Genomic DNA, 144179 nt, shown 5'->3' on the forward strand with positions numbered 1-144179 from the left:
TTATACATTCCAAAGGTCTTATCTCTTCCTTTCAAAAAGGGTTCATTGGATAAAAGGGTTCTTAATGGAACCCTTGGTCTTCCAAAGAACCCTTGACAAACACCGTCTTCCAAAAAGGGGTTCTTCAGAAGCAAATTCTTCTGTGTAGATCCCAGGAGAACCCTTTTGGAACCTTTGTTTCTCAGGGTACAGCAGCAACATGTCCTGCAGAGTGGAGGATAAGGTTTAGTGATGTGACCCAGTGAACACACAGCCTGGTCCGCTTTGTTTCCTGCAGCGTCTCTGTGGAAATGTCCACCGACACACGTCAGCTATCACTTTCAGCTCATTTAAGCCTGAAGAGCAGCAGAGGCTCACAGCCTGAGACCAAGGTCTGCACGACCTCCCGCAGGACGGCACAGGAAGTATTCATCTCTGAAAACGCCGACTGATCCGACAGGCTTCAAACGCAGCAGGACCGCAGACGCAGAAATCCTGCTGCGGTCAGATTTATAAAACAGAAAAAAAAAGACAAAGCTCTGTTCTTTTCTTCAAGGTCAGAGCTGTTAGAGCTGTGTGTGTGTGTGTGTGTGTGTGTGTGTGTGTGTGTGTGTGTGTGTGTGTGTGTGTGTGTGTGTGTGTAGCTGTCAGTAGGTCAGATGGTAGCTGTTGAAGTCTGAGGACAGAAGGTCAGCCTCTTCCACCAGCTCTTCTCTCAGCTTTGATGTGTGTTTGCATGTACAGTATGTGCAGCATACACTCATGTAAATAGTGTGTGTATGTAAAACAAGATTAATATCTGTATATCTATCAGACCACACTAAGATAGACCTTAAATTTGCAAACAGAATTCACATAAATGTATCTATTACAAAGAGCTGCATAGCTCTAAACTGATCTTAAAGGAACAATATATAACAATTGCACAAAAAATAGTAATTTAATATATTATTATTATTTAATATGCACTGTTTATGACTGTCAGTGGTCTGTCAAGGTTCAGCTAAGGCCATTATCATGAAAACAAAAGCCCACTGTTCTGAAAATACACACTGGAGTTGGAGTTCAGTGACTGTGTCTGTTTCACTGCCTGCCAAACTCCATTAACATTTGTTCAATTTAATCGTTATAAACATCTACTTTTTCTGAAAGATTATTGATGATTTCTTTCAATTCATAAACAGAAAACTTACTGTTTTGGCAACCATTCAGCATTAATTTGAACATTCATCTAATTAACTCTAATGTGAAACAGGCAAACAAAAACAGTTATTGCGGCCCGGAATGGAAATTTTGAAGAACACTGCGGCTGTAGCGAGTATTTAAATTTAACATGTTTTCTCGACCTCTGATGACATATCATGGTCATTTTATGATTTATTACAGTAAATATTAGGGCTGAACATTTGATCAAAATTTTATCGAAATCACAATATGGCTAACTGCAATTTTCAAATTGAAGGAAGCACAATATGTGTTAAATGCAAAACGTGCCAAACCAGACAGACCCTTGAATAAAAAATAAAAAAAATGACACCATAATGACATGTGTCAAATGAAAATGAGAATAATTGAGAATAAGACGAGAAGAATAATATTTTTCTAAAATCGGCCAGCCCTAAAAAATATATTACAGTTTTCCCTTTTAAATTGTTTGCCAAGAATTCTGGGTAAATTATGATTACTTTTGACGTTAAAAAATGGCTGACTGAGCAGCAACGTCAGCTGAGTCAATTTGTGTGTTTTTTTGTTTTTGTTTTTTTTAAACTGTAGTGTTAAAGGAGAAAGGAGGAGGAGAGGAGAGATGAGCAGCTCCAACAGTCACTGCTCTCTCTATAAACTCCTTCCCGCCTCATTACTCGCTCCACAACGCTGTTAACAAACCAGACATTATGAGCCACATTTTCCTTTTTGTCAGTCGGTGCCACGAGTCAGCAGGTGTCATGGCTCTTAATCTGGAGTTAGCCCGGGGGCAGAGTGGTCGTTTTCGGTTTATAATGAAGTCTTTATTTCAGTGAAAATGTCTGAGTTTAACTTCTTAAATTAAACTGCAAGCAACCGCTTGCCTTAAGGTTTTAGATCGCTCAACTGAACATTCCTTGACCTTTATGGAGGTGTTAGAATATCTTAAAACAAATGCAGACCTTAAGACAAATGAGCTGTTTGCAACACCAACTCCCCAAGTTTTATTTAATTAAAGAACCTTAAATTTAGTCATTTTTAAAAAAATAAATATAATAAAAATAAAAATAAAATAAAATTCAATTCAATTTAATGTTGTTTAAACTCAGAGAGAGGCTTGAAGGTTAAAAGGTCGACAATAAACCAGCTGGGTGTTGCATCCCTCTCCCATTTGTCATCTCTCCACTGGCCAGGAGGGGGGAAGTACTACTACTACTACTACTACTACTACTACTACTACTACTACTAATGCTACTACTACTAGTAATGCTACTACTACCACCAAGGGCCCCAGGGGAGAACCTTCAGCATGGGATGGAAAGGAATGAAAAATTAAAAATGTGGTTTTGTCTGCAATATTTTATTTCCAATTAATTAGTGTCATAACTAAATTAAAACTGGCTGAATAAATCGCCTGAGTGGAAAACTAATGGAGGCTCTGACCCCTCTCACAAAGGGCACAAAATGGTTTAGTCCACCCTGCAAAAGGTTCACCTGCAGCAGCGGTTCTGGACAGTGGTCAGACTGGGGTCAGTTGTTTTGTTAGAGGAGCACATTCGACCCACGTAGTAAGAGTGCACAAAGTAGTACTACACAAAACATCATCAAATATGAGATGATGATGATGATGATGATGATGATGATGATGATGAATTCTCTGGGGGATGGGGAGCCAGTAGAGTTTATGGAGGACGGGGGTGATGTGGTCACGGGTGTGAGAGTGGGTGAGATGTACTGGATCTAACTGAGAGTTTTTGATGGTGAGCCACAGAGGAGACAGTTGCAGTGGTCCAGATGGGAGGTGATGAAGGTGTGGATGAGGGTTTCTGCAGCTGTGGAGGAGAGGGATGGACGGAGGCGGGCGATGTTGTTGAGGTGAAAGAAGACTGTTTTGGTGACGTGTTTAACGTGTTGGTTGAAGGAGAGGGTTTGATCATTACACTTTATAATCTACTTACTTAGTTTTAAAATCATAATCGAGTACTGAGAACAATTTGAATTAATATCCAAACTTTTCATCTGCATAATTTGATCCAATCACCAATGAAGACATTTGGACATAAAACTAAATGCTGCAGCAGTAGAGGGGTGGAGTTGATTATTCATCGATCATTTAATCACTATTCACAATTCAACCATTTAAATATATTTAATTAATAGTCTAGAAATGGCAGTTATTGCACCTCATTTGACATTGGCTACTGGGACTAAGAAATAAAAGCATAAATTCTTTAAACAACACAAAACAGTAAAAAGATCTACTGTGTTTTAGTTGCAACGTTGAAAAGATCAGTCTGTCTGAGTACGACGCGCTTCAGTAACATTAAGACACTTTAGAGGAAAGAAAAGAAAAAGACGCAGCTCGATATAAAACACGGTGAAATGCAAAAGTTCAGAGATAAGAGATTCTCATCTGCTGTGATCTTGATGCAGATCTGAAACAGAATGTGAAACAGCGCCACCTCTTGCAGGACTGAGGCAGAAACATGAAGCAGCACAGGCACACACACATACACACACACACACACACTGTATGTGTTGTCATGTCATCCGTCAGTGCGGAGAGGTGTGAAGAGATTTTATTACGTTGAATTCACACCTCTGCTGTCATCTCAGTGTTTGTCTCCTCATCTGTCCTCTTTTCTCTTCTTATTTTCGGTCTCTCTCTTCGAGTTCCTACGTCAGTTACTCAGTGAGTGGGCCTAATTTATCTCCGTCTCTCTTTCTGCACCACATGGCCTTGAGATCCTGCACACTGCTGCTGCTCTGCATCACAATTTATTCATCAGACTGAGAGTTTCAAACAATTCTTGCAACGCTGATCTTAAAGTGCTCCACCAGTCTGTGTGCACAGGTGTGGGACAGTTGTTCTCTTTATGGCATCTCATCAAAATAATGCCTTTCATGCTCTGAGGAGTTTTGAGACTTTATGATACACGTAGTGTCTATGATTACACAACTTTGAATCAAGCAAACAAAGCTGGTGTTTTCATTCATTCATCACATGTGCAATTTTTCTGGTGAACAGAATTATGAGTCGTGGTGTCTCACTCGTCCCTGTCTGTCTTTGCATTTGCTTCTGCTATATGTGGAATATAATGTGACAGATTGTACACATGCAAATGTATGTTTGACTCCGCCCACGTTAAGCACTGCTGGAACCTGCACACTGCAGTGACACCTGTGCACACAGAATGGATGGAATATTTTAAGATTGTTGGGAAATAAAACTATACTGTGTGGCCAAAAGTATGTGGACAAGTCTTCTTGTAACTTTGTTTTTCATCTTTTATTAAAGGAAGTCTTAATGCTCCAACATACAGTGATATCATATCATACTGTTTCCTGTTTTAATTAATGACTGTGACATCTTCCTCTTCCCTGTGATCTTTCCTCCATTTTCTGTCTCTTCTTTCTTCCTTCTCCTCTTTCCCTCCTTTTCCTTTCTCCTCCCTTGTTTTTTTAATCTCCCTTCCCTATTTATTTTTGCCTTCCTTTGTTTTACCCTTGTTTCTCCCTTCTCTCTCTCTTTTCTCTCTTACTTTCCTGACAGTTACATTTTTCTAACCAGTTTTCTCTTCCATCATCCATCTTTTCATCTCTCTCTCATGTCATTGACTTCCTACATCTCTCTATCTCTCTCTTTATCTCCCTCCTATTTTCTCATCTCTTTCTTTGTCTCTTTGTTGATCTCTTTTAACGTCCACCTCTCTCTTACCAGTTTTCCAGTTATCTTTCCATCTTTTGTCTCACCTTTTCTCGCTCTCTCTTTACTTCCCACCCAGCCAATCATATATCCATATATCTTTCTCTTCCTCCCACTCTTTCTCTCTCTCTTTCCTCCCTCCTCACCACCTGTCTCGCTCTTCATCCCTCTCCCTGCCCCCCCATCCTCTGTAATTACCTCCTTCGTATAAAACCTGAGAGGATTTGAAGCGACAGGAGACTTGTCTCGCCCCCGTTAGCTGCTCTTTTATCTTCTTCCCGTTCTCCTCTATTTTTCAACTCCTTTTCTTTCCTTCTCCTCCTCTTCGTTTGCCTGTTCCTCCCTGAACAAACTCTGCCGGAGTTACAACTTTATACACATGCAACCTTGTTTACGTCTCACTTCTGTCTGCGGTCGTTTCTCATCTCTTTTTCTTTGCTTTCCTTTACCTCAGTAATTTTTCCATAGTTTATACCTTTGTGACTTATATTCTTGTCAGCAGTATCTTGCAAGTATAAAACCATGTAGTTTGTTGGAGGTAATATGTTACAAAGCGCCACCTACTGGAAACAGTGAGTGAGCTTTGTGCAACAAACATTCATTTTACATGAAAGTTACAGTCTGGTCTACATTAAATATACAGCAACAGAAGGTACAACCACAATTCTAAAAAGAAAGTTGGTACCTTGTGTAAAACATAAATTACAAGCAGAATGCAATGATTTGCAAATCATGTGGATCATTCCACAGGTGAACAGGTGAGCTGGTAACAGGTGATCAGTATCATGATCGGGTATTAAAGGGGCGTCCTCGAAAGGTTTGGTGGTTCACAAACATGGATGGGGTGAGATTCACCACTTTGTGAAAAACTGCAAACAGTCCAACAGTTTAAGAACATTTGTCAACACAAAACTGCGGGAATTTATAGATTTCATCATCTACAATCCATAATATCATTAAAATATTCAGAGAATCCAGAGAAATCTCTGTATGTAAGGAGCAAGACTGAAAACCAACACTGAATGTCTGTGACCTTTGACCCCTCAGGCAGCACTGCATTAAAAACTGCATTAAAAACCCACATCATTGTATAAAGGATACTACATGGGCTCAGGAACACTTTGGAAAACCGTTGTCAGTAAACACAGTTTGTCTCTGCATCTACAAATGCAAGTTAAGACTCTACCATGCAAAGAGAAAGACATATATCAACAACATCCAGAAACACTGCAGACTTCTCTGGACCTGAGCTCATCTGAGATGGACTGACGCAAAGTGGAAAAGTGTTCTGTGGTCTGACGAGTCCACATTTCAGACTGTTTTCACAAATCAAGGATGTCGTGTCCTCTGGGCTAAAGAGGAAAAGGACCATCCAGATTGTTACCAGCACTAACTTCAAAAGACAGCAGCTGTGATGTATGGAGGTGTGTTAGTGCCCATGGCATCATGGGTAACTGTCACATCTGTGAAGGCCCCATTAATGCTGAAAGGTACATACAGGTTTTGGAGCGACATATGCTGCCATCCAGATGACGTCTTTTTTAGAGACGTCCCTGCTTATTTCAGCGAGACACCAACAGCATGTCTTTGTAGTAAAAGAGTTCAGGTACTAGACTGACCTGCCTGCAGTCCAGACCTGTCTCCCACTGAAAAATTGTGGTACATTATGAAGCACAAAATACAACAACAGAGACTGTGGACTGTTGAGCAGCTTAAGTTTTATATCAAGCAAGAATGAGAAAGAATTTACCTTTAGAACTTAAACAGTGTCCTCAGTTCACAAACAAAGAAAAGCTGATGTATCATGATCCTGGACCAACTTTTTGGAACGTGTTGCAGGTATCAAAATCAGACTGAGTGTATATTTACAAAAACCAACAAATTTAATCCATTTGAACATTACACATCTTGCCTTTATACTGTGTGCAACTGAAAATAGATTAAAAAAAAGATCTGCAAATCACGGCGTTCTATTTTCTTTTGCGTTATAAACTTTTTTGGAATTGGTGTTGTATAATTAGTACATGTTGTGCTCCACCTACTGAAAACATGAAGTGAAGCCTAGTTAACACTTAGTTCATCAAACATACACAAAATGTCCAACATGTCTTCTCCAGTACTCCTGTACTCTACACAAGAAATAACACTCAACTCATTAATGCAGTGTCAGATAAGACATGTCAGCCAAGCTCCAGCTGGTCAGGGCTGCTGCTCCTCCTGAAGTGTGTGACGTGGCCATTCCACACTGCTTGCAGTTTTAATGTGTTTTTGTATTTCAGTGTGATTGTGTGATTTGATGTGAGGTTTTCTCTCCTTGCCTGAGGGTGGTGCTGCTGGTCACCCTGCTCTGTGTGTTTTTCAGCACGTTGAGTCGCAGGTGGCAGCTCCTATTTAAAATAAAATGTCTCAACAAGACCAAGATGTGCTGCAAAGTGATCACTGTTTTCATTACCCCTTGTCTAGACCACAAACATCACGTCAGTATCATGCTGAGTGCTGATGGCTGCAGTCTGAGCAGACAGGTGTTGGTGACGGGAACAGAGGGATTAGAGCTCAGCAGTGAAGTTGTCAGGTGGCAGTAAATGTACAGTTTGCACATGAAAACAATGCAGAAAAAGTTCAAGAAGTGTCTAGTCTCCCAGAAGTGAGGGGAGATTAAACTGGAGCAGAGTGAGCTGATCTCTGGCTCTGCTCTGTGCAGGTTACAAAATGTGGATCGGTAACTTTTTAGTCTGAGCCTTTTGAGCCTCGTGTTTGTGCGTGTATTGCTGAAAAAAGAAGAAAAAAGACTTGAAGTCTAAATAAACACTTCAGCACAGTTTGCAACCATCAGATGCAGCTGGGATGGGAGACACAGGGAGCAGGTGCAGACAGCTGCATGGATTAAAATGAGAGCGTTTCTGCTGTGTGAGAATCGAGTTGGAGTCGCTTGTATTAGAGACAGGGGATTAGATTGCTCTGTTCAACATAATGTAAAAATCCTCTATGGCAAGACACAAAGATTTTTTTTTGATCCTGTCTGAATTGTGCCATGAATTACACATATGATGTTTATCAGTTTAAAAGATAATTTTACAAGTTGAGAAAGTAACAGTCTGTCATAAACCTGCTGAAGTGTCAGACTAAACAGACTACACACCCTATGCTCAGACTGCCCCTTGGCTGGGCAGAACATAAACTGAGGGCTTGTCTTGGATTTGAACTCAGGACCTTCAAAATATAAACAGCAACAATACAAGACACAAAAAAAATGTAAGATTAATATGATTTACAATCCTACTTGCCGATATTCACCGATTCAAACACATGCAAGGCACAAACGTGCTCATCAGTTCAGGAGTTTCTGATGCTCACACACTGAGCAATTAAGGATTCAGTTCTCGCCCAAGGACACTTTGACATAAAAACTCAAGGAGTCAGGGACTGAACCACCAATTAAACGAAGACCTGTTCTGGTAACCTGACACGCCAGATGGTTTGTCACACACAGAACCATCTGGGAAGTCATCCTTACAAACTGTTTGGGAAAGGGCAGGCACTTTCAAAACACACTTGGCAGGTGATTGGTTGAACCATCTGCCAACAGCCTTCAGTGCCGTTCTTTGCTTTTCTTTCGATGAAGAAATACTCTCCAGCTCTGATATAACTAATGCTATCACAGTATCTATGCTAACCTCTGCAGCTAAAACCACACACGCACCACTTTTGGTGCAGACACATATGGATAACTTGAAGCCTGGTGAGGCGGATTCTCATGTGATCTCACAAATCCAGCTGCCTCGCAAGGTAAGCTCAGAGTAGAATTTTAAAGTCCACCTCCAGTCATGTTTTAAACGACATAAAATGCTCTGCAAGAAGTAATAGCAATAGTGCCAACCCCTTGATTAACGGGATTGGTTCCTTAGGTTTATGATGTCATATACCCAGCCTGATTGAATCTTTTTTTTTTTGAGTCACTGCAGTCACTCCTGATATGTCTTGTAACACATGAAAAACACCACATCAACATGTTAACAAGTTAAAAATGTGATTTTCACGAGAGGGGTCTTCAAGAATTTGGTTACTTGTGTAAAAATGATAATAAATAAAATAAATAAGGAAAAAACTCCATGGGAAATGTGGTGAGTCAGGAGAAATATTAGCACCAACACCTTTTCATCCTCATCATGCTCCCATTTCCTCACAATCATTATGCCACAGTAGCAGTTTATTTGTCACTGATATACTGGTGTTTAAAATGTAACACACAGCACTTTCATGTAATAAAGTGCTTCAGTTCATATTCTCCCTTTTCATCAATTTGTCTCTCTGTCGCTCTCTTCCTTCCTGTAACCGTCAGTCTCTCACTTGTTTCCTGACACTCCGTCTTTCTTTTCCCAGACAGCAGACAGTTGTGCAGCGTCAGGCTTTACATTTATAGTTTAAGTTTGATGGTGTGTGTGTGTGTGTGTGTGTGTGTGTGTGTGTGTGTGTGGAGCCAGCTGAACAGAGGACACAGATGCAGGACTACAAACCTCAGCAGCAGCCTTCGCTAACCCTGTTACAGATCTGCGTTTTATCCCGCTGTGCTGAGGCCTGAGTAAGACCATTTAAATTCATTAAGAAACACTCAAGTCACAGTTCAGTGTCAGGGAAGATAAAAACTGACCTCGACACGACGGCTCAGCTGTCTCTCATACTGGGAGATTCAAAACCTTCACTGAGAACAGACACACAAAGTCAAGCCAGCAAACATGTTGTTCATAATTATCCATCATTCATTTTTGAGATGTGGAACCAAACTATATTTTCAAAGGGTTTCAAATTTTATTCTCCCATTACGCTGCAAAATATCTTTCAAAGGATCAAACTCGTGGATATTAAACCTTGTGACGGGCCAACCTCCTAGTGATTACATTTTTTATTAACCGTAAATGTCAAATCACTCAGATAATCCATCTGACGGATGGTGTTGACAAAATGTTAATTTCAAAGCATAGTCGTACTGAGCAGCCATTTTATTTTTCAAAGTTGCTCATGTTCTCTTAATGCTAATCAAAATACATATAATTCTTATTTAGTTTTGATATAGAAAGGCTACAGATTTGAGCCTAATCAATACATTTCCATGGCTGATATTAGCTCATCAGCGACATCTTGGTAGTACATTAGTCAATAACAACAACAACACCAACAAACAAATCAGTACACAAGTGCCAAACGTATGTGAAGTTTGAGGTCATTTAAAGACTGTGTCACTGTTATTTTTTTCACCAGATTACTGACAAGTTTATTTTTTATTTTCGAGTCTATTCTCTAGTCATTATAGGTCACCTGGTCTTTATGTTAGCAAGAGCAGTAAATGTTTACAGTATCAGTATCATTTAACAGCAGTTAGCAGTACATTTCTTAAGGTTATGAGCAAAAGTATAGCTAAGTTAGTCGTATCAACAGTGGTTAGCTTTATCAACCACAGCTGAAGCATCAAGCACAGTTCAGCAACAAAAGCAGTTTGCAATATCAACAACTTTAACAGTGTAAACTGCAATTATAGCAGTGATACAGCAGTTAGCAGCAGCAGTGAAAGTTAGCAGTTATCAATAGCAGCAGCATCAACAGTGGTTAGCAGTATCACTAGCGGTTAGCAGCAGCAGTACATGTTAGCACTATCAGTAGTACTATCAACAGTAGTTAGCAGTATCAGTAGTAGTATCAACACTAGTTAGCAGTATCACAAGCAGTTAGCAGTATGTGTTGTAGTATCAACAGTAGTTAGCAGTATGACAAGCAGTTAGCAGGAACAGCAGCAGTTAGCAGCAGCAGTAGGATTTAGCAGTTATCAATAGCAGCAGTATCACCAGTGATCAGCAGTATTAACTGCAGTCAGTAACAGCAGTAAAAGCTATCAGCATCAACCACAGTTAACAGCATCAAAAGCAGTTAGCAATCTCAACAGGTTTTAGCAGTATAACCAGCAGTTAGCACTATTGACAGTAGTCAGCAGCAGCAGTGGAAGTTAGCAGTAGGTATGTAGTATGTTAAAATGTTCCAACCAGTCACGTCTGCCCATCAACCAGTGACTGGCGATATATTCGCCCTTTCTTCCCTGTTCCTCTCGTCCTCTCTTGTCTCAGTGGGGAGATTTGTGCAAGTGAACATAAACTACAAAAACTACAAACTACAAAAACTGTCAAAACAATTTCACACATATTTTTGCTGCTGTGCTACTGCCAGAGGAGTGCTGACTAAGATTACAGCCTCCATGGGAATAAATTACAAAACAATAGATGTGTATATTTCTCACTTTCCCATTGATGTTTTTAATAAGTTAATAGATTTGTCAATTCAGATATTAAATATTTTGGCAGTGAAAAAAAGACCTGTGGATCTAGGGGTAGTGGACCAAACCACTGCAAGGCATTTGGGGGGAGGATGCAATCTTTCAAAACTTATAAAATTAGCACAGGTGCTTTGTCACAATACTGAATCTCACCCACTAACAGTGAGAAACAACAATAGCTATTAGAGCTGCAACGATTAATTAAGTAAACCATTATTATATTACTTGACTATTACTATTATATTATATTGATTAATCGTTTCGAGTCCCTATTTAATCAAAAATGTCAAAATTCTCGGATTGCTTGATTGTTAATAACAGAAGAAACTCACAGTCTGACTTCAGATTTAAGCTACTGACAGCTGCCATTCCAGTGCATTACTTTTTTTTTTTTTTTTTGCGTGCATGCATGCATAACTCTCAGAGCGACTGTAGCTACAAAACAAATAACATTAACAATAAAGACCTGAACAAACCAGGGAGTAAACAATGAATATCAATATACCTTTTCTAGAACTGAAGGTCTTCTCTGTTTCTGCTGTCACTACCAAACCCCCTCCCGGCTGTCCCATTAGCTAGCAGCGGCTAGCAAACATCCCTGCAGCTCGCTCGCTAAATAATTGAGCGGTGGTGCATTTGAGTGTCTTAACACTTCACTTCACTTCACCGCGCCCCCAACGGGACCGGCTTATTTTTGGGCTGCTGCCTCGTCTCCACTAAGCTCTGCCCTCAAAATTCACAGTAATGAAATGCTAAACAATACGCTCAGCATGCTTTAAGCTAAGATGTGAGAATCAACAACAGTATTTTAGCATTTCACTGATTTAAATTTAGCTTCTGAGCTGAAAAGGCAAACTATGATGAGTGTGAGATTGGATAAAAACAAGGCAAAATACAACAAATGGTAAAAAAGGATACAGACACAATAGATGAGAAATTTTGTTGGTTAGCTCTTATTTAGATGTTTAGATCGTGATATATGGTTATCTGTGCTGGAAAAGTGTTGTTTTTGTTTTGTTTTGTTTCGTTTTTCTAGGTGAGTTGCAGAACAAATAGGTCAAGTTATGAATTTTTCATTGGATCTACATTTTTTCCCCGGTCCTGCTGGGGGGAGACTGCACAAAGGAAGTACAGATGAAATGGATCAAATGTTGTATCATTCTCAAACCTTTAAAATCTTTGAGGGAGACCATGAGGCAAGAGGGCAGGAAGAGCAGAGAGAAGGGAATATGTTGAGTCATCACACAAAACATCATTTAAAACTAATTAAATATGGAAAAAGACGGTTTTACTCGTGATTTGTATTTACATTGCTTTCTATATCGATCTCTCCTTAGTTTTTGTGATTGTACCTGTGGAACTTCATCAGTATTTGGACATTGTAAACTACATTTCCCAGGTGTACCTGCATGACAAAGCATATCTGCAGCACTGATCCAGGTCTGAATGACAAGTCATAGTCCATGACCACTCTCTCCGAGCATTACATCCATGGACCGCGTTAGCTGTACGGTGGGGTCATAACACACAGCGCTATTGGCTGCTGTAAATGCCAATCAAAGTTTGTGACAAGTCCCTCCCTATCTACTTCTTTACAGGAAACACTTAACCAATAAGCACTCTGCTGGGAACTTTAATTGAAGAGACCATTCTCTGTCTGAATAAATCATGTTTTTGTTCCTTTACAGCTGAGCTGTTTTTTGTCAAACATTTTTTCCAGATGAAGATCATGTGACCGATAGTTTGGCTTTTTCATTAAATGCTTGCGTTGGACCTGAGAGTGCTGAATCATCTTCATCCATATTTAATGTTTATAGCATTTTCTAGTCTGGTGACCTCAGAATTTTTATGAAATTACTAAAAAATACAGTGATTTAAAAAACTTAAGCATCTCATGTGTTAAAGTATACTGTACGATGTTAGCAATATCCTGTACGTTATCTCCACGTCTCTCTCTAAGAGGTTGAAAACTTCTCTCAGTGAGCAGAAAGACTTGTGAGTTCTGAGGATTCCACAAATGAAACAGAAATGTGTTTTTCCCAAATTAAACACAGACATGATGAAAAGATGTTTCCTTCTTAACTGCGTAGGCAGGATGCAGAACACGGTTCACCTGACCCAGTTCAGGTGAGCTCGATTCTAATCATCACACAGCTCAAACAACCAGAGCAAAGCAGACAACAGACCTTTTTTTACCAACATGGCTGAAGTGTTTCTGCAGGGTTCCTGTCTGTCAGGGTCACAGTGTAAACCATCATCACTGTGTTGGGATGACATTTCTTTGTGGTTGTGTTCAACTGCATGAACTGATAACTGGTTCACCAACATAATGACAAGTGAAATCTTCATAAAATCATATTTTGATAGTCATGGACACAGAAACAGCCTTTTCTGCTAAATACATCAGAGAAGTAAGATCAGATAACTCTGTTTTCTGCACGTCATGATTGATTTTCAGATTAAGATCCTTCTAATTTGTAAAGCAATTAAAAAAACAACTTTCTGCAGCAGACATCAACAGAATTTTCTCCTTAAGTACCCAAACTCAAGTTCACATCCTCAGCCTGCAGACCTGAAATTAGTTCACTAAAAAAACACCTAACACTGTCAATCAGACTCCACTGCAGATGTTTCCTAAGTCCTAGATGTTGGAGTTTCCCTACCAGCCACCGAATGCACCACAAGGTAAAACCAAGCCATGTGTTCAACTGCAAGTAAATGTGACTAAATATTTGCTGTGTTACTATACGGTGTCTCCTCAATACCATTATGTTTTAAAAATGAAATTAATTAATTTAAAACATATATTACTATCAAAATACTACAAAAGAATTCATGAAAATACATAAAATGTCAGATCACTGAAATGCAACTTAAAATAAATTTTGTCTTTCCTGTATTTTTGCTTAAATATCAGTTTGACTGTCTGTAGCTATGAGCCAAACTGTGATGGTAAAATAGTAAACGGAGGTAACATGATGACAGTGAAAATAAATGCTTCAAGAACAGAGGCAGAGTCATGGCTCCAAATGGGAGCCATTACAAAAAAAAGAAATTTTTTTGTGTAGGTTGCTAAGTCCAGATGCTAACTGCTAGTATAAGTCCTGCCACTGGCTGCTTGCTCCAAGTTGCATCGCGGCGTGTGCCATTTACATCCCCGGGAGACATAAGAACAACCTCCTCGCTGCAGCCCACAGACTGAAAACAGCAGATTAGCACCTGGGATGCTACTGGTAGGAATGGAAGGAAGTTGCGATGTTGCGATTGCAACAATTCACACAAATTCAACGAATCCCCATGAACCTTGCAATTTTGTCCAAAGTCTGCTACTTTTCTGCAAATTTCACCAATCTTTGTAGCTTCTTGAGATCGAATCTAAAGCAGATTTTTGTCAAGGTTAGAAGACTCAGAACACCCTCCCCTTCTTGTAGGAGAAACTACAGAAACCGGCCGCAGAAAACACGAAAGCCCCTCTGTGGAGCCAGTGTTTGTGTGTCTGTTCTGGGCTACTGTAGAAGCACATGGCAGCCTCCAGGGAAGAAGATATAAAGGGTCATTCATTGAAAGGTGATTATACACTCATAAAAACATATGTATTAATATAATATTCTATGTTAAATCTGGATCTTTAACCAACAAAAAAGCAGCCAAATGACCGAAATCGATAAAAGCTGATTCCAGTCTGGGACATCTACTTTGTTTGAGAGAAGAAAAATATCTCTCTCAAAAGATGCTCACAAAACATAAATGATGCAAGATACTGGGACAGACAAAAGGTTCTTTTATGCCCCAGTTGCTCCTGCGCGCTGGTGTTACTGGTCTCTTCCCAGCAGCTACAGCTCCGCTCGACCTTCCTCAGCTGAAGATGAAGAAGAAGCAGAGCTGCTCCGCTGTGTGTTTGCAGTATTTAACATGAATTCATGTTTGATTTAAAACGAGTTGCAAATTTATTCAGCTGCTGCTTCACACGGATCTGCTGGATGAGAAGCGAGGAGGCAGCACGCACGTCTGTGGTACTCCACTTCTGAGGACATTCAGAGAAAATAATGCAGCCCTCAGCACCGGACCATCACAGCTACGTTCTTAATCTTCATCTAACATCAGTCTAAACCTCAGTTCTAGCCTCAACTAAACCTGTGATAATGTCAAGATAAACCTTAGTCATGATTCTAACCTCAGTTTAGTTGTAAGATCAACCTAAATCAGATTATAATCTAACCTAAACCAGAACATAATCAAGTTACATTAATTAATCACTTCACTGTATTGGAATACATTTTAAAAATAAGCCTGGCCTGTAGCTCAGTTGACAGTGCACTTCATACACTGAGGCTGAGTCCTCTGCAGCAGCTGTGGGTTCGATTCCAGCCTGCGTTCCTTTGCAGCATTTGATCCCCGAACTTCCTCTCCCCCTTTCCTGCCATATCTTAATATCATTCTATAAATATAGCCATAAAAAGGCCCCCAAATGCTAATGTCTTCCACAGAGACCAACCGATAACTTTGGCTACGCAGACTAAAAGCTCAATTTGGCTACTACCTCTAACTTTGGCTGAGCATACAAGCCACTGATGTTCTCTACACAGATATCCAGTTAGCTAGCTAACCTGTTAACCACTGCCTCCACAACTGAGACATATTTTGGGACTGTAGGCGGTGATGCTGGTGACCAGGATGTTGCGTGGGTAAATACAGAAGCCCCACGATAAATTTACTGCAGTTTACTTGAAGTTTGAGTTACCTTACAAAGTACATTTAGATTGCATAATTACCACTCGTGCATTTGTACACAACAAAGGAAAGAATACAGTAGCTGGCAACTTAACAATGAATGTAATTAGGTTAAATAAGTTCTCCATATTTGGTACCGAATCCAAATGTAACAGAAAGTAATCAAGCTACATTACTTCAATATTCTGGTATTTGATTAGGTTATTAACTACATTTCTTAATCTGGTAATTAGTACTGTAACTGTATTGGAATATATTTTAAAGTAATCCTCCCAACCCTACCTATTCCAAGCTTCTTGTAGTCAGAAAAAAAAAAAAAATGCATCTTTGCAAAAATGCCTTCACTTTCAGCCTGCTGTTGTAAAATCCCCCCCCCCCACACACACACACAGGCTTGGGGAGTAATGGATTCTGTGTAACAGGATAATGCAATTACATAAAACAAAAACAAGATAAGTGCTAACATTACCTTCACAGACCAAAGGATTAATTCAGACACACAGACCAACAGCCAACGTTAGCAACACAGAAATACAGCTAGTTAAGATGTGAAAACTAGTCCTACTACTGGTGACCAGGATGTATGTGGGTATAAACACAAGTATAAACACAGCTGACCTGAAATTAAATTTGCATAATCAGCCTTATTAATCTTCACATGCATCCATGCATAACAAAGGAAGGAATAGGTGGACAGTGTATGAATAAACCAACAGCAAAGATAAAACATTATGTTAGGCTGAACAATCTCCATATATTTAATATTCATGCAGTCCAAAAGTAACAGAAAGTAATCTAATTACATTAATATATTCTGATACTAGGATTTTAACAGGTATTCAGTAATTGTATTGGAATGCATGTTTAAAGTAACCCTTCAACCCTGCACTCACACACACAAACACACACACACACACACACACACACACACACACACATTTAAATGATGTTGTGTGCTCACTGTCAGGTTGTCGCTCAAAAGAATCACACACACATATATGCACACACACTCCCAGCTTACTACTACAGTTAAACCCCACACTGCACATACAACCTGGACAGAATTACACCTGATGTTCCTTCACACACACACACACACACACACACACACACACACACACACACACACACACCAAACACACTGAGTGTACAGGTATTCCAAGCATGATGAACTTGTAGTTAACACACACATGCACACACACACATGCACACACACACATGCGCGCGCGCGCGCGCGCACACACACACACACACACACACACACACACACACACACACACACATGTACATCCTCCTATTATTAGCAGCCAGATGCTGTGCAGCAGCAGCAGCGGAGCTTCTTACCGTTCTGGAGACAATGGAGACGCCTTCCATTCATTTACACTGGAGAGAATAAAACACACACACACACCTTCACACACACACTTCTCTCTCACTATCTCTGTCACTTGCTTGCCCTGTCTCCTCCTCTTCCTCCTCCTCCTCCTCCTTTTTCTTCTACTGCTTCTTTCTCTGAGCCTGCCCTCCCTACTCCTTCCCTCCTTCGCCCTCCTCTCTCTCTCTCACTCTCTCACCTCCTCCCTTGCTTTGTCTACCTCTCTCGCCCAGCAGCCACTCCCCCAGCTCCTCCTCCTCCCTCCTCTTCCTCGCCCTCCCTTCCTCTTCCTCTTTGCCTTTTCTTTCAGTTTAACCTCTGTCCTCCTTTCCTTCCACTCGTTCTTCGTTTCCATCCTCTACCCCCCCCACCCAGCTCTTTCTCTTTCTCTCTCTCTCTTTCTTTGCCCCATTCACTCACACACACACACACACACACACACACACACACACGCACCCTCCCTTACTCCTCTCTCTGGGTGTATTCTCTGTGGAGATGCATGGTTGCTTTCTTGACAGCCTCTTCTCCACGTGTCTGCTTGTGTGCGTATGTATGTGTGTGTGTGTGTGTGTGTGTGTGTTTTCACTCTCCAGTGCACACACACAGCCTGTCAGTCACATTCATGTGCACTCAGCCATTCACACACACACACACACACACACACACACACACACACACACACTTATACACAAAGCAATATTCATCTGGTCCCGGCTGTGTACATGCACTCATCTTCTTTGACACACATCTGATAGCTCTCGCCTCCTCTCTCCATCTCCATCTCCCTCTCTTCTGCATACACACACACACATACACACACACAAAGACACACACACACACCCTCCTCTCATTAACTCATCCTCCTTCCCTGTACACACCTCTATCGCTCTCTGTTTACTCCTTTTTTTCCTGCTCACAGCAGAGCAGCAATTTCTGATTTCCAGCAGAGACACACCCCTGAATGCATCAACACACACACGCACGCACACGCACACACACACACACACACACACACACAGTAAAATGGGCGGGTGTAAACGCTCCAGATTAATTCGTGCTTCATCGTCACATGCTCGTAGAGGATGTGTGCAGCAGGAGAATTAGCATGCATGCATACAGTGACAGGTGTGGCTGTGAGTTTTGGACTGTAAGCTGCTGTAATGTGACTGCAGACTGAATAAACGCTGCGGCCTGCTCACACACAAAACTCTGCTCTGCTCCGTCTGCAGCAGAAATAAATCACTCCTCTGTCTCCTCTTTTTTTCCCCATATGCTCTCTAGTTTTTCCTCTTTCCGTTAACCTATTTGTCTTTTCCTGCACTTACTTTTGTCTACCTCCTCTTTTCCTTTCTTCTTCTGTCTGCTTGTGTCATTTCCTTCTCTCTACTTCCTCATTCCTCTCATGTTTTCCTCCCTGTATGTTTTGTACTTCCTTTTCCTTTTTTCAACTGCCTCATTCTCCTCTGTACTTCTTATTTTGAGAGGGCTTTTGATTTTCAGTCTTCAAATATGCTGGAAAATATATTTTAAAAGATGAAACTCTTGGCTTTTAAAACTTGAAATGGTTCCAACCCTCATTTCTTAATTCAAAGTCAGATTTTCCATCTTACAGAGTTGACAAAATGTTGCACAAATGTTGCACAAAATTTCACAGCCATTTTATTTTTTAAAGTGTCTCAGAGTTCTCTTAATGCTAATAATCAGAATTAGACTTGCACCGATTAATCGGCAATGCTCGGAATCGGGCCGGTTTTCACGTGACTGGCCTTGACCGGTGACCGGCCGGTCAGTGTCACAAATCCTGTTCTGTGCCCGTCATTGTCACACACATGTTCTGCTGATCACGTCATGCGCGCAGCAGACAAACTGACCGTGACGTCAACACAGCGCTAATAACAGCTACACACTCTGACACACGTCTGCTTGAAAATGGTGTCAGCGACAGATTCCAAGGAGACAGACAGTCTACAACGAGACAGAGCAACTGACAATGTCGCAGAACAGCCGTAAACTCTATCGCACTTCAGGCTAATGCTAGCAAGCTAACAGCAGACTGCTGTTCACAGACTGACAGTTAAAATCTCACCTGTTCTGGCTGAAGAATAAACAACCTGTGTTGATGTGTCTCCTCAAACATTTTCTCATCCAGACTCCTTTAACTTCTGTCTTTGTTTTTCTCACGGCAAAGTTTTAATTCAAACTGTTGCACCGCATTAGTCTCCGGTTTGTTTACATCCGCTTCCACAAAAGCTCACGTGAAATCGCGTCCCACGAAATCCCGCGAGATGATCTCGCGAGATCACGTTCACCCAATTCATAATCTTAATATAAAATTATAATAAGGCCTGGTTGTAATCTGGATGATTTTGGAGAAAGTATTAAATTAATATTTAATAGTCAGTGTCTTATTATGAACATATTTACAAGAAAAGTTGCAAAAATGTTTGTGAATGCTGTCAATTACAGTTCTTAGAAAGACTGAAAATCGGAACCGACCAAAATCGGAATCGGTAGGTCAGACCCCTCAAAAATCGGAAATCGGAAACGGCTAAGAAAGTTGAAATCGGTGCAAGTCTAATCAGAATACACACTTTTAAACCATAATTCTTATTTAGCTTTGAAGGGCTACAGAGTCGACATGTTATGGTTGAGAGACATCTGATAGCAATATCATTTCATTAATTTGTTGATAAACAGAAATCTTCCAAGTTCTTAAGCAGTATTCCTGGGTATAGGGTATAGCTGACACTTTTTATGCCTGTTTAAATCAATTTTTAAAAAAAATTTCAAAGGGCCAACAATTTCATAAAAATATACAACATATAAAACATTGCTCTTAAGCAGGGGTGGGCTATTTTTCATGCAGGGTCACATGATTTGACTGATCAGGCTGCCATGGGTCAGACACAAATGATATAAGGTCCTAATAATGCCCAAATCTGTGTTCTTTATAGGACACTTCTGTTGTTGGTCACCCTTTCTGAATTACCATGTGATGAATTGTGGACTAATATTTTGTCTGCAATGTCCAAAACTTGATGTTTTACGGTGAACCGTGCAGGCTGCATACAGGTTGCAACGATAGTGGCAGCAAATGTAGAAGAAGAAGAACATAAACAACATGGATGCGCAGCACTGAGTGAATAAAGTTACAGTTAATCATAAAAAATACAGTTTATTATCATTACCAATGAACACAGTGCTGAGCCCTTTCAAAATAAAGGGCTGACAACAGTTTAATGACAAAATGCTATTGACTGTCTGAAGTTTTGGTATTTCCATTTTGGCCTTGCAGGGCCACATGAAACCTTTCAGTGAGGTTGCACACTGCTGCTTACTTGTTGCTCCTCCCTTCAGCCTCTTTCCCTCACAAATCCTCCTTTCCTTTACTCCTTTTGCTTCTCTATTCTTTCCTTCCGTACCTTTTCTGTTTTTCTTCCTCCTAATCTCAGTATCCTCTCCTTGTTTTGAACACAAAGTTACAAACATGAAACCATCATCTCACTCCAGCTGGAGGAGGAACAGGTGAAACGCTGAAGACAAGGAAGAAAAAAGGGGAGAACGAGAGGAGGAACAGGAAAGTTGAATCCCTGAGGTGACAGCCAGGTGCTCTGCCTACCTGCGGAGAGGCGACCAGGTCCCAGAGGAGCGCAGACAGAACAGAGGGCAAAGGTCACAGACACCCGGCAGCCCGAACATCCTCAGATTCACCTGCCGTCTGCTTCCCAGAGTCGCTGTTTGATGACATCACTGCCCTGTCGTCCTTTCATCGGGCTTCAGCGACACACGCCTGCCTGTTGAGTGTGAGGACTTTTCTACCATGAGGCTTCAGTGTGTCCCATCACACCTGCCAGTCATCAACCATTAAGGAAGTCAGGACAAGAATGAACGTGTGAAAGGTTTTTCAGTCTGTTTCACTGCATAAAAACTGCAAATGTACCGTTGCAGTAAAAAAAAATGACCTCACACCTCCATCATTTTAATAATTTACTGTTGCTGTGGTGATTGTGGAGGATTTTTCATGTATAAATGCTCTCTTTCAAAACAAATAATGCCATTTTCTGCAGGGACACTGCACTTAAAGAGATGTTCTCCTCACACACACTGGAGACTGCTTTTTAAATGGACTTTTCAGGTATTTCAAAAACATTTCAGCTGGTAAGAAAAAAAGATGGGCTCTTCCTGTTAAAACCCATCCGTTTCCATGGTTTCCCCAGAAGTGATGATTGGATGTGCACAGTGTTTTGTCTCTCTGCTTGGTGTCCTTGAGGAGGGAATTAAAAAATTGCTATCAATGCTTGATCCACCAAAAATGTGCAGGAGGGGGGTTCGTCTTCCAGCTGCTTCAGGGTTCAGAGGCAATGTTTCTCTGTCAGGGAGTCAGACTGCAGTCCAATCAGCCCAAAACACACTGACAGTCAGTCAGGAAGTCAGAAAACAGCCAGAAATCAGAATATCAGTCAGTCAGTGATGCAAAAATTAAGTCACTGTCATTTTTTTTTTTTTACCACAGGCAGCAAAATTTTTATTGGTGAAGAATTATGAAGTCTGTCAAACTTACACTTACTAGGATCAGTGGGTTTCAAACTGGGGTCTGGGGACCAACAGGGGTCCTCGAATGGGTTGTAAGGGGTCCCCAAACAAAAGGAGGGATAGAATATTTTACTTTTTATCACATATTTTGGAAGATGGAACAACAAGGGAAGAAATAGGGTTTTGATTGATTTGATTGTAATTATATTGATCCTAGTTTGATCATTGACTGACTTATTGTTTTTATCTTCAAACCTGAAAACAAAACAAATATTTAAGGGGGATTCCTTAAGACAAAATCCTCTCTAATTTGAGGTCTAATGTGAAGCTAATGTGGGGGTCCTTTACATGAAAATATTAGTCGAAACACACAATTTTCTGAAAAAAAAAAAAAAGCTTTAGAGCTGAAAGAAACAGATTAAAGCTGGAGTTTCAACAGTCGATTAATGGTTTCAGTCATTTTTCAAGCTCAAAGGCCTTGGCTGCAGGTGCTGCAACAGGAAAATCTGTGATTTCTCTTGACTGTTGGTCGGACAAAACAAGCAGGATGAAGACGTCCACTCAGCTTTAGCTCTGAAAAATTACATCTGACCGTTATCGCTGTTTTCTCACGTTATAAGAAAATTTAATAAAAAAATAACTAGAAGATAAACCGATAATGAACATAATAAAACTCTAAAAAAATTCTCCTGATAGACCTGATGAAGTCAATTCATTGAGTTTTTGAGGTTTAATTTAAATAACAACTACATTTTCTTCACTCTGATTGTTGCATATTCACTCACAAGCATTTAATTTTATAGAAAGTAACAAAGGATTAAATTTTTTTGGGTTCTTTAACTGATGTTTCAGTGTCAAGACATTTTAAAATCCCTGTACTACTTTGATAAAAGACTAAAGTGGGTTATAAAGTATTTAGAAAAAAGTAGGAATGTCCTCACTGCTGGAACAGATTAACTGTAATCACAGTTACATTAAAGGAGATAAACCAGCTTCAGAAAATATCTGCAGGTAGTGACATAATTACATTTTCATGTCGAGATAATGATCCAAAAAAAAAAAAAAAGAAAAAAACCCAAAACAAAGCAGTAGAGGAGCTGCAGCTGCTCTCAGCCTTCAGTATTTTGAAGTGCAGTTTTTGTGAACTATGATTATTTTTTGTTTGGTTCAGTGGTTCCAAATCTGGAGGTCGGGGCCTCTGTAAGAGGTCACAAAACAACCCAAAGGGGTCAAGAGATTATCTAGAGGACATTAAAGAAAATGCAAAGTTGTGTACTTTATCAGATTTTTCTCCAATGTAGTTTCCTTCATGTGGAAAAACTGGATTTGTTCTGAACTTTATACCTAATAATTCAAATATACCTCGTATAACATGTGCAGCATGTGATGAGGGGCATCAAATAAATTACACTGAAAAGGTTTAAATGGAAGAACTTGAGCAGATTTGAACCTTTCTCACATCGCAACAACACAAATATATCGAATGGTGGCAAGTTTTTTATTGAGACATTTCACAGACTTTAGAGAACACTGTAAAGATGTTTAGAAAAGGACATTTTATTCTTCATTTTTTATTAAATCCATGAAAACTGCTGACTTGGAATTAAGTCAACAGAATTAAAATTTTTTTTTTCTTTTCAAGTTTCTTTTTCTGTCCAGTAAGACTAAATTCTGTTCCGTGAATTTGTCCGATCCCGTCAATTAAACATTGTCCTTGCAGTTTGACTTTGGGAGCTTTAATTTCACACAATTTATGATTATGATAAAAACCTATGTATTTAATAATTCTCTAACAGTTACAAATATATCAAACAAGTGACATCAGTCACAGAAATTTCCTGTCCAATTCCAGAGAGCCTTTGAGTTCAGTCGATCAGTCAATCAATCTTCTGATAATTGATTAACTGTTTTAGTCACTTCTCTAGCAAATCAACATTAGTTCCAGATTCTCAAATGTGCATGGATTGGCTTTTCAGCTGTTGGTTCGATAAAACAAGCAATCTGTAGTTGTTATCATGGGGTCTGGACCGTGGTTTCTGATGTCTGATAGACAAAATAAAAATAATTTTCTTAAATATGTTTAGTATTATACTAAGAATTATATCCCCAAAGTCTAGTTCATCTCACATCAATCATTTTTATCGCAGCAACCAGCACAGTCATAAAAACTTACAAAGCTATTAATCCCACTGACGGTGACCTCTGCTGACCTCACCAGAAAAAACTCTATTGCAAATCTGCATTTGCAATCTTAATAATTTGTATAATAAAAGATTGATACTGGGCGTCTGTGTATCAATGCAATATCGTCATGCAAAGTATCCCTCCTCTATTGGTCAGTAAATAAGTCAAAGAGTTCAGAAAGTAAAAAGTTAGTTTGTTAGTCAGTCTTATTGTGTTATCTGGCCTTTACATACTGACTGCCTGCATTGGATCAATATATGAGGAGATGTAGACGTTCACAGGAAACCAATATTTTGCAGTTAGGCAGCGGACACACGAGTGTTCAGTCATTTCCTCTCAGAAGATGCATCTGCAGGTCAGTTCTCCATGTTTGTATGTGCGTACATGCATCTACCCGTCCGGTCAATAATGAGGCTTTAACAAGGCTTCAGACACAGCTGACGATGGCATTTGGCTCAACGCAGAGGCTGATGGGAAGGACTATTGACCCACACTGACACTAAATGCCACAGCTGGCGTGAAACTCACTGACTCTTGCTGTTAAAAGACAAGACAACGGACGCAAAAAGCATCTAATTTGGAGTCTCTGTCAAAAGCTCTCACTGCACAGGGCCTAGTAAGTCAGTAGGCTAACAAGCTGAAAGATTTAATCCCTGTGGGAAGCTATGGTAGCTTCTGGCTACAGATTAGCTCCCTTGCTAGCAGATAAACACATAACACAGGAAGCATGTTTGTTAAAATGGATTCAAATTCCCTGAAAGGCAGAAACACTGACTGCAAAAGCAGGGAAACACATTAAATCAGACTATTTCTGCCTCATCCATCCTCTTTATTAGCTGCTGGCTACAGATTAACTACATCGTTAGCAGGTAAAACCATTTAATAAGAGCCTCCCTCTTTAAACTGATTGCAAGATAAGTGAAACAAGAAGGAGCAGGAGCTAAAAAGTCAAATATCACCAGTTTATCTACTTTTAATTAACAGTTTCACCTGCAGTCCTGTCCTGTCAGTCACTTCTGAGCTGCAGATTAGCTAATTAGCACGTTAACAAGTCTGTGTTGGTCAGGTCGGGAGGCAGAGACGCTCATAAAAGATGTCAATTAGTCACAAAAAATTCATAGAGTCAAGTGCAGGGGGTGTAGTGATTTAAAGTGGACCCCCTGCTTGATGATGAAGGTACTTCCTGTTTTCTTTACTTCCTGCTTCCTGTGCCCTCCTCAGCAGGTTTCACGAGCTCGCTGGAAAGCTGTTTGAATTCCAGTCAGGGTGTCGAAAATCCAATTTCATCCAGCGGCTAAGAGAAGAAGAAAGTGCTGATGTGTGTTTTCCTGAAGTGTGAATGAGTTCGATCTGTGTTTCTCTCTGCAGACCTGAGCGTGTCCTCCACTTCCTCCTCCTCCTCCTCTTCCTCCGCCTCCTCCTCCTCCTCTTCCTCCTGCTGCCACCTCCTCCTCTTCTCACTCTCTAAGACTTTAATTGAATTATCCCTCGCTCGCACACTTCGCCTCCCCTTGACCCGGGCTCCACTCCAGGGCAGATCGGAACAGTGGATGTGACATAACATGACAGTTTGAGAGCTGGATCCAAACACTGCTTTTTGATATTTTAATGTTTGCTCTTTCAAATAATTATTCCGGGTAGTTCAGGACATACAGCAATGTAGTCTATTGCAAAACCCTATCAGAGAAGCATGGATCTGGAATCCCTCTTTAATGAAGGGATCAGTCTGGTGATAGTTCTACATTTCTTGTCAACAAATTGCATGTGCAGACTCAAGCCAACAATTAATGTATCTACTGACAAATAACTAACAATGGCTGCAACGTAATGAGCAGCGTCTGTCAGAGTACGTCCATGAAAAGTGCTTGTTTTTCCACTAACAGGCTCAGAGTGTCTGACAACAGCATGGAGAAGATCGTCACGGAGACAGACCTTTTTTAAAGGGGACCTCATGTTTTTTTCTGACATATAAATGATGTTACAGTGTCGGATGGTTCATCACTCATTCTCGAGAATTGGGACAGAATTGTATTTTGTCGGTATTTCGATTTTTACCCTTCAATTATGCCGGGAAATGATATTTTAAAAGGTGAAACTCTTGGCTGTTGTACCAACTTTGTTAGATTTTTACAAAAACATGACTTAATCAGGCATAAAAGAGTTAGCTACACCCTAAAGACCCCTGTCTCACTTCCTGGTCTGAAAAAGGTGGGAACACTGCTCAAGAACTGGTAAACGTCTTGTTTTTGACATATTTATAAAATAATATCAAATGTGTCAGATGTGTCTCAACCATAACATGTCAACTTGTAGTCCTTCTAAATCAAAGCTAGATGAGACTTATGGTTTGATTAACATTAAGAAAACTCTGAGCAACTTTAAAAAATAAGCTCAACTCCGACGCCTTTCCATTTGACAGAGTTGATATTTATACTGACTGAGATGACATAACTATAAATACAGTTTAATGAAAAATAAATCTGAAATGACTGGCCCGTTACAAGGTAATTTGAAAGGGCCAACATTTTAACAAAGAAATCTATTTGAAATCAAAGATGATGAGAATAGCACATTTTCACACCTGTATTATCAGTAGATAGTGTTAGTTTTAGATTTTGAAGGATTTTAAGACAATTTTAAATAGAAAAAAATGTAGAAATTAAAAAATGAAAGCAAAACAAAACATTTCATGAACTACATATGTTTAATATACATGTAAATCCTCAAGAAATACATTTTCACCAAAAAATTGTAGTTAGTGTGTTGGTATTAATAATCTTTAAAGTTTTTTTGGTAGGACATGATAATGGGTGTCATATTAAAAATGTCCAAAGTGTACAATAATGAGGTAAATGTGAGCAAAACACTCACGTTTACAATGTTTTTGTTTGTTTGTCTGTTTTTAACTTTTGATGACTTGTTATGTTATTGGCGAACGTTGCGTGCGTGGTTATCTGCTCCAGACTCAACCACCTCAGACTGTTTTTATTCCTCCGCTCTGCTCAGGATTATGTTCGTGTTGCGTGTATCTCAGAGAGGTGTGCAGCATCTTCATATTTTCTGGTTTTCTCTTTGGTGTTGTGCAGCTGTTTCTGATGGACAGGTATGTTTACTTGTTGTTGAAGTAGCTGACTGCTAGTTAACTGCACACTCCTCTGATGTCTGAGCTCCCAGGCTGGTCAGAGTCAGCTGCACAGAGTTTACTACAGCAGCAGTTAACAGCTAAAGCAGCTCACCACTATAAGAAGCAAAGGTTTGTCCATCAGAGAGAAAACATAAAGGACCAGTACAAGATAAATAAGGATGTTTTTGAACTCATGAAATCATGCAAAGCTACCCCATAATAAATATACAAAGCTGGAAATGAGCATAGGAGGTCCTTTAAAGGATAAGATCCTTTTTGTTTAAAAAAAAAAAAAAACAGGCGTTCACATCACTCTCTTCAGAAAAAGTAATTTTACCTCATGGTAGTTGCTGGTTTCCGTCTCTGTTGGTTAGTTAGTTTGTTTCAGACCTCAGACCTGAGCAGATAAATCTAGGGCTGAATTTATTTCTCAGTATACCTCCGTCTGCCCTCAGCTGCACTTCAATTTGTGGGGTGAGAGTCCTGCTGGGCGACGTTTAGGGTTGGAAGCTGGCTCTGGCTGGTTGTTTTCATTCAGATGTGGTGGATTCTTGCAAATGCCATTAGGAGCCGGAAGAACCTGATGTTTCTCCACATAGTATCCATGTCATGTACTACTGTCAGGATATAGAGACAATTTCAGTAAATACGACAAAAAAGTTACCAACTGTCTTTGAAAAGATGTGAAAACACAAGGCTGTGTTTAAAAAAGCCTGGAGAAATTAAAACTCACCTGGAAGAAAACATTTAGCTTCTGGTCATATTTATTACACAGAGTTATCCTGCACTTCAGCCTCCTCTGGTCAGAACGTGTCACACAACAAAAACTTAATCGTCATCTGGCAAAACTTTTTTCCACCTGATTTACAGTTTTTAAAAAGTAACTCAGAAAAATGATCTTCAGTCACACAACAGGAACATGTTGTTCAATATAATCTGAACGTGATAGAATAATGACTGATGGTTTAAATGATCATTTATATTTACATTACATTTAATGATCTTTTATACCTGCTGCTCAGTTGATATATGTTTTTAACATGATTCTACCATAAAATAAGGTTCAATTTAATTATTACAATATTAAGAAATAATAAATTGTTGTTCAATATAGTGAATATTCATATTGAAATATTAATAACAATATAACTGTTATTCTTATGCTAACTTTTTCAAAACTAGCACAGATGTATTGTTTTGTTATTAATCATGTATGTGAAAACTGTGCTGCTCACTATGTGAAGGCAGCCATGTTGGATTTTGCACTTACAGGCTGGCTGCTGCCTGCAGTTCACCGACGATCCACCAGAGGGCAGAGGACAGGTCTCATGTTGATACAACAGGGTTTTCAGGAAAGTATTGATTATATTGATATTGTAGAGGTTTCAGAAATCAATCAAATATGATAGAAATGACATTCCAGGGCACTTTCACCCAGAGGCTCCGTCCACTAATCAGCTTACAGTCTATGGTGTTCAGGGCTGTTTGGCTCCACCCACTGACGTCTGACCCAACCAATGAGATTTCTTCTGCCTACAGTGTCCCAGAGTGGAAACAAATATTCTTAAACCATTAGATTAACATGAAATTATAAATATTTCTAGACTAACAAACCACGAGTTGAATGTCTTGACTCCAATTTGATGTCATCACAGTTGACCAATCAGCAGTAACGTCACAAGAACAAAACAGACAGTTTCAGTTAGAATCATAGGAGTTTTTAATCTTAATCTTCATCATTCACCACCATCATCATCCTCATCGGTGACCACTGTCATAGTCATCTTTATGACATCATCATCATCATCATCATCATCATCATCATCGCAGTTGTTAATCATCACACAGAAGCAACCATCACCTTCATCATCGTCGTCATCATCACCAGGTACATTCTCATCATTTCAGTGGATAATAGATTTCTTTTGTATTCATACTTTTTATAATATATTGTATATCATCCATGGTCAATCTCTTTTTTAAATAATTTACATAAGAATAAAGTCAACAGACTGAAGAATGACTATCTGAATATTTACATCATGAGACACACAGAAAGAGAGATCATTAAGAATAAAATAGCAAATGACTGGAAATAAAGAAAACAGGGATAAAGAGGAGGAGGAGGAGAAGAAGAAGCAGCACGAGTAGAGAGAGAGGAGGGGAGGGAGGGCCATCGACAGGGAAGCCTCTGAGTGTGTGTGTGTGTGTGTGTGTGTGTGTGAGAGATACATGTGTCTGAATGCAGCTAATGAGCTCGTCTCTCGTCTCACGGTGACGACCTCCCACCCAAACCTCTGATTTGTCACCATAGCAGCAGGCTACACTGACTCTGACTGTTGCCACGGTAACGACTTACAGTGTGCCCTTTAATAACCTGTCATCAATTACATGTCTAATTTCAGAGTTTCTGATGGAAAGTTTAGGACAATCCTTATATACTTTTACTTAAAGCGAACACAAGGAACTTTATTTTGTTGATTTTGGAGCCCCCTGTGGACAAAAGGAGGAGTGTGTCCACCATAATAACCACAAATTATGATGTCAAAAATGAAATTATTCCTTCTGCTTCTTATTAACACTGTAATTCACTGCAGCTTCACCTGTGAACATGTAAACACAGGTTTGTTTCATCTGATTTCATGGAGAAGCCGATCCTGCGGCAGACCTAAACAAAGAATAATGTACAGAAATAGTTGATCTTCTCGTGGAAAGTCTTGTTTACTCATGTAGGTCATGAGGAGGCATCAGTAATAACCGAGTCTGTTTCATAACCAATTAAAAACTTTAAAGTAAAACTTAAGATTTTTCCTTTCGGTATGAGGTAAATCATGATGAGATGGAATCATGATGTGTTTAAGGGGTGTCAGATTTATGGTTCATAAATGCTTCTCATCTTTAAGTGTTCCCTGAACACAACACGCAGGGCTGGAAGTGGCCAAGAAAAGAAACACTTGTGTTAAAAGTTGTGCCAGATGTCCAGCTCAGAAAAAGCAGAAACACCCTCAAAATATTTAAAAAATCGAACTTGTCCGTTTATGAGCTGCAACTGCTTATAGATTAAAGGAGCAATATGTTGAAATTGCATGTGTAAAAATGAGTCCTGCAGTCTGAATACTGAGTTGGCACCATAGATTATATATTAAATATTTTGAAATCCTGCTTAATATATGATCTATGGTTGAAGTGAGTTGTTTCTCTCCTCCCCAGAGTTGAGGAAGCTTAGCAGCTGCAGGAACACTGCAGGAGTGCAAGTTGCAAGCAACATCATAAATCAACACTAACAAGTGACGATGCATCTTCCACTGTAAGCTGATCTGCTGTTTATAACTCTGCCAGTTGTCTGTCGATGTAAAGTTCAGCCTGTTACCCTGAAAACAAAAGCCCACTGCTCTGAAAATGCACACTCTTCTGTGGCTGCCTGTCTCACTGCCTGCCAAACTCCATTAACATATTGCTCAATTGAACCGTTATAAACATCTACTCCTTATAAAAGATTATTAATGATTTCTTACGACTCATAAACAGACACAAACTTATTCAGCAAACATTTGGCATGAATTTGAACTCTAATGTGAAAAAGACAAAAACAGTTGTTCCAGCCTGGAACAGGAAATTCAAAGTACCGTAGCTGCAGCTACGTTTCCTTAATCTCTGATGACATGTTCTGGTCATTCTGTGATTTATTACAGGAAATATATTACAGATTTCTCCTTTAATCGATTAGTAGATTAACACAAAATTAATTTAAGGAGATCCATTCAAATATTAGCCAAAAGATCATCTTCCCCAAACCTTCCTCGGGTATCTGAGTGCCTAAACATAACCACAACCAAGTTTAAATATGCTTTCGGCGCTATGAGCAAATATTGTATTGCAAAAGTGGACACTGAAGGGAAAACTATAAAATGAGCAGTCGATCTGTGAAAAATACACATGTACGATGGACGACCTCTTGTTTATCCATTAAATTTGTGCTGTATGTAGAATTTTATCATCAAACGATTTCAGCAGCTTTGTGAAAAGCTCGTAAGAGTAAACTAAATAATAAAGAAAATGATGAGGAGAAAGAAGAATGACAAAGGTGAAGAGGAGGAGAGGAGATCCACGGAGAAGGCGGTCACTAAAGTGAAACAAATCAGATGGACAGCCGCCCCATGTTTGTTATATTAAAGACACACACACACACACACACACACACACAGAAAAACTCTGCAGAGACAAACTGTCACAGGGTGGAAAATTACTCCCGACACTTTAGAAAGCTTTTCACAAACATTCAGTCAGAACTTGAACTTCCAGCTCCTCTGACACCTACAGACAGAACCTGAGGAGACCTTCGTCAACCACAGATCGAGCCGAGGTTCAGCCGACATGTGGAACAGCTGTTTGTTTCCAGAGCTAACTAACCGACAGCATGTCGAAGTAGCAGCACAGATTGTTACATCGGCCCCCGGCCTCAGAGGACGGAGGAGACGAGTGGATAAAAAGTTCATTTGTTCTAACAACGTGTGTCGCTGGACTGCTTTCTGCCAGTCGGGAACAGTTCAAACTCAATGATGGACAAATACCAACCGTTCCTGACCCGAGCCTAAGTTTTTTCAAGTGCTATGTTGTTTTAGGTTAAGGTCCTCTTAGTTTGGTAAAAGAGAGAAACTTGAATTCAGAAGGTGATCAGTTGTATTTTTCTGCATAATAAGGAAAACAGGTGTGAAAATATTGCCTTTCTTGACATTGTTGTTGACATTTTGTTTATTTATTGGATGTAGTGAATGTAACGTGGCAAACACAGCACACACACCTTAGCTGCATGAACATATCAGTGATCATCAGCTCCTGAGACGTTGATGGTCAGTTGGAAAACATATCGTCAAAGCCTGTTTGACACAGTATGTATTGTTACCGACCTGCCTAAGTCTTTTTCTGGCACACTAGTTTGGTAGTTGGGTACTGAAATGCACCTACAGGGTGTTTTCGGTGAAAAACACTGAATGTAAATTTCACAGGGCGACTTCATACAAATCTATTTGTATGACTGGCTCTTGCATGAGGCCAACTGGATTTGTTTTTGTGTTTGAGTTGTTTTACTTTCAAACAAAAAGTTTTAAAGGAACAATATATAATCATAGCAGTCCAAACAGTGAGTTGGAGCCATAAACTGTATATTAAATAGGTTGAAATCCTGTTTAATATAGAATTTCCCAGACAAGGCGGAGACGGGCAGGCTGCAGGAGCTCCGTAGGAACACAGGATACGCACGCCCTTGTAAATCGGCAAACACAGGCGATGACGAGTCCTCTGCTGTAAGCTGATCAGCTGTTTACAACTGTCAACTGTCTGACAATGTAAAGTTAAGCCCGTTATTCTGGAAACAAAAGCCCACCGCTCTGAAAATACACTGTGGATGATAAGTTAAGTGGCTGCCTGTCTCACTGCCTGCCAAACTCCATTAACATTTTGTTCAATTTAACAGTTACAAACATCTACGCCTTCTGCAAGATAATTAATGATCTTACAACTCATGAACAGACACTTACTCATTCGGCAAAAATTCTGCATTATTTTGAAGTCTGATTAACGTGAGACGGACATATAAAACAGTTACTGTAGTTCAGAATGGAAATTTTAAAGGGGAACATAGCTGTAAATATATTACAGAGTTCTCCTTTAATATGGATATGTATGTATAGTATGTTTTAATTTGGATAGGACTATATGTTGGCCTCACAGTGTGCATTCTCCGAATGAATACTTTCATGTTTCCTTCATTTCTACGTCCTTGTGTTTGAAATGAAATGAACAACTGAGCTGAAGCTGCAGAGGAAACTGGGTCATAGCAGAAGTGACGAACACAAGTTGGACTGCAGAGACGCTAAAAGGTAACGGAGGCTCTGAATAAATTACCCGACTCCGAACTTGATTATTACACCGTGTTGACGAGCACTAACAAGACAACTTCAGCTCCCTGTTCCCGACGCGTACACTCCTGACTCTACAACATGACTCATCTGCCATCCTGTGTGCAGGAAAACTAGTTATATAATCACCACGGAGACCAGCAGGACCTGTCTGTCTGTCTGTCTGTCTGTCTGCAGATGTGAAGTGACAAGTCGTAATGAGCTGCAGAGAAAAGTGCTGCTGACGAGGAGGAGATTCTCTCCAATCAGGCAAAAGAAAAGAATCGGGAAAGATTAACCGAGCAACAAGCAGAAATGCCTTCCAAAAGACAAAAATACACATAGAAGAAGATGTACACAGCTTCAGATCAGTACAGTTTGGCTGCGGATAGATTAAGTCTCTTATACATTAGTCTGTGGCTCTTTACAGTAATGTTTGGAGAAGACAGTAACATAACAGTGATATAGAAACTCGATGCAGAGTTGAAGTCAATTAGAGATCAATACAGATCTGTATTGATTAATACACATATGTATTTATTACAGCCAGTTGATTGGGCTGTTAGTGCCGTATGATCATCTCCTAGTTTAGTGATTATTGGTGATGAAGAGGTTTTCTTCTGATGTAAATTTGATTGTTGAAGTCCAGCGTTTTATTCCCTGCATTGCCACTTCATATCAGTGCAGAATGCTGGTGTGTGTGTGTGTGTGTGTGTGTGTGTGTGTGTGTGTGTGTGTGTGTGTGTGTGTGTGTGTGTGTTAGCACCAGCGAGTCTTCAATGAATGACCAAAGCACACTAGACTTAGTGAATCTGCATAACAAAAAGAAAGAAAAGCTGATGTCGACTTATAGGCTGATGACTATTTCCTTAAAAATGTGTCAAGCGCGAGGATATTCTCCAAACTGCACCAAAATACTCCACATTTTGTAAAAGAGATGCCAGTATTGCTCATACAATTGAAAATCAGCACCCCACTTTGCAGCTCTGGCTGTAATTACGAACAGCTGAGTATGAAAATGTTCTGTTTGCTAACAGGTTGCTCGCAATGAAGACAGCTGAAGGCTGGTGGGTCGTTTTTTTCCTCACAGCAGACTTTTTGACTTGATGTAGCGGAAAAAGCACAGGTGTAGCAAATAATGATGACTGTGTTCAGCTGAGTTATGCCAGTGAGCCATGAGCAGGCACATCAGCACCGGTACAATTCAACGGTATGCAGCAATTCATCATGTCATTAATTACATCTGTACCATGTAAAGATGTCTGTTGCACATTAGTTCTTGACTTACTTTGCTGCCTTCAAATGGGGTTGTCATAACTGTACGTTCAAGAGAAGAACGTACAGACATCTGCCTGGAATTTATGACCTGGAAGTGGAAGTTGCATGATCACTGACATTAAATAGAGATGGACACCATGACTGCACTTCCTCCCATTGTACAAAACTTAAGCCAGAATACCCCGGGAGCAAGTGCTGCCATCTTGCACTAGTGACGTAATTTCTGTGCAGCATAGAGCAGTGTTTGGAGCTGCACTTTTAAGTTTCCGCTAGGGTTGTTCCTGGTGACTAACATCCCTCTCGATTTTTCTCAAAAATTTTCTTTTAGACTAGTCGACTAGTCTAACAGTAAGAAAACACCCAGAAGCCAGTCAGAACTGAGCAAATATTATTGATTGATGATGTTAAAAACTGTCCAAACAAATACTGCATGTGTTAAGAGTCATTTGAAGCCGTTAATCAAAGTCTACAGTCGCCAAATTGTATTTCAAATGCAACTGAAATGTGTGCCACTTTGCTCTGTGCACATATTGCACATTGTCTTTCACAACATAACATCAACTCACTAAATGCTTCAACTTTTCAGATCGAACAGGATCACAGAATCTGCGGGTAAACAACATCCTTCACCTGAAGCTGATGTTAGCTGTCATCCTGACACAGTGCGGCTAACATTAGCAGAGCTAGCAGCAGCAGCTGCTCTGCTTGCAGGTTAACGTCCATGTCTGTGCTGAATGTGGTCACACATTGCACCAGTCGAGTGGTCTTTGTACATTTACAAAATATTGATAAAAAGTTTAACCAACTAGTATTTCCGGTGCCAGCTAGCGAGGGTGGTGATCGTGCATATCCCTCCTCCACCTATACAGCTAGCCGACTCAGTTGCAAGCAGAGCTTAACTGTCAATCATGACATGAAACCCTGTTTCTATATCAGCAAATAACTAATTTAAATGTAACTGATCAAACTACATCTTTTGTTATTGTTTTAATGAGAGAGACGATTAGTATCAGAACTTAGACTGAATGCCACAAATACTGAGTTCCATTTGAAGGTAACAAACGTCCCGTCGTGATAAAAAATGACTTAGTGCAGCTTTAAGTACCCTACAATAACATAAGTGCACTGCAAACCACTAAAAACTTTGACAATGCTATCTAAACTAGCAGAAATGCTAAATGCTAATGGATAGAACTCTAAATCTACAGTACCATACAGCACTAACTGTTGCTAATATTCAGTAAAGCCTATGTGATGCTAGCTACAATTAGCCATAAAACAAGAGCTCCTACAATGAATAATTTGCTACATATGAGCCCTGTACACAGACAAAGCAAGTTAGTAAGTTTGTGGATGCTTAACAGTTACATTTGCTAAGTAGCCATGCTAAACATCAGCATACAAAGTGCTGATTAGAAGATCAATAAAAGTGCAAAACAATCCTCATTATAAAGTTGCTAAACATCTTAATAAGAGAATCATCCTGGGACTCTTTTTTTCTGAGCACTTTGATTATTGATTGTCACCACATCATTTTCAAGTCAAATTTTATGTGTAGGTCATATTTATTTAATTAAAAGTGCTTCACGGTTGCCTCATCACGGTAATGTAACAGCCTCTAAATAGGAAACTTGATAGATTTTATAAATGTTTCTCAATAAGTCTATAATGCTAAAATAATAAAATATTACTTCAGATTCCATAAATTACCAAACAATCCTTAATTCTGCTAACACCACTGATAAACTAATTGATTTGGGTTAATTGCAGCATGACATCTGGCTGTAGTGCAGAGTGTGGTAGAGAAAATATTAATATAAACTATGAGTCACATCTTTTCAAACATTATATCATTTACACACTGAGATGACAGGACGATTACTAACTACAAGGACATGACATTTTGATCTATCCTCACCTCTTCACGGCTGAAAATGCCTCGTGTCATTTTGCCAATTGCAGTTTCCATCAATCACTGCAGATTCACTGGCAGTTAGCACTTAATGTGAGGGAAAGAGCCTCATAATCCTGATGTACAAGTTGTTAAACTGACAGACTATCAGTCATGATGGATGTTGGAACAAGTTGACAGATTGTGGATATAATTCTAAACTTGTATTAAAGTCACATCCAAATAAAGAACAAGAAAAAGGCCCTGTGCTGACATTGTCTTTTTTGGCCTTTACGTTGTCATTTATGATCTTGTAATTAAAAGTGGAGTGAGTCATTTTGGAGAAAGATGATATTTGAACACAACAGCAAAACAAACACACCCCTCCCTTCAGTGCTCCTCCAGAAGCTCCGCCCCTCAATTTTGCGAAGGTGCACTATTAAGGAAACGACAGTAACAACTGAGCAATATGGCGGAATATAGCTTGTCTGCAGACTGAAATTTCCAGTAGCCTCAGTCAGGGAGAGTAATATTTTATCGCTGGGAAAAGACAAGTGTGGACAGGACTGGGACGGAGCTGAGGCGCAGAGCCGACAGACAGCTGCTGAGAGCTGGGGAGCTTTCGGGGAGAGACCTGGGGATGGACACGATGCAGAATCCTTTCCCACTCACTCCTGCTTCCCAACCTGTCTGCAGCACCGTCCTATGGAGGAGTCGCAGACCCATTTATGAGTGAGAGGAGAGTTCAGAGTTTGTATTTTAAACTTTTGGGATTAAAAGGGGGATTTATTTTCACTTCTGCTTCTCAACCTGTCTGCAGCAGTGACCCACGGAGGAGTCGCATACATGTTTACCAGCCAGAGGAGAGTTCAGTCTGTTCTTGAAACTTTTGGGATTAAAAAGGGGATTTATCTTCACTCCTGCTCCTCAACCTCTCTGCAGCCGTGACCCACAGACGAGTCTCAGACCTGTTTACCAGGCAGAGGAGAGCTCAGAGTTTGTTTTTTAAACTTTTGCGATTAAAAAAAGCATTTATCTTTTATTTTCACTCCAGCTTCTCAACCTGTCTGCAGCAGTGACCCACATACAAGCTGACTGCCCCCCCCCCCCCCCCCCCCCCCCATCAGTAGATGGTGAAAAGTGTTGAATCAGTGTTTCCCAAAGTCCAACATGACGTCCTCAAATATCTCGTTTTGTTCAGAACTTGCAAATATTCAGTTTACTGTCAGAGAGGAGTAAAGAAACCAGAAAACATTCACTTTTAAGAAGCTGAGATCTGAGAATTTTGACGAAAATGATTGATCAATTATCAAAAAGATGCAGAGTACTTCAATAGTTGATAAAGGTGATTAATAGTTGCATCTCTGTGTGTTCTATGACTGTCGTTTGGTTTATTAGTTTGTCCAGCTGTTCCTTCCTTTGTTGTGCACAATTTATTGGTTGATTGATTAATTTAAAGCCAGAAAATTGTGAAATTTCCACTAATTTTTTCACTAGGGGTCATGAAAATGAATTGGCAGCTGTGTATGCAATGTGCATGGTAGTACATCCTTCTTTATTTTAGAATTGTAATCCCCATTTTTTACTAAATGTATCTGTAATCTGATTATGTCTTTTTTTAATCTCTAACTGTGATGGAATACAGTTACCTTTTTTTTGTATTCATATTACGTAATCCTGTTACATGTAATCCATTACTCCCCGAGCTTGGCCGTCACGCTGAATATAAAACTTTGGATCAGTGTGTGTACTTTGTGTTCATTAACTCTCAACCGTAAGCAGTCAGTAACCTCTTCATCACTCACTAGTGTTCAAACCCGTCACACTCAATATGAGTTTACATACACAGGGAGATTCTCAGACCACATTCAGAAACAAACATATTGCTTTTTAATTTACAGACTGCAAGAAGAAGCTAAAGTTAAAACTGCAAGCTGCTCACTATGAAAAGAAACAGATAAGTTTGACCGCGCAGCGAAAAGGTGACTGGATGAATGTGTCGGATATTTTTGCTCATACAGCATACACTGTTTTCTCCTCCCAAAACATTACATTTGCTTGAGTTTGGGTGTCAGAGACTTTTTTTTTCTTTACCTTGGCACTGCGACAAGAGAAAAATACCTCCTTCTATCTTACTTGGCAATGAGAGAGAGATTTCCTCTTTTTCATCTTTTCTTTGATTTACTTGGCACTGAATGAGAAGGATGCCTTTCTTTCTTTCTTAATTAAGGGATGAGGAGGAGGAGGAGAAGAAAAGAGGAGGAGCAGGATGGGGTCAAAGCTACAGAGAGGAGAGAGATGACTGAATAAAGAAAACAGACCTACGAAATGAGAAAAGACACAAAGGGCTCCACTGTTTGACTTCTGTTGTTCCCTTCATCACCACCTCCATCATCTTCCTCTCTCAGAGGGGAAGTCACAGAGTGTGTTTACATGCACTGTCATAATTAAGGCAATACTGTGACTTATAGAACTGCCATAAAACTCAATTATCTCAGTTTTATACTTGCAGACCAAGCGTCACTCTTTGGATATCACCCGTTCTTGAGAGTTGGGACAAGACTGTATTTTGAGGATTTCTTTACTCTTCAGTGATGCTGGAGAATAAATTTTAAAAGAACAAACTCTTGGCTATTAAACAAGAAAAAAACCCAGGTTTAAAAAAATCCCCTGGGTGACATCAGAGGTGATATGGACACAGCTCTTGGTCTGCAGGCAGGATGGATCAGAAGCAGAACTGGTTCAGATTTCAGCTTCCTTTGATAAACCTTTCATACTTATGAAGCTGTATATAACATGTCACACTAAATTAATACATTAAACCAAGTTAGAACTGATATTTAAACACCTGACAGCATAAAAATATTGCCTTTAAGCTGATCTCTCTGGTGTGCATGTAAACACACTCAAATATCATTCAGATATCACTGATGTCCTTTTATTATCTCTGAGGACTCTTGCAGCTGCAGTGTGTGTGTGCATGTGTGTGTGTTTGTGTGTGAACTGTACACATTAGGCAGCAGGGTTCTCCCTAAAACTGTGAACGGGGGAAGCACTTCATGTGTTTTTCTTTCTCCATCACTGTGAGATGAGTAACCCCCCGTCTCGACCGCAAGCCAGTCAGAAACGTTTTTCACTCACACGTCTCACGCAACAGACACACATTAATTTTTATCAGTGCAGCTGTCTGTACCAGCTCTGCACGTCTTGCAGCACAGCTGCCTCTGATGGGCGTAAACGTGAGCTGAAGTGGTTATTGTGGAGTGGAGTCAATTTTTTTTTGTGGGGGGGGGGGGGGCAAGATGTGCGCAAATGCAAGGCTGGTGCCCAGTAAAAAGGCAGTGGAAATGTATTTTATGCACATTCTGTAACCCAGGCGGTGCAGAGTGAGCTCCACAGCCAGAGAGCAGCTCACTCTGCTCTGGTTTAATCCCACAGACTCTCCCTTCACTTTACCCAACAGTCCTGGTAAGCAGGACACAGGAACTTCTCAGACTTTTTCTGCAGTGTTTTTGTGGGCAAACTTTACATTTACTGCCACCTGACAACTTCACTGCTACACTTAAATCCCTCTGCTCGGATCACCAACACCTGTCTGCTCTGAGAGGAGCCACCGGTGCTCTCTTTACTCCCTCCTTGCTTTTGCTCATCCACTGCAGTGCCTTTGCATCGGGGTGATGGAAAATAGATCAGGAATATTCACACATATCAGAGTAAAACTACACACAGCACAGAAAGTTTGGTTCATTTGCTGCTGATGCTTTGAAATGCGCAGACGATACAGAGCCTGTATAGACAGACACTCCACTGTGGCATGAGCGCTGACATTTGACGTTTGCAGTCTAGACAAGGGGTTACTGTCACTCAGGTGCCAAAAGTGGAGGAAACTTTACTGTGCACGAGGCACCGCGAGCCGCAGCTGGACAGACTGCAGGCCTTTAACTCGGTTGGTAAAACAGGCCAGAGATCATCAGTCTCTCATCCTTACTAAGTCAATTTAGCACCAAGCCAGTTATCATTATTCAAATAAATATTCCTCTGTTGACCTTTACACCAAACTCTGTTCTCACGTCTGGCACTGTAGTGCCACAGTGTTCACACTACAGAACTTTCCCTGATGTACTTCAGTATAATCTGACAAACATTTCATCCAAAGTGCAACACTTCTGTCCACTTCTGAAACTGATTCCTGCTGGCTGCTGCTAACACTCGCTCCAGTGTTGTATTTGGGTGCAAGTAGATTGTTGAAATAAGAAAATAAGCAGTTCTAAGGAGAACCCTGGTTGCAGTATGTAGGGATGATCATGACTCTACAAAAGACAGAGCAAGAGACCAAAATCATAAGACTGCAGCGGCCGATCATTTCGGCCACTTGCATTATTTCACCAGCCGACCAGGTTTTGATAACAGAAGAGGACCTCCGAATGGCGTCTGGTTACCTGCCAGAGCGGCTTGTACAGTTTATGAAGAGCGAGCAAACTCTTTCAGCATTATGTCCCACCCAGACCAGAGGAGTCTTCAGTGCTTTGTTCCAAAGAGTTTGGTGTGATGTGGTGAGGACATGCTGTACAACACACCAGAGCCCTGCAGAGACAGAGTCGGGACATTGCAGCTGCTCCACGAGCACTACCTGCTGATGTTTCGATGCGATCATGGTGATGTTGTGGACGGCCCTGGAGCATTTTGTTGCGTCAAGCGCTGTCCGACCCGTGCCGAACTCTGTCTACGTCAGGCTCTGGGCACAGCGTTGTCAGGAAACAGCAGGGTCATGGCTTCATGCTCGGACAGGGAGGATAAACTGATAAAGTCCCCGTTCAGACCCAAACAAGGAGACGAGGGAGGAGACGAGGTCTGAGTTTGTTCTCAGACAGAGGTCAAAGACCGTCCAGCGTGTTCGCATTATGCACAGAAATGCAATCTCATCACCGACGTTCAGCTGAGTCACTGCACCCGGCTGAAGCAGGTGTGAGCTTGAACATCTCCAGGTAGGTCAGACTGCTGTGATGATGATCAGTCCTGTTGGTTTAAAGCTACAACGCAACTTTTACTGTCCAACACAGGGTGTTATTTTCTAATCTTTCTGAAAATCTGTCACCAGTTTAAAGGAAAAAAAAGAAAAAAAAATTTGAATCAGCAGCAGAGTTGCAAAGCCAGCTTCATCATTTTCTTTTAAAGGTTGAATTTTCTTATTTTGCACAAGAAATTGTCAGTTTTGTAAGTCTGTCGGCATCAGACTTCTCAACAAACAATCTGAAAATCTTGTTTGTGAAGAAACCCCCGGAGCTCCTCCTGTTGTTTTGTGGTTTTTTTTGTTGTTGTTTTTTACCCCACAGGTTTCAGTCGACAGTTTTCTTGCTGTTTCGTGATCAAAGGGCAAAAAAAAAAGAGACAGAGACAGCCATGGAGGAGAGAGGAAAGAGTTCGTAATCACCCCTCAATTTACCGGGGAGAGTCGGGCGGGGTGGGGGAGTGGCTCACGGTCGCCCCTGGTTACCTAGAAGAGGGGCTACTGCACTCGGAGGCGGGGCAACAGAACTGATGGGCGATGTCGTCATCTTCCTCCTCTCTGAGAGACAGACAGACAAACAAAACGAGAGAGACAAAGACAGAGAGGGAGAGGAGCAGGATAGTTGGAGAGAGGAAGAAAAGGATTGGAGAGGACAGAAAAAGATAAAAAAAAAAAAGATGGTGGAAGAAGAACAGAATCAGAAAATGAGGGAGGAAAAGAAGAGCAGTCTGGTGATGGGACTTCAAGTTTGGAGTTGCAGTACTGCAGTCGACCACCAGATGTCAGTGTTTACACATCTGTGTCTGAAGGAGTGACCTTCTGAGTTTAACTTTCCCTGCTGGAGGTGAGGCAACGTTTCCTCGTCGCCTCAGGACACAATTAATCTCTAAAATTATAAACTTTAAACCAAGTCAAAGGTGACCAAACTCACTTCTGAGTCTGAATATTTTCCTTAAGGGGAGAGGACAGAGGGAGAGGGGGGGCGGGAGGGAGGGAGGGGTGATGTGTGTAGAGGGGTGAGGTGACAAGGAAGCCAAGCGATCGGTGCCAATATGAATGAATGCAAATGCAAAGCTGGTTCAAAAAAAAAAAGTGCATATTAGTGCGATAATCACTGTGGCTGTGATTTTTTAAAAACGGGTCTGTAATCCATCACTGTGATCCCATTCAGCAGTTTTATGTTTCCTCGTCTCATTTAAATAATCTAATGGGCAACAGATCCGTCTGGAGAGATCTGGTTCAGCAGAGGTGGAGGGAGACAAAGAGTCGCTCGTTTTGTAAGTGCATGGCCAAAACTCGCTGCACACTGTTTGCTGCAAAGGTCACTTTAAACCATTTTAATTTGATGTGTATCACCGATTCTTGAGAATCAAGTCCTACCAAAAAAAACTTGATTAATGATTAATGACAGCACTGTAATTCAATGTTTTGGTGCAAATGTGTTTTTTAAGGAAAATACTGTTTGCTTTATTTTTTTTAAATTCCTAAACTTGCTGTGTCAGAAACACCCTTGTCCCAGACAAAAATCACAACTTTAAACAATTTGAAAATATCTACTGATAACACAGGTGTATAAATGAACTATTATAATCATCTTTGTTTTAAAGTTTATTTTTTAATGACAATGTTCGGTGTCTGATTTCTGTGAGCTCCATCAGATTTTTAGATAACATGATATAACAGGCATGAAAAGGGTTAGCTATACCCAAAGGACCCCTGTCTCACTTCCTGGTTTAAAAAAAGGCTGAAAGTTTTCTATTTTTAGATAAATTGACAAATTTTAAGCAGGGAAGAAGAGCGGAAGTTCTTGTTGATGTAAACAGGAAGACACTCGATCAGTTTCCATTTATGACTAACTTCCTTACACCAAAATCACACACCGTCCATGAATTAATGTTGTTATAAAAACGACTATATTGTTTGTTGAGGATGAGGGTATGAGCCTCTGTTGGGCTGTCAAAAGAAAATATGTTAAACTTATACTATGGAAAAGAGACATTTACTGAAGGTAAAAGTTCTAAGAATGGAAACACTTACACTTTATGTTAATTTTTGCACTTATTTTTGTGGTGTGTGTTTGCAAGCTAGGTTCAGGCTCAGCTTTTCTTAGATACTTGGAAAAAAAGGTTAGGAGCTCCTGTTCTATCTGGCCAAACCTTCTTTTAAACAGAGTGATACATCTAAGTGCTGAGCTTTGTGTCAAATGTCTATGTTTCTGCCATATTTTTGTTTTATTTTATGTGAAGCAATGGACTGCAGCACTGTGCCCAGGACAAGTTTCCCTTTGGGGGACAATAAAGTTTACTCAAACTCCAACTCAAGCGTGTTTCCAGCAGGGCCTCATGATTCTCCCTAAAATGTGAATCATGATTTTTCTCCCTACAAGGTAAGATCACGATTCTCTCACAGGATTTTTGACCTTTCAACAACATTTATTGCACTCTGACATGCTCAGGTAAAAAAAAAAAACTTGATCTGAGATGCTTGCTGTCCAGACATGACTTTAAACATCACATACATCAAAGAGCTGAACTTAAACTTAAAAGTCTCTTGAAACAAAAATCTCAAGCCTCTTTTTCTTATTTTTTAATATTTTTTTTTTCACTTTACATTGTGCAAGTGTGACTGATCCAGCTCTTCAGAGGCTTCCTGTGGCTTTGTCAAAAAAACTATATGACAATGCAAAACAGTTCTTCTTAAATATTTTATTTTTCATTTATCACTGCTGTTGGTCTACTGCAGGTTCTTTCCTTGAAGTGTTGAGTTATTTTTTGCAGTGTAAATTGATTCTTACACTCTTTAACTGTAAAAAATATGTAGCCTTTACAACTAAAAAGATAACTATCTCTGTGGCTTGGTGCCTTTTCCTCTAGATTTTGATGCTGGCTAATAGTTCCGGCTCCAGGCAATTTTTTTTTTTTGGGGGGCCAAAAATGTCTCTTTTGATCAGAAAGGTTACAGACTCCTGGTATAGAGGAAATGGAACTGAGATGGCGATCGTGGTGCCATGCAGTCCTAGTTTTCAGTAGTTTCCTCATGATGCGTTCAATGACACTGTGGGAGAATGCAGCTTATGCATAATGTATGTTCCTGGGTGTGAAACCACAGTGTAACGCACAAAGCGTCCAGATGTCTGAGTGTCGTTCCACATCGTTAGAACGTTCTGTGTTGCAGAGATTATCATTAAGTGCAAACACGAGGTTGTGGCGGTGTTCCTTTACAATTTAAAGACAACAGGAGAGTCAGAGATGAACAAGGTCAGATTAGCTCACCCTGTCATCAGCAGCATGTTAGTCATCTGGTGAATCCCTCTCTCTCTCTCTCTCTCTCTCTCTCTCTCTCTTTGTGTATTTATGCATAACACCCTCGAAAAATCTCCCTCCTCTGCTGGTGACTCATCCCCTCTCAACCCTCACACACACACACACACACACACACACACACACACACACACACACACACACACACACACACACACACACACACAGAGATAGAGAGACACACACACCCCTCCCCTCCACACACTTTTTTAAAGGAATCATCTTCTCGCTCTGCATCTTTAATGTGTGACTTTAAAATGTGTCATAGTGTTGCTTTTTATCCACACACCTGACTGGTGTCAGTTTACAGGTGTCCTACCTGCCTGCAGACCTCACATGATTCACTGTTTACCCTCTGTGCTGCACATTTACTGTACAAGAAATGAATGATCTTTTTTCACTCAGATCCCAGTGATTCTCCATGAAGACTAAGGGAGTCACGATTCTCCAGATTTTGGTTTTAGAGGAGAAATATGTAGCAAGGGCACGTGCAGAAATGAGTACGGCAGTCTAAATAGTAAGCTGGAGCCATAGACTGTATATTAAATGGGTTGAAGCCCTGTTTAATATACCATCTATGGTTTAAGAAAGTTGTTTCCTCCCCAAACTTTGAGCTGCATTAACATATTGCTCAGTTTTTGAAGCTGCAATGTTGCAAACACAACAATTAATGAAAATTCAACCAATCCCTGTGAACTTTGCATGACCATGCAATTTTATTCTGCAAATGGACAAATCATCGACAAGCAATTTTTCTTATTTTGTCACAGGTACTGAAAAGAACACAGGGTTTATCATTGTTATTGGTATTTATCAATGCTTTGTGCACTTTTGTATTTAATAATTTTGTGTTAGTTTTCAGTTTGAGCACCAAAATCATTTTGCTTCTGTGGAATACCTCCCTGATTTACATTTAAAGCAGATTTTGTCAGAATTGTTTTTAGTGAGGTTGTTTCATTCTCCCTGGAACAAGTTGCCTTTTTCATTTTTAATGAATCATACCATATATAAATAAATAAGACGCTGCAACATACATTGCAATTTTTTTTTTAGAAAAGCTGCTGTCAAATCAGACATTTTAGGCCACAACAATCCCCAAAAAATCCTGTGAAATCTTGAACTTACTCTGCATTCATCTGAACTCTGATAAATGTGAAACCACCAAACTAAAAAGGTTATTCCAGTCTGGAATGGGGATTTGAGAGGGGGACACTGCCGCTGTAGTGTCGTCATGTTTCCTTGATCACTGATGACATTATGCACATTTTGATTCTGCCTTTCGATTCAGTTCTTGAAATTAAAAGCTCATTTTGACCGTTTTTTTTAAATTTAATATTGAAATTGTGACACTCCTTGTGAAATCTTGTGTGTCGCTGTGTTAAGTAACCCGATGAGCCTCTGGAACCAAAATACAAAATCAATCTCATTAAATCATTTCATTAATATGTATTAAATCCAGACAAAAAAAAAGAGGAAAATTCATTAGAGATTCTGATGCCAGATCCGACTAAAACCATCATCTGTGTTTGTTGAAATATCATTCGCAGTGGCAGTAAACTCAGTATACTCCTACAGTCTTAAAAATTTGGGAAAAACTTTCATCATTTATATTCAAGAATTCAATCATTTGCCAAAGTTGATGATATAATATTTAAAACAATATTATGTAACTTTTTTACCTTAAAATAACAGCCTCATCTTGATGCTACCCTGACTTTTAATTGGCTGATCAGTACCTCTGTCATTCCCTCTCTGTTCCCCTGGACGCCTGTTCCTGCACTGTGAAGGTTCTGTTTATGAGGCTACAATCACAACGCAACACTTCATGGCAGTAAAGGCTTATATATGTTTAACATTAGATATACGTTAAATACACAGAGTACAGCATTCTGTCTGTACTCTGTAATCTGAATTTTTTCACGTTTTCTGAGCTTTCAGATGCGAACAAAACAGAGGCAATAGTTCAAGCAACACAGGATCAGAGGACACGATGAAGAAGTTTTAAAAATCTAAAAAGTATTGGAAATGATGTTCATAATGAATTAAAAAAAAAAATTGCGATGTATTTAATGGCTGCACAGACCACCAAACAAACAGGAAAAAGAGCATTTGCTGAGTACTATTTTCAGCAGCGGATCAACCCACATTCGGTGCTCTGGTGAGTATTTGTGGCAGCAGGGCGGTTTGTGTAGGATTGGGTCAAAATAAACTACGCTGTGTGTGTGTGTGTGTGTGTGTGTGTGTGTGTGTGTGTGTGTGTGTGTGTGTGTGTGTCCACAGTAATAAAGGAACATGTCAGCCAACACCGTGGCTCATTAATGTGTTTCTAATAGTTTGTGAACAACAGTGAAGTGACACTTGTTTGACACGCTCAGTGTTGGTACATAAAATATACAGTAAACTTGTGTTTACTTTAAGAATCACGTTGTGTTAATATGTATTCATAAACTGAGATGCATGGAGGGATCATGTTTTTTCTTCTTGTATTACAGTTTTCTCTCGACTGTTTAAACACATTTCCTGAAACTGCCTCTCAAAACTCTAAACACAAAACTGAAAATAGTTCTTGACGATGAAACGCTGCAGTCTGCACGCAAAGAGCACTACTGCATCTCGCAATCAGCTGATTTGCACTATTCCCTATCATGGGTTATATAACACATTTATTAATATTTATATATATTCTCTGACTCTATTGCTACATATTAACATATAATTGTATCTGTACTACACATTATATATTTCCTATATTTTGCAATGATCCTGTGCAATATATTATTAAATCATCTTCTGAGTAATAATATTTTCATATTGTGAATAATCCTGTGAATCTTTGCTTTGTTCTCTGTGCAATCCAAATCTCTGTGTCTCACAAGCTGATATTATTTATGTTTTTTTCTTTTAATACTTTATACACCATGTGTGTATTTAAAACATGTGCAATTATTTTACTTATTTCAATTATCCATATATCTGTCCATATAGCCATATATTTTTCCATATATCTACCCGATTGAAAGGTGTATATTGTTTGTTTGTGTAGTGTTTCTAATCTATAATCTTTATTTTTTTTTTTTTATTCTTCAATATTTTTTACTTGATATTTCTGACTTGTACTTTTTAAGCTGCTATAACATGTGAAGTTTATCTTAAATCAAGTTCTCTCTTCTCAAAACTGATTATTTCAAAGATGCACACAGTTATCATATGAATATTTCACACAGCATTGGTTTAAACACTGGTGTGATAAATTTAAAACACTATCATCAAAATACTGGTCGTATTTGTTTTGGCTTCATGACGCCGTGTTAAATATTTCAAAGTTTATCAAACTGTGTAGGAATAATTTCCTTTTTCTCTTTCCTGTTTTTAAAGTTTAGGGATTTTGTCCCAAAATAGGATGGAATTTGATGTTATTTACAGTATAAAGACTGAGTCTGTACTGTACTGCAATATAATTCCAGGAATATGTCATATAAATATCGAACTGATACAATTATTGTATCAACATATGTTAAAATGCACATTTGTGCACATCCAGTCAGCTCCAGTTTGGCTTACAGTAACTCACAACCAGCTTCTCAGAGTCAGACTGTAAACTTAGCTGATAAAATAAGTAAACTAATAAACCTACAGTAAAAAATGGGTTAAGCCTGTCTTTCTGGGGGTGTAATGATCAAGCTCCGGTCATGATTGAGTACATGATCAACCAAATTTTAAGTGAGTGAGATCAGGTGGTAATAAAGGTGTGGAAGTTTGAACAGGTGAACAGAGTCTCCAAAAGGATGTGATTTGTGCTTAAACGTTTGCAAAAATGTGATTTAAATCTTCTTTTTCAGTGAAACGAGGGAAGTGTGCTCAAAGTTTAGCGGTCTTGGAGTCCTGTTGTTGTTAAATGAGCTTGTGTGTATAGTTCCAGTTTTTGTGTGTATACATTTGAGAAAAAGTGTAAAGATCAGGTCCCGTTCCATCGCTGTTCTCTGCTGGTCGTGCATGTTGCTGAGCTACTCTCTGGCTGTTATGAACAGAGACTCTGCCACACGAGGACGCAGTCAGAAGGAACGGGACGAGGGACAGATTTAACCAGCTGCAGTTTTAAAGTCCAGGATTGAAAAGACAGAAACAAAAGCGAACGTCACAGTCAGCTTTCAGGACTGAAACGACAGTGACTCCAACTTGTCTACAGTGTTCAACCAGGCTGATACTTCACGGTGTCGGGAGTCGGGGCTGATGCCACGGTCGTTCCACAAATAAACAGGAAAAAAATATATTCCAGCATTAAAAGATCACGAATTTCAAGTTTTATATTTTTACTTCAAATGTTTCATTGACGTAGCCAGGTTTGACATCTTTATAGAGCCTTTAATAAGATGACATTTTCACTAAGAAATTGGAGTTACAGTGCTGGTATTAATCATTTTAAAGGTTTTCTTGGTAGGACAAAATTTAATAAGGGATAATTTAAGCATGCACATTTTTAGTTTATTTAATTCTTTTTGAAGGGATTTAGTGCGTCTCATTCTCAGGATGTCAAATACCAACATTCTGGGCTGGTAAAGTGTCACAAGCACAGCCAAAAAAAAAAGCAAATAAGAAACTAAGTAAATCCAGGCAGATGGCTGCAAAGTCTCTGCAGATACAGACACCACCACACACCTCTAATGGGTCATAAGAAGGGTGGCAACTGACGATTATTTTCATTATTGATTAATCTCATTATTTCCTCAATTAATTGATTAAATATGTACATTAAATATGTTGTAATCCTGTTTAATGGACGATCTATGGTTGAAGCGAGTTGTTTTTCCCCCACCCCTTCCTCCGCACACACGGCAGAAACTGACAGCAACAAGCGAGGATGAGTCCTCCGCTGTAAGTTGATCAGCTGTTTATAACTGTCAGTCGTCTGTTAATGTAAAGTTAAGACCGTTACCCTGACAACAAAATCTCTGAAAACACTCAGGACGATAATATAAGTGACTGTCTGTCTCACTTTCTGCCAAACCCCATTAACGTTTTGCTCAGTTTAACAGTTCTGAACATCTATGCCCTCTATAAGATTATTAATGATTTCTGAGGCTCATAAACAGACACTTACCCTTTCTGCAAATATTCAGCATTAATTTGAACTCTGATTAATGTGAAACGGACAAAAAAACACAGTAATTTCAGCACAGAATGGAAATTTCACAGGTGGACACTGCAGCTGTAGTGTGAAGCGAGTATTTCAACTTAACATGTTTTCTTGATTTTTGATGACGTGGCTATTTTATGACATTTTATTATATTAATATATTACAAATTCTAATCCTTTTCTTAGTTTAGATTCACCTCTTGTATTTTATTCTTTTATTATTGCTGTTTTTATTTTGCTGTTCTGTGTGAACAACACTGGTTTGTGATACCTTTAGAAGCAACCACATGCAGCAAGATCCAGCTAAAAACAGATTAAAAGCTAAAACAGCGCTCACAGAAATGAAAAAAATAAATAAAACCAAACAAAAATAATAAAAATAATGAAAAATATTCACTATTTCACTGTCATCAGCCTTTGAACCGGCCTGTTTTATGGTGCTCGGCTTCTGGATGGGTTGTTTTAGAGCAGCATGGAGGATGTGGGGGTGAGAGCGAGGGTGAGGGAGGGTGATGAAGGTGGGTGAGGAGAAGAAGAGAGAGAGAGGTCTGATGTGATGGTGTTTTTGGGGGGAGACGGTAGATGAGAGAAAGGGAGCGACTGACTGGAGACGCTGCTTCATCTCCAGTGTTTCATGTGTCTGTGAGGGGGGAGGTTATAACAGAGTATTACAGGTTATTAAAGCACTATGGGGGAGGCAAGGTGGGGGAGGGGGAGAGCAGGTGAGGCTCGATGTGACGCCAAAACTCATTCAGAGCGAAATCTGACTTCTCGTCATGTGATGGCAACTTTGTTTTGACACAAAATAAGTCCACTTCACGAGCTCAGGACCCGTTCTGTCATCTTGTAGACCTGGAGCTCAGACTGTCAGCAACCAACAGTGAACTTTTGTGCCTAATTTAGACTTTTCACATTCATGACAATATCATAATTTAAAGGCCACGATTTAGGAGACAAACACTGATTATCTTGGATCCACAAATTCTGGCTCCCTTGCAAATTTTGTCCGGAATTTCCTTTTAATAATGAATAAACTCTAATGTACTGTAGTCCAGCAGTGTCCACTGAGTCCACTAACAAAGACACTGACCAGCCTGCATTCATTTACAGAGGTGGAAAAACCCAATAATAACACTGAAAGTACTATAACAAATATTATAATTACAAGTTTGGTATATACTGTCTGTGATCATCTGTGTCAAATTCAGTGAAGAAATAAATAAACTTTTCTTGCATTATCTCCAGCAGTGAGAGTCCTTCTGTAGAGTCTCATAAACTACACTGTAAAATAAAAAAAAACAAGGTTGAGAAAACTCTTCAGTAGATTTTTGAGCTTTAAATCAAACTCAAAGTTTTCTACTTCAAAATAAACTAAAACAAATTGTAAACAAGGCACCATCGAAAATGAGACCTCGGTTTCAATGGTTTTCCCTGGATAAATAAAGGATAAGGATAATAATAATAACAATAGTAATAGTACAGTTTTAGTCACCTATAATGTTTATTCTTCTTTAGATAAATTTGAATCTTTGGGTTTTAAAATCCTCCAAAATTTAATTAAAAAACTTTTGTGTGTGTGTTTTGCCATATTTTGGGTGCATGAAAATGACAAACAGTTGCAATGTAAAATATTAAATTATGAATGTTGACTACAATGAGTTTACTCAACAAAAACTCAAAGATTCAAATTAATTCAAACTTACGAATTTAAGTTGGGCTCAAAACTCAAAAATTTATGAATGTAAGTTGCCTTGAAATTTTGTGTTTTCTCAACATTTTCACTTTTTATTAGATTTTATTATTAGGATTATTTTTTATTATAAATCCATCTAGAAAACAAAAAGTCTCCTGCTCACCGTCTTCTGCACCGACAAACTGAAAAGTTTATTAATAAGGTTTCGGTGTCATGACCCTCATCAGGTTGATGACCTGAGGCTGTTGGTCATTTCATTGATCTTTTATTATTAATTAATCTTCAAACTATTTTCTCAATTAATGGAGAAAACCTTTGGTCGACAAAATGCCCATCTGAAGTTTTCTGAGTCTCTAAAAAACAAAAAATATTTTGTTTTATTTCACATCAGACAAAAAAAGGCAACAAATACTTGAGAGTATTTGACATTTTTACAACTGACTGTTTGTTTTAATTTTTTTAAGCTCTAATAACAACTTAAGTATATTAAAATATAAAGACTGTGTCTATTTTTAGTTAGAACTTTAGTCTTTTTTAGTTCATATTTTTTGCCTCATAGTTACCTTTTTATTTTCTATCTTTATTTTATCATTACTGTATATTTGGGGGGCATCTTAATGTATGTAAACTTTTTAATAAAGTGCTATACAAACAAAGTAATGATTATAATTACTTAATCCGTGGTGATATTTTGCAAGCTAGTTTTTCTTTCTGTCTGGGGAAGGTGCATTAACATCTGTCTCTTTGGTCACTATGATATAATTTGAAACATCTGGATCTGACGTTTTCAGAAAACATTAACATTTTAACATGCTGCAGTTCTACAGCTGCACACACATCAGGTAAGTTTAGAAATCAGACATGACGCGCGTCAAATTCGCCCTCAGTGCGTTTGGGGGTCACTGCCCTCCCTGCTGGCGGATGTGGTTTGGGCGAGGCTAACCGTGGGGGGGCAGTGTGGTGGGTGGAGGCAGCGTGGGGGACAGCAGGTGAGGCTGGGTGTTGAGGAGGAGGAGGGGGGACTCTGGCCCTTACCTTGCCTGCTCGTGGTGCTTGGCGGGGGGCAGGGCGCAGGGAGGCTTGGGCAGGCGGAGGCGCGCGGGACAGCAGTACTGATGGTAGGTGGCGTGGCTGTTAGGAGGTAGGCTGGAGGAGTAGAGAGAGGAGGAGGAGGAGGAGGTGGAGGAAGGAGTGGTGATGCTAGTAGGGTTGTTGGAGGAACGACAAGAGGTGGTGGTAGTAGAACAGGTGGAGGAGGAATAAGACCTGACAGAAAGAGATAGAAAGAGAGATAGAAAGATAGAGAGTTGGGGAGAGGGAGAAAGAGAAAAAAGAGAGAAAAATAAAGTCAAGAGAGAAACAGAGAAAGGTAGACAACAACAACAACAACAACAACAACAAGAACAGACACGCACACATAAACAAACACCATTAGCACAGTTAGCATTACAGCACACTATCAGCAATAGCTTAGCACACAGTATTAACAGCAGCATGTAGCGATTAGCAAACAAGTATGGCTAGTTGTGTTAAAGCAAAAAGCACACTTAAATCTATCAGCATTAGCTTAGCACACAATAAATAACAGCAGCATAGCAATTAGCACACAGTTACAGCTAACAATCTTAACACTTAGCTTATAGTTAGCATATCTTACAATGTTAGCATTACCTTAGCACACAATATAAATGGCAGCATACAGCAGTTAGTATAAAGTCTTAACTATTCATACCAGCATACAACATTAACATACAATCACAAGTGTTAGCTTAGCAGTTAGAACACACAATATATCAGCCTATGGTTAGCACACAGTCAATCTCGGCCGTTAGCACTAGCAGTTAGCATCACAGCAGTACATGTATAGTGTACAGTGAGTCAGGAGAGGGAGGATGATGCACAGATAAAGATAGTTTACTGTATTTTCAGAGGGACAGAGGAAGGCCAGTCACATCCTGCTCGCTGACCGTGCTCGCTGGTTAGCCGTTTGGCTTTTTAGCTAATTCCTCACAAAATAACAGTTTCCACTCATGTTAGTCAGGCTTAATGGATTATATGTAACTGAGTTATGTATGAAAAAGGTAACTGTATTCCATTACAGAAAAAAAATCAGATTACAGATCCATTTAGTAAAAATGGGAATTATTAGCAGGATTATAACTTTACATTTTAACGTTACAATGCCTCACAAAACTCACAACACCACTGGTCTGAGTGGAAACAGCTAATCTTACAGCTGCTAATTCATTATCATGACCCCTAGTTAAAAATTGCTTCACTGTGACCAATTTGCCATGATTTTTGTCTTTAAATCAAAGAAGGCCAACTGCTAACGTTAGCTACACAGACCAACTGCTAACGTTAGCTACACAGACCAACTGCTAATGTAAGGTACACAGAAATCCAATTCGTGATCTAACCTGTCAACACAACAACAACAACAAAAACAACAACTACTACTTCTATTTTCAGGAGCGGAGTCGCATCCTGTAGACTGACTGTGGTCACTGATTAGCTGTTTGGCTAATTCTTCAACAGTTTCCACTCATGTTAGGCTACAGGCTTAACACTACATGATACAGAGTTAACTCCATAGGATACAAAAACAGTAACTGTATTCCATTACAGTTACAGAAAAAATGTAATCCGATTACAGATACATTTATTAAAAATGGGGATTATTAGCAGGATTATAATTTTAAAATAAATAACTCTATACTACCATGTCCATTGTGCTCACATTACAATGCTTGCAGTCAATTCATTATCATGACCTCTAGTGAAAAAAAGCTTCACTGGGTGCAAATTTCGCCATTATCTTGTCTTTAAATCAGAAAAGGGAAACAACATAGTACAGTGCAACATCTGCTTTCCAGCTGTGAAAATACTATCATCACCCAAGGACTCGACTTCAAATTTAAAGAAATATTTGCTGGTTAAACCAACCGCTAATGAAATGCAACACAAATACCCAGTTAGCTGGCTAACCTTGTTAACTACTATTATAACTACTACTATGTTTACTACTGCTACTGCTAGAGGGACAAAAGCTTTCCAGCTGTTAAAATATTGTCCTCATCCAAGGACTTGACATCTAATTAAATAAGGAAAACACAGATCACCGCTAATGTTAGCTACACAGACCGGCTGAGGTTTGGATGCTGGTGAACAGAAGTCCTGGACTGACATAAGTTTACTTGAAGTTTGAGTGTGAAGTGTGAATAGCAAACTTAAAAAAGTACACAATGGCAGGAATAATAGACCAAACAATTTCAGCATGTTACTTAACTGGACTTAAGTAGAGTTTTCAGGTATCTGTCCTGAAACTTTTTACTCTGACTCCAGACAGTTTAACACAAGTATCTGTGTTTTCTACTCCTAACATTTTCAAATCAGGCTCGTTTCTTTAGTTTTAATGCATTTGAGGAGACAAAAAGATGTAACAAGATGAAGAAGATGTCAATTTGACAGGACAAAAAAGATTTAAAGGGAGTAACAAGATGAAAAAGATGAAATGATAAACAAATATGTAAAATATGCAATAAGACAAAGAAGACATAAGAAATAAAACAATGTCAAGACAAAAACAACAATGTAAAAGATGTAACAAGACAAAAAAGATAAAGAGACAAAAAGATGCAACTTGACAAAAAAGATGAAACAAGACAAAAAAAAGACAAAATGAGACAAAACAACGTAACAAGACAAAAGAGATGTAACAACACGAAATGGACAGGGAGGGAGGCTTGAAAATGGAGAAAAGATCATTTTTTCCTGGTACAAATGTCCTTCAGAGGACATTTTTGCTGTTGTACTTTGAGTAAATTTCAGAGCCTGAACTTTCTTACTGCAGTAAACAAGTTGAATCAGTACTTCTACTTTTACCAGAATCTAAAGTATCTGTAATTCTACTGAAATAAATAATGTGTGAATTTTTGCCAGCTTTGCAAAAACGGTACTTCTGCCAACACCTTCTGCCTAACAGCAACTCTGAGGGGACACACAACCTCAAATACTTTAAAAACACAGTTACTGTCATACACTGCACACCACGGTGAAATGTCAGGAAGAACAATTAGATACTGCTCAAGCCAACACACACGTAAACCAAAGAACAGAAGAATGTCATCAAAAGTCAACAGGTTGTGTTTTGTCAAGCCTGGATTTCGACCTGAGGCTGACCATGTTAAAAATGTAAGATATGAAAAAGGTTACACCCGCCCTGGGCTTCCTGTTCAACAGCTGCCATCTGTAACATTTGTCTCCCAACATAATGAAACTTACGGGTGCAACGGCGCCCGTTACATTTCTACAGAGATCCCCATGCAGCACGCTGCACATCAGCCTGAGGAGCTGCATTCATGCTTCACCAAGCTGAGACCTTATTCCTCACATTTCATCCCACTCGCTGTGATGTGACAGTTTGCTGGTCTGCTGCACGGCTGCACGCTCGCTGTCACTCTGTATGGCTGCAGGCGTGATGTACGCCACGCTGCCTGGATGCACAGTGTGATACAGTGCCGGATGTACAGTGTAAATCCAGGCTGATCTACACGGACTCCACTGAATGGAACGTCCTGCTGACCCTGTGTGCTGGTACGAGCTTATATAACGTTAGCTGTCAGGGTGTCTCTGCACAGAACTCCTCTACATTTATTCTACAGCCTGAATAAAATGATTCTGATGTTGCCTTTCTGTTCAGATGGTGTTAGCACTAACAAATTCCTTCAGATTGGTCTCTGGGCCTAGATGTTTTGTTTTTTTTGTGAGTTTTTTGGATGCAGACATTATTTCAGGGTCATAAAAGGTTAAACATTTCTGATCCCAAACCAGGCAAAAGGAAAACTTCTGGAGCAACCATTCCCAAAATTAGAAATGCCACATCCCAATTTAAAATCTTTAATCACCACTCTGATCAACACAAGATTAATCATACCAATGATGACATACATTATATTGTATATGCTGTTCCTATTTCCATTTTTCCCGTTTATAGTATTTTTACTTCCTCTGTTTAAATTGTTCAGATATTTTAACATACTTTTTTTTATTGATGCTTCTTTACATTTTTGCTATCCACTAGATAACAGATGATACACTCTGGTGTTTATGCCACCAAATAGTTTTTACAAATAATTCAAACATAGTTTACAGTCATTTCAAACTTATGAAATTGAAACTTAAAGGAGCAATATGTAGCAATTGCGCGTGCGAGTACAGCAGTCCAAATAATGGGTTGGAGCCATAGACTGTATATTAAATAGGTTGTAAACCTGTTTAATATACATGGCAGAAAAAGGCAGGCTGCAGGAACACTGCAGGAGTGCAGGATGCATGCAACCTCGTAGACTGATAATAACAAGCGACAGCAAGTCAGTGTAAAGTTAAGCCCCTGAAAACAAAAGCCCGCCGCTCTGAAAATAACACACTCTGAGTTCAGTGACCGCCTGTCTCACTGCCTGCAAAACTCCATTAACATTTTTCTCAATTTAACAGTTATACACATTTACGCCTTCTGCAAGATTATTAATGATTTCTTATGACTCATAAACAGACACTTACTCATTCGGCAAAAAATTCGACATGAATTTAAACTCTAATTAATGTGAAATGGACAGAAACTCTAGTCCAGAATGGAAATTTCAAAGGGCGACACCGCAGCTGTAGCGTTCATGTCAAGTGAGGCAAGTATTTCAACTTAGCATGTTTCCTCAATCTCTGATGACACATCGTGGTTATTTTATGATTTATTCCAGTAAATATGTTACAGATTTATCCTTCAAAAACATTTTATCTATTTATTTTTCATGACCTGTTCTAGACCTTCTAAACCCTGAGTTCCGTACCTTTACAAACAAGTTAAGTAATTTCTGATTTCACATGTAAAATTAAATGAAATGCTTTAGACTATCAGACAGCTATATTTCTTGCAGAGCATTTTATATTGTTTAAAACACAATTGGAGATGGACTTTAATCTAACCATTTGGCTGCATGACGGCCTCCCGGATCCACTAGATGGCGCTCTGAGGCCCACCAAGTGGGTCACGGGCCAGTGGATGAGAATGGCTGGCGTATACATCTTCCTATATCATTTGAAGGATGTATGCATCATCAAGCCTTTAGCGCTGCCTGTTCCATGCAGGTGCACCACGTTCTGGTGTGACCGGCTCTTTAATATGCAGGTGATAACCCCAAGCCAAGAATCCACGAACAGCAACAAAATCTCTGTTCTAAAACTGTGTGATGACAAAGACGTTCAGACCCACAACAGAGCCAAAAAAATGTCTTTGGGGTGTCCTGGTGGTTCAGTTAGTAGAGGGTACGCCCCGTGTACAGAGGATAAGAGTCCTCTGCACAGGCCATGGGTTCAGCTGCAGCCTGTGGCCCTTTGATGCATGCGTTTCCCCCCCATTTCCTGTCTGTCTAAAGCTGTCCTATCAAAATAAAACACCCCAAAAAATTCTCTGCATTAAAGGTCACATTTCTGCCCGTCTCTCTCCCCCTTTAAACCCACTTCCTTCTTTCTCTCCTCCCTCAGCAGGAATAAAGCACCTCTATCATCGCCATCCTACTTCTTCTCCCCCCTTCTCTGTCTCCTCCCCCTCACTCCTCCTCCCCTCTACCCAGGCAGTGTACCAGTTGTATTAGTATGGAGTGAGCGAGCTGCTACCACTGCAGAGCAGGCTGGAGCCATTCATTACCATACTGCTACCATACTGCAGAGGGCGAGAGGCACAGATATATACAGAGAGAGAGAGAGAGAGAGAGAGAGAGAGAGGCTGGTGCTGCAGAATGTGACAGAGGTCAGACTCCTATCATCAGTTATTTGCAGATCAATAATCCATATATCAATGTCCAATTAAGTGCTACCTCAGTCTAATTACTCCAAACTAATGACATCATGGTGGAGGTAATTGGTCACCTCAATTTCACACCCGCCATATTACTACTGCTCATGTTTCTTTAAATCAATGTGGCTTAACCCTGTTGTTGGTGAAAGTCAAGAAAAAAGAAGGATGTCCTCTTTACATTTGCCAGCAGAGGGCACTCAAAACTCAGCAAGTGTTAAACTCCAGCCAATGACAGTTTTACACAGATGTTATATTTTAAACCTCGTTCACTACCTTCAGATGAGAGGATATCAGTTTTTCTTCATGTGCCTGCAAGGCCATGTTTAGCCTAGCTTAGCATCACATTGATAGCCACTCAAAAAAAAAAAAAAGTTTAAAAATACAAATTCAGACATTATGGATTATTAGGGTTCGGCATCAACAGAATTGTCTTCTGTTTTGATGGAACTAGGCTAGTAGTTTCCCCCTGCTTCCAGTGTTTGTGCTAAGCTAGGCTAATCATATTCTGGACCTCTGTGTACTGAATGCATGAGATCAACATGATGTCCATCATGTCAGCTAATTCTGGGTCTTGAAGCTGGGCAGTGTATCAATATTATATCATATCGTGATTTGACACTAGATATTGTGAATTTGGATATTGTTATATCATGATCTGGCATAACTGATGTAGGTTCCTGTTTTTAAAGGCTGAATTACAGTAAAGTGATGTGATTTTCTGAACTTACCAGACTGTTAAGTATTAAAAAAATCTCTGGTTGATATTTTGTGAAGCACCAATAGTCATCCCTACAATACTGTCTCAGTATCGAGGTACTTGGTCAAAAATATTGTAATTTTTATTCATTTCATCATCTTAGCTGCTTCCACCCTTCAGAGTACACAACCTACATGATCAATAATTATTGATACTGACTCATATGAAACTTCACTATTGTGATAGATTTTTCAGCTATATCGCCCAGGCCTACTGGATCTAAAGTCAAACATTTTATTCTCCCAAAAAGTGTCCCAGTTTTACCAAAATATGTCCTTAATATTTGTCTACATGGATATTTTTGCGTGTTTTAAATGCCACTGACAATTTTTTCATCATCCACAGACATTTTCAATCAATCATTGTTAAGATTATGGATCGATTAATTACCAGAGCTAATTTGGTGGTAAAAAGGTATGAATCAGTGTTTTTCATGGCAACAGCTGCCTGACGACTAAGAACTGATGTTGCCGGGAGACGAAATGTCAACTTCCACGGTGTGCAACTGAATGGACGTCATGACAATTCTATTTAACCTTCTGACACTGATGCAAGAGTTTTTCAACAAGACTACATCGAGACGGATGGATCAATAGATAATAGATAGACAGATAGATAGAGTTTAGCAGACAGAGGCAGTGTGCTGCTTTATCAGCTGTTATGTAAGCTACAAAATAATTTAATAATTATGTTCTGTGTGTGTGTGTGTGCGTGTGTGTGTGTGTGTGTGTGTGTGAGTCGTGCAATTTCAAATGTCAAAGGGCTTATGTAAGCATGGAACAGGGTACTTCAGGTGTGTGAGTGTGTGAGCTGAGTCAATAGTAACTTCTCTCTTTGTGACAAAAAGTACTCTATTACTAACTGACTGTTTACTGTATTACAGATAATAGCATCACTTGTGTGGTTCCTGTATCAGAGGAAATCTTCTCTTCCCCGATTGTCTTGTCACATTTTTTTTACATAACAACTAGAGCAGACTAGAGCTGAGAGGTAGGGCCTAAAATTTATATAACTGTACTATTTGAAGCCTGGACGGCAACGGTATATATCAGAGTATATACATTTTTCTTAAAATTTCAATGAACGTTTTTCTGAAGGGGTAAATCACTGATATAACTACTGTACTCTTAACTGTATTCCTGGGACATTTCACATAGAACAGAGGTATTTTTAAGAACATTTAAAGGGCAACACCTCAGGCTCGACAGAAGCACTGCACAAGACATGCAGGACACTGAATATTGAAAATAAAAAGTGAGGAAGAGTCCTACACTTTAAACTGATGAGCTGTCACGCGTCTGACAATGTAAAGTTCAGCCTGAAAACCTGAAAACAAAAGCCCACTGCTCTGAAAATACACACTCAGGAATTGGAGTTAAGTGGCTGCCTGTCTCACTGCTGCCAAACTCCAAGAATATATTGTTCAGTTTAACTGTCATAAACATCTACTTCTTCTCAAAGATTATTAATGGTCTCTTATGACTCATAAACAGACACTAGCTCATTCAGCTTTAATCTGAACTCTAATTAACGTGAAACTGGCAAACAAAGAAACAAGTATTTCAGCTCAACATGTTTTCTTGATCGCTGATGACATATCATGATCTTTTATGACTTATTACAGTACAGATTTCTCCTTTAATGTGCTGGAACAATTGAAAAAATACAAAAACTACATAATAGTGCTACCAATCCATGTTACCACTGTCTTCATAGGCAGATTATTGTTTTCTGCTTGTTTTCTGTCACGTCCATATAAATGAAAATGCATCACTCTTTTTTTCAACGCCTCCTCCTCTTTGTTGTGTAGTGAAATGTTACAAACAAGCTACAACCAAAGCTGTTTAGTTTGCCACAGAAAAATCTGGCAAAGCTCCGACTTAGTCAGCTCTTTAAACGTTTTGATGTAATCAATATGCAAGGACCAGCGGCTCTTTCTTGCTCTCTGTTCTCACTGACAGCAGCAGAGTAGATGTTGAGACCCGGCTACTGTAAGACTACTGATGGCGTCTATTGCCAACAGATATCACTATTGTTTTATCACTCAGGCCTATAGGTATGCAATTAAAAAAAAAATAACCACAAACAGCACTGGTACTATTTCTATTAAATATAGTGGATGGCAGATTGTCTTATTTCACCATGTGGAGGAAAAAAAATCAAGAGAATAAAAACAGCAGGGAGGGAGGATGAAAAAGAAAAGAGTTGGGAAGTGTAGGAGGCATATTTCATCATTTATCAGAATTTGATCATTTATATCGATCCTTTCCAAACTTTTTTTTATTGCGGACCCACTTTTTAAAAAGTGACAAAACCATCGCGACCCGGGAAAAGTTCATTTGTGCATTCAGGACCATTTTTTTTTACTACCATTACATTGTTATCCTGAAAACAAATGGCCTCCACATGTTAAACATTTTATAAATCAGAAATAAATGTATTTAGGTTGAGTTAACAGGATAGCTCATTGTTTTTATTTCCTCTCATCAGTAGGGCATTACATACATATTAATGCTTTAAGAAAAGGTGTACTGCAGATATATAGATCTTGAATTTGTAGAATTTCTTCCAAAGTTCATTATTAATTGGCGACCACAATAAAATCTCCAGTGACCCACCTGTAGGTCACGAACCAGTGTCTGGGAATGAGTAGCCTGACTCATATAAAAGTCCTGCCATTGGTTGCTTGGTCCAAGTGGCATCATGGCATCTTTTCCCAAAGTCCTGGGGAAACAACGAGAAACCTCCGAGCTGCAACCTACACGCTGAAAATGGCAAATTGGACGTGCCTGGGATGCTAATGGCACCAACGGAAACAAGTGAACAGCTGTTAGCAGTTATGTAGTCATTTTAATGCCAGAGCTCACCTCCTGATGTGCAAATGTTCCACCAAAACAAGTTCCCTCTCAACACTCTTTTGCAGCTGCACCGTCGCTGCATCCCTATTGGTTGGTTTAAAGAAATGCAAACAATGCAGGGCGTTTTTTCCCCTAAAGTAGAATGTGTATGTGTGGAGCTGCTGGTGGTGCTGATTTATGTGACACATAATATATCATTTATATTGTTTGGTAGATTGACTGATTTACATGGGCACCGTATGGAAACATGATGCTTTAGCAGTGTGTCTCTGTCCTTATAGCTGTAACACAAAATATAATCCACACAGTATTGCAGATATGAAGCAAACTAACATCTGAATGTAATTCCTCAGAGGTCAGTGTGACTGACCGACCTGCAAGGGGCGCTGTAATGAAATTAAAAAAATCACTCAAACATGATGTCAGACATCACGGGTCACAGAGAGGTGAGACAAAGATGGAAGGGGAGAGGAAGTGTGAGAGTAATGACATGGTCAAGGACATCTGTGTGTGTGTGTGTGTGTGTGTGTGTGTGTGTGTGTGTGTGCGTGTGCATTGAGAGGTGAGAGAGAGACAAACTGTGACAGTGTGTGAGTGTGATGAAACGGTCAAGGTGAGGGAGGGAGAGAGAGAGAGAGAGGGAGAGAGAGAGAGAGAGGAGTCATCAGCGGGAGACCTAGAGTGATAGTGGGAGAGAGTGAGAGACTGACCGTGCTCTGTGTGTGTGTGTGTGTGTGTGTGTGTGTGTGTGTGTGTGTGTGTGTGTGTGTGTGTGTGTGTGTCTGTGTGTGTGTGGAGGTGTGAAATGCAGCTTCCAGAGCCATACATCACACACTGGTACTGAGAGCCACCAACCCTGGTAGAGAGAGCTCCAGATCCTATGTAATCGTCCCTCTCTCTCTAACTGTCTTTACACCAAAATCAGCACAAACATGCAGGTTTTTAAATGTTTCTTCTCTGATGTGCCCTGAGACTGTTGTGAGTGTGTGTGTGTGTGTGTGTGTGTGTGTGTGTGTGTGTGTGTGTGTGTGTGTACAGCAGAGAGAAAGACTGTGTGTGTTCAGCTCTCAGTACTGTGGCTTCTAACTGAATCTCTGTGGTTTGAAGTTTAGTTTCACTCTTGTGTGGCTGTTTTTACTGTCATATATTTGCCGAATTTACTTTCTCATGTTTCATTTCAGCTTCAAGTTACTGACGATGAAATTGCAGTTTCCTGATTTTGCTGTTTCATGATTAAAGTTTTTAGATAGCAAAATAACAGGATAAACAGAATTTATAGGAAGCATTGAGCTCATGGACTAAGGACAAGTTAATTTTATATATAAAAAAAATTGATTCAGCAAACAAAACAATCGATCTAGGAATTATGACACTCAGACAATTCAATATGTATTTTGATACATGATTGATTGTAGAAACTTTTTAATAGCTAATGGCTCAGTACCATATGATTCAGCCCTGTCATGATACAATATCATATGGTGTAATATGAGAAGATGCAATATGTGAATTTTCACATTTGATTCAATTACTTCTATATTTGTAGGGTGCTATTGGTTGCAAGAAGTCCTGATAGTTTTACTAAATCCAGTAACAGTAGAGACATGAAGTGAAGGAGACATCACAGTGGTGTTAGCATCCTATTATGAGTCGCATGTGTAAATGAGATACTGTGGACCAACTGAGAATCTGTGAACTGTTTAAAAACATTTTTGCAGTAAGATGATCAGCTGCTCTGTTTCATATGAAGAGTGCTGTGGTTCAGATTGAATTTGACTGAGCAGAGGAAGTGGGCTGTGGAGGAACAGTGATGCTACGTGTCACCTGACGTGTCTGTGGGTTGGAGACTCGTGGCTCTGTACTCTGCTGTCCGACACATTTTGCATAAATGATTTGCAGCAGCGTTTCTCATCTTTCTTATCAAACTCAAACTTATGAAAGTTTGGTGGTGTGACGCAGAGCGACGTAAGTGCTTTCACTGTTTTGAGGAAATGAAGAGGAGACACGGGCGGGGGGGGGGGGGTTTGCGCTTGTTTAGGCAGAGGCAGGGGGAGAGAGGAAACAGAGGAAAGCTACAGCAGCAGTTCCTTGATGCCAAAAATGAAACATGTGCATGTCTTCATGAGATGTATGGATGCACAAGTGCTGCATCATTTTTTTTCCATTTCACATTCAGCTTTTTACCGATACAGGCCGCCTGAATCAATACACTCGCATCATACACATTAAAGCCTGATGCACTGGATGCATGAGAGAATCCTCACACCTCTGTCACACAGACACCTTGTGGGACAAGTTATAATTCAGTGTGGAGTCAGATGTTTAGCTATACAGCGTCACGGGCACAAGTGAAAACGCTACATCTAATAAACCTTCACTGCAGGACTGTTGATCACAGTGACAGTGTGACTTTGTCAAGTTTTAATAAATTAAAGTAACCTTTTAGATTACCAATATGTGATCAGTTTAGCTAAGTAATGACTATTTTGAAAACTTGCTTCAAAAGTTATGTGTTGAAAAGTTTCTCTACTGTCCCAGAATTGTCCCAGACCCCCCGGGACAATAAACACCCTTAATTTCGAGTACTGCATTTACCTCATTGAATATATTTTATTCAGTTATTCAGTTAGGAGACTCTCTCTCTCTCACTAACTGAGCAGAGGAGATTCTGTAACGCAGTTTTCCTGTGAAACTCCAGCAGTGTTCTGTGGACTGAAAAACTAAACCTGACCTTCAATCAGCATAAAGGTGAGTAGATAATGACTAAATTTTCATTTTTGGGTGAACTATACCTTTAATGGGACAGAAAATAAGAGAAACACATTTCTGAGTGGAGGGAATCTTCAAACAAAGTTTTGCTGATTTGAACAAACGGTGACGGAGCCTCTGATCTGGTCCAGCAGAGTTTAAAGGGCTACAATAAACAGTTTAACAGTTACAGTAAAACTTCTTTAGTGATTTTAAATCTACTGAAACTTTTGATATAACTACACGAAACACAGTTTAAAATACATGAAGACACAGAGGACTCATCCCTTCATTACCCATCATGCCTCCTGCCTGTCTTCAGCTCTGCCCTGTCAGCCTGGCTCTGTCAGATTACAGGCTGCTCTAATCTGATTACAATCTCATTTCAATCTCATTAGTTCATCTAACGTCCGCCTGTCGCTGAGTCACTGCCACATGTCAGCCAGCCTGTCATAACACATCACACACACATGATAACACACACACACACACACACACACACACACACACACACACACACACACACACACACACACACACACACACACACACACACACAGCCATGTCACTGCATCTGTCTGCTAATCTCTCTTCACTAATCAACATTTGAAGGGTTTTAATTAAAAAAAAACACCACACATACATTTAGGAAGAATCTTTTCATATTTAAACCAATTTTCCACATTAACTTGTGTGCAACAGATATTCACCCAAAAAGATTATCTCAAATTTCAAATCGCTCTGTTTCGTGATGCAATCTAATTGAGCTGTGACCTTTGAACCTTGTGTGAGGACAGAGACAAACACAAATAAGAAGAAAAAAGTAAAAACACAGAGAAAAGATTTCTGAGAACTTCAGTTATTAGTCGTTTGATTTACGGCTTTTTGGTGCTGCTTGTGTGAAACTTATTTATTTCAGAATATAATGTTGACCTACACATGGCTTTGCACACTGTTGGTATAATCCGAACCATTTCTTATTAAAAAAGAAAAAGACATTGAATGAGAGAATGTGTCCAAACTTTTGACTGGTACTGAATAAAAGTCTCTGCAAAATCTATATTCAGTTGTTCTTTTTTTCACACATCGCTGCACAATGTTTGGTAAACTCAGGCTGTTCCCTCAAGACCTAAGATGCAAATTTCATTGGTATCAGTTTATTTTCAAATGCATTAATTTCAACTGTCTTAACTGATTACATCAAATTATTTGCTAAGAAGCTCAGATCAGATCCTTTTTATGGTCCCCCTTGTATCTAAGGAAGTTGGTAATATAGCTTTTATGTTCTGGGCTCCTCCTGAATGGAATAATTTACCTGTAAATATTTTTGTTTCGTCATCATTTCGCTTATTAAAAAGAGTTTGGATTCTCATCTTAAAACAAACTGCTTATGTTTCCAGTTAAACTTACACTGTTTCTTTCCTTTACTTATGTTAAGTGTAATCATTGCACCATTTTCTTTTGACTGTATCTAGTCTAAGTTTTTAAATCTTTGTTTTTTTTCTCATCTTTTCTTTTTTTTTTTGGTTATTTTGTTTATTTTCTGATTGTCTGTGGTTGCTTGTTTTTGTTGTTGTTGTGTTGTAAACTGTTTCTCGTACTGTACAGTTCTGTTCTCCATTTGTGAGTGTTTGTTTGGGACCCCCTTAAAAACAAGATGATATATGTCAAGGAGTTTATCCCGAAATAATAAATTTCAACTTGGATATTGGTGAAAAAAACAAAAGGAAAGAAAAGAAAAAAAACAAAAAGCTGTTAGGACTGAACCTGAAATTTATTGAAGCCACATACCAGCAATATTTTTGTTAAAGTTTTATTTTAAACTCAGGATGCCACACTTATCTCCTGATCACAATACTTTCATGGTTTAGGTGCAGATTCGATATGTATTGTAATTCTTAAGTATTGCAGTTCTGCAAGTATTGGGATTCAGCATATGAAGTAAAGTGGATCAGTTCATTAAGATAACATACTGAGATGTTGATGCTAATTTTCATTAGCATGTCAAAGGGAATTCCCATATATGTTAGCGTCAAGCTAATGGACAAAGTGCCAGTTAATTATGTATGTCAGAATTAAAAAAAAATCAACCCCTAGTAGCAAATTTATTTGCCATTTTTGAAAATGTCCAAAAATAACTCAGGGGAACAGAGCGAGTGTAACAGGACACCAGAGCACCGCCACAAAATTGCTTCAGGGATCACTGACAACAATCGTGAAGGTTTATAAGAAAGACAGACAGAGAGACAGACACATACGCACAGAGAGACAGAAATCAACAGAGTGAGAGATGCTGCATTTCAGTTTTAGCAGCTCCAGAAAGGAGGCCATGCCAACAGTGTTGTTAAGGGCAACCGTTGCAAATGAAGAAACATGTTGTCACGGTAACAAGGACTGTGTGTGTGTGTGTGTGTGTGTGTGTGTGTTTTAAATAGATCCTCCGCTGCTGCTCACAGTTGATTTACTGTTTCCAATAGGTTACATCTGGAAAGCATCTGCACGCACGCACGCACACACGCACGCACGCACGCACACACACACACACACACACACACACACACACTTCCATTATTAATGTGTGTTATGACTTAATGTTATTTTTTTTATTTGTTGATCACAAGTTTTGTGTTACATTAGTCATATCAGAGTAGTGTAGAGGTACAAAAAACTGACACTGGATCAGTGCTTGATACCTAATAGATCAGAAACAGAATGAAGGACATTAAAGGGGCAGTTCACCCTAAAATCAAAAATACATATTTTCCCTCTGGCCTGTAAGGCTGTTTATTTATCTGGATATTTTTGGTGTGAGGTGCAGAGTTTTGCAGATATCTGCCACTCCGCTTGTGGTGCTCAAAGCATCAAAAATACATTTCAAAAATTCAAAACAAGTGGGTTTTTTTTTCTAAAATCATGACCCAGATTCTCAGACCTCGTGAAGAGCACTTTCATATCGGAACTACTTTCTTTCTAGTAGAAAAGAAAGTAGTTCGGGGAGATTCTACTGCAGCAAAAAAACAAAACAAAAAAAAAACAAAGTTCCTACATGCTTTGAGCATCACAAGTTGTCATCTAGTCCAATTATACTGAAGAAAAGGCAGAAATCTCTGTGGCTATTTCCAAAACTCTGCAAATCACACCAAAGACAGCACTGCAGGCCAGGGGAAATAATACATTTTTTTTTTTGGGATGAGCTATTCCTTTAACCCTGGACATACAGTATGCTGCTGCAAAACCATGAGACCCACAGAGTTTACAATAAAATCTAAACTATTTAATTTGAATTTCATACACATGATGGCACATTTCTAATCTCCAGTTATATTTAAATGTTAATATATGATGTATTATAGACCTGTCCTGCACTTTGTCCATGTATTATTCATGAATAGTTCCAAAATAACAAACCATGATTCTACAAACAGGACATTTACACATAAATGTTACTCCAGCAACTCAATCACACTTTCTTTTTAGCCAGGGGCATTATGTTCACTATGGGCCCTGTTATGTTCTCTAAATTCACAGTCAGTGTGCCTTCACTGGCTGTTCTTTCTGACACTACAGACAGAACAGCTCGCTCGCCGACGAACAGCTGCTGAGCTCCGGCGAGCTCTAGAGGAGAGAGCCGGGGGCAGAGCCTGAGCTGGAAGAATAAATACCCCGAGTCACATTGGTTTCTCCTCTTATCTGACGCACTTTACTTCATGAGCACACAGAAAAGAGAGGGGAAAAAGAAGAGAGACTGCAGTCTCTTGAGTGCACGGTTCAGTCATACACCTTTTCCATCCACACCCGCTGGCTTGGCTTGACTCGGTTTGACTCGACACGTCAGCCCAGCATGGCAGGGATTTACATCTCCATTACAACAGAGCCACCGAGTTAAAGGTGTGTCTTTTAACTGAAGATGAGCTTAGCTTGAGCCGAGTGGCTGTAAAAGGTCGGATAAACTCTTTGTTCCTATACATACTTCACAATGAAACACAATGAAACTCCCCAATTATTTATTTATAGATTGTTTGTTGTTGTTGAGCTGCAAAGTTTTGGAGGTCTTGGCCACAGAGATGTCTGCCTTCTTCAGTATAATGAGACCAAATGGCACTTGGCTTGTGGTCCTGAAATCACCATAAAATACATTAAAAACCTCAACAGAAATGTCTCTCAAATCATGACCTGGTTACTCAAGATAATCCACACACATTTTTGTGAGGAGTCTCATGTAGGAACTACTTTCTTTTCTGCTAGAAAATAACGTCTGATAAGCCACGTCAGACAACACGCCATGAAAATGTCTCTGTGAGATCTGATCTGAACGAAGATCTGTTGAGAATATGGAGGGAGCCACTGCCTCCACCATGTATGACGTGTTTTTATTTTCTCTCTCAGTCTCTGTGAGCCTCTACAGTAACCTCACGCCCCTAGCTTTTGCCTATACTGTCAGTGCACACACACACACACACACACACACACACACACACACACACACACACAGTTGGACCCCAGGGTGTTGTCCTGCGGCTCGGCTCTGAGAGGTAATTCATCACTTCTCTATTCATATCAGCTAGCCTACTTTCCCCTGCAGCACACACGCACACACGCACGCACACACACAAACACACACACACACTCACTCACTCACTCTCTGCAGCGTGTGCATGCACACACACGACAGCAAATAGAGTACTGAATACTAACACACACACACACACACACACATACACACACAGACAGGTGCAGGGCAGGCTGATATTTAACTACAGTGCAGCTCCATTCAACAAGCCTGCGGCACTCAGTACTGCTGCAGCCCACGCTCACACACACACACGCACAAACACACACACACACACACACACACACACACACACACACACACACACACACACACACAGATGTAGCAGCGAGCTGCTGCTGCTGTCACACTCTCTGGGTTGAACAGATACTGTAGCTCACATTCACCCATCGAACCTGCCAACTGTGCCCTTCTCCAGAGTTTCTACCGTGCTGTAAAGGAGCAGTTCAACTAAATCTTAAAAAATAGCTATTCCAAAGTACCCCTTAAAAAGTTCTTCAAGAGTTCAGGGGAAATCAAATCTAAATCTGAGCTTTATAAAGTATGGACGTTGGTCTGGCCCAGATTGATCTGCTCTTCAGTCCAGATCCTGGTCTTTGTCCACATTTATTATGTTATATAGAGATGTATCTGAGTTTGAGTGTTGTTAGTGGGACTTCACATGTCCTCCTGTCTATTACAGTGTGTCTACATGTATCTGCAAGACGTTACTTCCACTGTTTCATTAAATTTAAAGGCAATTTAAAAATGTGACAAAGCCCGCTGATAACACAGGATCTTTGTTTTACAATCCTTTTTTTTTTAAAGTGAAAATGTTGGCTGGATTTCTGTCAACTCTGTCAGATTTTTATGAAAATATAATTTAATAAGGCATAAAAAGGGTTAGCTACACCCTAAAGACTCACTTCCTGGTTTAAAAAAAGGCGTGAATTCTGCTCAAGCTCTGGTGAACTTTCTATTTTTAGACAAATTCATTCAATAACATTGCTCTCAGATGTGTCTAAACCATAACATGTCAACTCTGCAGCTCTTCTAAATCAAAGCTAAATAAGAATTATGGTTTAAAAATGTGTACTATCAGCATTAAGGCAACTCTGAGCAACTTCAATAAATAAAGTGGCTACAACTGCACTACGACTATGCTGTGAAATGAAAAAATAACATTTTGTCGACTCTCTAAGACGTTGACTGTCAGATTTCCATCTGACGGAGTTGACATCTACATTTAATAATAAATGTCATCAAGAGTTTGATCATTTAAAATATATTTTCCAAGCATATTTCAAAGGTAAAAGTTAGTTTTGCCCAAGTTCTCAAGAAAGAGTGATGTACAATAGAAAAATAGGTGTCAAACTATTTCATGGGACATAAATGAGAGGGTCCACAGAACCTCTGCTCCAGTGGATGCTAACAGAGCTGCTGATCCAGTTTGTGGTTATTTTTTGCATCAACTGACATGTAATATATTGTTTCTGCTCGCACATATAGGTGTGAGGTATATTTCACTGCTGCTGCTGTGACCACGTTTCCCTCACAGAATTTAATCTAATCTAATGAAGCAGTCGAGCTTTCATGTATTCAGTTTTTACCTGCAGCTGCTGAGTGAGTTCCTGCTCTCAGTGTCGGCCGGCTCGGTGTTAAATCTCATGTAACGTGTCAGCGCCAATTAACCGGATGTGTGTGCGCGTGCCGTCCTTGGCAAATTAAACTGAGTCTCATCCTGATTCTTATCCTGTCAGGAATTTGTCAAATCTTTAAAGCACCTTACAGGCTTAATTCATCATTAATGAGTCCAGAAATCATCAGACGTAGAGTCTCTTTCCTCTCATTTTTACAGCTGTACAGGTAGAGTGCGGTGAAAACCACCAGCTTCCCTGCAGTGGAAAGATGGACGATCATTCGTCTTAGTGGTCATAGAGAACTTTTAAAAATCACAATCTACAGAGAGATACAAAGCCCGTCTCTGTTAAAGTAGCAATCTTTGTGAAGGATTAACTCCTGTGCTGTTATTTAATAATCAGGTGCCCAAATTAAAATTACAACAGGTTTTATTTTACTGGACATGAAAATATTTCTGCCTAAATCAGCTTCTGTTTAGGTGACAATGAGCAAAATTTACAGTCCTCCTTCTGTGTAAAAACACAATCCCCATAAGTAACATGAGGTTGGCAGTCTGTGTTAGATAAATCAAGCAGACATCGGCCAAAGTCACAGTCTCTCCAGCAACAAAATTTATTTTATTTTATGTTACTGTCCCTCCACTGCAGCTCAGCACAGAAAAACTGTCTGAGTGGTTTCTTCTTACATCTGACGTCGTAACATCCACATCTGTTCCACAGCTGCCAGTTTCTCTTGGTGACTTCAACAGAAGGTTAAGTGTGATGCAAGTTATATTTTGTCGTCAAATAGAGTATTATGTTATATATAGAATGGTCCAACTGAACTGGTTAAATTTACCCAATGAAAGCAGTTGTTAAATCAGGCTAAGGTTAAGTCATGCTAACATTAGCAATTATGAAATAACATATTAAGGTTAGTATAAAAAAAAAATCCTGAAACCATACTTGGCATACTCACCAAGCTCATGCCATAATAAAATAAGAAGTGCATGTGAGCACATAAATCATGTCTTCACGTATCAAACTGAACCTGAAAACTGTCCTATCAAAATCCTGGACTTGATTGCAAGCTGTGTAAAATACAAATAGAACAAAAGAGAAAGTATAAATATACATGCAGCCCTCTTAAGACAATGTCTCCACCAAGTTTGAGTTTGAGTTTTGACCCTTTGAGGTTGCTGTAGTCGAAGCCAGAGAAATAGATTGAGTGAGAAATATCAAGTCAGCAGCTATTAGTTTGTTTCCACAGATCAGAGGAAATATGACAGTATGAGCACACACGTTGTTTTTCGTTGAGTATGTGAAGTAAAATGCATCTTTTAAGATAACATTCTGTGATCATGATGCTAATTTCTACTAGCACATTAATGGGAATTCCCATTATGTGTTAGCATTGAGCTAGTCAAAGCGCTTGTTATCTACATATAAAAACAGATTCGGGAATCATAAAAGAAAGAAAAAACACACAGTACTTAAGACTGTTACTATCTACTCATACAGGGAGAAATCCATGAAGGAAGAGGCAGACAGAGCAGAAAATAGACCAGAATGCATTGCAGCTGATGGGCAGGTTGAGGTGTGACTCTAACTCTAACTCCCACATCACTCCCCCACTTTTCTGCCAACAAACATGACATGCAACACGTTCAGGCCCATTCTTGGGGGGTCGGGTTGACGAGCATTATGGGAAACATAGGAAATCACTAACTGGAGCAGGTTGAGGGAAGTTTGGTACAGAATAAACACTCCCATATTCTTGATGACATTGTACAGCAGAGGAGATTTTTCTCTTCTTCTTGCACACTGAACAACATTGTATGAGACCGCTGGCAGCTCCTTTCCCAGCATGCAGTGCGACTGTCCTCTCGGGTTTTGCAGTAGTGTGGATGGATTACCAGCGATGTCATCAGACCGAGACGCACAGCAGCAGACATTTTCTACCAACGACACAGGAGATACTGCACTGCTGGCCTCAATACACACACACACACACACACACACACACACACACACACACACACACACACACACACACACACACAGCATGGCCCCATTTCCAGAAGACTGATAATATTACGCAGATGTTTTACTTGTTCGGATGAAAATACCAGGAAATAAATCTCGGTATCTAATGACAATCAGAGTGTTGATTCAACTGTCCACTCATTTGTGTGTCAGGTTGTGTATTGTGAGTCACAGAGGACCACATCCAGCTCTGATGACAGTGTTTTCCAAAGAAAAGCTCAACGAAGCGGCTTTGCACTGTCCTTCCTCAGAGGTGGGACATTTAACCAGACATACAACTGCTAGCCCGATCGCCGCGTCCTCTGGAAGTGAAACGAACAAGTAAACATCGGAGAAGATGTCCTAACCTGCTCCTTACATCAGAAAACAGGCTAAGAAACCTGTCGGTTGTTTGAAAGTCTGCTCGCTCTGGTTCTACCTTTGCAAAGTTTCACAGAAAACATACGCTACAATGCCACTCAAAGCAAGCAACCAATAGTAGGACTTAAACCAACAGTGTGCATCCGGATATAGATAGATGTAGATATAATCGTAATGTATTCATATTGTGGGGCAATTTGCTATCAAAAAAAAACAAAAAAAAAACACCACCAACACAAAGCATCAGCAGCCGTCGAGCAGCCGAACTTTCCGTGCAGTGCACCGTTTTCCTTCAATATGTACGAATATTCCTGATCAGTTTTCCAACACGATGAATACTGGGCACCAACCTCATGTTTACATGCGTATTGCCCAAAAATAGACTTTAAGGCTAAATAAACTTATGCTCAAAACTTTTTTTTAACATAACTTTAAACAAAACCAAAAGTAGTTCTGTTGCCTAAAGGTTACTATCTCGCAGCTCCCTCGCAATGTAAATCACGTTTGCTATTGTTACTATGACAACGAAGGTCTTTAAGCCTTTCAGCTGAATTCTCCGTCTTTAAGTAGTAGTGGTGTGTGGGGTTGTCCCACAGGACGGAGGTGAGGTAAACATCCAGAAGTCAAAGAACTCAAGTTTCCAGCTGTCCCTAAAATAACAGAATGTGTCTGTTTTCTAACACAGGGGATCTCTTTTCTGTGGTGGACTCTAACATCTCCTGTGCACTGAAAGTCTTTTCCTTTCAGTCTGCTGTTCAGTATAGAGCTGGACAGACGCACTGTGAAACAAAACTCATCTTTACATCAGCCAGCTGCCAGAATATTCTCAGAGCCATCTGTGTGCCGTGAGATCTGCTGCCAAATATCAGCCTTTACAACAGGAATTCACACGCCGATTCATGTGCTTTTATGTAACTAAACATTTACAAATGAACGCACATTAAAATATTTTACCCTCAGGTGAATACAGACATGCTTATCATTGGTGTCATGTTGATTCCAAAGTGATATTTTTCTCAGTTTACAGTGGAAAAAAGTTTCATTTTATGCTTTAAAACTGTTTAAAAGTTTTGATATAAGAGTTTCAGTGTCAACCCAAATACCTCAATATGAGGACAACAACCATGTTTTTCTTTTACAGAATTTTTTCTTAATCTAAAACAAAAAGTCAAAAGTTTTCAAATATTAATTTGTCTAAACAGAATCAGCCATACAAGAGCTCTGTCCAAACAAAATATGATCTAGAGTCCCTCAAATTACGATGTAGAGCTGAAACAATCTGATTACAGAGTAAAGAAGAGTCAAACACTGAAATCCACATTTCCTGATGGTCGTCTGTGCACATCTGTCACTATGTAAAAAAGTTTGATACACAGTCCCACATTACAACATAGTATGTAAACCTTTGTACATTCCTAAAATCTAAAAAAAATAAGTCTTCTTTTTAGTTTAAGAACCATAAATATGTGAAAATAAATATGCATTTAAAAAAAAAACTGATATGGGCTGTGTAATGCAGTATAAACTGCTGATAAAGAGACTAAAAGCTGCACTAGAGGCTGCAGAATTCAATACAGCCATAATATTTCCACACCCAATAACAAAAATATGATTTCCCATACAAATTTTAAGCAGCTACTGATGGCCATAAAATAAACAGCATCATTATTATTGTATCATTAAAGGTACAATATGTAAGACTGGCCATCTGTCGAAGTCATACTCCAGAAAAATAGGGGGCAGCACCAGACAACCTGCTAACTGCTGCTAACTGTAACTGCTGTTAGCTAGTTAACTCAGTTAGCCATGCAGCTAGCAGTCCTGTTGTTAGCTGACTCTGCACAGACTGGGGGAACTTTCAGGCACAGTGCAAGTTCAGAAATTTAAAAAAAATTAAAGCGAGGACATGATGCTTTTAGGACATGACTTGTCTCATTTGTTTTCAAGAACTGGTGCAGTTTATTTGTTTGGTGATGTTAGCATTTAGCTCAAAGCACCACTGTGCCTCACAAAGCTGCTGGCATTAACTCTTAGAAAATGACTTGTGAGCAAAAAAAAAGATTTTCTCTTTTAATTTCAGTTTGAGGAACGACTGAGCACAGAATCACTCAGTCAAAGCCAATCACTTTAATCTTTTCAAATCCTTAAAATCATCTTTTTATGATTAAAAATAACTTTTAATCTCATTACGTCATTTCTTAAATCATTTCCATTCCAGTTTAAATGCAGCGAGTCACAAAAGCTCCAAATCTCTTACTGACACTTGTCCCCTGCGGCTCACCGTAGTCACCCTGCAATTCACACAATCTAATTAGAGAGAGAGAGAGACAGAGTGTGTGTGTGTGTGTGTGTGTGTGTATGGATGTGTGTGTGTGTGTGTGTGTGTGTGTGTGTGTGTGTGTGAGAGAGAGAGAGAGAGAGAGAGTGACAGGAGTTAGATGATATCAGTCCAGCTGATTGATGGTGTAATCATTCTACAGCTGACCTGGATGTTGAGACGCAGTCACACACACACACACACACACACACACACACACACACACACACACACACACACACACTCAGAGTCAGTCCGTAAACCATACAGTGTCATGTCACTCCCCCTCCCTCCGTCAGTCCGTCTGTCTGTTATATTTGGCAACATGGAAATGAGACACGGAGCCGGCTGGTGGTGGTGAAGGTGGGAGGGGGGAGTGAAGGAGGGGGGGGGGGGGGGGGGTCCAGGAGGAGGGATAAATGCTGTCATGGCAACAGCTCGGTAGGCTGAGGAGGAGGAGGAGGAGGTGGAGGAAGGAGGTTTCATAACAGCAGACACACTCAGCTCCTCTGCAGTGTTTCCCTCCACTCGCTCGCTCACACACGGACTCGTTAGCATGTTCGGCCGAGTCGCTCTGATCCACAGTGACATCACTGTAGCCGAGCAGGAAGGTAAACAGATCAGCAAACAGTTAGCATGCTACCATGCTAACTTACCACTTTAAACTGACACGGTGGAGGATTTGACTGTTTTTGCTTCAGTAGCAGCAGGTTGGTTATGTCATCTGTTTGTCATTTGATATCTCAGCTGCTATGAGTCATGTTTGTTGTTTATATTCATTGTCCTTAGAGGATGTGAATAACTTTGGTGACCCCAAGATCTTCCCTGTACCTCCACCATCAGGGTCAAAGTCTTTGCTCTGCAGTAGGTGCGGGCATGGGCTGAAATTAACACCCGCCAAGTGCCAAATGCGGGAAAATTTCTCATTTGGCATGTACATTTCAGAAGCCACCTGACACCTTGGCAGGTAGGGCTGAGCACCGAACTCAATGCTTTTAATGGAACCAACTGAATCTCATCCAGACTACAGAGTACTGGGCGACAGCGATAGCCATCAGCAATAGACATGACATCAATAACAATAAGAAAGTAGTTTGATAAAATGTGGCAGTTTCATTTAAATACACTGAATGCAAACCGCCAGGAAAGCACAAAATGACTACACCCCCGCTCATAGCTCATATCCCTTGATAACGGAGCGAGCTACGAGCGACACACGAACAGCCAATCAATTTCACAGATGTGCTTTTTGGTTGTCCCGTCAACACGTAAAAAACAACGTGAGACAACAGACAGCGTGAGTGACACGTGAGATACATAGAAACTGTGACGAAATGAGTGCGACAGGTCAGCTTGTTTTTTTTTTTAAGTCGGACAACAACTACCGGAGAGTGAGCGGCTCAGCTGCTTCCACACTTTGGAGTACTTGAGCTACATGATCAATAATCATCTATATCTGCCAAAAGGAAACGTAACTAGCATGATAGACTTTTCAGCTGTGCCGCCAAGGTCTATGAGGTTGGGAGAGTATCACAGAGTATAGAGGAGAAGAGAAAAAAGAAAGAGAGACAGCAGTGTCAGAGTCAGCAGCAGCTTGTTCAGTCACACAGCTGAGCGAGAGTCAGAGCGAACCGAAAGCGCGTGGTTGAACTTCTTAAAACTCGACACCGACAACACTCGCTGCGGTATTTGTAACATGAAATGCAAAGCTGGCAAGAACAACACGTCTAACAAAGTCAGAACACATTAACCAAAGGCTAAACAGTGCACCGTTAGCTGTAGCTAACATTAGCATGCCTGCAGCCAGCGTCTAAACCGCTTCAGTTAAAAAGATTTTAGTGAGGCCTGCCTGGTTAGCTTAGCGTTTTACAAGCGTTTGCCAACACTCAGCCACTGACCGCACCACAACAGTGTGTGAGTTTATGTCGGAAGCCTTAGTATGAAACCAGTATTTCTGAATTGCAGACTTTCAAACACTTTCTAAAAAGTTCATTTGGGACCCCGGGCGCTGGTCCTGGCTGCTATGTTTCTACAGTATCACACCAAGTCGTTCATGTTTTTTGTGAGTTTTACAGCCACTGTAGTTTCTGCTGCACACTTCAAACTGGAGGACTGGACAAGGTGTTTGCAATCTGCAAAGTCACTGCTAGATGCCACTAAATTTTGCACACTGGTTCTTTAATGTCAAATTACTTCCCATTTGTCTTGGCTCCACTTCTTCCAAATTGTTTTCTGCAGACGAAAGACATTCATTTTCAGACTTTGTTTTTATTTTTACAGTTTTTTTCATGTTTAAGAGACCTGACTGAATCCAAGATGGACGCCCCCCATAACCCTATTGCCCCAAGATGCTTCATGAAAGTTGCCTTCACATGTGATGTGCTGAGTCCCGCTGCTGATAATCTACAGCTGGTCTGACGCAGACATCAGAAATAGGAGTCATGGATTAAAAGAGATCAATGAGGGATCGATGAACAAGCTGATCTATGGCCCTGATGGGTTCTAACATATTGATCCAGACACGTTTAATCTTACAAGTCAGGGTGAGATTCATCTGCAGTGAAGACGGTGAAAGACAGAAAGAGAGGAAGAGGAGGAGGAGAGGAGATTTTATTACAAACTTCTGCTTTCAGAGGAGTGAGGATACAAACACTGTGAGATCTAAGTGATCAATGAAGTCAGTACATGTAAGCTACAAAGTACAGCTGAGCCATATTATGTCACTCATGATAATAACAATATTATTTTTTATTTGTCAATATATTAAAGCTACATGCAGCGTGTTGACATATTTATATTCATTAGCAGTAACGGAAGAAGTCAGATGCTTTACTAAAGTAAAAGTTGAAAAACATGGTCTAAAACTATTCATCATAAGGAATGGCTCCTCTCCCAGTGGTATATAATTAAATAGAATATTGTGCTGATTTTTTTAACAGACATCTAAGAGGATTTATTTGCCGATTTAAGGTCCGGTTTAGTTTTTCAGTCCACAAAACACTGCTGGAGTTTCACAGGAAAACAGTGCTGAAGAATCTCCCGAAATGAATGGTGACTGAATTTTCATCTTTGGGTGAACTATCCCTTTAATGTTGTAGTTCATCAATGTAAAGCCAATTTCAGATGCTTTGTATAATAATATAGTAACGCACAATACTGCAAAAGTACCCTGATGATGTTTTTTTCTGCTGCCAATCCTGATTTGCAGATCATTTATGAGCCTCATTATCTGAAACAAAGTTCATACCGATCATTTCTTGTTTTGTCACAGCAGCTGTGCAGCAGCATTATAGCAGTTTCTCTGCTCTGTAGTGTATTAGGAACTCCAGCAGGTGGCAGCGTAACGGTTACAACCAATGTCGCTTTTGTTTTCTTGGCTTCTGTTCTTGCTTCAGGAGGCTCCCAGTCAACCAACTCCTCCCTCTAATCAGTTACACCTGAAAACATACTTACATAAACGCCACATTGACCGCTGCATGCTGTTGTTGACGTTTCCGCCATTTTTGTTGCGCCAGGGCTGAGAGATGTATCTGTGTTTTCTTGTGGATAAAAAACACCATGTTTATTTCTGAAACAATCTCAGTGAGTGGTGTTAGAACGACAAAACTTTTTTCTTACTGCATGTTGATCACAGACCCTTGAATACAACACCACTCAGTGTGCTTTTTTATCCACAAAAACTGAATCTCTCCTGTTTACATGAACTGTTCACAGGTCAGTCTTGACCTAACGAAAATGGCGGTGATGTCGAAAGGTGATCCAAAGACCAATGCAGCGTCTATGTATATACGTCTATACACCTGAACCATGTACTACAAAAGGTCTGTTTTCAGCCTCCCTCGCTCTCTCTCTGCAGGAGCAGAGTCCCTCCACACCACTTTGTTTATCCTTTTTCTTTTAAATACTTAATTAACATAAAATTTGGTTTAACCAGTTTTGATTTGTCCTTCATGTTGCTTCCCCTGAGCCAGCGTCGTCACAGTAACCTATAAATGCTGTGTGACACTACAGAGCCTGAGCTGGTTGTCACGTGTCCAGCTGCTGGCCAGTGAACGAGGTGAGAGGCAGGACTACATCGCACACATGCACACGGCCAAAAAAGCGGTTATGTTCAACCATTTTTCTCTATGGTCATTATTAAAAATAGGTTATTAAAGGGACAGCTTACCCCCCAAAATCAAAAAGACATATTTTTCCCTGTAGTTGTTTATCATCTAGATTTTTTTTTTTATGTGATTTGCAGAGTTTTGGAGATATCAGCTGTGTTGTTCAAAGTAGGGATGTGCACGTTTAGTCAACTACATGATCACCACCACCCTTGCTAGTCGGCACCAGTTGGTTAAACTATTTATCAATATTTTATTCATGTACAATGCCAACTGTTGCCTTTCAGGTGTCATGCAGCTGCCCGCCACTAGTTTGGGCTGCGGCCCCGTCAGACAGCAGCCTGTCTCGCCCAGCATGTTTGCCCTGATGGCCCACACAAATCCAGATGTTGTTATCCGCAGAGTTGGACAGATGACAGCTCATAAAACCAGTGCAGTTTGGCAGTGTTTTGATATAGAAAAAGGAAATAAGGTTGAATGTATAACCACTCAACTAGAGCAATGTGTGACCACATTCAGCACAGACGTGGACATTAACCTGCAAGCAGAGCAGCTGCTGCTGCTAGCATTGCTAACATTAGCCACACTGTGTAGCAGGCTGGTGGCTAACGTCAGCTCTGGGTAAACAATGTTGTTAACCTGCAGACTCTTTGATCCTTTTCAGTCTTAGAAGGTGAAGCATTTAGTGAGCTGTTGTCATGTTTTGTAGGTTATTGTGCAATGTTTGTATTGCATGGTGCAAAGTGTCACATTTCACCAGCATTTAAAATATGATTTGGCCATTGTAGCTTGTGATTAACGGCTTCAAATGGTTCTTAATACACACAGTACTTTTTTGGACAGTGTTTAACATTATCAATTTTAACTGCTTTAAGTGTTTTCTTTCTGTTAGACCAGTCTAAATTAAATTTTGCATTTAATCAACAGGGAAATTTGTCACCAGAAACATTCCTAGCTCAAAGCACTGAAAAAATACATTTAAAAAACTCAACAGCAATGTCTATTTCCAGAAATCATGACCCAGTTACACAAGATAATCCACAGAACTTGTTGTTTTCAAAAGTATTTTTTTGGTTCTTTGAGCACCACTTCTCTGAGACCGATATCTCCAAAACTCTGCAACTCTCACCCAAAATAATCTGGATGGATAACTAGCACTACAGGCCAGAGGGAAAGTATGTATTTTTGATTTGAGGGTGAATTATCCCTTTAATACTCATCAATAGACTGAAAAGAAAAAAGTTAACATGATAAATTTTTCAGCTATACAGTCCAGCCCTCACAGTTTCCAGCATATGCAGAGAGTCTTAGATGGTACATACACGTCACCTTGTGTGAACTGACCTCATTAAAAAGACGTGTGTGCTCGTCTTTATTCGGCCTCCTGCCTGATCTGAACTGTTTAATTGGTGCAGTTTGTTGCTCGGGACTATCAGGCAACCGTCAGCGCTGATGAGGTGCTTTCAATCGACCTCCGATAAACTACTGACTCAAGACTTTTAGATTACACACACACGGACGCGCTCACACGCAGGACATCCTGCAAATAAACAGTAAAATACCTGCTGCCAAATCACCAAAAATTTAACAACAAAGCGTTTTCCACTGTTGTAAAAACATGTCACAGATTTTTGTTTATGTTTTTAACACATTGAGGACACTGGCTGAGCAGCTACACTTGGCAGGACTCCGTTTCCAGGACACTGAGCTAATGGGGTAAAACCACAGACACACACACACACACACACACACACACACACACACACACACACACACACACACACACACACACACACACACACACACACACAAACACACACACACGAACACAAACACCTGGTGCAGCACTGCTGCTGACCGAGCTCATTTACACTGCTGTTATCGTCATCAGCACACAGAGGACGAGATGTCAGCTGCTGTTTACAAAAACCGGGTCAGAGGGAGAGACAGAGACAGGGACAGACAGGGAGGGACAGAGAGAGAGAGAGAGAGAGAGAGAGAGAGAGAGAGAGAGAGAGGGAGAGGGAGAGGGAGAGAGGGAGAGAGAGAGAGAGGGGGGGGGGGGGGATGGGGGGGGTTAGATAGAGAGAGGCTATTTGGAGTCCAAAATTAAAATCCTGTCGTCACTGTGTCCACGTCTGAGTTGCTGTGAGCAGGAAAAGAGCCACAGAGGAGGTTTCATAAAGAAACCAAGGTTATAACATGTGATCTGCATCTTGCTATCTGATCTGGATCAGGACAAACACATTCATGCAGGTCTGAATTAGAGATGAAATGATAATCAGCTTTGTGATAACTCACAAAAACGCAGAGTAAATACTGTAGACCTGCAATGATTATTTGAGTAATCGATAATCGAGTAATATATAGTACTTCCTAAAGAAAAAAATCTCAAAATTCTGCTTCTGAAATGTGGATATTTTCTGGTTTTCTTTAGTTCACTGTGACAGTAAACTAAATATCTTTGAGTTGTGGACTTTTGAAGACGTAATCTTGGACTTTGGGAAATACCGACCAACATTTTTCAGCATTTCAACTTTACATGTTTCCTTGATCTCTCATATATTATGGATTTTTCCTTTAACAGACAGCAGCCTCACTAACTGTAATATGACCCTCGACTTGCACGCCGTAGACAGAGTACTGCGTTAATAAAATAATGAGAATACTTATTAACACCAGGTTTATATGCAACTTGATGTTGTTATCCAGATAATGTAAAACTCCCAGGTAAAGACCAGGAGAAGGGAGGGAAGTAAGACAGGACTAAAGAATGAAAGAACAAACAAAAGAACAAAAGAAAGACTGCAGAGGAGAACAGAAAAGTGAATGATGCATCCTCTTTAAATGTATTTTGCCCTATGTTCTTCTCTCCTCTTCATCCATGTGAATCCTACAGATCTGACTCCTCTGACTCTTCCACACCCACACTGCAGAACAACATCACTCTCCCTCTCTCTCTCTCTGCTCATTACCACAACTGTTCTCCATCAGTCTTTCCCTGCCGGATCAATAGGCTGTGACAGCACTGATGTCTAATGATGGTTACGGCATCGTCACAGTCACATGTTCATCTAGTCTAAGCTCTGACGACTAATACTGAAGGTCTCAGAGGTTGTGTTGTGTTGATTTTTATCATCTAGCTGTAATGACGAGGTATATCATACACATGGGATGAACTGAAAACTCAGAAAGAATCCTGAACTGTATTTAATCCTCACATGATTACAGCCTGAATACTACAGACTGAAACTGGTCAGAGTAAAACATGATATGTTCACAAACCCTTCCCTGCTGCTGAACATGAGGTTACAGGATGGTGAGTTCCTCGACTTCACTCCTGAATCTTTAATAAAAAACAGTTTAGGATCATACTGGTCTTTTGCATTTTTTATTCTGTTTACTACACTTGAGTTAAAATGACTACTTCAGGCTCCTGTTGTGCTGTGGTAAGTTCAAGTGCTGCCAATCACTGAGATTCTACCCCTCGTGGCATCTACAGTTATGCAGCACAACTTAAAAACCTGACTGAGTTTTGCTGAGGAGGTAGTTTGCTAACAAGCTAACTGGCTACTAGCTACCCACCAAAACTAGTGGGGCAACTAGAATCCAAATGTATGAACCACAAACCCTCAAGATTCTAAAGATCCATGTGATTCTGTTGATCAAATTTGGCACTTTTCAGGTTCCCCCACAACAAAAGCTGTATGCAACGGGACCTTTTTACTAATGTGTCTCTACGGGTATGTTAGTGTGACTACTCTTGGAAAAATTGTGCATTTTCTTTTAAAATCTTGTCAACTGGAAGGGCATTTTATCATGTTTTGTCTACTGGAAGGGCAGCCTAGAGGGCACCTTAAGATATTTTGTCCAATCAAATGGAACCTTATCATATTTTGTCCAATGGAACAGCAGCCTAGAGGGAACTATGTCATGTTTTGTCCAATAGAAAGATATCTTATCAGATTTTGCCCAATGGAACGGCAGCCCAGAGGGCACCTTATCATATCTGTCCAATAGAGGGGTACCTTAAAGTATTTTTCCAAATGGAAGGGCTAGTTATTATATTTTGTCCATTGTAAGGACACCTCATCATATTTTATCCACTGGAACGGCACCCTTGAGGGCATTTCATCTCATGCTGTCCACTGGATGGGGACATTTCATCATGTTTTCTGTACTACAGAGGCATCCAAAAAGCAAACTCATGTGGCATTTATTTGAACATAGGGGCACCAGGAAGGGCGATCACCACCAGTGTCCCGTGCGTGGTACGGCTCAGCTTGACTCGACTCTTTTTAGGCCTTCCACTATAAAAAGTTGTGGATTGCACGTGATAGTTTTTTGTTATTGTCTCAGTCGGGGTGTGAGCTGACTCACTACTAAACACTGGAGTGAAAACACTGCAGACCACTAATCTGCTGATGGAGCAACCAGAGTCGTCTCGTCGTCTGCGCTCTGACGTAAGGTTTCCCAAACTCTCCTGTTTGTTTCAGAAAAAGGTTGAAGGCAGCAAGTTCATCTCCTTGCCGTGACATTGTTCCTGTTTCTATCGCAGCAGTTTCAAGCTGCATTGCCATGACAGTCAGCTAAGAATTCATCCTACATTGAGGGTGTACCATCTGCAGTGGAAAACAAAACTGAGAAAAGTACCTGGTAACAAAAGTAAGTCAAGTCAAGCTGTACCGTGCAGTGGAAACACTTTTATTGTGGGGAACCTAAAAATGTTAAATTTGATGTGAATTTCAAAATGAGAGACAATGAGAGACCTATAAAAAAATCAAGTTTAAGGCACAATGCAAGATGTTTAATCTTGCTTTGTTAAGCATCTGCATCAAAATATGAACACAGTGGAGACAGTGTGCATGTCAAATCTAATGTACTTTTCATTGCAATATGGCTTCTATAAATAAATAAATGATACTTTTTAGAAGTTTGAGACTCTATGAGTTGCTGCATGCAGTTCTGTGTCCTTTCAGATGAAATGTTTGGACTGCTTTGTCATGTTCTACAATATTTACTGCTTGTTTTTCACTGCTTCAGCCTGAGGTGCTGCAAGGTGCTGCAAGATAAATCTGTGTGAGGGTGTTTTGCATTTTGCTGCATCATGCCCTATACAAAATCACTCAGAAACCAGTGTAGGCAGCTCTGCAACATGCTGTCATGCCTCCGTGCCATAATCTGCCCCAGTGCAGTGTGGGATTTATTGGATCACACTCAGTCACTTGAAGAGGCAGCAAGCAGCCGATTGTGCTGTGTGATTTCATAACGAATCAGAGTTATCTTCACTGCTGTCAGACTCCATCATTGTTCTCTGCCTGTTACATCATTTGTAAGCTTGAGGCCAGCTTTTTCTCACCATATCAGTACCTGAATGTCCCATGACTCAGGGCTTGGGAAGATTTTTTCCCCCTTGCACTTTGATGCCTCAAGATGCCTCGGATGAACCCAGATCTAAAATGTCTGAGTCACACATTATGTACCTCTGAACAATATATTTCACTTTTTGGCTGCACAAATGAGAGCTTATAAGACAAAGCAATAGTACTATTAAATCTGTCTCCATGAGTCATCACTGCGTTTCCCCAGCCGTCATTGCTGCAGGTCTGTCGGGAGCCTCTTTTCTTTTCTTCCTGGTGTTTGCAGTGAAAAGGAGGCGATGCTCTATGTTCCCAACAGCGGTGCAAGCCTAGCAAAGCCTCAAGCACTCACAGCACCGAGCGAGATTAAAACCATTTTAACTGTTTGCGAGAGTGTTGTCCTTCAAACAGGTTTTCCACAGTTGCATAGCAACAGCAATCGCCATGACCAGCACTTCCCACAGACAGCAGTTCAGTGTTTCTACTTACAAAGTAACTGCATGGTAGACGCATGGGACAGCTGCAACCCTGCATCCTGTTGCCTACGACACCACACAGCCCTCTATACAAAGACAACTGCCACAGACGGCAGCGAGGCTCCGTCGTGCTCACCGCTTCCTGATAGGATGCTAGATAGGGTTGCCAGGCAACAAACCCAATTCCAGCCAACAAACAGAGTTCTGACTGAACATGTATTCAAAATAACAAAATTACAACCAAATAAAAGCAAAAAGCAAAAGGAGGGAGGTCCTGAGCTACCTTGTAATTGGTAACCATGGTAATTAGTACAGCAAACAACTTTTACAAAAAGCACAGCGTGTTTTCTTTATGGTCTCAGCAAGAACAACCAATCCTATTGCTTAGCAGAATTATCCATTACATAACACTGTTCAGTCTTTGCTCCACCAATTATCAGTGTTAGAGATGCTGTAGTCGTTTAGTTCGTCTGTCTCTGGAGTCTCATGCACTCCTGCTCTCCTGCAATATATAAATTCCCACTACAACCCTCCACTCTGTAGCTATTAACTGATAAAAGGATGAATATTTATCAATCCTGCACACTCACCAATCGCACTATCTCGGTACAGAAAAAATGTACGAGGGCATCAGCTGCCCCCCCTCTCCTTTTGGAGGAAGAAACACTTTGATGTTAAACTTTGACAAGTCACCTCTCCCATTTGTTCGAGTCCAAACGCTTTACGATAAATTACGTTCAGCAAAACAGCTTTGCTTTAAAATCTGTAGCTTGCATTCTTTTTTTTTGCCAAAGAAGAATCAAGCAGAAAGATGTTTCCAGGTCAAATTTAGCATGTAGGCACACGTTTCTAGGTTTGCACAAAACCTGTGTGAGAGAAGCTGCAAAGTTAGTAGCGATCAAAGTCAAAGATCAACACAAGTTTTGGCAAAACAGACAGTGGAAGTCAAGTTTGAGTTTGGAAATTTAGTTAAAGGATGCAATATTAGCACTAATGTTCAACAGCAGTTCAATAATAGTCATAGTCAAGGTTTAGAGGCATAGGAAATGACAAAACCTGATCTCTAAAGAAGGATTTCAGTGTACCAGCAGTAATTTCATTGCTGTGAAACATCTGAGGGGAATGAAAAGCTGTTTGATAGCTCCTAAATATAACTGAGCCATAATCAATATAGCATCATACATCATTTTATCCAATAAAAAAACACTCAATAAAATTCAGTCATCAAAGATTTAAAAGTCAATTTTTTGCAAGAGATTCTGAAGTAGCAACTCGCCAGCCAGCATTTAGAAGGTGGACTGATCCACACTCAGGTTTGCCATCACTTGTGCAACCTTTGGCTTTGTTTGTTGTAAGAATACCTTAAAATCTAACTTACGATTTGTGGTGGTGAAGGGTGTGGGCGTGGTGGTTGTTGGAGGCGTTGGCTCTGTGCAGGCGCTCAAGCCTCTCCTTCTCTTTCTCCACGAAGTTGGTGTTGGTGCCGGTGCTGGTGGAGGGCACTCGCGTCAGCCGGCTGTGGACCCGCGGCTGATCCCTGGGTGGGATCGGAGGAGGGGGAGGCGGAGCAGGAGCTGAAGAGGAGACCGGAGTTGGGACTTGCATCGGGATCGAGATGGAGGTCGGGGCTGAAGACGGGGCAGGAGCAGGAACCGGGATCGCGGTCATTGTGGTGCTGTTGGTGCTGTTGTAGGAGTGGTGGGAGGAGGAGGAAGGGTGGTGGTGCTGATGATGCTGGTGGTGGTGGTGGCTGTGGTGGAGGGGAATAGAGGAGGGAGGCTGGGGAGGAGCTTGGTGCTGGCTGTTGTGGTGGTCGTGGTGGTGATTCTTGGTAGAAATGGACATCGACGTGGTCTGAGTCGGTGGAGGCGGCGGAGGAGGCGGAGGGAGGGGTGGTTCGGGAGGAGGAGCGGGAGGAGGAGGGGCGACAGGTTGCCGGTCCAAACGCAGGTCCTTGTTCTCCTGGCTGAGCCGGTCTAGTTGGACCTCCAGCTCCTCGATTCGGCGCCGCTGTGTTTCTAGAAGCTTCTGCTGGCTCTCGATGATGTTGTTGAGTTCAAGAAGGTACTCCACGGCCCGGTTAGGGCTCTCTGGGCTGCCCTGGCCTGGGCCTTGATTAGCATCCATGACTAGCTGGTCTGAGGGTTAGCACACAGGCTAAAGAACAGCTGGGGAAACACCCAGTGGCTAAGGTTCACTAATGCTAAGCTGTTGGCTGTTACAGGACAGATCCAGGTTTTAACTTCTGTACTAGCTGAAATGCAGCCTGAATCACACAGGTGAATCCACAGGCGCTATTGGAGTGTGAGCAACAGGTCAAAGATTAAAACTAGCACAACTAACTAATCACTGAGAAGAAGGCGAACACAAAAGGACCTAATTACTACTAATCTAAAACTAGTTAGTCTAGTCTACAACCTAAAGTCTAAATAACTAACTACACCCCAAGGCCCTAAACCCTACACCCTAAAAGCTACCCTTCACCCTCCCCCCCACCAGAGGTAAGTGGGGGGGAGAGGACTTTCTCTTCTTCTGAGTTCTGATTTGAAGATCAAGATGGACCTCGCCCTTGCTGGCTCCAGTCGGAGAGGTTTATCGAGTCGCTGAACATCCCCTGGTTCAGTCAGGTGTTTCTGTCGTGGTTCAGACCCATGACGGTTAAAAATAGAACAAATATAGAGAAAGAGATTGTCTTGTCCCCCACAAATAAAAGCAAAACAAGACGGTTTTTTTTTCTGTTTGTCAGTGAGTCAGTTGTATCCACTCTTTACACTCCATGCAGAGGATCAGAACATTGGTTTCCAAGAAGCAGGTGTGGACACCACAGCTGGTAGAGGCTTCATTTGTCCCTCTATGTCAAAGATATTGCACATTATCATTGCTGAGCGACTGCAGATTGTCCAGCACGAGTGGGACAAGTGATATTTTTTCCTCCCAGCATCTGATACAAGTGTTTCTCCAAGTGTTGCAGCAGAAATGCAGTCTGCACGACTATGTACGAACTCCCAAACAAGTTGACTAACCATTGGCTTCCCCGTTGTGCCTCATAATAAAATCCTGTGGTCAGACCCCTGTGGTAATTCTCCAAATCAAAACAGCCTGGAGAGTTTTTTTTTTTTCTGGGCCAGAAAAGAGACGAGTGTTCAGTTCAGACCGCTCTCCATCAACAAAACAGTCTGGAACCAAACCTTGAGAAATCAAAGCAATGCAAAGCTCCACAAAATGAAACTGTAACTTCCGCTGAAGATCATCTTCTGAGCGAGGAGAGGTTCATCTCTTCCTGGTCCATGGGTTCACCTGCAGGACTCAGCCTGTCATCCTGCAGTCGGTCTGTCAGAGGAAGTGACACGCAAAGGTTGAATGTCATGTCAGATGTTTGTCTTCCTCCTGGATACGGTGAGGCATCTGGGCATCATTAGCATCCCGCTGACTGGCATATTCAGATCCTTCTTCATGTCATCCATCCGTTACATGGAAAAGAAGAAAAGAGAGAAAGGGTAGATGAGAAGATAGTTGGTTATGAAACAGGAGAGGCAGAGTCAACAGGATCTTGTGATGCTTTTACAATGTTGTTTCTGAGAGAAACACTTCTTTCTTTTCTTTCATCCATGTTTGTCCATCTATTTTAGTTCAGTCAGTTCTCTTACTTTCATTTTTGTTTTTAATTTGATTTTCTTGCCTGTTTACGTCCTGTATCTTATTTTTTGACCCCCTTTACCTTCATCCTTTCTCTGCTCTCTTCTTGATCGTTCTTATCTCTGTTGCTCTACTTCCATTGTTTCCGTCTTCCTCTGTGTAGCCCACACTTTTAGTAATGAGGGTTTCACAGGGGTTCTTCCTGGAGGGCTAAGGCTCTACCCAGAACCATTTGCTTCTGAAGAACCCTTTTTAGAGAACTACTCTGTCATGGGTTCTTTGTACAATCTAGGCAGAACTCCTTGGCTAGGTTCTAAATAAAACAGTCAGAATAAAAAGGGTTCCTGATAGAAACCCCCGGGTGGGTTCTTGATAAAACCCCTGGATGGGTTCTCAGTATAACCCACTGGGTTGGGTCTAGATAAAACTCTTGGAATACCACCCTTGGATTAGAAAGGGTTTTTGATGGAAACCCCCTGGAAAAGAGAAGGGTTTATTAGTAGAACCACTGGATAGGTTCTAGATAAAATTCTCAATAAAACCCCCCAGGTGGGTTCTGGATAAAACCCTTGTAAGATATAGGGTTCTCTGTAGAACCCCCTGGTAGGGTTCTAGATATAACCATTTGAATAAAACCCTTGGAATATAAAATGGTTCTCGGTTGAGCCCCCTGGGTGGGTTCTTGTTAGCACCCTTAGAGGATGGGAAGATTCTGCATAGGAGCCACAGAAAGGGTTCTGTGTGGAACCATTACACTATGGATGGGTTCTTCTTTTGAACATCTCTATGGGGTGCTGGGTGAAACCTTTCACAGTTGGTTCTAGGTATAACCCTTTATGCTGGGTTCTAGGGCTCCAAGAGGAGCCTTTATACACATATTTCTACCAGGAACCAAAAAGGGTTCTCCTGCAGGGAGAAGCCAAAGAACCTGTTATGGTTCCAGTTAGCACCTTCACTGTTCAGAGTGCAGTTCTCTGTGTTCATATAGCTGTTACTTTCTCATCTCCATCCCTTTCATTTCTCTCTCTGCCTCTCTGCGGTTGCTAGGAGTGCGAGGTCTCTCAGCCCATAAATACCAATGACATGCTCTGTCTAAGCCATCAGAGACAAGAAAAATCATCACACACCATCAGCCTCTCCTCCTACACTCTATCACCCCCCCCCGTCCTAGTCCACCTCTTTCGGTCTTTCTCGCCGTCCTTCTTTCCATTTTCTTTTCGTCAGTCAGTTTTCTGCCTATCTTGATTCAATCCTGTGCTGTTCTGCCTGGATCCCAGTATCAATAGAAAGTCTGAAGCACGGTACATTTCAAAAAGACAAAAAAAAAACAGACGCAGTAACACTGGATTCATGCTTGGCGTTTTAATTCCTAGTAAAGCTTGTGGTGTGTATCGTCCCTGCTTGTCCAAATCAAATGATGTTGATGATGCTGAGGTAACAGAGAATCCAGAAATGATGATATGATATCACGGTAGCCACATCCAGACCACAGCTAGCCATTCACACTGCTGATGTCACACTGTTACACACAGTGGGGGCTGTTTCACAGAATCGCCCTGTATCAACTCCCAAATTAAGCCCTGTCAAGGCCACAATAGGATTTTTCTACATTTCCAAATTGACCGTTCACTAAACCACATCCTCGACCAGTGATTGTCCAATCACAGCTTAGCAACCGTAACTAGGCACAGCAGGTCTGTCAAGCTTTGGCTTTCTACACATGTTGAAACAGTGAATATAGGGCTGTAGAAAGAGAGATACTCTTTATCTAAAGAAGTTGCTAGGATGATTTTTTTTTAGCCTTTCCAAGATCAAAAATCACAACAGCATAAGATGCAAACGTTTATCTGCTATCTTCAAAACGTCCATGATCAGACCCAAATCTGTTTTTGTCCCATTCAGATTGTATCCAGATTGATTTTAGAGAGTCTGAATAACAAAAAAAAAACAAAACAAAACACCTGAAATTGGATTTTTCCAAATTGGATCCAAGTCATTTGGAAGTGGTTTGAAATACGATTCTGACTGGATTTCTACAGATGTTTACAGCTGCTCAAATCGGATTTTGCATAACTCACAGCGCAACACACAATGATGTCAAATCCAGAGTGAATCCAGTTACCACAGACACGAGGAGAATTTCCAAAAGCTTAATAATTGGAGCTGACTAACTATTAGCATGGTGGAGTTTTGCACTGGAGGAGTTCTGGAGGAGCGCGACTGTTTTGACACCAAGATGATGGATCTTGATTTTTCATGTTTAAGCACTGACAAGCGGCGTCATTGGCGTGTGTAGCTGCCTACGTTGTAATCACAGCAATGCTGGTAGGTTGCTTTTTTTCTGGACACACAAATCCAATGTGGTCCTGATCACTTGTAAATTACAGTGCGGAAAGTCTGTCTTAAAGGAAAAAAAAAATCATCACTTTTCATGGGGATGAATGTAGGCAACTGATGCAATAAATTCTTCAGTGTAGCTATAGTGATCAAAAAAACTTAGTTTCCCTGCTCGCACAGCTGTGCAGCAGTGCCTGCATGGATCAGGATACATGACAGTCAAGCCTCTGACACCCATGTAACCGTACAGTAAGGCTGAAGGAACTAGAAAAAATATGTAATTGTGATTATTTTGCCTGATTGCAAGTGTGAACTGATTTACGACGAGAGGGAATTATCATTTTGACATCAACATTTTTATTTTCATCTTTTCATCACTCAGTATTTCATTTAAAATGATATTTTGCCTTTAACAAATATTGCTCCTCCTGTTATCTGAAAATTGCAGTTGGCCATACTGCAGTTTCAATACAGCTTTGATTAATTGTTTATCCCCACTGTGTATCATCAACCTGGCTGACAGCTATGACTTTGTTGGCCAGAACATAGAGTTTGGTGACAAAAACACTCATCTAGCACGCCTCCTGGCTACTCAGAGGTGGAGACTAAAAATTCAAGCTGAGATGAAAAGCATATATGAACATAAAAAGTGCCACATTGTCCCTTTGAAGATCTGATTTGAGAAAGCTTACTACAAATGGTTTACTACATCATTTTTTATTTGTTTTGGCCCTGATCCTGATCAAAGAAGAACATGTATCTGAAACTGTGAAGTGACAAAGAGATGTAACTTGCTTATTCCTCAGTCCTGGTTCAAAAGTATTGAGCTGATCAGCTTAAATAACTGATGGGATATTAATTAAAGTTTAGCTGGAAAAATGTAACTCCTCATTTTGAAATGTCTTCAGCTTTTTTTCTGGTAAAGGACACCTGAGCGGATTGAGAGACAGAGCAGGGGCCCTAAACAACTACTACAAAAACTGTATGAAATATTTTCGGGACTTCTCTCATCCGTGCTTAGCCGAAGATGCAAAGTCAGCTCCACTTTTATCATGGCTAATGTTAGCTATGGTAGCCTCACCGTCTGCACTTTCTCTCGTGGTTTCATGAGGTGGAGGGTCTGTCAGTCTCTTGGCTGTGAAGCTACAAAATGATCTATTGTGGCTCTGTACACTCTGCAGATAAGAATGCAGCTAACTAGCCAACAAACTTACAACACATTGCTAATTAGTTCACCACTATGGATGGGTTCCACACAGTGATTTAGTTGGTTAGCTAACTCAGATGGTTGAACGTGGACTTACAGGTAGCCCTTGTTCATGTTGTGTAAATTAAATGTTAAGTTTTTTAATGAGTGAGTTGACTTGTCTTTGCTACTAATATGTTGGATTCATGTTAATGTGCCATACACATTTTTTTTGGACAACAAAAGAAGCCTATAGTAATTAAGAATAATTTGGCAGCCAGCCTGCAGTAACTCTGGGAACCCCCTAGGGGTCATGGACCCCCTGTTGGAGGCCCAGGAGCTACAGAGAAGAAACATCACTCTGATGGTGTTGCTGTTGTCAGAGTGGAGCTTCTTCTGTCACAAAGGATCTTTGGTCGAGCAGAGACACCGGCATGCAGAGAACACGAAAAACAAAAAAACAAAAAAAAACAAAAACAAGCAGGTTTAATTTTGGCTTGTCAGCAGGTTACTCACAGAATTAATGCTAATTAGCGACAGCTGATATGACAATGTTTGTCATTCTCACCAGAGAAAGTGAGGGCCAGTTGTCTGCTCTTTGCTAATGACACAGAGAGATAAAAGATTCAATAACAGGTTCATTAGTGTAGGAGTGGATCTGTGTATTTTGCCAACCTCCGTGTCAGAACGGACGACATTAACCAAAGATGGACGACGCTTCTCCACTTCCTCCCGTTGTACAAAAGTAAAAAATATCCCGGATACGAGTTCTGCTAACTTGAAGCGGTCGTATCATTTTAGAGTTCCTGTCCACACAGCCTGAGAGTTCAGCTGTCAATCACCACACGAAACCCTGTTTTATATCATCAAGTAACTAATTAAAGCCAGACTGGTCAGAAAAATGGACACTTGAACACACATCAGCATGATAAGATCTACCTTTAAATTACAGAAACCACTTTTGGGAAAAAATGATCTGATGTGTAGTTTCAGGTTTTAGTATTAACACTGGGGAAACAGGATTTATGACCTTTACTGCAGCCCGCCACCAGGGGGCAATCCAGATTCTTTGGCTTCATTTTGAGGGAGCTCTGATGTTGTCCATTTCTCTGTATTCAGTTTATGGTCAGAACTCACAGTCACTCACAGTAAAACACTAATTTTCACCGGTATACAGAGTGAAGTGCTGCTTTGTAGAGCAGTGGTTCTCAAGTAGGCGTCCCTGATAACTTTTCATTTTCATTCATTTAAATTATCATGATATAACGAATTTATTTATATATTTATTATAAAAGGCTTCATAGTTCAACAAATATTATCACAAGGACTTGTTAAAAAATATTTTGCATTGGCAGCGGCTGCACATGTAGGATGCAGCGGCCACTTTATTACTGTAACACTGATCACCTATGACAGAAATAAATAAATTCAGGAGAATTAAGATGTAGGGTTTGGATTAAAGTGCAGCAGAGCTTAAGACGCTCAACAAATGCGGTCAGCATCTTTCAAACGTGCAGTTAGGTCGGCTGGAAGCACCGCCGTGGGTGACTGTCCGGAGAGGAGAGGAGGTGAGCGGGTAAGAGCCGTGCTACAGCTCAAGGCTGCTCCTGGATAATGGGACGGACGAAATGGGACGCAGGCTGGCCAAATAATGGGAACCCAGAGAGAACCCAGACAGAACCCAGAGAGACCTGCTCCACAGCATCCTGGATCAGGCTGTTCCGTATGAGAGGCGGATCACACTCTGAGCCAACAGGACGCAGCGGGACGAAGGAGGAGGACTCTGTGTTTACATCCATTAATTCAATTAATGCAATTATTTCCTGTGTGCATACTTGTCTGTATATGTCTCTTTATTTTGTTTTATATCGTCACCCTATTATATTCTAATGAATCATCTGTCTTGTATTTTGTGTGTATTATGAAGGAACAAAGCTCAGGTGATATCTGTTTGTTCCTACCTTCATACCTTCCTGACATTTCACCAGGGTATACAGTATATCACAGTATTTTTGTGTAGAAACAAGTTATTAAAAGCTGGAGATAGAAGTCATTGCAGTATTTATGACATGGTCTAGCTTATACAGCGCTTCGTGTGTAATATGCAATTACTGTTCTTGTTGGATTTAAATACTTATGGCCCATAGATTAATGAATAAATAGGAAATAAGCACCCTTATTCCATAGATTCTTGCTAAAGGACCTGATGACACCTGTTGCCATGGATACAAACTCATTTGGCTGAACAGAGATGATGTACAGATATATGTGGCTAATAGGCAGGTTTTATAGTTGGAAGACATCATGTCAAAATAATATTTTCATGATTCTACATCTATATATTACATTTAATTAATTAGCACAGAGACCTTGGCTATGGAGCAGAAATGACCTCCAAATATTTCTTCTGTTGACTAAGTTCTCTACTGTAAAAAATTAATTAACTTCTATTTTTCAGATACAGTGATGATATTGAAAAATCATACCTTCAGGATTTCTAAATACCCTGGTATACTGTAATAAGCCGAGAAGGAACTTCAACTGTAATATGGTGTTGTAATAATGATAATAAATGTCCTTCAATCTTTTAATACTCAAATCTGATTGGTCAGTTGCATTCTCAGGTCTGTCAATCCTGAAAATTTATGCAGACTGTTGCTACAAATATAAATCTGATTATTGACCCTAGAGAACAATAAAATCATTTTTAAATCAATAAATATTTTTAAATGTATATGTTGTGTCAAATTGTTTTTTTGTTTTTTTTTATTAAGTAGCCGTGCAATAAGCAGGATAACATACATAGAGCAGGTAATTATTGTGACATAAATTTTGTCTGGGTTTATCTCGCAATAATGACCCTTTCACTGCCTTAAATATTATCATTTTTACATCTAAAATACTTCTTAGATTAAATATATACTGTATACAAGTCAAGCACGCATCACCCACACGTCACTCATTAATGGTGGAAATCGGCTCTTTCTACACCGGATCTCCTGTGTTCACATGGTGCGAATAATTTTAATTTACTGTCATCATGGACCAGGATTTCTGGGTATTGAAGACCCTTACATTGTCAAAAATGCACACACTTATCACTGGTTGCCACTTGGAGTCACTAATGTGCAAAGTTGCTGCTTTAAACAAAGTTTCAGCCATACATACTGCACTACCACAGTGAACGAACACACACACACACACACACACACACACACACACACACACACACACACACACACACACACACACAAAGGAAATGGCTCGCCCTCTGGTCTCTATTGCAAAGCAGCCAAACAGTTTCAGCTTTTATATCTCTTCCCATTAAGCACATTCAATTATTCATGACTCACTAACTGACCACCATCCCTCTCTGCCTTTGTCTCTGTCAGGGTCTCTCTGTCTCTCTGTCTCTCTCTCTGTGAGGAGCCTCTCTGTAGATCGTTGGTTCATGCCTGTTTCAAACGTACTGTACATGAAGTCAAGCAGAAACAAAAGCGTCCATACTGGTGTGTCTGTCTGTGTGTGTTTAGTAACTGAGCTCTTGTTTTTTTTTTCTGTGTGGACTTTTCACCGCCCAACCAGATTTGATTTGACACTGATTGTCAATCTATTGATTCATCAGCAGTCACAGAAATCAAACATGTATACTACGGAAAGCCAGAGAGGACACAAGCAAAGCTAATTATTAAATAATTTCTTTATATATATGTACATATATGTATTTCTTGAAATCATTTTTGTACCGTCATAAAAAGGTGCCAAAGAATCATCACACTTTTGAATTTTATTCATTATAATCCAGTGATAGTTGGAAGTGCTATTAGCTAATTTGGCACACTTTGATTAGAGCACATTTGCCAAAATCTGTACCAATAAAGGAAAAAAATCATTCCTGTCTACATCCAACTGCTTCCTGACAGGTGGTGATGTGAACACACACCAGATTGTTCCAGTGTTTCTCAGTGAAGATATCCTACCCCGCTCCGTGTATCAACATGTAGCGTTAGCTAGGCTGGGCTGGCTGAGGATGTAGCTTGTTAGTTTCTTTTGGAGGGTGCATGACCGCTCCTCCTTTGGAAAACCGTTAAGACTCTACCATGCAAAGAGAAAGACACATATCAACAACATCCAGAAACACTGCAGACTTCTCTGGACCCGAGCTCATCTGAGATGGACTGACGCAAACTGGAAAAGTGTGCTGTGGTCTGACGAGTCCACATTTCAGATTGTTTTCACAAATCATGGACGTCGTGTCCTCCGGGCTAAAGAGGAAAAGGACCATCCAGATTGTTGCCAGCACTAACTTCAAAAGACAGCAGCTGTGATGGTATGGAGGTGTGTTAGTGCCCATGGCATCATCTGTGAAGGCCCCATTAAGGTTTTGGAGCAACAGATGCTGACATCCAGACGACATCTCTGAAAAAGACGAGACGATGCCAAGACACATAGTGGACGTGTTCCAACAGTGTGTCCTCGTAGTAAAAGAGTTCAGGTACCAGACTGACCTGCCTGCAGTCCAGACCTGTGGTGCATTATGAAGCACAAAATACGACAACAGAGACCCCGGACTGTTGAGCAGCTGAAGTCGTATATCAAGCAAGAATGAGAATTTCATTTTCAAACTTCAAAAATTAGTGTCATCGGTGTTGTAAAAAGAAAAGTTCATGTATCACAGTGGTAAACATGATCCAGTCCCAATTTTTTGGAACATTTTGCAGCACCAAATTCAGAATGAGTGTATACTTGCGAAGAACAATAAAGTTAATCAGTGTGAACATTAATATCGTGTAACTTTGTACTGTATTCAGTTGGATGTAGGTTGATATGCATTTTACACAGCGTCAAAACTTTGTGGAATTGGGTTTTATACTTGTTTTTGACAAAACAGCATCAACATTTAGATGCAAACTTTGATTTTCTTACAGTCATGGTTGCTCCTACTATCCTTCCCTGTTACAATGCTATGAACTGCAGGTAATTCCCTCAGGTGGACTTAGGCAAAGTGTGCATAAAAGTGCTTAAAACTCTGCAAGAGAGCCTTTGTGGACTTTGAACAGTGGGACAGCCCTTAGCCTGCAAGGACTTATCAGGAAATGAATCGCTGAGTGGAGACACTGAGATTGGGCCATCAGCTGTGGTGGCTGTTGTCTCTTTCCAAAAATCACGACCCAGTGACTCAAGATAATCCACAGACCTTATGATCAGTTTCATGTAGAAACTACTTTCTTTCTGCAGTAGAATCTACTGCCCTTAATGAGATGCATGGATTATCTTGAGTAACCGGGCATTCATTTCCAAAAGAGACACTGATTTTGAATTTTTCAACTGTATTTTCGTTTGGTACTTGTACCACAAGCCGAGCGCATTTAGTCCCACATACATATTGAAGAAAAGGCAGACATCTCCACAGCTGACATCTCCAAAACTCTGCAACTCACACCAAAAAGTACAGGTGGATAAATAGCATTACAAGCCAGGGGTAAAATATGTACTTGTGATTTAAGGGTGAACTGTCCCTTTAAAAGTGAAGATACCAACTCCCATGATCCAATGCAACTTCACATCATCATCAAACTACATATTTTGTTATTGTGTTGATGTTAGAGAGACCTCTAGCAGCAGAATACAGCACATACTGTGCGTTTACTGGACTTCCACGCTCAGACTCCATGATACAACCTGAGAATCTGAGGGACTCGACCCTTTAACGTGTGCTTGTTTCATGGGAAAAATTACAGCATATTTACATTTTCTGGGTTTTAAATTTGAACCAAACTGTGTAATAAATTCTCACGCTGTGTATTAATCAGGCAGTTTTTACAATTAATCAAGACAATAATTGGCAGATTAATCAATAATGAAAAATCTAATGAAAATATCTGTTAGTTGTAGCCCTGATATTTTCAGTTCTGGTTGTTAGGAGACATGAAGAGAAGCCTGTGAGCCAGTTCAGAGTGTACTTCACATGCACACAGAATTCATCAAAGTGTAGGCGTTCTGAACAGGGATTTTTTTTTTTTGTATTCTGATTTATATTATTTCAGTTTAATTTAACAGTAGCAGGACTGTTTTAATTGGCCGATTTTACAGTCATGTTATCTGCTATCCACACACACACACACACACGGACACATACACACGGACACATACACGGAGTAGTTCATACAGCCCACACATATTTTGCACACAGCACGTACATGCACGCACATGTACACGTGAAACACATCACATACAAACATATGCATGCATTGCACACTAAATAGTTCACATAGGCTGCAAATGCACATGCACGTCACATAATGGCCTATATAGCCAACAATTACACATACATGACACACACATGAACACACGCACGCGTGCACACACACACACACACACACACACGATGCAGCATCCAGAAAAAAAAGGAATAAAAACCAGGCAGCAGTGTCTCACAGGTTTCAGCGGCTCCTGCAGAGGTGATGGAGGGATGAAGGTGGGGGAGGAGGAAGAGGAGGAGGAGGGAGGATTATTGATCCCTGCTCATCCCTCTATCTCCTCCTCCGCTGCTGCTGTCACCATCATCTCCCTCCGAAAAAAAAAAAAAAATAAAACACACACACAACTGCTGCTGCTGCTCCGCCGTTCTTTCCCTTCTTGTTTGTGATCAGATCCTGATCAATCCTTCTTTCCTCCTCTCTTCCTTCATGTATTCCTCTGCTTGCTTCACTGCTGCAGGCCCAGCTCCTCTCCTCTTCCTCCTCCTGCTTCTTCTTCCTCTTTTTCTTCTTGTTGCCGAGTCAATCTCTTTCTAATTATCATTCCTCTGCGTCTGACAGCCGAGCGATCCGCTGCTGCAGCGCCGATGATCCCCCCTCTCTCTCCGTATGTGCGTGTGAACGGACGGTGCTTCGGTTATTATCACTGCTAAAATATTAGTTTTTTTTTCTCCTCTGCTATTCTGCTGTAGAAGGAGGAGGAGGAGGAGGAAGGAGGGGAGGAGGTGTCGAGTCCAGACAGCCTGCCTGGATGGATGGACGGATGGAGGGATGGAGGAGGTGGAAACAGAATAGTGGAGAAGGAAGAGGGAGAAAGGAGGGAGGAAAAGTGTGTGTGTCTGTGTGTGTGTCGCCAGCAGAGTGGAAAAACGCGCACCGTCACGCAGCGACAAACGCAGAAATCACATCACCGCTGGTTTACCGCACGACCAGGACCATCACACATACATCACAGAGGATGTTAGAGGCTGCATGCAGCTCTGTGGTTTTTAAATATTTTAGGAACATGACAGAGACATCATCATATCACAAGTCATGAGGCTGTGTTTGAATGTCGGTCCATGTTAATTAAATGCTACCAACATAAAGGACGTACAGAACTAAACCTGTAGACTGGATCCAGACCAGCTTCAACCCAGGAATATTATAAAAATACTATAGAAGAAGAAATGTTAGCGAAAGAAGAAAGATTATAAGATCATGACTACAGGAGTGTAAGTGTAAGAAAATATCAAGTATCGCAATGTTTTTTGATTCTGTATCGATTCTCAAAAACACTGTATTGTGATCGATTAATACATGCAAGTGTCTGAGTTCAGCTTTTAAAATGTGAATATTTTCTGGCTTCTTTACTCCTGTCTGGCAGTGAACTGAATATATTTGAGTTGTGGACAAAACAAGACATTTGAGGATGTCATCTTGGACTTTGGGAAACACTGATCAACAACGATTAATCAAGAAAATAATCAACAAATTAATCGACAATGAAAATAATCATTAGCTGCAGCCCTACTTTAAACCCCTGACCAACAGCAGTGTTATCTATCCTCACTGTTGTAACTGCATAGAAAAACAAATTTTGATTTAATGCATGTGTTGGTGTGTTCTTATACTATACCAGTTTTACCAATCTTGGATTTTAAAAATAGCAATATATCACCTTGCTTACATATTTATATATATATATATATATAGTTATACAGTTGAACTGGATGTTTTATAACTGGAGCTGCTACCTGTAAACTGCTGTATGTCCACAGAGGCTGTATGTATAATGAAATCATGTTAGAGAGATGCTCCGGCTCTTATTAAACTTAAAAACAACATTTCCATATTTCATAGAGATACCAGAGGGACTAATACATGTAATGTCAAATCCAACATTTTCATCTTGTGCCATGTTCAGACAGGAAATCTCAGTCTGATGTTCAGGAGGCCCAGTATGAAATTACACTGCACATTAGCTGGGACCTAACATGCATAAAGAAACTACTGTACTGTTCGATGTTAAAGCAACTGGATGTTAAGAATAGCCTGTGAGAAGTACTCAGAGGTTTTCTGATGTAAATGGAGCAAACTGCTTCATCAACAACTCAACAACATTCACTTAACCTCAGTAAAAGTATGGCACATGTTATGCAGAATGGTTTCTCTCAGAGAGATATATTATTATAGGCGTGTAAGAAAATATCAATATACAACGAGTACCACAATGATATTATGTTTTATGATACTGTAGCGTTTCTCAAAACACTGTGTCCTTTTAAGGGTATCAAATGAATTGTACTACCCGGTACCAATTCATGTTAAATCAATCTGTGCTAAATTTCGATACCTGGGAGCACATTTGGGTCAAAGAATATGTCACCCAAATGTGCTAACGGGAATAAAAATAGAGAAAAAGAGACAGAGAGATCTTGTTCAGTCACAGAGCAGAGTGAGCGAGTCAGTAACAGCGAGCTAAAAGCGGTCACAAGTGTGGCTAAACTTTTCAAAACTCGACACAGACAACACCCACGTTGGTATATGTAGTGTGAAATGCAACATGCTTAAAGCTAATGAGTGGACCGCTTTTCATAGCCTGAAAGCTAAGTCAACCACAGCAGCTGCAGCTAATGTTAGCACGCCTGCAGCTGGCATATAAAAAAACTTTAAGTGTGGCATCGACAACTTAATCGACATCTTCAGGAGATTAATAAACTCATTGGATAAGATGCAGATGATTGGGCTGTTTACTATGACAGCTGTCCTGGTTGGTTTAGCATTTTACTGCTGTTAGCCAACACTCAGCCTCCGACTGCATCTGAAACTCCTCACAAACATATTTAGTCACCACAGCAAGTGTGAGTTGTATTAGTATGTCTGAAACCTTACTACGAAACCGATGTCTGTGATTTACTGTCTATCAGCAGGGAAATAGTAGAGTCTACAGCACAGCGGTGGTACGACGGCATCAACATAACATGAAGGATAACCCGTGTTCGCTCCACGACACAAACAACAGCATTGCTCTGGTGAGAGACTGACAGGCTGCAGATTGTAGAGACGGTTTAACGTAAAATGCACTAAATAAATAACTAAATGTTGGAAATAAATAAATAACAGCAATTGAGAAGTCTGGACTTATTTTTTCCATCCATCCATCCATTTTCTGTAACCGCTTATTCCCGAAAGGTCACAGGGGGCTGGAGTCTATCCCAGCTGACAGTGGGCGAGAGTTCACCCTGGACAAGTCGCCAGTTCATCGCAGGGCTGACACATAGAGACAGACAACCACTCACACTCACATTCACACGTACGGGCAATTTTAGAGTCACCAATTAACCTAGCATGCATGTCTTTGGACTGTGGGAGGAAGCCGGAGAACCCGGAGAGAACCCACGCACGACTGAAATTACATTTAAGCTATTATAGAGTGTGAAGTACCAAAAAACGGTACCGCAATGGATTATGCTGATCACCCGTATCTTAACACAGCAGGTCAACTGTTCTGCTCGAGCATTGGAAGTAGGCTTGGGAAGTATCTACCTTTTCATCCCTTCATACCTTCCTCACATTTCACCAGGGTATATGGTATGTATGACAATATTTATGTGAAAAAAGCTGCTGATAGAAGTCATTGTAGCGTATATGACAACGTCTAGCTTACAATACTTTGTGTCTGAAATGCACTTCTTGGACAAGTCTTACTGGGTTTCAATACTTGGCCTACAGATTAATGAATACATAGGAAACAAATGCCTTTATTCCATAGATTCTTGAAATAAAGTCCTTAAGTCAGCTGAGAAGTCCATTTTTTATCTGACATAATTTTAAAACAAAAACCCTGTTAAAGTGTGTTAAATATGTAAAGTTACATAACAGCCGCGTACGTGATACAACGTTAGTACTAAAAGATGGAGGCTAAAGCTAGCTTACATCTCAGCAAACATTGGTCAGATTGTGAAATACCACATGTATATGAATATGAAAGAGGACAGAAACACAATTATTAACATGGGAAAGTGAAGCACACAGACTCGATTAGTGCAGCGGATCTTGAGACAGGTCACCCATCCAGACCAGCTGGGCCAAGATGACCCCAGGAAGAGCTAAGATAACTCAGCTTAGACCTCCGTGTATGAGCAGCATCGTCGTCGGCCCACTTTGATTCTGCATCTGTCCACATCCTCCTCCTCAACCCCCCCACATAACAAATGCAAATGCAGTGGTATCTAACAAGTTTGTCTAGCGGTAACGTTACTGCAGCTAGCAAGCTAACGTTACATCGCCGGACTTGCTAACATTTACAGCTTACATTAGAGCAGGTTAAAAGTTAAAAACTGAATCCATTCCCCACGTGTGCCTTCTTGTGGTTCACATTTTTGGGAGACTACAAAACAGACGCCACCGTCCAGACTCTTGAAACACCTGGGGCACGTTCAGTCTGAAAACTTTGCTCACCGTTTTGCTACCGTTTCTGGCACGTTTTCACAACAGTCTGCAAAGATGTGCAATGGCCTTTGACACTCGTTTTCGTTTAGTTGGTGGGTGTGCCACAGGTGTTATCCAGTCAGCATATAGGCATATATATAAACACCACTGTATTAAAAGAAAGGTGCTGGAATGCAATGCCCTTCCGCACACAATGACGTTCAACACACCACCGATTCTGATATGATAAATATATGTTTTGTTACATTTTGTCAGGGCAGAACACGGCCCTGAGTATCACTCATCTTAGAGCCCTATGTACTGGACCTTGAGATCTGTGCCCAAACCGGACAGAACCTGAGAGAACCAGAAGGAACCAATGGGTTCAAGTCGCGTCGAGTCTTATTTCTCACATATTTCATGGGCTCACGTCGGGTTCAGGCTGTGCTACATTCAGTAATTTATTTCCTCCTAAGCTTAGTCTAATTCCCTACATGTATTGTCCCTGTCACTAAAACTCCTACTGTTTGGTGCACAGAGGGAAGAAAGAAAAAGAAAAATTTCGGGCTGTAATCAGGTTCAGGCTGAAATAGTCTAATGAAGGTTGTGTTTCAGACAGAATTTTGTCGGCATTGGGCCTTAACAGGCTCAACATTTCAGACATAATTAAAGCGCTACCATGCACAGGAACAACATGACCAGAAATGCAAAGCTTGACAGGCCTGCAGTGCCTGAGTTACAGATTGGACAGTTCCGGTTTGGAGTCGGGGCTTAACAAAGGGTCAACTGGATTGGTAGAGTAGTTTGAATTGGTATAAAACAACGTGGAAAAAAGTTTGTGGCTGGATTATATTTTGATATAATGTGGCAATGGACCAGAAATGGCCCCCGGACCAGCAGTTTGAGACACCTGGTATGGGCTAGAGGCTATATTATGGGCTGTAGTCAACTATGTCATTATAAATAATAAAATATACAGCAGGCTACAGGTCATACAATTGTCTAAAACAGGCTTAAACAATACCCTCTAATTAAATTATCTGTCTAATCAAATACACCATACAGTGGGAATAACAGTACAGAAGCTGCATCAGGCCTACACATAACCATGCTACAGCAATAAGATCAATACACCATCAATAATCAATAATCCCACTGATGATTATCATAGATGGGGCTCTCAATGAGCCTCTATATGAATATCTATATGATTTTTTAGGTTTCAGTCTCATTCTGTCCGCGGTGGTTCCGCATTATGTGACAGGAAAACCAATTAACCGTCACAGCTAATTAACGATGCAAGAGCGCGCGCTCACACATGAAACCACCGCCATGAAAAACAAACACAGCAGATTTAATACAGCTGGTAAAAATCATCAGGGCTCAAGTTGATCTTTTCTGCCGCCTGCGGACATTCAACCACAGCACGAACACACACACACACACACACACACACACGGTCTGACACACACCGAGCTGCTGTCCTGCACAAACACAAGGCTGCTTAATGAAGCTTTGACAATAATAATTCACCTGTGGTTCGGCGTCGTCCTCTGCTGCGGAGTAACAATAATCCTCATCACACCATCACACACAGTCTCTGTCATGAGGAGGCTGCTGGGAGCTGTGGCCGCAGACGGCTCCAAAGATCCTCTATGTACAGAAGGATACATCACTCTGTCGGTGCTTCTTTTTCCTAACCTTGATTTTAATTGCTAATAATTTGCTTTTTCACAGCAGAACCTGTAGTGTAAATACAGGTGTTGCCAGTGATACTAATTAATGTTCAGTTTCATTCAGGTCAGTTAATCTGCTGCGGGACCTTAATTAGTATCATTGATAGTAGGGCTGTACAATTAATCAACAACATTATCAACATCGCAATATGGGCGAGTGCAATATCCAAATCACATCACAGTTTTCTCAAAAGTTTGTGAGAAAACAGCATTAAAGTCATTTTTTGTTTTTCGTAAATTACGTTATTGATAGTTCTGACTAGTTAAGTAGTTGTTTTTTCCTAACAGGATGGGAGGCCCCTTATATAAGCCTGTGACTTCCTGACCTTTTTTTTTTTTTTTTTTAACTTATTTTCTTTCATTGTTGTTTCATATGTGTGCAAAAAAAATATTTTTCTCTGGATGACAGAGAACATGATTGTTCCGTACAGACTAATGTCACATCATCACGATTTTAACTGATATGTAAAAATGATCATTCATTTCAGTTTCAATCAAAAGGATCATAATCTGATTTTTTTTTTAGCATACCTTGCAGCCCTGTGTTTACACAACTATTTATATCAGCATGGGTGCTGTGAAAAACATCCATAAAACACCCTTTACAGAAAAATGACAGCATTTTAGGAAATTTATCATCATTTATCATCAGATAATAAAATGAATATACATTTAATCTGTGTGGTCAGTACAGAGAGAGCTAGTTAAGCTAGTTTAAAGACAGGAAGTATGAGAACTGCTAAACTCTGTTAAAAGTAAGAGATTTGCCTCCAACAACTGAGTACGAAACTCAATCCTTGACCAAAAATTTTTACTTACCAGCTTTCTTCAGCTTTTCAAGCTTTTTCAAACACATACATCAGATCAGCAATACATCCTCCAGCCTGAGTCGGCAAGGCCACGCCCCTTTCTGGAGGAAAACTCAAGGTAAAAGCTGTGCTGCTGTAAAGCAAATAAACATGCAAATATATCATGATATCTGGTTCCCCACCAAAAATAGAGCAGCGAGAATATCTGAGCCTTCAGGGGACAAGAATTCACCCCTCGATAAGTCCCGCCTTCCTTAGTTACTGTTGCTATGCCTGCCAAGCTTTCCATTCTGGCACTGCATATGTGCAGATTATGTTGATAATGGAGAGAGATTTAACATCAAGATTGGATAGTAAGTAAACAGGAGGTCTGTGATTCTTTAGAGAAGAAAACAAAGCTGTGGATAATGTTAGTAATGGCTGATGTAGGCTAATGCTAATGCTAATGCTAATGCATCAGCTGAGATATCTGTCTCCAGCTGACATTTTAATATTTCCATCTTACATGTTTTAAAACAAGAACCCTGTAAACTAACAGCTGCATGCATGATTTATCGTTAATGCTGAAAGGCAGGGAAAAGGAAGCGCAGGGTTTAGGTTAAGTGCAGTGGCCCTTGAGACGGGTCACCCAGCTGGACCACAATCGAAGAAAGCCAGGATAAGAGCTAAACTAACCCAGGTTAGATTGATTCTCCATCAGCCCACATCCTCCTCCTCAAACCCCTACAGAACAAATGAAAATTGTGGTATCTAACAGGTTTGTCTGGAGGTTAGTAAGCTCCAACCTTAGACTAAAAACAAACTTTGAGAAATAGCTCACGTTTGTCTGTCTTAACTTGATGATGTGTCATGATCGATCTGGTGACATTTAAACATAACTGACCCCTGAAAATATGCATTTTAATCCAACGTCTTTCAGTGAATTGTTGAGCATATTTTGATTAAAAAACACACACAAAACAAAAAAAGGCTTTGTAAATGGTCATAAATTGAGACCCTGCAGCTATAAATTAGAAGCCAGTCAGAGGTGTCGATCAGATTGGTTGCAAATTCAAGACTTTATAGTTGCAGTTGGGACTGAAATGCACATTGGGAATCATAGTTGAATTATCTCCTTCAGTTTTTATATTTACAGTCTTGTACCTTTTAATTTTTTTTAACATGAACCAGACATATGTTTACAGTTGTTGACCTTTTTAATTGTTGACTCAATTCAAGTCCAGAGGAGACTTCCAGAAATTTGTATGCTGAAATTACTCCACTACGGCATGAGTGTGATAATGATGGTCTAACACATGTTAATAAAACTGTTTCTGAAGGTGTTTGAGAGGTTATATATTAAATAATCAATCTATCATTTATTCAGTAAGAGCAGAGCTGTGAGAAGAGGCTGAAAACAGCTGCAGAGTGAGAGCTCATTGTTTTTCACTACTCTCTGATGGCTCTGTTCATCAGCATCCTGCATGCACTTCAGTTGCTGCACCTGCAGCATGCTGCCTCCTCCTCATCCTCCTACACCTCCTATTTTCCCTCCTTCACTTTTTCCTTCTCGTCTTACTCCCATCTCTCTTTACCTCAGTCTCTTCCTCCTCCTCTGCTACTGCTGTCCCTCCATCTTCTCCTCATTTTCCTCCACCTGCTGATCCTCCTCCCACCTTCTGTCCTCCTTTTACACCATTCTCTTCTCCCTACCTTCCTTCCCTTTTCCTCTTTCTATCCCTCCATCCTCAATATCTTTCTTTTCTCTTCCCCCATCTCTTCTATGAATTCAGGTTACCTTCAATTGGAACAAGTAGAGAAAATTAGCAGGAGAGGAAGAACTGAGACCATAGGAGGAGATGAGAAAGGGAGGTAGGCTGGAACAAAAAGGAGCAGAAAGGAGAATTGGAAGAAGAGACTTGGAGGATGAAAACGAGGAGAGGAAGGAGATTTTTTTTTTTTTCTGAGAGTGTCAGAAGGAGACCGGCTGCTCTAGTTTCTGCTCTGACGTCAACCGGAGGCTCGACGCATAAAGATGACGCCACACATGGAAACCAGAATCCCACCATCCGCCATTTTGGAGCCGATTAAAAGAGGAGGAGGAGAATGAGAGTAAAGACTAGAGACTCAACAGATTATCACTGAAATAGTGGACACACCTGTTCTGATGTGACATTAAAATCTGTGAAACATCTGTATACAAGCCTCTGTAAGAGAGAGAGAGACAAGGTTTACTACTTTGAAGGGTCATGAGCATAAGATACAATTTGTTCCCATGTATTTTGGGGGTTAATTCATGCACACAAGATTATATGACACCTTTTAAAACAACGTTACAAAGTGCTGTAGCCTATTATGTAACAAGATACCAAAAATACATGCAGTACGAACCAAAAGGTGCCCACTTTGTAGATCTAAAATATCAAAAACAAAAATCTTTTGCACATTTGTACATTGACAGGAGAAGAGCATGGGTTGACCATGAAAAGCAAAAAGATTCTTGCATACTGTCTTCTATACTTGCAAGCAAAGGTTTAATAATAACAATGCTGTTAAATCTTTGATTGCAAGTGCAGAAGACAGTGTGCAAGAGTCTTTATGCTTTTAAGAATCTAAAATACAAAACATACATTTTGTGCTTACTATATAATCCCATATTTCATATTTTTGATGTCTCCAGTATTAATCTACAATGTAGAAAAATAATTTTAAAAAACTGTGACTGAGAAGATGTGTCTAAACTTAAAAATATATAAACATAGATATGCCCACGCACACAAATACACACATCCATTGCATGCATGCACGCATACATGTATATATTTACACATATACCTTTACATTAATCAAAATGTGGGGAAAAATGTATGTTGTGTGCAATGCACATGCAATGGTGTTTCAGTGTTTTGATGTAGTAAAACATGGCCTCTATTTTAAATTCTCTTAATAGCCACTACGGGACGTATTTTTCTTTATTTTTTTTTTTTTGTTTGTTTTTTTTTTATTAGGGACATTTAGTCTGTCAAAGTCAGATTTCTCCATGCCGTTCCTAAACACATCAGGACGTCAATACCAATGATTTGTGTTGGTGAAAAGTCCTGAGCAGTAAAATCAGTGAGGAAAATACAGGCAGAGGGCTGCAGAGTCTTTGAAAGGGTTTATGTTGTCTGAGTCTATACATTGTTTTCTTTAGGAAAATGTTGTAGATTATACATAAAAAAGAAAGAAGCTGATGACCTAAAAATCTGAAATGGTGTAACTTGAAATCATGAAACCTAAACTGGGATATGTTGTTAATGGTTTCTAAAGCCTTGTCTTTAAGCATAATATACAACAAAAGCTGTGTAAGGAGGAAGGAGGGAGGAGAATCTGATCATGTTTCACGACTGCAGACAGAATTTATGATTCATGCTGATACTCGTTGGGAATATAATTACCAAAAAAAAGGTGCACACGTCATTAATGTAAAGTTCATTGACACAGTTTGACAGAATGAAAAGGCAGTCATTTCTGGAAAGACTGTTGAACCAGCTGTTCACCACAGTCATGTTACATTCACTGTAATTTTGCTTTCCTATAAGTGCTATCTTTGGTTCTTTTCTTTTCATAACCCTCCTCCTCCTCTCTCTGTTCTGTTCTCTAACTCCCTCCCACTCCCTCTGTCGGAACTGATTAGAAAGATAATATTTCAGATATCAATAAAATCTAACAACCCTTACAACAAGATGCAGTTTTACTGAGGTCTCAAAGAAGGGAAGTAAGAGACAGTGAAAAGAAATCAAAGTTTAAACACTGAGCGGTTCATCATCCTGCAGAGCTGCAGCTTTCCTCACGCTGTTAGACTGTAGTTTGTCCTCTGGGTCAGCAGACACCTGGTGCTGTGGTCACACCTCCGCCGGGTACAAACTGAATCAGGTCAGCTGCTGCCACCACAGATGTATTACAATGCACTAGATACAGCATGCAAAGATGGCGCCCATTCAGTCCAACAACAGTTGCTCGCCTGGTGCACGAGCCATAAAAGTTTTCTAGCTTCCAGGTTGACTTGCTGGATATACAGCCTACTGAATATGTTTTTAAATCACTTTTCTCAACTTGAGGAAAGTTTTACAAATATAACACCTCCATATATAATGTAGCAAGACTCCAAAATTATGTAAAAAAAACAAACAAAAAAACACTGCAAGATGAAAATGACAGATACAATGTGAAAGACGTAACAAGATAAAAAACGATGTAAAAAATGTACTGAAACAAAACCATATAACAATACACAACAAGATGAAAATGAGGTAAAACATAACAAGAAGAAAACATCATAAAAGACGTAACAAGGTTAAAATGATGTAAAAGATGTGACAGAATGAAAACAACAAAAAAAAAGACACAATGTAAAAGATGTAAATGATGTAAAAAAAAATATATAAAAGATGAAACAAGACAAAAACAACATAATACACAGCCAGAAGAAAATGACGTGAAAAACTGTCTGTCTGGAAAACTTCAAATTTCAGCAAACATCGAGTTTTTTGTTTTGTGAAAATACATGTTAAAATATTACAGACTGCACCTTTATTAACTATGTTTTATTGTTTAGTGATGCTCTGAAAGCCTTTTCAGAGGGATTTCCTGTGATTTAATACACTGAATATCAGCTCAGATGACTACGAGCTCACAGAAGCTTCAGTATTATCATACAGTAATATCATTATCAGTTTCAGCTCTCCGTCCTCCTCTGCACGTATTTATAACAGCAGAGAGTTCAGGAAAGTATAATTAGTTGGAGCGATTAGTGGGAGGACGAGGTGTGTGTGTGTGCGTGTGTGTGGATTTGATGCCATAATTTATATATTGTTGTGTGTGTAGGTGTGTATTGTGTTTGCATATTATAATGTGTGTGTGTTTGTCTTCTGGGACATGCAGATGCAGAAAAAAGGAGCATCACAGCTGTGATTAAACCTCCTACTAATTTAAGTGTATGTGTGAAGAGATTGATGTGTCTGTACAGAGAACTCCATGTTCATGTGTGGGCGACTGTCATGTGAAACTGCGCAGTATGTGTGTGGATGTGCTGTTCATATGGAGAACGCATTTTAAAAGACTACTGCCTCTGGAGATTTATTCGGAACTTTTTTTCATATTAGGAAATATTGTGCTGCTTTCACTTTTGCCCTGAACCTACATGAGCAAAAGATGAGGGGGCTTAAAAACATCTTGTGGTATCGTGTTAGAAGAGCTAAGTTAGTATAGTTTATGTTGCACTGGCTGTTTTTAATTGCATTTTCATGCTGACAGAGGAACAGAAAGAAACAACAAAAAAAGGAAAATAAAATTAAAGCAAAAACATGAGAAAAAGAAAAGGAAAAAAACATAAGAGTCTGGTTCTGGTAAGAGTCCCATTCTCTCTGACACAGTGAATCAAATTTTCTTGAAATGTAACACATTTCCTAATTCCTCAAATATCGGAGGCTTCTCAGATTTCCAGAATTGTGGCAGCAGTTTTCTGGCTAACAGTGTGGACAAAGATATGTCCTGCAGTAAGAGGGAAACTAAAACAGTCAAACAAATGAGGCTGGAAAGTTTGTAGTCAGTGTAAGGATCACTGAGACACAATATCTTGATCTTTTGAACATTTCACACAAACAGATGAGGCATCTTTGAATATCTTTTGCAAGCTGGTAGTGCACAACTTGCCCAGCATTTATCAAACTACTGTGGTAGTAATGAACTTTGTGTGTGGATGTTTTAAATGACCCTCAATGGCTTAATCTTTGGATTATGCCTTCAAATGTGTTTTATTTTGAATTCTAATTTAATTTCTTTATTCTGTGGCCTCGTGCCTGTATGACCGAATCACAGCCGTGCTGATATTCAGTCCAACAGCACTCCCCGTCATGTGATATTGCTTAAACGAGGTCACATAGACTTTTATCAAATACATCTGTACTTTACTTTTAAACAACTTTGTTGTACCTTAAACAAGTTAGTGTCCGAGCTGCCTTAGAAATTTAATTTGAGGAAATTTTGTAATGATTCAAATCAAATTAACTTTTCTAGCCAGATAAACTTGATATTAATTCATTTGTAATTCATTTTAAGTTAAATTAACTTGAATAAACAAAGACTGTATATTTACATTAATTTAATGAGAAAAGATGAGTTGATTCCACTAAATTCCTGTAAGATTTTCTGCAGTTATTTTGGTACTTTTACTTAAAGCTACAATAAAGAACATTAATATTTTATTGATTTTGGAGGCCCTTGTGGACAAAAGTGTCAGGGTTTCCTCCACCATAACTGAGATGGTTTCATAAGTTAAAAAGTAAAAAAACAAACAAAAAAACATCTTTAGTCTGTTTACAGGAGCAATAATTATGCATTTTTAAAAATGAGTCCTACAGTCCACATAGCAAGTTGAAGCCATAGACTTTAAATAGGTTGACATCCCATTTAATATACGATGGAGGCGAGTTGTTGCCCCTCTGCCCCCTCCTTCCCAGACATGAAGAAGCTCAGGCAGGCTGCAGGAACACAAGACGAGCACAACATTGTAAACTGACGATAACAAACGACGACGAGGCCTCTGCTGTAAGTTGATCAGCTGTTTATAACTGTCAGCTGTCTGTCAATGTAAAGTTAAGCCTGAAAACAAAAGCCCACTGCTCTGAATGTACACACTCTGGAGTTCATTGACTGCCTGCCAAACTCCATTTACATTTTGCTCAATTTAACTGTTATCAACATCTATACCTTCTAAAAGATCATTAATGATTTCTTACAACTCACAAACAAACACTAACTCATTCTGCAAACATTCGGCATTAATTTGACCTTTGGCCCAGAATGCGCTGATTCGATTTAACATGTTTCTTTAATTGCTGATGACATGTTATGTTCATTTTATGATTTATTCCAGTCATTACAGATTTCTCCTTTAAGTAAATAATCTGAGAACCAGATGCTATACATTTTATATAATGTGAAATATCCATAAAATGTCACTTGGTCATCAGTTTACTCAGTGATAGAAAAGGAGTCCTTTAAGAAAAAAGGCTGGGAATCACTGAATTAGAGAGCAGAGGAACATCAGATGAAAAGGACACTTTGGACTCTAAAGTTGTGTAGCTGCCTCCCCTGTACACCTATACACGTGAACCTGCCTCTGAGTGTGTGTGTGTGGAGGCCGAGGTGTCCTCCGCTGCCCTCCATGTTAGCAGATACAGCAGTGTTGGTTCATCACTTGTGTGCTGTTTGCTAATGCAGCTGCACCTCTGAACTGTGATCGGTGTGTGTGGGCTGCAGAGCTGCGAGCTGTGTGGGAGAGCAGCACAGCGAGATCACTCTCAACATCCAAGGCTAAATGTACAGCAGATATGCACCGGCTTTATACACTCATTTTCTCATCACATTCTCAACAAATACATGCGTCCTGTTTCGGAAAATAAAACTGTAGCTGTTGGTGTGGTGTTGAAAGTCAGTCTCCGGTTCTATGAAACACACTGAAAGATGAGCCAGATCAGATCTTCAGTGTTCTTTCTGTTCGAATGTGTGTGTGATATATTAGCAGCTATCATGGCTAACATAATTAGGCAACGCTCCGAAAATAAGTGGTAATTCCCCAATATCTTGAATTTTTTTTTATGAGAAATTGCCCACAAATTACTACAGATTTCATGGTTAATTATGTGATAATTAGCAAGTAATGTTTTCATGTAGTCAAAACAACGTGTTTGAATTTACCAACAAATTAGCCCCAAGTGATGTTTTCATTCATCAAGTAGTAATGGTACTTGCTAATTAGCACTTTTACCATGAAAGAAAGTTCCAAATATGTCAAATAGTAATTACCACCTACTTGCATGAAAACAACACTTGCAAATTATTGCATACTTACTATGAAATTTGGGGGCAATTTTAAGGTAAATTCAGAGAAATTTAAAATATGTTGCTTTGGAATTACCATCAACTACATGAAAAGATACTTACTAATTATCACATACTTGTCTATGAAATGAAAAGGCAATTTGCGGGTAATTTCGAGGAAATTTCAAATATATTACTTGGTCATTACCACCTGTGTACTATGAAATTATGGAACCTTGAAATTGAGGCCTTACCCTGAATTATGCAAAATGCCATTTGGAAAAACACGCTACATTTCTTTTGTGAAAAATTTGCATATACTGGTTTTTAAAGTAAGTGTCATACATGTGCACTGGTCATCTGGTGAAGCCCACAAACACACTGTATGATGAGAGCAAAGGGGTTTTCCATCATTCAGCTGGTGATGAAATATGAGTTTAAGTGAAAAAGCCTGTCTTGAATTAACCTCAGCTTCCACTCCAAGGTTTAAGCCGTTCCACTAACACTATTTAGTCCAGTCAATGTTAACCTGAGCCAGACTTAAACAGGTTTGCATCGTGAGCGAGCACAGAAACAATAAACAGCACAGAACAGCTGACTGTCAAACAGAGGAAACTTTGTCACAAAAAGAAGAGAAAACGAGAGCAGTCTTCTTCTCAGTGGCAAAACAAACCCTGCAGATCGAACTATATGAAGAATATAAAGGGTTTGTCATGGAAAAAGGTCAGTACTGCCACCATTAACAAAACGAAAGAGATGACATGGCAAAAAAATGCAGACAAACTAAATGCTAAGTTAGTATGATCCTGGGGCGCCGCCACCCCGTCCCGTTAGCTTGGCAGAGCGTCGGCTCCATGCACTGAAGACTCAGCAGCTGCACAAGTTCGACACCAACCTGAGGCCAACCGACACGTGACTTTCTCTCTCTCTTATTCCTCCTTTTCCTGTGTATCCTCAACTATGCTACATAGCAAAAAAGGTAAAAAGTCACAAAAATTATTTTTAGAAAAGTTATACAAGCCCACTTATCGTTTCATTTGTAGTTTTTAATAAATGTTCTGTACATCCATACACCTTGCTGCAGGACCTGAGTCAGTAAGTATATTGATATTACCACCTACGCACTCAGCTACTCTCGTTCATGTTCGGTTTACAAGTGTCCTCTGCTCACTGGCATTCAAAGTCAGAAACTGGACAGGAAGCAGAAAAATCTTCCTTCTTCTTACAAGTAAACAGCAGAATGTCATGGTTTGGACTTTATTTATTTATTTATTTATTTTTGTCTTCACAGCTTGAACAAAATGAGCGAACGACTAAACAACTTGAAAACTGGCATGGTTTTTTCTTCAATTATAAATGTTGAGCTTGTAAATAAACAGGTTTACTTCATGTCAAATTACATGTCGGTTTCTGAAAGACAGTAAAGACCTGATTTGAACTTTTTATGTTTAAATTAATAAGTTTTTTGGAATTAAGTGAAACACGTAAATTCATGCTTGGTCCCCAAAACATCTGAACTGTCCACCTGGACAGAAGTGATGAGAGCACAAAAAAACACTTGAGGGATATTCAGACTGAGAAAATGGATCTGCAGACTTTCCCCCCTCACTTGCTTCTCAGGGCTTCTGAACTTTTTCCCCCCAATCTTTATTTTTGGCTTGTTGTGCCTTTTATTGTTTTACTGATGCTGTGTGATTATAAACAGTTTATATATTCTTTTTAATGTTATTGTTTTTGTGTGGACCCCGGGAGGACTAGCGACCACTTTGTAGCAGATAACAGGGATCCACATAAAGAATAAAGAACTGAACTGAGTTCAAATGTCATTTTTATTCTGATGTATTTTCTTTTCAGTGTGCAGCTTCTGAAAATCTCAGAAAATCCTGAGCTGCTGATTTGTAAAAAAAAAAAACCCTCTAGTGGAGAAAAGATAAAACTGCATGTTAAAAAAACAGACATTTTGGTTTATATCTTGGTCAGCAAGATAAAAGCCTTGGGTTTTCTGCTAGAACTGTTGCAAGAAAACATAAAATGGTGTTAGATTCAGTAGAGAAATGTTCTGGCAGAGAATCTAACAGAAGAGGAGGGGAAGAGGCGAAGGAACCAAAAGAGGAAATAAAGGGGGAGGGGGGATAGAAAGATGAAGGAGGCAGGAGGAGGAAATAAGAATATAAGACAGGAAGGAGAACTAACAGGTGTAATCCAGGAGGAAAGTAACATCATGTTTGGCTTCAGCCTCCCAACCAATCATCAGCCGTCCTCTGCTTCCTACACACCTCTTACCATAAATACTCTCAACACTGCATGTATAAAACATCAGGGCATCATCTTCCTCACAGAGACGCACCACACACACCAGCTGCTCTCCAGTTCATCTCACACACTGGTCTGTCCTGCAGGACTCAGGGACTCTGCTGTGCTGTGCTGCACTCTAGTGGACAAAATATAAAACTGCATATTAAATAAAGGCCAGTTTGGTTTTTGTTACTCTTCACCAAATAAAACCAAGGAAGACTGTTAATGAATATACAGAACAAACACCTTCCATTTTATATTAACAGTATAATGTGTAAGTATTTTGCTGTTGCATTCACATGACTATGGAATAATCAGAAAAATCAGCTCTCAACTGAGAACATTCACATGAAGTCACTGAATGACTCGAAAAAGTTGACAAAGTTTTACTGCATGATATGTCAATAAATGTGTGGTTGATGGTAAGAAACTTTTATTATTTCATGAATTGCCAGATCTCGACATATAAGTCAGTTACTGAATGCAAAATCTGTCATGTTTTGTAATTAGTTACGTAATCTATTGGATTACAAAAAAACGGAATTTAATCTACTTTTGGCTTTAAAATCGAACATTTTTCCTCCTTAAAGTGACAACAAGTACTGTTACATAAACGTACTGGTGCTAGAAAAGTAAAGTAAGTAAGTAAACATTCTTCCAAAAAAACTACTGCCACTAGTATTTATTACATTTTAACTGGTGATGTTTAAAACATTATCAGTAGCAGGATTCAATCAAAGGGATTTGTGTTCGTCCAAACCTTCTGTCTAAATGACTCCAAACTCCTGCTCTGTTCTGCTGCTTTCTGCTCACATTCACCTCTTTTTCTTCCTTAACCAGTGAAAAAGGTGCTTGACTTTGTCCCCTGATCTGGAAAATGCTGTTTTTTTCACTGTGAGAAAATAAATTACAGTGTATTAAGTCCCTTCCCTCTGCAGGTTGAGAGTTACTGATGTTAAAACACAAACTCTGCTCTGCTTTGAAAATGGCCGATGGTCCAATAAAGGCAACACGTTTGGTGGTGGAGCTGAAAAATTGAGAAGGAGCTCAGTCCTGTTGTCCAGTACTTATTAAAGTGTGTCTGGTGCAGTAACTTCTTTTTAACACAAGGGGGCAGCAACACCATTCAAACTCACCAGCAGAGAGAGAGAGAGAGAGAGATAGAGAGAGAGAGAGAGAGAGAGAGAGAGAGAGAGAGAGGGAGAGAGAGAGAGAACTGAAGGATGCTGCTGTCAATGAAATCAATCCAGTTACATCACAGTACCTGCACTGGTCTTTTCTCTTTCTTCACTGTCATCCTATAATGTAATAAACAACAAGAGCAGATGATTGGAACAAAAGTTCAAATAAAAAAAAAGGTGGACTTCATTCAGACATTTTTTTTAGGTCAAAATCGTCAAGATTGCAACTGAAATATTAATTGATTTGTGTTTACTCTCTACTGCAGCACTTCTGATCAATTATCAGATATTTATAGTGTTAAAAATACAAGTGACACTAAACACTCACATGAGCCACAACAGGGAAATCAGACCTGTGACCTTCAGTGTGTTTGAACATGGTGTCAGCTCATTGTCAACATGTTATGTTTTTTTTTAACCTAGACTTCAGTATTTATCATCGAGCTTTGAGAAGAAATTTGGTTTCCTGAGAGCCTTTACTGAATAATCTGCAGAGAAAACAAGTATATGTGAGCTAATGCAGTGGTTTTTATATGATTTACTCACCTGCTTCTTAGTTGTTCAATGCCAAAGACCCAAACACCTGCTGCAAAGCTCCAGGAACGTACCATTGTAACGAGTGGAGGGGGCTAGTAGAGGGAGATTGGACTGCTGATTGGATCACTGTGAGATATTAAAACAATTACAGGGATCTGTTTTCATGTAAATACTCTTTATCAGCATTCTATCTTTGCTTTTTTTTTGCTTTCTTGTAATATTTATAACATTATATATGGCCTTGGTTTCATCCCACATGGTACCTTCCAATCATTACCTGCAGCAGAGAGAGTATAAAGGCACACAGCTGGTTCCAGAGGAGATCGGTGTCTGTCTTGGTGATATACGGGATAGATCAACAGAGAAAAACATGTTTTCTGCAGGCCTTGTTTCTGTTTGTTTTGTTTTTCCTTTTTTTCAGCTTTGTTTGTTTTTTCCATACGGCTCTTACTTTCCTACTTCCGTATGTCTGATATAAACTACCTGTTTAACCCTTGATTTCTTTAAAATTGGATGAAAGAAGGTGAGGAAGGGATGCTGGGAAGATATAGAACGATACATGTGACTTGTACTTGGTATTACACTGCTTTGTTTAATGACCACTGCATCTTTAAGTTAAAAAAAAGCAATAAAATATTACTTAAGATGAAAAATAAAAAAAATAAAATGTCTTAAATATGTCTTACTTGCTTTTATTATAAGCTAATGATGCTCAGAAGATAAGAATGGTCAAAAAAGTTCAGTTAGTACTCAAGAAATATCAAAATCTAATGCACATATTGATCAAGAAAATTCCTGATCATTTTTCAGCTGATGAACTCTTGACCCTGTGACCTCTGCTCCGCAGCCGCCTTCAGGGCGAGTCAATATAATGTAAGTTAGAATTCATGGTGACAGAGATGTCAAACGTATTGACTAGTTAGACCTCGTCAGGAGCCACATCGTCCCTTCTGATCCGTTAAGGCGGTCCGTCGATCTTCAGGAGATTTCTGAACCCAGAGCGTGTTCACACTGACACCTCAGGCAGTGATTGGTCAGTTGGAAGCAAAGGAACTAACCAAACACAACAGGGAATATTAAATGATTCCTAAAGCTGAAGTGGATTTAGTCTGCTGCTCCTTAAAGGGACAGTTAACCCCGAAATTCTAAATATATTTTTACTTTTCTTTCTAGTAGAAAGAAAGTAGTTTCAGTAGATTCTACCAAAGAAAAAAGTAGTTCTTGCATGAAACTGCTCACGGCAAGGTGTGTGGATTACTTTGAGTGACTGGGTCATGATTTCAATAAAGAGACATTGCTGTTGACTTTTTCAAATGTATGTTTTTTAACCACAAGCCGAGTGCCATTTAGTCGCATGAATTTAGAGAGAAGGCACGGCTGATATCTCCAAAACCCTGCAGCCCACACAAAATGAGTCAAGAAAGATAGATAGCACAACCAGTAAGAGGAAAAATGTGTATTTTCTGATTTTTGGGTGCTCTCAACGGCCTGGGACCATCCTACATCAGAGACCCTCCATTGTTTTATGTTCCCTGAAGACCTCCCACCTGTTCTACAGTGGTAGAGATGTATGTGTATGTGTATGTATATACATATAGTATTTTCCCATTCTTGTTCCTAGCTTTTAATATATGAAGCACTTTGAGCTGCATGGTTTGCATGAAAGGTGCTCCATAAACAAAGTTTATTATTATTATTATCATTATTATTATTAACTGTGCCTTTAAAGCTATATTTTTTAGCGCAGGATGTTCTAAAAGAGGCTCTTCAGCCTCAGACAGTCGATTCTCTCCTCCTCGCTCTCCTCGGTCCAGTCAGATCATCAGTCAGTGATGTTGTTGTTTGATTAACTTCTCGTTCTTAACCCTTTCATATTCAGGTGAGCAGCCTGTTGAAGCACACTGCACTAAAGCACCAAATAAGGATTAATCCACTTACACCTGGCACTGAAAACACTGATGTTTTTTATTTTTTTTGTCATTTCTTGCCTGGTGTTTGTTTGCTACAACTTGCTGAACAATCTTTAATACTCAAACCAATCAGAGGCAAAGAAGGGTGAGTCTTCACCATCCTGGGAGAAGAAAAGTGCTTGTATATCACATGTGGTTTTCGTTCAGGTCTTCAGCTGCCTGTCCCTCTGTCTTCTCTCCCCTCTCTGTGACCCCTGGATTCTGTAGATCTGCAGATACCAGGAGGACAATTAACAGGATTTACTCCTTTCAGCATTAAAGCCCATCGACTCACACTCTCGTTTTCATTATGCGCTCACAGAGATTTTTTTTAAAAAGTCTCCTCACATAAATAGAACTAATCATTCAGCAGGACTCATTTTAAAATATCTTCATGTGCTCATATCTTCAGATCCGTTTCTGAAAGAAAAGAGAAAAAACGAATCCATGTTTGCTTGTTCAATAAGTCTGATTCACTCTGAGATATAATTTAAAGGTAAAATAGAAAAAATTAATTAATTGTTATTATTAAAATCCAACAGCATATCTCACTTTCCATAAATAGATGCTTTACTTTAAAGAAGTCACATTTTCTAATTTCAGAAAATGTCGTCACTGCACAGAATTATTCAGCTCACTTTTAAAAAAATGTCGGACTAAAACTCACACATGTTCAAACACACAGAGAGTAGAGGGGAGCGACATCCTGAACAATATTTCTGACGTGACGAAACAGACGTGATAAAAAAATAGACCTCTTTCTTTTCATTCCAGTTTATCTGTAAATTTAATTTTCGAATAAATCAACAAACATATAAGTCTTTTTATATTTTATTCTGAAAATAAATCACAAAGATTAATTGAATTGATCAGAAGGTGAAGGTGTGTCAGAGAAATCTGATTTTCATAAATAAACTGTTATCTGTTTGATTGAAAAAGTCAAATATGAAGCCTGTGGTTGATTGAGTGACACTGAAGAGACAAGAAGATGAACTGAGGGGATACACAAGCTTCTTCTTCTTCCTCCTCCTCCTCCTCCTCCTCCTCCTCCTCTATATTGCAAATGTTATATCCAGAACCCACCATCATCCAGAGGGTTCTACTGAGGGGGTTTATGAAGGAGCTACCCCAGAGTTTCTACTGAGAACCCTTTAATATTCCAAAGATTCATCTCTAAAACCCACTAAGGAGGTTCTCATGAGAACCTATTATTCCAAGAACCCTTTATATTCAAAAGATTTTATCTAGAACCCACCTGGGAGATTCTTTTGGGAACTTTTTTTTTTTATTATTTTTTTTATCTCTACTGAGAACCCTTTTATATTGCAAAGGTTTTTATCTAGAACCTACTAAGGTGCTTCTATTGAGAAACTTTTAATATTTCATGGGGTTCTACTGAGAACCCTTGGAACCCATGTTTCTAAGCATGATTCTTCATCTTCTCTCTCAGCTCCACTCACCTCCTCTCCTTCTCCTCCTCCTCCTCTATCACTCTTCTCTTCATCCTCTCCCTTCATGCTCCTTCTCTTTTGGCACTTGTCACACTGTAAAGTGGAAAAACCAAATCCATTCACATCTCATGAAAGAGGTGCAGCTGGCAGCAGTGATATCACCAGACATGAATACTGGAATATGCAGAGAGAGTTTTTTTTTTATTGTCCGCTGAGATTTTATGGACAAACTGCAAGGGATCCATTTCTGTTGATGTTTTTTATCCCCAAACCAAACTGATGGCTGTAAATTTTGCCTTTAACAGGCAGTATTGTGATTTTAATGATAATTTAAATAACTGTTAAACCCTGTTTTGAAGCACAGAGTAAATTGGGAGTGAGAACTCAAATGATCAAAGGTATTTCCAATGATATCAGTTGATCAGGTCAGAAAGTTGGCTGTTACAGATGATGCTAGTCTGAATTCTTCTTATATCGTCTCCTCCTCTGTTCTTCACTTCACCTCTCTGTGATTGCTTGTCAAAGTCCACAGTGTGTGTGTGTGTGTGTGTGTGTGTGTGTGTGTGTGTGATTTATAGGCAGACGCTCCGATCTGCTGCTGTTGAAGTGTCACCCATCATATCAAACCCCCTGCTGTGTCTCTGCCTGTGTGTGCTCATACAGAACGTAGTCTATGTGTGTATTTGATGATGATGATGTCTGTACTCTGTGTGTGTGTGTGTGTGTGTGTGTGTGTGTGTGTGTGTGAGACCTTTAACCTCCAGAGTGTGCACTGAGCTGCTGATTGTTGAAGCTTTCAGCCTGTCAGTTTGTGAAGATTACTGCCTCTGTATGTTCTGCAGGCTATTAATGCATCCCCTGATGCAAACACAAACACACACACTTACACACACACACACACACACACACACACACAAACACACACACACACACACACACACACACACACACACACACACACACACACACACACACACCACTCTCTCTTGTCCGTACACATGCACACTCTAATTTGTCCCTCGACTGTCTCTCTCCACATTAGGAGCCTCGGGACTCTTTGAACAGCAGCTGAAAGCAGAAAATGGGTTTGAAAATGTCAGAAATGAAAAGAATAAATAAAGAGGAGTGACATGAAAATGTCTGGTGTGTGAGTGTCTCAGTGTTGAAACAAGAGCACCAACATGGGTCAGTAATAACTGTCACACTGCAGTTCAGAGAATAAATATTATTTATTCTATATTTACTGTTTACAAAGAAAAGACAATATTAGACATTATTCCTGTTTTGACCGGAGAAACCAGGGTCTAGATTACTGTAATATTTCTGCCCCATCTGTGGTTTTGTCTGCAAGTGACCTCGATCACACAGTCATTTGATTCAGTGTTGATATAAAAAATGTTTAATTCATGCAGATTAAAAACAGTCTAGTATATAAGATTTAGGTGGATTTATTGGTAAATGTGGCAGAATGGAAACGTGTGTAAGCACCTAAAATAAAAGCAATCCTTGTTTTCATAGAATGAGCCCTTTCTATCTACAGAGGGGGCAGGTCCTCTTTCACAAAGACCCAAGCTCCCAGGATGCACACCGGGCTTTGAACCGAATTTGACATAATGGCCAAACTGTGTATGGCTCAAAAATACTTTTGCATGAATACTAACACCGTGAAAGAGGTGGCATTGAGCCATTTGGTCTGATAATATTTAGAACGTCTAGAGGAGCCAAACAATTAAGTAATTTTATCCCCATTGTCGTTAGTGGAGGGATAAACCAGATGTTACCTGTGGAAGTCTCTGGTGTGCATGCAGCCCAAGGTTTGCACAGAAGAAGTGGCTTCAAATGCCACATAGGATCGAGTTTCCAACACTGTGTCTGGTCCATCAAGTGTTTGGCCGGTAACCTGGACGTGTTAAAGTACTGGGATGCAAACAACAAAATGGATTACATGCTGAACATTCAGTTTACACTGATTTCAGGATGTCTAAAACAGAAAAATGCAGGAAGACATATACAGGCCGGACTTGGACTTGGTCAGCAGGAAAGGGCAGCAGAAACTAAGGTTAACAGGGGGTTAAAATCCGTATGAGCTGGTTTCTTTGTCTTGGAATGACAACATAACAACTTTGTTTTCTATTTTCCATTCCAACATACTGAACAACCTATTTTTTTTAGTCACAGCCACATACAGTAGACCTTAAATGTCACATATCACGGTGTGAGAGGCTCAGTAAACCATGTACAAGGTGAGACACATTAGGATTGTTAGTTTTTATTTCATCCGTTATTACCAGGTGGAAAATCTCACTCATCTGTCTTTGGGTGCAGATTTGTGGCAATGTGTTCATGTCATGACTCTCAAAAACATTAAGACATGTTGGACATTTCCTGAGCTAAATCTTTCCGTTTGCTGAGCTGTTGTTAACAAGTTTAAGTGCGACTGACACTGCTGTTTCAGATGGAGACGCACAGTCCCTGCAACAGACCTACTAGTCTGCGCTTGTTTAATATTTAAATTTCAACACAGGTTACAAAACATGAAATTGAAGGTGAAACATATGCATGAACTTGAGTCAACAAACATACAAAACCTATGCATCTGTTTATGAATTTGAAAGCCATGCAAATTACATGAATTTCCCAGGAGAAATTATAAAATGGGAGGGCGCTGGGAAATGGCTATAAAATACAGGAAAAACCCAGGAGTGCTGGCAGGTATGTAAGCATTTCTTGGTCACTGTATGTTTTCCTAATGCTTGGGAGAGGAAGGCGAGATGAGATTTTTTTAAACTAAACGACTAAATCCTACACACTGGAGGGAGCACTTGGTAAGGTTAGCTACTTAGCTCACCCATAAAGATTCTAGAAAATCAGGCGATTTTAAGGTTTTTTTAAATTTGCTACACTTGACTGTTGCTTACTCTTGGACATGTAATAGTCATTCAGGATATAGGACGTGCACAACAAAGATCAGTATCAGTTAAGATCAATATCTTTTTTATCCTTTCTCTGACTGTTTGATACCTCAGGGCTCCATCCTTGGGCCTTTTTTTTATTTTTATCTTACAGTTGATGCACACAGGACCCTAAAAACATAGGAAAGACTCCATATAGTAGAACATTCAACATCCTGTATCACTGCTACGCTGATGACATGCAGGTGTACCTGCAATCTCTTGCATCTTTTTTCACAAGGGCGTGAAATGCTGGATAGTGAAAATCTTACTTCAACTAAATGAGAGTAAGACAGACCTCCTTGCTAACAGTCTTGAAGATTTCTCTAAAGATAGAACAAATTCTTGTGGGTCAGTTTTTTCAAACATCCGTTGACGTGCCAGAAATCTAGGTGTAAAAGTCTGATAAATAAATCCTCCCATTTCTCTCTGTGGTTTTTGCCACGTCAGACATGTAGCAAAAATAAAACCCTTTCGTTCTTTCTGGAGATCGTCCTACAGGCCTCTGTTACTTCACGTCTTGACTGCTGCTACACTCTGCATGTGGGAGTCAGTCTTTCTTCTCTCGCTCGCCTGCAGCTGCTTCTCAATGCAGCAGTGAGACTCCTCACTGATGCCAACAAGAGAGATCGTATCTCCCAGGTACTGTCCTCTCTTCACTGGATACCAGCGAAATATAAAATTGGATTATTTTATTTGTTTTTTTAAAGTTCTGCATGTCTGATCTCCTCATCCACATCCAGATCTGCTGATCAGTGATTCCATGCCATTTTGTGTTCTCAGTCCAGATCCATACAAATCTATTCCTTTTTCTTTTAATTATTGTATTTTAATTTTCTCTGCAAATCACCTGTTGTTTTTATATGTGCTCTATGAATAAGTTTTATTGACTTTTCCCACAGCTCTCACGAGCACATACAGCTGTTTGTGTTTTGCTTGAGTTGATGATAGTTGAACCACCCAGGGGTTTTTGTTTGTCATGATGAGATTGAAAACAAAGTTCTTTACTCATTATATGATGATTTAAAGGCTCTTCTTTTCAATAAAATGTCCTTTTCTGTTTGGAGGATTATAAAAGACTTCATTTTGGGAAGGAAATGTTGTCTTATGGAAAATCATGTTTGTTAAAAGTTTGGTTCTTTTTCATGTCTTGTTGGTTCATGTTGGCTGGGACTTTGTTTGTGCATGAACCAATAAGTAACATAGTAGATGTAGAGACAGCAGCAGCAGTAGTATTATCATTTCTCAGTAATATTTTATGCAAATAGTTAAACAGAGTAGTTATGAGAGGGTCTTTTGCAGAAGCGTAATTGCCTTGGTAAATCATCATAAAACACACTTCATTCAAAAAAGTCACCAAAACCATCTTGGTTAGTCCTCTCACTCCTCCAACAGTCAACAGTATAAGTGTACAACTGAGACGGAGCTGCACTGCCTGAACCAGTGTGAGTGATGCAAAGATATTCAAGAGCAGCATTTTACTCCAGAGTGACTCTGACAGACTTCCGAGAGGGAAGACTGCTGATGACTGGCAGCAAAATGTGTTCCAGCCTGCCAGGAGCTGCACGACTCTGTGGACCCCCTGTCCCACAAAGACCATGATAAATGTGGTCTATTAAAGAAAAATACATCTGTTGAAGGTTCATCAAGAGTTGATGAATCTGCAAAAATGATTACGATTCTGTAACCTCTCTTGTTCTCCATGCCCTTCTGTGCTGTTATTGTTTATTTTGTTTACTATGTGAAAGTTTGTATTAATTTTCTTTGGCAGCATTGTATTTTATGCGGTCATGCCAGTTTCTGTCGTTGCTGGGTTAGTTCGCTGAGTTAAACATAGACAGTGCAGATAACAGTACAATACACATGATGGATGCTTACACACACACACACACACACACACACACACACACACACAAAGTGAAAGAGATCGATGGATGTTTGTGCAGCAGATCCGCTTGAACACACACATCAACAGAGAGTTTCAGTCAACAGCAGACACACAAGCACAGCGTGTGTGTTTATGTGTGTGTGTGTGTGTGTGTGTGTGCACTCATAGAAATTAGGGTTCCAAAAGGGTTGTTCCCTTTTCCCCTGAAGAACCCTTTGTTAAAGAAACAGTTTGTGAACTAATGGATAAGAAGGGTTCTTTCAAGGATTGTTTAAATCCCTGAAGAACTCTTTCGTCAAGGGTTACTTGATACACTCTTAGAAATACAGGTTCCAAAAGGGTTCTTCTTGAAAGGCTGAGGTTCTACCCAGAACCATTTGCCTAAGACTAGGGGTTCCATTCAGAACCATTTTCATCCTGAGAACCCTTTTTGGAAAAGAAGAAGAAAAATGGAGTTCTTCAAGGGTTGTTGAAATGCTTGAGGAACTCTTTTGTCAAGGGTTCTTGTGTTCCTGTTAGAACCCCCTGACTGTTTTTGAGATAAAACCCCTGAATAAGCTCCAGATAAAACCAATGGAATCTGAAAAAAATCCCAGTTGAATTCAAGAGTGGGTTCAAGAGAAAACAATTGGAATATGAAAAGGTTCCTGTAGAACCACCTGACTGTCTTCTAGAAAACCCTTGGTATATAAAAAGGTTCTCGGTAGTGTCCCCAGCATGGGTTTTCGTTAGCACCCTCAGACGGTGGAAGGGTTCTGGATAGAACCTGTAGAGAAGGTTCTGGATGGAGCCATTACAGCACAGAAGGGTTCTCTGTCAAACCTAGGGGGTTCTGGGTGAAACTTCTTACGAATGGTTCTTGGTCTAACCCTTTATGTTGGGTTCTAGGCAGAACTCTCTGAGAGCATTCTAAATGGACCCATTATAAAGGTTCTAGCAGGAACCAAAATGGGTTCTCTATGGTGTCAAGCCGAAGAACCCTTTTTGGTTCTAGTCAGTGCCTTTATTTCTAAGAGAGAGAGAGAGAGAGAGAGAGAGAGAGAGAGAGAGAGAGAGTGTGTGTGTGTGTGTGTGTGTGTGTGTGTGTGTGTGTGTGTCAGGTGGGTGTGACTGTGTTGACACTGCAGAGGCGTCCCTCTCTCTCTTGCTTCCTGTCGATGTAATTACTGTGTTGAGCTGATAAACTGCTCTCACAGGGCTCACCGTCAGCAGGGAGACAGAGGGGGAGGAGGAGGAGCAGAGGAGGATGGGAGGAGGAGGAGAGGATGAATAGAGGAAGGAGAAAGAGGGATGGAGGGATCAGGAGGAAATAAAACGACAACAGAGAAGGAGGACAAGGACAAAAGGAGATCAGAGGCAGAAGGACGAGGAGAAGAAAAGGGTGAGGGGGAGAACGAGTGGGGGAGACAAAGGGTGTGAACTGATTGGAGAAGAAGATGAAGATGAGAGGTAAATATGCAGGTGGGGAGGGGGGGAGAAAGGAGGTGAGAGGAAGGTGGGGAAGAGGAGGAGGAGGGAAGAGAGAGAATTAACGGATGGAGGAGGAGGAGATGAGGAGAGGAGAGGGGAGGTGTATTGATTCACCACTCTGACAGCAGGGATGTATTTCATTTGGATAGAGCCAGAGTCACACCGTAAACACACACACACTCACGCACGCACGCACACGCACACACACACACACACACATGCACACACACACACACACACACACACACACACACACACACACACACACACACACACACACACACACACACACATACACACACTGGCCCGTTCTCCCGCCCTGTGAGTCAAATACAGCAGCTTGGTCAGTTCTGCTGTGCTTCAAACTATGACACTGTCGGCCACCATCTGCCGTTACGTTTCGGTGAGCGGTCGAGGTCAGGTGACGGGCCAAGAAAGTCTGTGATTGGACAGGCTGGATGAACAGGTCAAACAAACACAGGACCTTCACCAGGACACCGTGGTCTTCACAGGTCCAAAAAGACCAAAAAACAGAGGAAAATAAGTACAAATACTTCATTACTGTACTTAAACAGAGTTTTCACTTTTACTTGATTACTTATTTTTCTGACAACTTTTTACTTTTACTCCCAACATATTAACACAATTATCTGTACTTTCTACTCATTTTTATTTTGCATCATTGCAAGCTGCTTTCCTTCTAGACTGGTTTTAATTGAGATGGATGGGACAATAACAAACAGGAAAAATCATTTCTTGGCATATTTGTCAGGGAATATCCAACAGGATGCAACAAAGCAAAAACAACAAAACTTTTTTTTTTTTAATTTTTTATTTTAGCTGTTCAACTCCATTAGTTAGCTGTCCTAGCAAGGTGATGGACAGCAGCTATTTTTGCAGTTGCCTAGCAACAGCAAAGGGACGCTTCCAGATCTTTCTGCCTGTGCAGCTTCAAACTGTCCTCTGTGATCAGCTTCAACTGGTCAATCCCATTAATTAAAAATCAATATTTCCCGTTGTGGCTCTGAAATAAGATCAGAGTCTTGATTCGTCCTGCTGGTGTGGATTCTCCTTGTCACTGGGCACAAACCCGTACGTGCTGGTTATTTTATTATTATTTACAGGACTGGTGGGCATCACACACATTTAGCATTTATGACGAGTCATTAAAAAAAACACAGATTCACTTTAACACACAGTCATCAGTTTGTTAGCTTCATTTTAGTGTGTTCGTTTATTTTAATGTGTAAATAATTCATGGATATGTTTTCTGTGTGTGTGTGTGTGTGTGTGTGTGTGTGTGTGTGTGTGTGTGTGTGTGTCTGTGTCTGTGTGTCTGTGTGTGAAGATGTGTGTGTGTGTGTGTGTGTGTGTGTGTGTGTGTGTGTGTGTGTGTGTGTGAGGGTGTTTTACAGGGAGAATTAAATTAAATTAAATTAGATTCATATAAATGTCAGCAGAGTTCATTTATCAGGAGACAAATTGGTTTTTCAAACACACGCACACACACATCTTCACACACAGACACACACACACACACACACACACACACACACACACACATATGCAGTAATATGTGACATCTAAAGATGAGGAGGTCGTCGTGGTAACTGGGAGCACACAACATGAACAGATAATAACAGAAAATGGGAGACATTAATGAGAGTCAGACTGGAAAATGCCAAAAACACGACTGACTGCTACATTACTGTTTGCTCTTAAAACACAGCTGTGTGGGTTAAAGTGTGGGACATTCAGGGTCTTTTATTTTGAAAGCATTATCCAGTGAAGGATCGGTTTTTGTCAGACTCTGAATGCTGACTTCAGGGACTGTAACATCCGGTCCTATCAATGAATCCTCTTTTAGGCAGATTGAGATTCATTTCATCACAGCTGTTTACAGCAGGTTTAGTGCTACTTGTTGTTTTGTCAGGTGTTTTTAGAAGTGTGTTTAATCAAACTTGGTCTAAAAAGCTAAAAATGCCACATGTTTGGTTTCTAATTAAATAGGAAATTATGTTTTGGGGTCTAGAGGGTGAAGTTATTTAAGTTATGTTACGTCCGTCACTTACATCATGTGAGTTACACAAAATACTTATTTTAACCCAAACTATTATTTTTTCCTGGACCTAAACAAGTATTGCCTCAACCAAACTGTGCACTTGCACTATTTAAATCACTGACATATCGTTCAGATGATTTAATGTGGGTTGTATGAAGTACAAATTGATAGATTGATTGATCAGTTTATCACCTACAGCTGATGGCGGTTGGCGCGCTCCCAGTTTGGTGAAGCAGAGATTAGCACCAGCACAGAAGCAAAGCGATGTACCGCTGTGGACAGAGTCAGCAACAAAAAAAGTGTGTGCTGTATTTAGAAAATTTCCACCACTTTCTTTTACTGCCAGAAAACCTTTGCTGGTGGGAAGCCGCCATTCTACAAGCCAAATATCGCTCACCCCACAGCCACCAAACTCCATGTGTGAAATCAGTCGTTTTACCTCGCAGAACTCAAGAATTTCTGCTTTACCGCTGCCCCCATCTGTTATTTTTTTGTTTTATATTATGACTTTGGTGTTTTAAAAGGATAGTTTGGATTCACCAAAGTCATAATATTACAGGAAAAACAAACAGATCGAGGCAGCGGTAGACCAGCAACCAGCTGTGTTCTGTGAGGTAAAATAAAGATTTTGATTTGGTTGGTTTGGAGAGAGTGATATCTGAGTAATATAAAAATGGGTTTAGGTCAGAAAAAGCTGAAAACATAGCATAAACTTGACATTGATTTTTTATGGGGATAAAAATACATCTTGTTGCTGACCCTGTCCACAGCCTCATACAACCACACATCAAATAATCCAAACTATCCTTTAAAAGCAGTGGTTTGGGTTTTTAGCTCTGTTTATGGCTTTTTAAACTTTTGTTACATGCTATTCTATCTGAATTTAGATATATCGATCTTGCGTAATAATATTTCATATGTAGAACAAATACCAAAAACGTCAGATTCTGGTCGTTATAATAATATACACTTACTGTTTTTTGGTTTTGAAGGGCAGAATAAACCAAGAAAATAATCAGATTAGATTAATAGCACAGTAATAGATAGCTGCAGCCCAATTTGTAATTTTACAGAAAGGTATCTTAAAACAAGAATGAATGAGGCAGATCAACTCTTCTTACTGCAGTTGCACATTTTCTTTCTTATTTTTTAAGAAAATGAGGGCTTCAACTAATGATTATTTTCTTTGTCAATTATTTTCTTGATTAATTGATGAGTTGTTTGGTTAATAAAGAGTCAGAAGAGACAGATGACGTCCTTAAATGTCTTGTTTTGTCCACAGCCCAAAGATATTCAGATTACTGTCAAAACAGGAGTAAAGAAACCATAAAATATTCACAATTGAACAGCTGGAATCAGAGAATTTTGACTTTTTTTTCTTAAAAGAAGTGACTGAAACCAATTAATTGATTATCAGAATAGTCGCTGATTAATTTAATAGTTGTTAAGACTGTCTGATGGCAAAGTAAAGCCATAAAATGATTCTAAATATAGCATATAAACAATATTGATTATTTTGTGTGTCCACAGTACTGGTGCCCCTCTCTGCTTCTCCAAGCAGGTTCTAAGGTTCTATATCACTGGATGGGAGTGTGATTGAGACCATTACTGGTTCTCTAATGGTCACTTATGTTATTTTGGGACAGTAATTGACCTGGGATGTGATGGATTTAAAGGACTCTGGTTGCTAGTACTTGCATAAAGAAACCTCCAGATGCAAACAGGAACAGTTTCTACTCAACATGTGTATTCTGTGTGTTAGAGGATTACTGCCTGTACAGGAAAAAAAAAAGAATAAAGGTGTATGTTGTCGTCACTGCAGTTCTGCTGATTTTGTTTGTCTCACTTGAGTGTAAAGATGACGTGTTCACTTCCCTCTGCAGGAGGAACAATCCAGCCAGAGAAAGTCAAACACTCCCGCTGCTTTAAACTGGTAAAGTTGACATTTTGAAGATGAGAGGATTCCTCTGACAGTGCTGATATGCAGATGTGGGTAACAGTCTGCTGGGTGTGTTCTGAGCCATGAAGAAGACACAAAAACATGTTTACACACGTTGAAAGCCGTGGAACATTTGAGTGTCAGAGAGATGAATGAACAGGTGAAGAACAATAAGGAGAAAGAGACAGACGGAGCGAAAGGGAAGACAGGAGGGGAGGGGAGGGGATTGAGAGCAGGTGGGAGGGAGAAGCAGAGGAGGAGGAGGAAGAAGAGGAGGAGGGAAAAGCCATCGCGGAGAGGAAAATTAATTGCCGGCTGCAGGTTATTGGCTGCCTGTGCTGCCGCGGAGGCTGCTGTTGTTCCAGCGCGGGGAGGATGCTGCAGAAGAAGAGAGAGCAGCAAGCAGAGGGATGCAGATCTGCCTGCTGATCCCCTTGTTTCACCGTCCCATCATACATCTGTGAAGAACCAGGGCTGCTCAGACCAGGAGGGAAACTCTGGATCTGTGTCATTATTCTGAAGGAAGGAGAGCAGCAGGAGCTCAAGGAAGAAGAGGAGGAGGAGGAGGTGGGACGCCGGTAGAAAAGCTTTGCCCAGACGAGGATCACCTTCTGTGGGAGGACTCGGAGGCTGATTCCCCTGGGGAAATCAAGGAGCGGATGGTTCCTGAAACATCTGGAAAGGTGCAACTTGGGGATCTTTAAAAGAGGTTTAAAATCAAATTACTTCAGCTGAATTTCTTTCTCTTTTTTTACCATCAGGAGGAGGAGGAAGGCTGAGAGGGGTCTGGAGTTTATATTTATACTTATTTATACTAGAGCTGCACTGCAAAAAAATCCCCTTCTTAGCAAGACATTTTGTCTGAAATTTGAGTCCTGTTGTGTTATTTTCTTTAAGGCTGCAGTGATTAATCAACAAATTGATTACTTGACATCTATTAAAACTATTTTGACAATACAATAATCAGTTTGAGTCATTTTTTGAGAAAACAGTGACTATTCTCTGATTCCAGCTTCTCAATTAAGAACATTTTCTGGTTTCTTTACTCCTCTCCTGACAGTAAACTGAATGTCTTTGGGCTGTGGACAAAACGAGACACTAGATGATGTCATCTTGAGCTTTTGAAAACACTGATCTGCATTTTTAAAAATCATTTTCTGTTATTTTATAGACTAATCAACTGTTTGATTGTCAATGAAAATAATTGTCAGTTGCAGCCCTAATTTTCTTGCCTTATCTATTCTTGCTTTAAGATACATGCCATGCTCATTTCTGGAAAGTAGAAGTTGGATTGCAACTGATTATTTTATTGCCGTATTCTGTCCTTCAAAACTAAAAAGCAGTTAAGTACATATTCAGTTAATATTGTATTAAGACTTTTTTGGTATTTGTCTTTCATATGAAATATTATTATTCTATAGATATATCTAAATTCAGATAATATCATGTAACTAAAGTCAAATCCCAAACCACTGACTTAAAAGGACAGTTTGGAATATTTAATGTGTGCTTGTATGATGTACTTGTAGATAGTCAGATGTATTTTAGCCACCTAAAATCAATCAATCAACCGATCAGTTTAAGTTTACACTACATTTAAAGTTTTTTCTGACCTGAAACCATGTTTATATTAACCAGTTATTACTGTCTTCAAACCAACCAAACTCCATTGACAAAATCAGTCATTTCATCTCACAGAGCAGAGGAGCTGCTGGTCTGCTGCTGGTCGATCTGTTGGTTTGTTTGTGTTATATGTGTGACTTCTGTGTTTTAAACGGACAGATCGGATTCACTTAAGTCAGACAATAACACAAACAAACCGACATATCAAGGCAGTGGAAGCTCAGCAATCCCCGTGTTCTGTGAGGTAAAATCACTGATTTTCACCCGTGGAGTTTGCTTCTCCAGACTGGGGGTGATATCGATATTGATAAGTACCTCATACAACCACACATTAAATAATCTGAATTAGCCCTTTAAAGCTAGCTGGCCAGATAGCCAAAGCTAGCCTTAGCTTAAGCCAATTTTCCCTGAAAAATCTATTTTGACGATCTAAAATCTGAGTAATTCAGTTTTGATATCTGATATTAGTGAGGCATGACAAACAGCTTTTTAATGTGTTCTGCTGAAAGATTTCAAGCTATCTTAGCAAAGTAATATTAGCTGTAACTACCACCTTTTTCTACTGAGAACCCTTATCAGTATTCCAATTGCTTTATCTTGAACTCATCCAGGAGGTTCTACTGAGAACCATTTTATATTACAGTACAAAGAACCCTTGACAAACCTTGATGAAAGAGTTTTTTGAATGAAAAGGGTTCTTAATGGAACCCTTTTTCTTACAAAGAACCCTTGATGAACATTTTCTTTAAAAAAAAAAAGTTCTTCAGAGGAAAATGATTCTGGGTGGAACCCCAGCCCTTCAAGAAGAAGCATTTTTGAACCCCTATATGTGCATGGATATTATATTCCATTTCTACCATATGCTGCAAATAAATCTCCATAAATATTACATACTAGACCTTTAAAACAGATCAATATCTGTTTGTGACCCCTCCCATAATCTGATTTTCCCCTGTTTTATTTATCTCATTTTAAAAAGAGTACAAATGCCTAAAACTCTCAAGTAAAAATTGAAAAACAAAACAGAATTTTATGTCGATTTCTTTGTCTTGTCCTGTTAAAAGAATCTTTGATTAATTGATTAATAGTCTGATTGCTTCGGCTGTGTTGTAAGCAGATTGTGGTACTCTCCCTGATTCTTTGACTTAATAAAATGTAAATTTTGTGTTTATGAAGGATGGTCTTCACTGACAAACAGCTGCTTGAGTGAAAATGTGGCTTGTGAAATCACATTTTAGCTTGTGAAACATCTTCCTTTAAATGCAGAGGAGATTGAACATACCTCCAGCACAAAATTTTAAATTCTGAGCAGGACAAGAAAAAAAAAATCAAAGGAATCCAAAAATCAAAAGTCTGTCTAACAAGCCTGTGTGTGTTCATGTCTTTCATCTCATCAGTGTGTCAAACCAGTAAGAGTCTCTCTTTCTCTTTGGGTTTTTCTGTGTTTGTGTGTCCAGGAGCGAGACTAAGCCGGATTTAACCTCTGTGGAGGAATGGCGGAGCAGCAGAGGAAATCGAGGGGATGAAGGGAGGGAGAGAGGAAGAGAAAAGGCTGACCGTCGGAGTGTCTGGCTCTCCTCAGAAAACGGCAGGATCCACCTCAGTCTGCCCTCCACTCCTGGGACAGGAGGAGGAGGATTTCAGAGGAATTACATGGAGAATAAAGTGAGCTTCATCGCAGACAGAGGGCAGACTGTTTCACGCTGATGTTTGCTGAAACAAAAACTGGATTATCAGTCCTGAAAGAGGAAAGAGGATTTTTGTGGATTGGAGAGTTCAGAGAGTAGATTTTTTCTGGTCAGCAAAGGATGTAAAGACACTTGGATTTCGCAGTGAGAGCCAGAAATGCTGGAAAATCCACTGAGGCGACAAAGTTTGAGCAAAGAACGTGAAATATCTCTGCAGGGAATCGGTGTGTTGTCTGTGTGGGGGCACCTGTGGGAAGTAAAAGGCCAAGTTCGCAGAATTTTGTGTCTTTACTGACCAACAAATCATGTTTGGATAGAAGAGGAGATGTTCAGAGCATCTGCAAGTTTGATAAAAAGCTGGAGGTTCCAGGACAACCCTGTTTAACCTCCCTGTTTGTCTCCATCTCACTCTCTATTTTTTCTGTGGACACATTTGCTTCATCTCTTTTCTTTCCACTACATGCACCTTTTAAATTTTGCCCCCTTTATGTCGCCATCAGGAATCCCGAAGAGGATTCATGGTGCACAAAACAGGTGTTGATGACAGATAACAGCTGCAGAGGCAGAGATAGACGCTCATAAAACCAGCTAAGTGATGCTCGGTGACAGGAGCAGCAGGTGATACAGACTGAAGGTGCTGGTGTTTCTGCAGAGCGTCGGCGCTGTCTGTCATCTTTCTGCTGGCTAATTCCATCTCGAGGACCGTCTGTGGGCGAGGGGGGCGATTATAAAACCAGAGGGAGGGGGAGACTCTCTCTGCACTGCCTCGACATGACAGAAGAGAGGAAGAACTAAAACAGAAACAAAGCCAATTCATGTCTCTTAATCTTTGAACAGATGGAAAAAACATCTGAGCTTATGATGAAATAGCAACAAGGGTGTGCAGAGATACATGTAGAGATACATGTAGAGTTAATCTGCAACATTTCATTTCTCATATTCAAAAGATCCAGGCCCCCGTCCTGTATTTCCTGACTTTCCTGACATTGTTCTGCTGCGCTCAGGATGCTTCACTAAACCAAAACGTTGGTATTTGGAGCAACTCAGATTTATCCAACTGACTCCGCCTTTAGATAAAGGTTCAAGTGAGGAGACAGCGTGCAAAGTTCCTGCAGCTATCTTCAGACATTTTTAAAAAAGAACAAAAACAAAATATCCAAAGGAAATTAGAGTCAATAATTTGGGAAAACTCAGATCTAGAAAGTGAGACTTTAGGAAAAAGCACAACTGAACCACGATAAGAAAAGACACACAAAAGACAGCTGCCAAACAGTTCTCTAAGTTGTCCAAAAGTTGTTAAAAGACGAGTCTCAGCTGTCAGAGTCGGACACAAACACTGAAGCTGAACTTGGAGGGATGAAACAAGCCAACGTCTTTACAATGGTTTCTGAAAATGAGAGAAATTGAGCTGTGACAGGCAGTAAACTGAGCTGAAAAGCAGAAAGGACACATTCACTGATGCTAGATTTTGCAGCTACCAACATAAAAAACTGACTGCACAAAAACTCCTTTGATACTTTTGATACAAACCCTGCAGGAAAGACGATCCATCAGTGTTTCTCAGATGAAGTTTGACGAAGCAACGGCTGAAGGTTAATAGATTAAGCACAAATAATTTATCCTGGTAACATTTAGGTGCTAAAGTTTAATCAAAAACGCGAAGCACAAACTGTTTTTAATCTCACAGATGAAAAACTCCAGGTGCTAAGAGATAAACAGATGAGCTGCTTGACTATTAAATAGTTTTGAAGCACAAATTATGAGCAGAATCTTTCAATTCAAATAGATTCAGGCGCTGAAAAGACAGTTTTGCTCTTTGTGAGGTTAAACAAGTTTGCATAAACTGTTGCGTTCACTTCAAGAAGCACAAAATGTTCAGATTACTTTTCATTTTGGCATAAACATTCAGGTGATAAAAGGTGCATTTTTGTAGTTTTTTATGATTTAAAAGACACTTTTGTATCAATCTAAAGCACAGGCAGACATTAACAATCAACCTCTGAAATCCATCACAAGTGCACAACACTGTTTACACCGTTTACTGTTTAATATCAGCAGTTCATATTTGAACTGTTTCTTATTTGTTTGGATGTAAAAACTGTCTAGATGAATTGTTAGTAAAACTTCTTGGTCTAGAAACATAAATCTTCCTGCTCAGATGCACAATGGAAGATTCATCTGTTACTAATATTTAATATTTCAGAAGAAAATCAGGCGTCTCTCTGCTCCCGATCTTCTCTCGTCAGTTCGGGGAGAACAGAAGTCATTTTAAACGCTCGTTGATGTTCTGATGAATTATTGAACTGAAGTGAAAACCACTGGAACAGTTTACAGCCGGAGGACGTTTTTCCTTTCTTTTCTTTTCCTCCTTCATGTCTTATTAATTGTCACTGGCCTCGTTTCCACTGCGACCTTAAACAAACCTCAGGAGACTGAAAAACAAAACAAGTGACTAAGGATCTTTAACATTAAGCCTTTTGTAAAGATCAGTGAGCCTTGAAAAAGAACCACAGTTGGTTTTACTTACTTTGAGGAGATCTCTGCACAGGAAATACTGCTGATCTGTTGTCTTTTTTCAGATTTTGTGTCTTTTTATTGCAGTTTGCAGGAAGCCACTAATAATTTCATAACTCAAATAGAAATAATACTCCATCATTAAAAAAAAAAACCACTTATTGCATCAGTGACTTAGGAGAGGTCACTTTGACTGAAAACATTTTCACAGTTTTAGAGTTTATTTTGTTTTATCCAACTCTGCACCATCAGTTGTCAAATATATTGAAAACCAGAGAACCAGAAAAGCTAAATTTGGTAAATAAGATTGAACATTTTTCAGTTTTTCCTTTTCCTTTGGCCGCTTTAGCTTCAAAACAACCTGACGCATTAAATATTTGACTTATTCTCCAACTCTGAAACCAGTTCACCGCACAGAGATTCAGATTTAGTAACTAAAATCCTAAAAAAAAACAATTTTTTGCTGAATAATTGACCCTGAAAATGATGGAGTGCTGGTTGATGCTGTGAACACACACACACACACGCACACACACACACACACCCAGACACTCACAGAGAGGTCGGTGTGAGCAGTGTGTAGGTGGAACTTAATCAAACACACACACACCTTCATCCTCCTCTCCAGAGACTGCACTCTCCCTTTTTCACCCCTTCATCATCACCCACGTCCTCCTCATCAGGAACGATTCGGGAGTTTGTTTTCTAGGACACCCACAAACTCAAACCAACTGAACTGCTTCTAACAGTTTGAAGAGCCTCTTCATCCCCCTCCTCCTCCTCCTCCTCCTCCTCCTCCTCCTCCTCCCCTGCAGGGCTGAAACAATCTGCGGCGCATGAATAAAAATTAATTTTTCACCGTGATGAGAAGACACAGCGTCTCGCCTCCTCGCCGCCCGCGGGATGGCAGATAAAAGCTGTTTACTGTGAGCAGCTGAACGGTGTCCTGCTCCTTTTGTCTTCTGTTTCATCGTTGTTTTTGAGTGCGAGCGCGAAACACTCAGAAAACACCAAGGTGGCTTTTGTGTTCAGAGTGACAGAGACAGCAGGAGGTGAACTCAGTTTGACTCTCAGCTGGGTTTTTATCTGAAGTCTGAGCAGAGACAGATTGTCGCAGAAGACGTTTGACTGATAAAAGCATCTGTGTTTGTTTCAATAAACTCAGTGAAACACATGTAGGGATTTTTAGATGAAGTGGCTTCATGTTTTAGTGGAATCTTTCCTTTTTGTGGGGGAAACTGATGCAGTAAACACTAAAAACAAAAAATCCATAGCAATTTGAAATAAACCTGGAAAACAGCAGAAGGTGTTTGAATCTCACTGTAACTTTTTTTCTTAATTGCTTGGACTGATTTCTCTGAGGATTTACGATCAAAATTTACAAAGAACAAGCATGAATCTCCTCACATAAAGGATCTTTGTCAGCAGGGATTACAGATTTCGCCAACACTTCATTTTGGCATTTGGAATTTGTCCTAGAAATCTGGCAATGTTTTTAGACTGTCTGCCATTTTGTTCAGTGGAGTTGAGCTTAGCTTTGGACACAGTTATATCTCTGAACCTCATCGTGGGTCAAAGGTCAGAGGCTGACAGACAACGAAGGCTCACCTGAGGACGTCACACAGGTCAGACGGACAGGCTGGATTATTGATACTGAGCTTCGTGAGGGGCCTGCAGAGACAGAGGACAGAAGAGACAAGAGGAGGAAAACGGGGAGAGAAAAGAGGACGAGTGCCAGACGTCATCATGGGCTGCAACATGTGTGTGGTCAAACGTCCAGAGGAGCAGTACAGGATCATGTTCCAGGTAGGAAACCAGAGCCAGCTGGTGAATCAGTAATGATGAAATGATGCCTGCAGGCTCCTGTCAGTTCAGTTCATCATGCACCTCAGAGCTGCATCCAGTATTAACCACATACTGAAGAGAGTCTTTAGGCCCCTGAGGGGTCTTTATTGTTGGTTTTCAGCCTGCAGCAAAATCATGTTTTTGGTTGTTTCTTGTTTTCAAGGCAACTCTGCAACCAGCTCCTGAATGTCAGATATCCAGATGTCATTGAAAGCAACAAAAACTTTTCATAAGAGCATCAGCCTTCACCTGCACACAATAATAATGATGCAAGGAATGAAGGAGGGAAGAAAGAAAGAAACTCATTTTACTCATTTTACTCATGTACAGATACATGTGTAAAGTACTGATGTATCTTCTTTACTTCAGTAAAAGTGAAGGACATTTCTACCAGCTGACCTCACGTTTTCTTAGAGGTTGAGTTTCGCTCTTTGTTTGTGTCATCTTGTGATATTCACTGACGGATGCACCAAGGAATCTATGAGCAGCAGTGAAAAGAGTACTGCAACTCTGTACTCAAGTACAAGTACTGATACATTGCTAAAATATTACTCAATTACAAGTAAAAGTACTGTGTTAGAAATATACTTAAGTATATTTTGTACAAAGTATGTACAAAACTACTCAGAGTATTAGTTATTTTCCTGAACCAAGGGTTGAAAACTTTAATTTTCCTCATTCATCAAATGAGGTGCAGTTACTGCCACATCTACTGATTAAATATCCATGAATACATTTTAATTGGTTAAATTCTTGATGACAATTAATTGATTAATGATTGATCATCAACATTCTTACTCCAAACATGTGCTGCTGCAGCGTTTTGTTTTGTTTTCATTTGTATGTCTTTGTTCTTATTGGTCCGTTTGTGATCAGATCACCTGATTGGCTACAAAAATGCAGATGACAGATTTGGAATATTAATTGAAATTGTACTGAATACTAGCCCTGTGATGAACTGGTGACTTGTCCAGGGTGAACCCCGCCTCTCACCCAGTGTCAGCTGGGATAGACTCCAGCAGCCCGCGATCCTTTACGGAGTAAGTGGTTACAGAAAATGGATGAATGAATGTACTCAATACTCTACTATGATTTTAAAAGTAACTAAGTAGATTATGCCTTGTAATTCATAGTTAAGTACAAGTAAAACTACAGACTTGAAAATCTACTCATAAAAGTACCTTCCCAAAAAACTACTTAATTACAGTAATTTGAGTGTTTGTAATGAGTTACTTCCTCCCCAGTCTATGTGTTATTGTTTCATCCATTTAGGCTGAAATCAGTCTTAATGTTGGGAAGGACGTGCACAATAATATAAAATAAAAAAACTGTATAATTTGTAAAATTGTAATAAAATATTTTAATAATTCCACTCAAACACATTAAAACTAAAGTAACAAGCCTGTCTTGAATGTGTAAGGAGCAGAAAGTACAGATATTTGTGTTACCATGTAGGGAATAAAACAAACAAACAAACAAAACCCTCAAATAAAGTAAACGTACGTAAAAACTCTTCTTAAGTGCAACAACAAAGTATTCATGTCCTCAGTGATGTTTCTGGAGTTATAGTACAGTTACTTTGTACAGATGCTGTTTTTTTTATTGCTGGATTTGAGACTTTGACTCTAACAGATTTACTAAAGGAGCAGGATTCCATTTTCCCTCATCAATCACTTGAGACCACAGTCATTATAAGTTGACACTGCTGCCTTGCGTTCCAATACACTTTATTTTTTCTCCTATGTTCTTCGTTTTTATGATACAATAAATACCATACTTTTAAACCCCTTAATAAATGAACACTCTGGAGCTTCTAGCGAGTCAGAGGTCAAGCCAATGATAGACCCCGCCTTCTTTACCAAGTTATTGATCTAATTACTGTCCTCTGAGTTTAAACCCTGCCCCCAACACACAACAGCACACTAAGGAAAAAAATTCAACAGACAAGAGCTGTTTCAGGGGAGACCTTTCATAGATGGCACTGGAGTTTCATGTTCATGTGTCACGGTGATGACTGAAAAAGAAAAGAGAACGGGACAAAAAAATGAAAAGAAATGATACAATAACGTGGACGTTCACCTGAGAGAGAGAGAAGTGAACGCAGATTCAGCTGCTTCTGTATTAAAGAGAAAAATGAAGGTTGTGTGTGTGTGTGTGTGTGTGTGTGTGTGTGTGTGTGTGTGTGTGTGTGTGTGTGTGTGTTAGTGTAATATTCCAGTGGAAACTACAGCACCATTCATCACTGCAGGTTGGTCTAGTTACTCTCTGTAAAGGTCATCGGCTTTCTGCAGTTTCTTTTTTTTCCCTGTAAGTCTCTCCAGAGGCTCAGAGCAGAAATTCTGCTCACACCCTCCTGTTCCTTCATGGAAACCACTGTGATTCTGTGTGTGTGTGTGTGTGTGTGTGTGTGTGTGTGTGTGTGTGTGTGTGTGTGCACGGATGCTCATGCTCTCACTGATGTTTAACACTTCAGTACACATTAAAAAAAAGAAAAACAATGTCATTTGCTGTTGTACCACATTTCCTTAAATCAATGCAAAACTAAATAACTGACCAAAGATTTTTAACAGTTAAGTGTTTTGTACAGATTAGTGAGCCTTGACATAGGACATAGGACATAGGTCATAGGACATAGGTCATACAACATACAACATACAACACACAACATACAACATACAACATACAACACACAACATACAACATACAACAAAAGACATACAAAGGACAGTCGGTTTAACTTTATCTTCTTAGCACTGAGGACATCTCAGCACAGGAAAAACTACAAATTCAGATTTTTTTGCCTAAAAAAACTTGTATTTTTTCAGAGTTAATTTGTAATTTTATCGCAGTTTGCAGGAAGACACTTAATGTAATTACTCAAATAGAAATAATACTCCTTCATTAAAACACAAACATAATTTTTATTATTAATTAAACTTGTAGTTTAACTATATTTTGCAGTAGCTTGATGATAGTTCAGCTACATTCATATTTGCAAAGTAATTCAGGTAGTATCAGCGGCATCAGTTGCTTTTTGTCACTGTTTGTGTAGTTAAATACTGAAACGGCAAAGGAAAAATAATTATTTTACTATTTCAATTTTACTATTGCCTCTTCTGTAATTGCACCCCCTTTCACTTGCCCCGCCCCCCCTTTCTTTCCTCCTGACCCCTGTAAAGGTGGTGTGCTCAAGCAATGCATTCAAAACATGACCTGGTTAAGGTTATGGAAACACTGTGCAGGACACAAACCCCGTACTCCCTCACCAAATTACACTTTGCTGGTCCAGTCATCCACTCAGACCTCCTTCCAGTGTCATGTGGCCACTGCCTTTGTCTCAGAGAGACAAAGACTGGGCTGCAGGGTTCAATGGTCTCATTGTCCTTTTTGGTGTTAGTCCAGGCTGACCAGGCTGAGCTAACATCTGACAAACGAGAGATAGCTTAGGTTTGTGCAACACAAGGCAACGCCAGCGACACTGAAATGAAGGACAGACGGTAAATTGGCACGTTTGGAAGGCAGCAGCGCAAGTGAAGTGAGAAAGAGAGAAAATCTGAGGTTATATGTTCCTTCTGAAGCCAAAAGTCAAGCTGCTGCATCAATACGTCCTCTGAAATACCACAAAAATACCATTTCACTCTGACTTTTAAAACCAAAAATACAAAACCAGATCCATATACTTGTTAAATGGAGAGAGGGGACAAATTGGACCCCTTTAAATATATAACGTCCAGAAAGGAAAGAGTCCAATAATAAGGACATAAAGACATTTTCAACAAGTAATAAATAAACTAAAAAAATAGGATCCTGACCATTTCTATTTCCATGTCTGCATCACCCTATATCATCTTGACACTTAATTGAAAATATATACACATGCTAAAACTTTACAAATCAGAAGTAAATTTGTTTTAAATGCTTTATAAAAAAAGTGTACTGCAGGTATAAACGTTTGCAGAATTTCTTTCATAATCTTTTATATTTTGGGGGATGCAAATAAAATCTCCTGTGACCCACCTGTGGGTCCTGAACCAGTCTTTGGGAATCACTGCTTGAGTGTAACAGGCGGAGCTGTCCATGGAAACAGAAATATCGTCTCCCCCAGTCATCCAGACGAGTTATCAAGCTGCAAAGGTTGAATTGAACATTTTACCGGCACCAAAATCACCAAAATCTCTGTTTGTTGAGCGTATGATACTTCAGAATCGATATTCTGGTGGTTGATATAAGTTATTCAAAATTCCGACAGGCTCACGACCGTTGCAGAGTAACTGGTGGCGTCTACGGCTGCAAGCTATGAAACGTGTTGACTGGACTGAGGACATGATCAAAAATGTTCCTGTTTGCAGCGGCCCATTGACAAGCTGTTGTGCTGTTCTGCAGACTAACTACGCTGTACTTTAGAATAACCGGTGGAGTTCCTGAACCATTTAAAACTGTAGACCAAGTGCACTGTACTTTAGTAAAACTGGTTGGAGCTGTCCATGGTTCTGAACCAAAGTTTGAAAATGTAGACTGACTGAATGGTTTTGTCAAGGCACAGTTACGCAGACGTGAATGTGAGGGAGGGATGAGGGATGCTGAGGCGGTGACTCCGCCCCTTGACTTGATGTGAAGCAAGGACAGAGAGAGAGAGAGAGAGAGGGAGAGATTCACATAAACTGATTAAATTAAATTTTAGCCAAAGAAAAGGGAAATTAAATGAACTCTAAGGCATCTACCACAAAAACTCAAAGCAAAAAAATTCAACTCTATTTGGCTCTAAACAGACAGAGAAGAGCTGCTGTGTCAGAGAGAGGAGAAAAAAGAGCAACATGTCAAATATGAAGACATAAAAACAACGTTCTTAACAAAAATAAAGCGAAAATAAAAGGATGTAAAGGATTTTGATACATCCTCTGACCAAATAACACTAACATTTAAGATATACCTGGAGAAAATAGTTTCATCAGGATGAAATCAGCATGTCACAGCTTAAAGTTTGTGTAAAGCAATATTAAATATATTGTGACTTTGTCACGCCACAGAAATTTTACATAACGGTTGAGGAATTTATACACAGGCAGTAGTTTGGTGATTGTTGATCTTACTACTTATGATCTGAAAAACCCTTTAATAGAGAAACTGTTTCCACCCACTCAGCAGCTGTTGCGGTGCCTTTGAG

The 144179-nt window shown here is 39.9% G+C and overlaps 2 protein-coding genes across 4 annotated transcripts in view; one reads left to right on the top strand and one right to left on the bottom strand.

The window, feature by feature from the left end:
* Positions 1 to 41552: 41552 nt before the first annotated feature.
* Positions 41553 to 104859, bottom strand: LOC146324631 (uncharacterized). 3 transcript variants are annotated; one of them, XM_084720226.1, is made up of 4 exons: positions 104769 to 104859; positions 86782 to 88852; positions 52390 to 52620; positions 41553 to 41765 (listed from the first exon to the last, which is right to left on the bottom strand). In XM_084720226.1, exons 2-4 carry the CDS (start codon positions 87528 to 87530, stop codon positions 41690 to 41692), a joined length of 1056 nt encoding a protein of 351 aa, XP_084576352.1. In that variant the 5' UTR covers positions 87531 to 88852; positions 104769 to 104859; the 3' UTR covers positions 41553 to 41689. The 3 variants fall into 3 exon arrangements, with proteins under 3 accessions (XP_084576352.1, XP_084576354.1, XP_084576355.1); XM_084720228.1 differs by having other exon boundaries at positions 86782 to 88849; positions 104769 to 104850; XM_084720229.1 differs by lacking the exons at positions 41553 to 41765; positions 52390 to 52620 and adding an exon at positions 67907 to 68685.
* Positions 104860 to 137222: 32363 nt separating this feature from the next.
* LOC146324632 (PDZ domain-containing protein 4-like) overlaps positions 137223 to 144179 on the top strand; it is a 53810-nt gene continuing 46853 nt past the window's right edge. The window contains exon 1 of the mRNA XM_084720230.1: positions 137223 to 138976. Coding sequence (XP_084576356.1) covers positions 138917 to 138976 — 60 coding nt within the window. The 5' untranslated portion in view covers positions 137223 to 138916. The remainder of the gene's footprint in view (positions 138977 to 144179) is intronic.

Source organism: Lutjanus erythropterus, chromosome 6 (assembly GCF_056507025.1).
Source record: "Lutjanus erythropterus isolate fLutEry1 chromosome 6, fLutEry1.hap2, whole genome shotgun sequence".
Taxonomy (NCBI): Eukaryota; Metazoa; Chordata; class Actinopteri; order Lutjaniformes; family Lutjanidae; genus Lutjanus; species Lutjanus erythropterus.

Excerpts from the sequence above, each read along its gene's own strand:
- LOC146324631 (XM_084720226.1), bottom strand. The coding sequence starts at position 87,530 with ATGGATGCTAATCAAGGCCCAGGCCAGGGCAGCCCAGAGAGCCCTAAC. Across the intron at positions 52,621-86,781 it reads ACCCTTCACCACCACAAATC|GTCTTATTCCTCCTCCACCT; the intron begins GTAAGTTAGATT and ends TCTTTCTGTCAG. Across the intron at positions 41,766-52,389 it reads AAGCACCACGAGCAGGCAAG|AGAGGAGGAAGATGACGACA; the intron begins GTAAGGGCCAGA and ends TCTGTCTCTCAG.